The sequence below is a fragment of the Heteronotia binoei genome, chromosome 15, assembly GCF_032191835.1.
Source record: "Heteronotia binoei isolate CCM8104 ecotype False Entrance Well chromosome 15, APGP_CSIRO_Hbin_v1, whole genome shotgun sequence".
In the NCBI taxonomy this organism is placed as follows: Eukaryota; Metazoa; Chordata; class Lepidosauria; order Squamata; family Gekkonidae; genus Heteronotia; species Heteronotia binoei.
In genome coordinates this window covers 18,782,610-18,901,655 of record NC_083237.1, presented here as the reverse complement: position 1 = coordinate 18,901,655, position 119,046 = coordinate 18,782,610, and the positions used below count along the sequence as shown (strand labels likewise).

Here is a 119,046-nt window from a genome sequence, read left to right as displayed (position 1 = left end):
ATGAGAAGAAGCTGGAATCTATGTCTCCTGCTATGTTTACCGAGAGATTGTCATGAGTTTTGGAGGTGGGACTAGATGTAGAGAATTGGAATTGGAACAGAACTTTGAACTTTTAGTTTAAGGGAGAGGTGAGTACTCAGGTGGTGGGTGAACAGTCACTTATTCTTCAGGAAACCCTGTCACAAACATGCACACATACACAATGAACAATGGTCTTAATATTCAAAATTGGTGATGGAGAATGCCATCAAATAATAGCCAACTTTCAAGCAGGGGTGGAATTCTAGCAGGAGCTCCTATGCATATTAGGCCACACACCCCTGATGTAGCCAGTCCTCCAAGAGCTTCCAAAAAAAGAGCCTTGTAAGCTCTTGGAGAATTGGCTACATCAGGGAGGTGTGGCTTAATATGCAAAGGAGCTCCTGCTAGAATTCCATCCCTGCTTTCAAGGCAGGAGATGTTCTGAGAGCTGTCATTCCAGGATCTGAACACTTCTGTTACTCCCAGAACCAGGGATTTTCATCACATTCTGGGGGTTGTCATTCCAGTCCCAGAGCACTTATACTACTCTAGGGTCCATCATTCCACATTGGGGGCTGTCATCCCACTCCCAGAGCAGCGAGTCTGGGCCCAGAGACCCTCACTGTAAACCCATTCTGCCTTGTCACTGCAACTTTTGTGTGCTGTAATGCATTTCAGTGGAGCTTAGGCAAGTCATTTGCTCTTCCTGGCTCTCATTATATCCAACTGGCATTCCAGGCAGCATCTCCTATTGTTCTCAGTGGGCAGTCCTGCCATTCATTTTGCTACATCTGTGCTTGGTTTTGACTTAGTTTCTCAAGTTTGACATTGGTTGCATCAGGCTGACTACATGATTCTGCTGGTTCTATATTGGTTTTTTTGGCCTATTGGTTTTGTCCATGTTGAGAGGCTTTTGGCAAGGGATTGCCACTTATTCTTAAGAACATAAGAGAAGCCATGTTGGATCAGGCCAATGGCCCATCCAGTCCAACACTCTGTGTCACACAGTGGCCAAAAAAATTATATATATATATATGCCCTTCAGGCCTGCGCAGAGGAATTTTTTAGGTGAAGCGCAGTGTGTGCGGTACTGGCTCCACCCTTTCACCTGGGGGTCATCTGCCATGGCCCAGTAAGCCGGGACGCCGGCAGTGAGTCCTCCAGGTGGTAGGTGTTACATTAACGAGCTCTATCTGCCCGGGTTTGATGTTAGAGTTTTCCTTCTCTTAGGCTGACGAGGTTGGTGGGCCCAGCCTGCCCATCCGGTTATACCGCCGGACAATAACACCTTCTCGCTGGTCCCCCCCGTTTTCACAGAGTTTGCTACGTCATGGTGCGACCGAAATATATATATATATATATATATATATATATATATATATATATATATATATATATATATATATATATATATATACACACACACACACACATACATACACACACACACACACACACTGTGGCTAATAGCCACTGATGGACCTCTGCTCCATATTTTTATCTAAACCCCTCTTGAAGGTGGCCATGCTTGTGGCCGCCACCACCTCCTGTGGCAGTGAATTCCACATGTTAATCACCCTTTGGGTGAAGAAGTACTTCCTTTTATCCGTTTTAACCTGTCCGCTCAGCAATTTCATCGAATGCCCACGAGTTCTTGTATTGTGAGAAAGGGAGAAAAGTACCTCTTCCTCTACTTTCTCCATCCCATGCATTATCTTGTAAACCTCTATCATGTCACCCCGCAGTCGACGTTTCTCCAAGCTAAAGAGTCCCAAGTGTTTCAACCTTTCTTCATAGGGAAAGTGTTCCAGCCCTTTAATCATTCTAGTTGCCCTTTTCTGGACTTTCTCCAATGCTATAATATCCTTCTTCTGTTGCTGACTATCCTTTCACTTTGAAAAAGCACAAACGCCAACCCCTTCCCAGCAAGCAGTGGAGGGATGGCTGGAAGCACCTTCTTCAGGGGTCCAAGAGGTTCAAGACACTTGAAATACATGGGCTATTTGAAAGATGTGCACTAGCAGCTCTGCTACACATTTGGTGCTCTTTGGTCATAAAACATCCCCTTCAGCAATATTCATCACAGGGATTAATGGAGCCAAATAATATCGAAATCCTGAAAAAACCCAGATCTGAATTCCAAACTGGTATCTGAAAACTGGAAAATCAAGAATACAGATTTTGTTTTTGATTCCCTGATATCTGGAACTGAAAAACACCATCCCCCCCCCCCCCCGCAGCTGCACATCCCTAGTATCTAAAACTATGTGGCTATGAAGAGAGATGTCACAAATGTTGCCATCCAAAATGCCATTTTCTAAGAACCATGAGGATTTGTGAACCAAGCTTTCGCCCGGGCCATGGGACGTAGATGGTGTTGGTTGCCCTGGTAGATGACCTTTAAAGGCATCTGGATCGGGGCGGTTTGGCGGTGCTGATGTTGTTGGACCTATCGGCTGCGTTCGATACGGTCGACAATCGGTTACTGACCTGCCGCCTTGCCGACGCGGGGATTCAGGGGTTGGCCTTACAATGGCTTTCCTCTTTCCTTGAAGGTCGGGGACAAAGGGTCGCGATTGGGGGTGAGCTATCCCAGAGGCGCACGCTTGATTGCGGAGTGCCTCAGAGGGCGATTCTCTCCCCGATGTTATTCAACATCTATATGTGTCCCCTTGCCCAGATCGCCCGAAGGTATGGGCTGGGTTGCCATTAGTATGCTGATGACACCCAGCTCTATCTGCTTATGGACGACCGACCGGTCTGCGCCCCAGAAAATCTAGATCGGGCGTTACAGGCTGTGGCTGAGTGGCTCAGACTGAGCGGGCTGAGGCTAAATCCGGCGAAGACAGAGGTCCTTTGCCTGGGTCATCAGGGTCCGGGGGGGGGGGATATCCCCCTGCCAGCTTTTGACGGTGCGCCATTGATAGTGGCGAACAGGGTCAAAAGTCTGGGGGTACTATTGGAGCCCTTAAAGATGGAGGCTCAAATAGCAGCCACTGCCAAGTCCGCATTTTTTCATCTTAGGCGGGCAAGGCAGCTGGCCCCCTTCCTGGAGCGCGACGATCTAGCAACAGTGATCCATGCTACTGTCACCTCGAGGTGGGACTACTGCAATGCCCTCTACATGGGGCTGCCCTTGTGCCGAACTCGGAAGTTGCAGCTAGTGCAGAATGCCACGGCCCGGCTGCTATTGGGGCTCCCAAGATGGGAGCACATTCGCCCGGGGCTCCGGGTTCTGCACTGGCTGCCAATAATATACCGAGTCCGGTACAAGGTGCTGGTTATTACCTTTAAAGTCCTATATGGCCTAGGACCTGCCTACCTGAAGGACCGTCTCTCCCCACATGTTCCCCAGAGAGTACTGAGATTGGGAACCCAAAATCTTCTTGCTATCCCCGGGCCAAAGGAAGCCCGCCTAAAATCTACTAGGGACAGGGCCTTCTCTGTTATGGCCCCTTCCTGGTGGAACCAGCTGCCGGAAGAGGTGAGGGCCCTGCGGGACCTTGCACAGTTCCACAGGGCCTGTAAGACAACCCTCTTCCGGCTGGCTTATAACTAACCGGCACAGGAAACTAAGTGTAGCTCTTCTAGATTTAGGCTATCCCTAATGTTTTAATGTTTTAACTGTGTTAAATGCTTAAATTTAATATTTTTATGTTGGATTTTATGTTGTGAGCTGTCCTGAGCCACTTGGTGGGAAGGGCAGGATATAAATCATAAATAAACTAAAACTAAACTAAAGCTAAACTAAACTAAATCCTACCCCCCCAGGGAAAGTGCATGCGCAATACATAGCCTCTCCTCTCCCGGTGTAGTGAACGCCGCGTGGTCACTGTCTGGCTATGCCGGGCAGATGGTCACTGCAATGGCCTCTCCTGCATTACTGCATCCGTAGCAACACCTTCTCGCTGGTCCCCCCCGTTTTCACAGAGTTTGCTACGTCATGGTGCGACCGAAGTGTCCAGCGGTATAACTGGATGGGCAGGCTGGGCCCACCAACCTCGTCAGCCTAAGAGAAGGAAAACTCTAACATCAAACCCGGGCAGATAGAGCTCGTTAATGTAACACCTACCACCTGGAGGACTCACTGCCGGCGTCCCGGCTTACTGGGCCATGGCAGATGACCCCCAGGTGAAAGGGTGGAGCCAGTACCGCGCACATTGCGCTTCACCTAAAAAATTCCTCTGCGCAGGCCTGAAGGGCATATCCACACACACAACCCACAACGCATCAAGTCCTGCAGAGATAGGCAAGGGGCGAAACGGCAGGTGGAAGGTGCCACTGGAAGCTGCAGTCCTGATCCTGCATGTAGGCGGTTCAGGATATTGGTCGCCTGATGCTAACCCGGAGACGAAAGCATCTTTCGGCAGCACCCTGAACGACCAAGCAGCCTTATCTAGGGACAGCACTGCTTGCTCCACACGGAGAGGGGCCTAGAAAAGGTGGCCTAAACAAAGCTCGTCTCCCCCACCCCAGTTGGCTAGCCGCGGTCAACGGGCATCCTTACTTGCGGTCGAAAAATAACAACAAAGAAAAGGCATGCACCTGCCTCACAAAGTGTGCAAAGACTAAAGCTTGCGTGTTGGAACATCAGAACCATGCTTGACACAGTAGGCAGTGGTCGCCCTGAACGACGATGCTCTGCTCTAGTTGCCCACGAACTTCTCAGGTTGAATATCGACATAGCAGCTCTCAGTGAGGTCCGTTTCCCTGAGGAAGGTAGTCTTCAAGAACACGGTGCTGGCTATACCCTCTACTGGTCGGGTAAGTCAAAGGCTGAGAGCCGCCTTTCTGGTGTTGGCTTCATGGTCAGGAACGCCATTGCCTCCAAACTCGAAAACCTTCCAACAGGTCACTCAGATCGCATCATGTCCATGCGCCTCCCACTTCAAAACAAGCAGCATGCAACACTCTTCAGTGTGTATGCCCCAACCCTTCAAGCAGATCCTGCAGAAAAGAACAAGTTCTATGCTGATCTACGCAACCTCGTACGGAAGACCCCTACAGAGGACAAAGTGATCATCCTTGGCGACTTCAATGCCAGAGTAGGTAAAGACTCGGAAGCCTGGAAAGGAGTACTTGGCAAACACGGCATTGGCAACTGCAATGACAACGGGCGCCTCCTGCTAGAATTCTGCATGGAGCACCAGCTCACCATCACCAACACTATCTTCCAGCAGAAGAACAGTCTGAAGACAACCTGGATGCACCCACGGTCCAAGCATTGGCACCTTATCGACTACATTCTGGTGCGCCAGAGAGACCTTCGAGATGTCTTACACATCCGAGTAATGCCCAGCGCAGAATGTCATACGGATCATCGTCTTGTACGCTGCAATCTCCGTCTTCACTTTAAACCCACACCCAGGAGAGGAGGTATCCCTCGGAGGAAGTTTCAGGTTGGCAGCCTCCAGTCAGCCAAAGTTAAAGCTGCCTTCCAGGCAAAACTCCAGTCAAGAATTGAGGACCTCAGTTGCCCCACTGACCCTTCTCCAGAAGCACTCTGGGAACACCTAAAAACTACCGTCCTGCAGATCTCTGAAGAAGTCCTCGGGTTCTCCACAAGGAAGAACAAGGACTGGTTTGATGAGAACAATCAAGAGATCCAAGATTTACTGGCGAAAAAGAGATCTGCCTACCAAGCACATCTTGCTCAGCCCTCCTGTCCTGGGAAAAAAGCAACCTTTCGCGCTGCATGTAGCAACCTCCAGCGCAAGCTTCGAGACATTCAGAACGAGTGGTGGACCAAGCTTGCAGAGAGAACCCAGCTGTGTGCAGACACTGGTGATTTAAGAGGGTTCTACGAAGCCCTGAAGGCAGTATATGGTCCATCATATCAGGCTCAGAGTCCCTTGCATAGTGCAGACGGCCAAGTGCTCCTCACAGACAAGGCATCCATATTGAACCGGTGGTCGGAGTATTTTCAGGTTCTCTTGAGTGCCAACCGCGTAGTTCAAGATTCAGCAATCCACCTCACCCCACTTCAACCGGTGAAAACAGAGTTGGATGAGATCCCCACCCTAGAAGAGACTGTTAAAGCCATCAAGCAACTGAAAAGTGGCAAGGCAGCAGGAGTTGATGGAATTCCACCAGAGATCTGGAAGCATGGGGGCACAGTACTACATAGCTCACTTCACAAAGTACTTGTCACCTGCTGGGAACAAGGCAAATTACCACAGGACTTTCGCGATGCAATCATCATCACCCTATACAAGAACAAAGGGGAAAAGTCAGACTGCTCCAACTACCGGGGGATAACCCTGCTCTCCATCGCAGGCAAAATCCTTGCCAGAATACTCCTGAACAGACTGGTGCCCACCATTGCAGAAGAACTCCTCCCAGAGAGCCAGTGCGGCTTCAGAGCTAACAGGAGCACCACCGACATGGTATTTGTTCTCAGGCAGCTCCAAGAGAAATGCAGGGAACAGAACAAGGCTCTGTATGTGACTTTTGTCGACCTTACCAAAGCTTTCGATACTGTTAGCAGGAAAGGCCTGTGGCAAATCTTGGAACGTTTAGGATGTCCCCCAAGGTTCCTCAGCATGATCATCCAGCTACACGAAGACCAGCGAGGCCAAGTCAGACACTGCAACGACCTCTCGGAGCCCTTCCCAATAGGCACAGGTGTAAAGCAAGGCTGCGTTCTCGCGCCAACTCTCTTTACGATCTTCTTTAGCATGATGCTTCAAAGAGCCGCAGTAGATCTAGATGAGGACGATGGTGTCTCCATCCGCTATCGCACCGATGGCAGCCTGTTCAACCTGAGGCGACTAAAGGCACACTCCAAGACAATGGAAAAACTCATCCGAGAGCTACTGTTTGCTGATGATGCTGCACTCGTCTCCCACTCGGTATCAGCTCTGCAGCATATGACGTCCTGCTTTGCAGAGGCTGCCAAGCTATTCGGCCTAGAAGTTAGTCTGAAGAAGACAGAAGTTCTCCACCAGCCTGCACCCCAGGAAGATTATCACCCTCCCTGCATCACTGTGGGTGAATCAGTTCTGAAGACAGTCCAGCAGTTCAGCTACCTGGGGTGCATCATCTCCTCAGATGCCAAGATCGACAAGGAGATTGATAACAGGCTGGCAAAGGCAAACCGTGCCTTTGGCCGACTGCACAAAAGAGTGTGGAGCAACAAGCATCTGAAAAAAGGCACAAAGATCAATGTTTACAAAGCAGTTGTGATGACAACCCTCATCTATGGCTCCGAATCGTGGGTTTTATACCGTCATCACCTGCGACTCCTTGAGCGCTTTCATCAGCGCTGCCTTCGCACCATCCTCAACATCCACTGGAGTGACTTTGTGACCAACACTGAAGTCCTCAAGCGGGCGGAAGTTACAAGCATCGAGGCACTGCTGTTGAAGACGCAGCTGCGCTGGGCAGGGCATATTTCTAGGATGGAAAACCACCGCCTTCCCAAGATTGCCCTGTATGGCGAACTCTCCACCGGCCATCGAAATAGAGGGGCACCAAAGAAGAGGTACAAGGACTCCTTGAAGAAATCCCTTAGCACCTGTCACATCAACCATCACCAGTGGTCTGACCTAGCCTCAGATCGCAAAGCATGGAGGCACACCATCCACCAGGCTGTCTCTTCCTTTGAGAACGCACGCATAGCTGGTCTTGAGGACAAAAGGAGATTGAGGAAGAATCGCACTGCTACAGGACCAACCCTAAATCAGACTTTTCCCTGCAGCCGCTGTGGCCGGACCTGCCTGTCCCACATTGGTCTTGTCAGCCACCAGCGAGCCTGCAGCAAACGTGGACTATTGCACCCTTCTTAAATCTTCGTTCGCGAAGCCAAGCCGAGAAGAGAGAAACTAAAGCTTCCTATCATGGGATCTTCCTGCCATCCAAATCAAAGTGCTGCTGAACACGTTTGTGGCTCTACAATAGGTGTGATGGCAGAGTTCCTTTCCTTCTTCCTGGAGGCATGTTTGCAGTTTGTGTAGTAGTCCTTGCTCCCCCTAGATCACAAATGGTTGGGTCAGGAAATGAATGATTGAGGAGGTATTACTACAGCTCCCATAAGACAATGTGAGAGGTATATTCCTGGATAATGTGGACTAAAATGAAACTGAGTGGTAAGCCTTCTTTTTTAAAAACAATTTTAAAGATTATTATCAGAGTATATATATTTTATTTTCATTACTTCTCTCAGAAAGAGAGAGAGATATATATTCAAATGTATAATTCTTCTGTTTGAAATGTAAACCTAGCCTAACTAAAGAATATCAGGAAATGGTTCATTGTTTTCATTCTCTCCTCAAAACAAAAATTCCCTATTTGCATTTGATAAAAATATAACTGGAGAACAATTGGATGGCTGACTAAAGAATTTAGTGTTTTTTCCTTATCAGCAGCTCTCTTGTGTTCAACTCAGGTCTAAGAAGAATGACATAGCATTTGGGCAAAAAGATACAGCCTAGCAAGCCAGCACTGGAAGCTAAGATGGAGAAGATCTCCACGGCCACCGTATCTTTTCCTTTCGTGCTCAGGTAGGTGGGGACAAAGGACAGCCAAACACTGCAAAAGACCAGCATGCTGAAGGTGATGAACTTGGCTTCGTTGAAACTGTCAGGCAACTTTCTGGCTATAAAAGCTACAATGAAGCAGATGGTGGCAAGGAATCCAATGTAACCCAAGGCACAGTAAAACATGGTGACTGACCCTTCATTGCATTGCATGATGACTTCTCTACTCAGTGAATGCTTGTCGATATCTGGGAAGGGCGGAAAAGAACCAAGCCAAACAGCACAAATGGAAACTTGAACAAAGGAGCAAGAAATAACAATACAATGTGCCAATTCTTTCCCCACCCATTTCTGAAAAAGGTTTCCTGGCTTGGATGCCATAAACACCACAATGACAGTCACGGTTTTTGCCAGAATAGAAGAAACAGCAACGGAGAAGATGATGGCAAAAGTCACTTGTCGGAGGAGGCAGGTCACCTTGTCAGGCTGCTCGATGAAGAGCAAGGAGCAGAGGAAAGAAAGGAAAATGGAGACTAGCAGAATGTAGGTGAGGGTCCGATTGTTGGCTTTAACGATGGGAGTGTCCCGGTATTTTATAAAGGACAGAATCACCAGAGCTGTTATCAGAGACAGGAGAAGAGCAAAAAAGGCTAAAATAATGCTCATCGGCTCACGAAATGAAAGAAAGTTTGGGATCTTGGGAAGGCAGTGGTTTTGTTCTTGGTTTGGATAATGACCTTCAGAGCAAGGGATGCAATAATCCATGTCTGAAAGGAGAAGAAAACCTACTGAGGCACTTTGATTCTCCAAGAAGAGGTTTTTGTAAGATAGTAGCTAATATTTTTTCCTCAGTCCATGATGAAAACAGTTTTATAAACCTGTCCTAACATTGAAAATAAGTAAGAAGCAATAACACCATTTGCACCTGCCGGGGTTTACTGAGATGAACGCACAAATCTTATTGTGGTTGAAGAACTTTTGTTGTTCCTGCTGATCCTTCTCAATTTCCTCACCAGACAGCCTCTGTCCTTCAAACAGAACAAAGCCATACTGCTGTTCAGGAATTCTGTTACTTTTAAATCTAAATTCCCATAACCTCATAAAATCTCTGGAAACAAATGGAGAAATACACAGGGATGTTCAACACCACTAAGTGTAAGGAGTGGTAAGCTGCAGTATTGCAGTCCAAGCTCTGCTCATGACCTGAGTTTGATTCTGGTGGAAGCTGGGTTCAGGTAGCCGGCTCAAGGTTGACTCAGCCTCCCATCCTTCCGAGGCTGGTTAAATGAGTACCCAGCTTGCTTAGGGGTAAAGTGTAAATGACTGGGGAAGGCAACGACAAACCACCCCACAGTATCAAGCAGTATCACAATGCCCCTATGTAGATCTGTGGTGCAGCCTCATTTGAAATACGATGTGCAGTTCTGATAACCGTATCTCAAACAGGACACCACACAGCTGGGAAAAGTACAGCAGAGGGCAACCACAGTAATTAAAGGATTGGAGGACTTCTCCGATGAGGAAAAGCTGAAGATTAAGTTCAGAAAAGAGATGACTAAAAGAACAGACCTGATAGAGGTTTGGAAAATAAACATGGGATAGACAGTAGGGGCAGAACAAAATAACTTTCTCTGCCTCACCCAAAATACTAGAATTCAAGGGTATTTTAGGAAACAGATGGGCAGCAGATTCAGCACAGACAAAAGGAAGCACTTCTTTACACACCACCTAATTAAAAACACGGACCGATTTCCGACTAGCCTTACGCTGGTCTCACGCTCCTCTTCTCTGCGGGGCTTCCGCCGGATTTCACAGTATCTGCCCCGGGGCTGTAACTAGCCGCCTTTTCCCCACGGCAAACAGAAACTGGTTTTTAGAGGATCTTGTTTGCTGCGGCGAAGCAAGTTGCAGCCCTGGGGCAGATAGTGTGAAATCCAACAGAACCCCCATTGACAAGACAAGTGTGAGAGCGGCATAAGGCTGGTGGGAAATCAGTCATGGAATATGCTGCCTGTTGATGTAGAGATGGCCACAGACTTTGGCAGCTTTAATAGGGAATCAGATTCATGGAAGATGGCCTGTCAGTGGCTGCTGACCGTGTTGACTAAAGGGAACCTCCACATCCAGAGGCAGCAAACCTCTGAATCTCAGAGCCAGGAGACAACGTCAAGGGAAGGCTTTGGCCTCTGTACCCTGTTGTTGGCCATCCAGATGAACGGGTTGGCTAATATTGAGGAAGGATGCTGGAGTTGACAGACTGCTGGTCTGATCCAGTAGGGCTCCACTTCTGTTAAACATTCTTAATGCATAATGACAAAATGGCAAGTTTAAGTCTTTTTTGATAATTCCTCAAAGAGTAAATGTTTCAAATTCCCACACTTCCAGTAATGAAACATTTGGGGAATCTTTAAAAGGAGGAATCTTTCCCAGAGCATCTCCTACCTTCTTTGTCTGACATTTTCCCTTCTGGACACAGATCACAATCGTAGCAGCAGAACTTCTTCCCTTCCTTCTTTCTCTTGCTGTAACCAAGTTTGCAGTTCTCATTACACAGGGAGGAAGGAGGCACCTGTCCTTGAAGAAAGCAAGAATTTAGAACTGAGGACAAAGTAGGAGTCTAGTAGCACCTTTAAGACCAACAAAGTTTTATTCAGAATGTAAGGTTTCGTATGCATAATACTCTTAACTCACCAGCTATATGTATTTCAGCTCACTGTACCCCATCCCCTCGTCTGAAGAAGTATACACGCATACGGAAGCTTACATTCTGAATAAAACTTTGTTGGTCTTAAAGGTGCTACTGAACTCCTACTTTGTTCTACTGCTTCAGACCAACACAGCTGCCCACCTGGATCTTAAAACTGAGAAGCTATCATGAGTACTTTGTCTCAGAATTACTCTACAAGTTGTCAATGAAATGGAAGTGTGATATCTGGGATCTCAAAGATGGCTCATAGTGTGTGAGAGGAATGCAGATTATCCAAAATATGATTACATGTGGCATTTTTGTTGAGCTCAGGGGTTTTATTTATTTATTTGATTTGATATATATCCCGCCCTCCCCATACAGGATGCTGTAATTAAGAGCTGATTTAGCAAATGTCATGGATTAAAAACATCATGGAATCCATTTGCTCCCCTTAAGTCTTCTCCTTTCCCATTTCATTAAACGATGAAGGGTTTTGTATTTGTTTGAGAAACACTGAGATGGTTTCTCACCTGTGGAAGGTGCCTATTCCACTTAATCTCATCCTGATCAATTATCACTCGTTGACTACGGGGAACCTGAGGATCCAGCCTCCCGATCTTGACTCTGACATAGGACTTATTTGGAAAAGCGATCATGTTGGTAATATCAAATCCACCTTTCAATTCTCCGTGTTCATTGAAGGCCACTTCATCTCCAGCGCTGTTGTTGAAAGCCATTGTCTGAAGAAGGGTGTGGAGCTTGGTGGAAAGGGAAGGAGCATTTAAGGGCATGGAATGAATTGGATGGGTTGGAGTGTGCTCACCAATACTTCTCAGTGTCAAACAGAGTTTTAGATTACTTTCTTCTAGGAGAGAAGTTATTTATGAATGCAACTAATTTGTTCTTTTGCCCATGAAAATAAACTTCCATTGCCAGACACAAGACAAAGGGAAGAAGAAGAAGAAGAAGAAGAAGAAGAAGAAGAAGAAGAAGAAGAAGAAGAAGAAGAAGAAGAAGAAGAAGAAGAAGAAGAAGAAGAAGAAGAAGAAGAAGAAGAAGAAGAAGAAGAAGAAGAAGAAGAAGAAGAAGAAGAAGAAGAAGAAGAAGAAGAAGAAGAAGAAGAAGAAGAAGAAGAAGAAGAAGAAGAAGAAGAAGAAGAAGAAGAAGAAGAAGAAGAAGAAGAAGAAGAAGAGGAGGAGGAGGACTGCAGGTTTATACCCCGTCCTTCTCTTTGAATCAGAGACACAGAGTGGCTTACAAGCTCCTCTATCTTCTCCCCCCACAACAGACACCCTGTGAGGTGGGTGGGGCTGAGAGGGCTCTCACAGCAGCTGCCCTTTCAAGGACAACTTCTGCAAGAGCTATGGCTGACCCAAGGTCATTCCAGCAGCTGCAAGTGGAGGAGTGGGGAATCAAAACCGGTTCTCCCAGATAAGAGTCCGTGCACTTAACCGCTACACCAAACTGGCTCTCAGCAGGCTTCAGGGTGTTCCTTGAATGAATGCTGCTGAGTGAGCTTCCAAAAACATCCATTTTGGTTTTGCTCCATCTAAACTGGCAAAAAGGAAGTGTCCGTAGCTCAGAGCTGAGCATTTGCTGGGCATGCAGAAGGTCCCAGAGACAATCTACAGCACTTCCCTTTAAAAGGCAGGGCAGTAAGTGATGTGAAAGGTGATATGAAGAGAGCCAGTTTGATGTAGCGGTTAAGTGTGCGGACTCTTATCTGGGAGAACTGGGTTTGATTCCCCACTCCTCCACTTGCACCTTCTGGAATAGCCTTGAGTTAGTCATAGCTCTGGCCGAGGTTGTCCTTGAAAGGGCAGCTGCTGTGAGAGCCCTCTCAGCCGCACCCACCTCACAGGGTGTCTGTTGTGGGGGAGAAGATATAGGAGATTTTGAGCCGCTCTGAGTCTCTGATTCAGAGAGAACGGCGGGGAATAAATCTGCAGTCTTCTTCTTCTTCTTCCTCTGCTGGACGCTCTGGAGAGCTGCAGCTAGTCTCAGTACACCTTGATTCAGGGCCGGATTAACAAATAGGCCAAGTAGGGGCTGCCCTATGGACCCCCATGCCTTCAGGGGCCCTGGGCCAGATTCCTCCCTCTGCTTGCATCTCTCCCAGCCTGCACGAACAGCCAGCAACTGAGCTGCACTTGGCTCAACTTGCCTAGTAGAGCATCTTTCTCATATGCACAAGGTCTTATCTGTGGCACATCCAGCTAAATAGATGAAGTAGTATTCGCACAATTTTGTTCACTTAATTTCACAAATTTTTTTTGAAAAATAAATTTAAAATAAAAAAACTGTAGATTAAAAATGTAAATAGTTTCAAGTTTCTTCATTTTTCCTACAATTCTTTGTTTTTTAATTTTTTTTGGGGGGGGAGGGCTAGTGGGCAGCTCACCTAGGGCACCAGAAACCCTCGCACCAGCCCTGCTCATATGGGCAGGGAAAAAAGATTAAAAATCCCATTTCCCCACTCCTGCCAACATATTGAACCCCAAACATGGCAGAGGACTAGTGTTCCTACTAATCTTAGTTAGGGTGAACCAGCTCACAGTTTTTTAGCCTCCGGCTCACACATTTTTGTCTTAGCTCAGGGAACATGGCCCCAGAGCAAACTAACTGGTGCAGTAGAAGACGAAGAAGACTGCAGATTTATATCCCGGCCTTTTCTCTGAATCAGAGTCTCAGAGCAGCTTACAATCTCCTTTATCTTCTTCCCCCACAACAGACACCCTGTGAGGTGGGTGGGGCTGAGAGAGTTCTCCCAGAAGCTGCCCTTTCAAGGACAGCTCTGCAAGAACTACGGCTGACCCAAGGCCATTCCAGCAGCTGCAAGTGGAGGAGTGGGGAATCAAACCCAGTTCTCCCAGATAAGAGTCCACACACTTAACCACTACACCAAACTGGCTCACAGCTTTAATGCCAGTAGCTCACGAAACAGAGTTTTTGCTCACAAGACTCCACAGCTTAGAGGGAGCATGGCAGAGGACTCTCTTTTTCCCCAACAAAGAAGAATTACCTTCCAAGGTGGCACATCCAAAGAAGCCAAGCTGCCTCCAGTCTCCATTGCTCTGTGGTTGATTCTAGATGAGCCCAAGATGTGTAGGGCGTGCGCAAGGGCATAGACAGCATTATATATACCGTAGCTGTGGCTGGTCATCCTCATTTCAAAAAAAGGTGCTGGGACAGTCTCCAGCTTCTCCTCTTCGGTGCATGTCTTACCAGAGTTAACAGAACCTGGGAATGCACAGTCAAACACTTGCTCCCAGAAGTCCTTGATAAAGCCATCCCCCTTTGCCTGGGAAGGTTTTAGAAGTTGAAGAAATCTATGGAAGCCTCCGATGGGCTTGGAATGCATTGAGAAGGAAAGAGCACCATGGAATGTCTCTATATCAAACGCCTTTTGAAAAGGGGTGAGTGTAAAATCCATCTGGGCGGTTGTAATCCACACTTTTCCTGTAGAGGACCTCTCCCCGTAGTCAGCCCCTGTGAGATTCATCAGCATCGTGGGCATGAAGATAACAGCCACCAGCCAAATAAATGCTCCACTTCCTCCATAGATGACAATTGCATTGGCTTCGCTGTCCAAGAACTTTGCATTACTACTGTATAGATATTTGTTCAGAAAGAGTATGTCATCCCAGGGGATCTGTTCTGAAGCCTTTTCTGTGAAGGCTGCACAGATTCCATTCCTGGAAAGCATTGGCTCCAAAGTCTGCAAGAAACGATCTCCCCTTTTGTCATCCAGAGTGATGAGCCCAACCCATCTCCACCTGAAATGCAGAAGTAAGCGGACAATCCCCTCATACTGAAGGGCTTCCTTGGGGAACATGCGGTAAAAAGATGACCGACTGGTTGGGACATCCACATCCGATTCAAAGGAGCCAAATGACAGCTAGGAAGGAAACAAAAAGTCATGTTATAGAGCAGGGGTGGCCAACGGTAGTTCTCCAGATGTTTTTTGCCTACAACTCCCATCAGCCCTAGCCATTGGCCATGCTGGCTGGGGCTGATGGGATTTGTAGGCAAAAAGCATATGGAGAGCTACCGTTGGCCACCCCTGTTATAGAGGGATAATTAGACTACTTGACTCTATTCATTACCTTCTTCTTTAAAAGACATTTAAATGTTACTCCAGATCTTATACTATCCCGAATGTAAATGGTATAAAATACAACTCTGCTTTCCAGACTGTTCCACATGTTCTTTGTCTGCATGTTTCATCCTTCTGCTAGTATCATTGTTTGCAATTATTTTATTTTATTTAGAAACATTTATTAGCCGTCTTTTTAACTTGAATATTCAACACGCATCCTTTGGAGTCCTTTCTGACAACTGTCATTTCAAGATCCATATCACGCCCAAATCCCCTGTGTAGAAATGGCCACTTAATTTTTTTTTATTCTTTGCAATGCTTGATAATAGATCAGCAAAGGTGATTAAACTACGTGTGAGATTTGTGAAAGTCCAAATAATCCCAGTTCTCTGATCGTACCTGTGGGATCTTGTAACGACTTAAGAGAGTCGCCATGTCTGATGTGGTTTCAGAACTATAGCCCCCAATTATGCCAGCCATTTTTTTCTGGTAGCCACATTTGTAGTTTGGGACAAGTTCAGCTGTGGTGAAGAGCAGGTCCAGGGTGGGTCTGTAAATCCATTTTGGATCATAGGTGGAGTCATGGATGTGGAACCCAAGAGTAATGTTGGGCAAGATGGTGGGGTCCTCATTGATCTCAAAGACGGCAAACACCAAGGCCAGGACATGCTGGTAGAACTTTGTTTTCACGCTACAAAGACAATCAGTTATTGTTTAAGAAGAGAATGCTTCAAAGCACAGCATCTGGATTGGTCACAGTATTGTGTCTGAGAACCTTACTAGGTCCCAGCTGAATGAGAGAAATGACCCATCGGGTTCACTTTTCATTTCCCATAGTATAATTCTCTTGGGAAACCTGCAAGCTGGACATGGAGCCATCTGCCAGTGACTGATGTTCAAATGGATACTGGAGGTTCCTTTTGGTTACCAAAACAAATAGCCCTTGATAGATCTATGGATTTGTCTAATTCCCTTTAGGATGCACAATCCAGGAGCCTTCAGCAGAGATTTTATGTCTGTCCTACCTATACCGCTAAAATAAATAAAGTTTAGTGATTCTGAATTCTGCTGTTGTGAACAGTGGGGAAGACACTCTTGTTCTGCTTTCCCCAAACTCTCTCTTCCCCCAAAATATCTCTCTCACATCTTCTTTTATATGCTTTTTGCCTTATATACAGGCAATATATATCTATATATATTTAACTTGAGGGAGAAAAATGTTTGCCCATTGATGCCGCGGTTGCTTCAGTCTGTACTGATAAATATCACAAGCCTCTTGTGTCATACAAATATTTTTGCATATACGTCACACTGACATTTTTCTCAGAAGTTTTATATTTTTCAAACAATAGTCCCCTCCTCGTTACTTTATTTTCAAGTTTTGGCATCCCCTATGTATTTATCAAAATAGCCTGCATTTGAGAGGATGTATATTTACTGCAGTCTGAATTCTCTGCTCAAAACTTGAGTTCGATCCCAGTGGAAGCTGGTTTCAGGTAGCCGGCTCGAGGTTGACTCAGCCTTCCATCCTTCCAAGGTCGCCAAAATGAGTCTACTGTGAAAATGTTGTGAAAGCAATGTCACCCCAGAGTTGGAAACGACTGGTGCTTGCACAGGGGACTACCTTTTACTTTTTATATTTACTGCAGCTTTAAAAAAAATCTCTACCTCCCGCTATATACCTTCTAATCAAGGAAATATATCTACAGGAGTTGGCTGTGTTAGTCTGTTGCTGCAAAATAGAAAAGAGTCCAGCAGCACCTTTAAGATTAGCAGATTTTATTTTAGCATAAGCTTTGGAGAAACAGCTCTCGTCATCACAGTTCTGACAGAGAGAGCTCTGTTTCTTGAAAGCTTATGCCACAATAAAATCTGTCAGTCTTTAAGATTTTACTGAACTCTTTACTAATCTAGGAAAGTGTATAAATACTAAACAAAACAAAAAAAGTGCCATCTACTTATAAATTATTAATGAAGCAATATGGTATAAGCATAATCTTTGGCCTTGGAGCGTGAGTACTTTATTTGGGTAGCCACAATGATTAGTGCTATCCATTATTATTAAAAATGCCTACTGAGCTTTGCAAATATGCAGATTTGCTCAAATAAAATCAGATATCATCACCACCACCACCATCACAACAATGATTCTCTTACATCGGATAACATTTATCAACCTGGCAGGGATGCTGCCTAAATTCAAGCTTCTGCAAAACACAACCAGTATGAGACACAATTGCACCAATCAGGATTTCACCAGGCTGATATGACTGTTGTGGAATCTGAGGAGGATGGTTTCCAGTGCACTTCATACTACGGGATTTATACACATGGAAGTAGCATCGGTGTCAGCACCAACATCACAGATTCTGCCGTAAGCAATCAAAAAACACCTTTCTCCGTTTGGACTCTCTGTAGAGTCTCCTCTTCAGGGTCTCCTCTAGAGTATTGTCAACATTATCTTCAGCCTGGTTTCAAGAAGATGACTCAGATGGCTCCTGTCTCTTCCAACACACTTTTAAAGGGTACACGTCTGAATCTTATCTTCTATGTCCCAGCTGTTTGCTTTGTGTGCTACTCATGAGATACTGAGTAGCAATATGGTCTCTCATTTTAGCAGTGAATGGCTCCATGGAAGCTTTTATAACCAGAATATGGAGATTTCATTTTGGATTTGTTTTCTGTTTCATTCTGGAAAACTACTGAAAATTCGACTGATTGAAGAAATGACAGTCATTTTGGTAATTATACTGGAGCTAATCTCTTCTGGAAGACTGTAATGTCCTGAGGTCATTAGCTGCAGAAATAGTGAAGCAAAAGTATTTGTCTGATCTCATCTAGCAAGATTAGCAGCTGGAAAGGTGTGGTCAGACCACCAGAGGCCATGGCCATGCATGATGCAATCCAAACAACAAGAACAACAAATGGGATGAGATTCTCAGACAGGAAGTAGCCATCGAAAATCAGTGAGCAACTTCTCCTTGGATGAATCTATTTGTTTATTGATTCAGAACATGTCTGCACCACTTTTCAGATAAGCTGGTTTACAACTAAAACATGATTAAGCAACAAAGAGCATTGAATCATTAAAAGTTCTGAACAGAACACCCTAAAATTCTAGTAGTGTAACTCATCCTAAGACATATGCAGGGCCTTTTTTCTGGAAAAAGAAATGCCGCGGTGAATGACAGAGAAACACACGGGTGGTCCTCGTGAACTTTCAATCATTTTTTGACTCCTGAAAGCTTATGACTCAAGAATTCTTGTAGCTACAGGACTCCAATCAAACTTTGTATAACGATTCTTAATACGACCTCCTTGGGCACTGGATCTCACTCAAGAGTTTAAAAGATGCCCATTCACTATTACTGTCATGAGGGAGGGGGTGTGACTCAATGGTAGAGGCTCTGCTTGGCATGCAGAAGGTTCCAGGTTCAATCCTCAGCATCTCCAGTCAAAATGCCTAGGTAGGAGGTGATGTGAAAGACCTCTGCCTGCTACCCTGGAGAGCCGCTTCCAATCTGAGTAGACGACTGACCTCGATGGACCGATGGTCTGATTCAGTATAAGGGAGCTTCATGTGCTCCTGTGTTCGTGACTACTGTGTAGAGTAGGGGTGGCCAACGGTAGCTCTCCAGACGTTTTTTGCCTACAACTCCCATCAGCCCCAGTCAGCACGGCTGATGGCTGGGGCTGATGGGAGTTGTAGGCAAAAAACATCTGGAGAGCTACCGTTTGGCCACCCCTGGTATAGAGTGTGCACTATCCCACCACACAAACACACACGATGTATAAGATCTGGTAACTTTCTAAGCTAAGGAACTTGCCTTATGTTTAACATCTGATGGGGCATATATAGAGAGAGAGGGACAGAGGAATTGTGTTTTACCCATTTCTTTTTAATCCCTTGCTTGTGAGCATTTTTGCTTTAATAAATGCTTTATGCCCAGGCTGTCAAACATGCAGCCCGAGGCACAGATCAGGCCCCCAGAAGGCTCCTATCAGGCCCTATTGTCATCTGCTTCCTTATTCCTCTCTCTTGCTTTTTTCTGCATCACCGCTTGCTTTTTCAGGCTTGTTCAACCACACAGGAGCTACAGAGCAAAGCCTCTGTTTTCTCTATTGGCTGACCAGCACATGAAGCAACTTATGTATAGAGCTCACAATGCCCAGCCGTTTCATGTTTTCCCCTGGGTCTTAGGCTCAAAGCATTGGCCATGAGATTTCTGCAATGGATGTCAATAAATCAAAGGTAGGCTTGCAACTTACAGACACACACCTGAACAACACCCGAACAGCGTACTCAAGATAGCTACAGCACAGACATTGTCTCCAGATTTTGATGCAATTATTCAAAGCAAGAGGTGTCAGTTATCAGAAACTGTTAGATAGACAAAATATTGCAAGAGTGCATATCTTTTAAGCGCACTTTACTTTAAGGGCTTTTTTTTAAAGATTCTTTGTTTTTTTCTGTGTCCTTTATAAAGTTTATATCTCCACTACTTGGCATTACATTTTATGACATGCATGGCCCGGCCCGACAAGGTCTAATTTATGTCAGATCTGGCCCTCATAACAAATGAGTTTGATGCCCCTGCTTTATACAATTTGATCTTTTTAGTGCTACACAGACCCCCACCATCTTGGACATGCTATTTTAGAAGGAGTAGCAGGAGGAAGGGGAGGACAGTCAGTTGGCAAGTGGCTGTTCCCCAGTGCTTCTCAAGGCTGTAAGCTGTTCCCATGGTAACCAGGTGAGGAGGAGATGCAGGGGCAAGGCCTCAGAACTTGGAAGGGAAGTTGGGAGTCCTGACCATCACAGGGGCAATTGCTACAAAGGGCAGCTGGTGGTGGTTGTTAGGAAAGCCTTGGAGGGCAGGGTAGCACAGGGCCTAGGACAGAGCAGGACCATTCTGCTACAAAGGGCAAAGGTGAAAGTGGCTAGGACACCCTAGTGGAAAGTGACCCAGAATACAGTGCTCTGCTTGTGAAGGGTCATGGATCCTATAGGATTTCAAAACGCTCGGGGGAACTGTAGGATCCCAAATATTTGTTCTCTTGAGGTTGCAGTGGGAATGTGGACTGTAAACCTTGAAGTTATTGAATTTTTACTTCTCATTGACCTCTTGTGGAAGTCATCCTTATGGAATTAGTAGACGTTATTTTGGAAAACACCTTTTTTAGGTTTAAAGATCAATTTAATTTACAAACTAAATGGCAATGGGCAGACCATTCTCTCCAAGTGTGGCTTGTCTCTTCATGGCTGATTTGGAAAAGGAATACATTCTGAACTGTAAGGTGAACCATTTTTTAACCAATGTGCTATGGTGCAAAAGGTACACAGACGACATTGTAGCAGTTATGACAGATTTGGATGCTGTACAACCTTTTGTTGAATGACTAAATAAGATTCATCCATCTATTAAATTTTCTGCAGTTTTTGATTCAGATTCTGGGTTTTTTTAGATACTGTGGTATATAGATCCTGCAAAAATAGATTAGCTGTAAAACCTTATAGCAAACCTTTGGATAAAAAATGCCTTTATATTTTGAGTCATGCCATCCTAATGCGCTAAAGAAAAGTCTACCATTCAGCCAGTTTATTAGGGCTAAAAGAAATTCTACAGAAAATGCTTTTTATAATAAGGAAGTTGAGTCAATGAGCAAAAAATTTTTGGCACAAGGATATCCTGTACAGATAGTTAAACAAGCCTTGAATAAATCTAATAGGATTGAGAGATCTAAATTATTATCCAGCAATCAAATCAATAAGGATAAGACTGTTTTAAGTTGCGCTTTTCAGTTTAACTCTTTATCTTATCAAATCCAGAACATTATTAAAAAACATTGGTTTTTAGTTAAGAACTTACCTGGCTGTGAATTACCACCTAGGATTGGTTACAAAAGGAGTAAGAACATTTATAATTTGCTGATTCATTCAGATTTTATTGACCATAATGAAGTAATACATGGTCATCATGCACCTTGTGGGACCTGTTTGGTATGCAATTTGTCTTTAAACATCACTGAATTTGTGCATCCACAAGGATCAAGTTGAGGTCTATTACTACATGTTCCACTAGGGCTTGTATATATTTAATTTTATGCCCTTGTTCATTCGTGTATGTGGGAAGTACTACACGGCTAGTATGTACACGCTTATTGGAACATAAGAGTAGATTAAAACATCAAACTGAATCAGCTCCTTTGGTGGAACATTTCACAGCAAAAAAACATGCTCCTGAGTCTTTAAGATTTTTTGTTATTGAAAAATTCAATTCCAATGTATACAACAGAAATGATGTTACTAAATGGTTATTACAACGTGAGGCATTCTGGATTTTTAAATGTAATTCTCTTCAACCAAATGGTCGAAACTATGAATGTGATTTGTCCTGCTTTATATGAGTGTTTGCAGCATCTGTAGACTTGATGTGGCTCCTTTAAATGAACATGTTAACTTTGAACACCTGTAAATGTGTTTATATTGCATGAATGTATAGTGGGTTTTAATGGTCGCTGGAGCACCACATTATAAATATAACTTTCATTGCACTTGAAGGATTGATTTCCATTATCAACTTTGTAATCTTTTGCATTAAGTTAAAATGGTTCATTTGTTTGTTTGAAACTATTTTTGTATGGATTATTTGTATACTCACTTTGTACTCTTCTTCACTCAGCCTGTGGCAGCTTCAGAGAAACGGAGGCAGGGAGGCGCCGCCTTCGTAGCTGTCTGCTACTGTTGGCTTTTTTTCTACAGCAGTTAGACTTGTGAAGAAGACTCTACTTTGCCAGTTCTTGGCTGAAACCATTTGGAGGCCTTTTGGTCCCAAGATAGACGGTGCATACTATATAACTTCACCTAATTTTGTCCTTATAAAGGACTGTGCATACTATATGACTTCTCTCTCTCTCGGCTTGACTTCGCGAACGAAGATTTAAGAAAGGTGCAGTAGTCCACGTCTGTTGCAGGCTCGCTGGTGGCTGACAAGACCTATGCGGGACAGGCAGGTCCGGCCACAGTGGCTGCAGGGAAAAGTCTGATTTGGGGTTGGTGCTGTAGCAGTGCGATTCTTCCTCAGTCTCTTTTTGTCCTCAAGACCAGCTATGTGTGCGTTCTAAAAGGAAGAGACAGTCTGGTGGATGGTGTGCCCCCATGCTTTGCGATCTGAGGCTAGGTCAGACCACTGGTGATGATTGGTGTAGTGTATCAGCATAACGATACACCGAACAACGCCATTACAAGTTACTAGGCATCACGCGTCCATGCGCAGAGACGACTGGGCTGTCCCAGGCGCTCCAGCATAGGGCGCGAAAACCCTCGCCTATCACCAGCTGTGGCGGGAAGTTTAACTAGCAGGGATTGGGCTGACTGGTCCAGTAGGTTGTACCGGGAACTGTATATAAGCGGGACCCGGCCCGCGTGTTCCATTCTGTAACGTGCCTTCATTAAAGTATGTTGCCCTACCAACGTCTCCTGTTCCAGTACGTTACAGTGGCGAAGAGGATGGGATTCTAGCCTCATCGGCTACATTGGAGACCAAGGGCACCAACAGGCCACGACCGTCGCTGCAGCCATCATGGCCAACCAGGGCGGAACCACCGGTCACATCGAGCCGTTCAACCCCGCGAATCCAGAGGTCTGGGAGTCCTACTTGGAACGGGTCGAATGCTATCTAAGGGCCAACAAAGTAGCGGAAGACAGCATGAAGAGGGACGTTCTCCTGAGCGTCTGCGGGGCGGCCACATTCGAGATCGCCAAGGGTCTCTCGGCCCCCGCCTGCCTCATGGAGAAGTCCTTCGCGGAGATCACCAGACTCCTCACGGGCCACTTCTTGCCTCAGCCTTTGTGAGTGGCCCGCCGGTTCCTGTTCCACAGAAGGGACCAGGCGGCAGGTGAATCGGCCGCCGACTACCTAGCGGCCCTACGCCGGATCGCGGCGAACTGCAATTTCCCTCAGCTAGAGGAGACCTTGGCCGATCGCTTTACGTGGGGCCTCCGCGACGAGAGGCTCCAGCAGAAGCTCTTCTCCAAGGAAGAACTCACCCTCCAGAGCGACTTCAGCGAAGCGGTGGCGTTCGAGAAGACCGCGAGGAACTTTCCCAGGGCCCGGGCGGACGCCGTTCATCACGAGGAGCTGGACCAGGAGCGCCCGGAAGAGGAAGAAGCCTTCCAGCTGCGCCGCCCAGCTGGACCACCCAACCGCGCACCCCAACGCGCCCGAGCGGCTGAGCGACCCCCAGCGTCGGACAGGCTTCCAGCCACCAAGTGCGCCAGCTGCGGCGACCCCCACGACCGACGGGACTGCCAGTACCGGACCTGGGACTGCCGGAGCTGTGGGAAGACCGGCCACATCGCGAGGGCCTGCCGTACCAGGCCCAGACGGCGGAGGCCGGCCACCCACCAAGAGTCGGCGGAGTTCCAGTCCACAGCATCCATGACCTTGCAGGTACTGAACTTGCCCCTGAGCGTCCCTCATAAAATTAAGATGGCGGTCCTAATAGAGGGGGCCCCATGCAAAATGGAGGTGGACTCAGGTTCCTCCATTTCAATTATATCGGAGGAGACCCTGAGGAATCTGTGCCCCGGACGGAGGTTTCAAACAAGACCGGCGGACTTTGTTCTGAGAGACTTTCAGAAGAACCCGGTACAGATCGCGGGGTGGGCCCAGGTGCATGTCGAGCGGGGATCCTTTAGCGGGCAGCAGGACATACTGGGGGTCAAGCGCCAGCTGACCACCCTGCTGGGACTGGCGTGGTTCAAACCCCTGGGAATACGGCTGGAGGGGGTGGGGCAGACCCTGTCCACCCGAGGGTTTGGGGAAGTATGCCGTGAGTTCCCCGACGTGTTCGATGGGTCCCTGGGGAGCATAATGGACGCTCCCTTAAAGGAATCCCCGGAGTCCAACCGTTTTTCGATGATGTTTTAATCGCCGCTCCGGATCCCGAGGAATTCAACATCCGCCTCAGAGAAGTGCTCCGCCGGTTCCAGTCCGCGGGGCTCAAAGTCCAAAGCATAATGGACGCTCTCCTTAAAGGAATCCCCAGAGTCCAACCGTTTTTCGATGATGTTTTAATCGCCGCTCCGGATCCCGAGGAATTCAACATCCGCCTCAGAGAAGTGCTCTGCCGGTTCCAGTCCGCGGGGCTCAAAGTCAAGGGGGAGTAGTGCTTACTGGGAGTCCCGCGAATGGAGTTCCTTGGGTTCGCGGTAGACGCGGCGGGAATCCACCCGACGGAAGAAAAGACATGGGCCATTGTACAAGCCCCGGCCCCCACCTACAAAGCGGAACTCCAAAGTTTTTTGGGGTTACTAAATTTTTATCACACATTCCTTCCACACAAAGCAGCCCTTGCAGAACCGCTACACCGGCTGCTGGACAAGCACGCCCCTTGGGTTTGGGGTAAACGCCAAGCCGCCATGTTCAAGGAGGTTAAAGACACGCTGATTTCTAATGCGGTACTCCACCACTTTGACAAGCACCTCCCGGTCGTACTGGCTTGTGACACATCGCCGTACGGGGTGGGCGCTGTCCTGGGGCACCAACTCCCGGACGGGAGGGAGGTGCCAGTGGCTTATTATTCCCGCACGCTTACACCGGCAGAGCGCAATTACGCTCAGATTGATAAAGAAGCTCTAGCCATCGTAGCGGGGGTATATAAGTTCAACGATTACCTCTATGGGCGGAAGTTCACGATTGCTACCGACCACAAACCACTCTTGGGTCTGCTAGCGCCGGACCGCCAAACACCACAAATACTGTCCCAAAGGGTTCTGAGGTGGAACCAGTTCCTAAATTCGTACATGTACACGCTGGTCTACCGAGCAGGCAAGGCAATGGGCCACGCGGACGCGCTCAGCCGCTTGCCGCTACCCGAAGTGGGCCCAGACCCTGCCCCCGCGCGCCATGTCATGCTGGTGGAAAGCCTCCCGGAGCAGCCCCTCCACGCCGCGGAGGTCGCCAGGGAAACTAAGAAACACAAGACGCTGGCACGGGTGCTCGACTGGGTGGTGAGGGGCTGGCCGGAAGGGAACATGGGGGAAGAATTCAAACCATATAAAACCAGGAGGGAGGAACTTGCGGCACACAAAGGGTGCCTCTTATGGGGGAGCAGGGTGGTAGTTCCGCCCCCGCTACAAAAGCGCGTTCTGGAGTCCCTACATGAGACCCATCCGGGCATAGTCAGAATGAAGGCCCTAGCCAGGAGCTATGTCTGGTGGCCGGGAATGGATCAGGAGATTGAGAACTGGGTCCGGAGGTGCCAGGCGTGCCAGGAGTCGCGGCCCGAACCTCCCACGGCACCCGCCACACGGTGGGAGTCCAACAGGAAGCCGTGGTCGAGACTCCACCTAGACTTCGCGGGGCCATTCCAGGAGCAGACCTTCCTAATAATGGTAGACGCCTACACCAAATGGCTGGAGGTCTTCCCTGCAGCATCGACGTCTTCGGCCTCCGCAATCCGAGCACTGCGCAGGGCCTTATGCACCCACGGCATCCCCGATACTATTGTCTCAGACAACGGGGCGGCCTTCACCTCGGGGGAATTCCAGGCATTCCTCCAGAGGTACTTGATCAAACACATTAGGTCCGCCCGGTTCCATCCGGCCACCAACGGCCAGGCAGAGCGCATGGTGCGCACCACAAAAGAAGTCCTTAGCCGAATCACACATGGGGATTGGGAACACAGGTTAGCGGCTTTCCTGTTCGACAACCGAGTGATCCCCAACCCTGTAACGGGGCTAAGCCCGGCGGAACTCCTCATGGGGCGCAAGCTCATAACCAGGCTGGACAGGCTGCACCCCGACCGCGCTACTGACCTCCGCGAGAGCCCCGAGGTCCGGGACGCAACCAGGGGGTTCTTTGCGGGCGATCCGGTATACGTCCGGAACTATGCCAGGGGGCCCGAATGGGTAGTGGGCCGAGTGCTGCGGGTCACAGGTGCCCGCCACTATGATATATCTACAGAGGGGGGCCAGGTCGTTCGGCGGCACATTGACCAGCTGCACCGCTGCACGCTGCCGGAAGAGCCAGCGGACACAGCAGCAGATGGACACGGGGACGAGCCAACCAGGGGCCAACCAGAGGACGTGGCCGCAACACCTGCTCTGCCTTCCCGCGAGGTGCCCGAGCCGGCGGCGCCTGAGAGAGCAGCTGAGCCAGACCAGCAACCCCCTGCCGCACAACTGCCCACAGACGCGCCAGCAACAGAAGCTGCGCCTCCACCCGATCCCCCGAGGCGATCAACCAGGGAGCGCCGACCTCCCGCATATCTCAAGGACTTTGTACAATAACCTAGGGGGGAGGGGTGTAGTGTATCGGCATAACGATACACCGAACAACGCCATTACAAGTTACTAGGCATCACGCGCCCATGCGCAGAGATGACTGGACTGTCCCAGGCGCTCCAGCATAGGGCGCGAAAACCCCCGCCTATCACCAGCTGTGGCGGGAAGTTTAACTAGCAGGGATTGGGCTGACTGGTCCAGTAGGTTGTACCGGGAACTGTATATAAGCGGGACCCGGCCCGCATGTTCCGTTCTGTTACGTGCCTTCATTAAAGTATGTTGCCCTACCAACGTCTCCTGTTCCAGTACGTTACAGTTGATGCGACAGGTACCAAGGGATTTCTTCAAGGAGTCCTTGTACCTCTTCTTTGGTGCCCCTCTATTTCGATGGCCGGTGGAAAGTTCGCCATACAGGGCAATCTTGGGAAGGCAGTGGTTTTCCATCCTGGAAGTATGCCCTGCCCAGCGCAGCTGCTTCTTCAACAGCAGTGCCTCGATGCTGGTAACCTCCGCCCGCTTGAGGACTTCAGTGTTGGTCACAAAGTCACTCCAGTGGATGTTGAGAATGGTGCGAAGGCAGCACTGATGAAAGCGCTCAAGGAGTCGCAGGTGATGACGGTATAAAACCCACGATTCGGAGCCGTAGATGAGGGTTGTCATCACAACCACTTTATAAACATTGATCTTTGTGCCTTTTTTCAGATGCTTATTGCTCCACACTCTTTTATGCAGTCGGCCAAATGCACAGTTTGCCTTTGCCAGCCTATTGTCAATCTCCTTGTCGATCTTGGCGTCTGAGGAGATGATGCACCCCAGGTAGCTAAACTGCTGGACTGTATGACTTCACCTTATGTACAATTCACTGCTTTAAGTGGTTGTTTATGTTTCCTTTATAAATTTCTATTAATATTTGTTGATTATATTGGAGGCTGGTTTAGTCACAGAACCCTTAGGGGCTCCCTTGCTAGTCACCCACTTGGGGATTGGAAACTCTAGGTACGCCTCCTGCATACCCCCTGATTGTCCTTAGCAGATAGTTTGTGGGTTGGTGGGCTGGCAGCTCGGTCACTCTTGTCCCTGTATAACTCAAAAGAGCAATGGTTGGCCTCTTTTCTCCAAGGTCAGGGACAAAGGATGGTGATAGGGGAAGACTCATCCCGAAGGTACTCACTTGTATGTGGTGTGCCACAAGGAGCAGTTCTGTCCCGATGTTATTTAACATCTATATGCGCCCCCTTGCCCAGCTTGTCAGGAGGTACTGGCTGGAATGTCATCAGTATGTAGATGACACCCAGCTCTAGCTATTGATGGGTGGCCAGTCCGACTGTACCCCAGATAATCTAGACCTGGTTCTTCAAGCCGTAGCATCTTGGCTCAGGCTGAGTCGGTTGAAGTTGAATCTGACAAAGACGGAGGTTCTCTGCCTGAGCTGGGGTGGCCCAGGAAGGTTGATCCCTTTGCCAGCTCTTGACAGGGTGCCAGTAATTCCAGTCCCTAAGGTCAAGACCCTGGGAGTGCTCCTGGAATCCTCTCTGACAATGGAGGCCAGATAGCAGCTACTACGAAATCCGCCGTTTTGCACCTTCAGTGGGTGCGGCAACTGGCCCCTTTTTTGGAGCATGACAACTTAGCAATGGTGATCCATGCTATGGTCACCTTGAGAATAGATCATTTTAATGCTCTCTACACGGAACTACCCTTGACCCTGACTCGGAAACTACAGCTGGTGCAGAACACTGCAGCACGGCTGCTAACGGGGCTCCCTCGATGGGAAAACATTCAACCAGAGCTGAAAGAGCTGCACTGGCTACCTATTGTGTTCCAAGTCCATTTCAAGGTGTTGGTATTGACCTTTAAAGCCCTTTATGGTTGGGGACCTGCCTATCTATAGGACTGCCTTTCTCCGCACGTTCCCCAGAGAGCACTGCATTCAGGGACACAAAACCTACTATCTATCCCCCGAACAAGGGAGGCCAGACTGTGTGCTGCACGGGCTAGGGCCTTCTCAGTGGCAGCACCAGAAATGTGAATGTCCTCCCGGAGGTGAGAAGGGTCCTGCGGGATCTCTCTCAATTCTGCAGGGCCTGCGAAAGGGAACTATTTCAACAGGCTTTCAACATCTAAACCAGGAGAGGACTGCCATCCTACACTGCTGAGGAACTACGATCATAGGATCACTGTCACAAGATCCCGCCTATACTGAAGTTGAAAAAGTTAAAGGTAGTCCCCTGTGCAAGCACCAGTCGTTTCCGACTCTGGGGTGACGTTACTTTCACAATGTTTTCACGGGGTGGTTTGCCATTCCCTTCCCCAGTCATCTATGGTTTCCCCCCAGCAAGCTGGGGACTCATTTTACCGACCTCAGAAGGACGGAAGGCTGAGTCAACCTGGAGCCGACTACTTGAACCAGCTTCCGCTGGGATCCAACTCAGGTCGAGAGCAGAGAGTTCAGATTGCAGTACTGCAGCTTTACCACTCTGCGCCAAGGGGCTCTCTACTGAAGTTGAACAGCACCATAAAATGTTTTAATTGTATTCTATCATTTTTAAATTGCAATTGTAGATGTTTGAACTGATTGTTAGCTGCCCTGAGTCTGCTTGCGGAGAGAGCGGGGTAGAAATCTAAAGTAATAAATAAACTTTGGTGGACATCATAATGCCTATGGGCACCATATTGGGGACCCCTCCCTCCTCTGCGGCATCCAGGGGTGGAATTCTAGCAGGAGCTCCTTTGCATATTAGGCCACACACCTCTGATGTAGCCAATTCTCCTGGAGCTTACAGTAGGCCCTGTACTGAGAGCCCTGTAAGCTCTTCCCCATATGCCTGGGAGATCCCTTTTCTGCATTTCAATAGTATTCAATGTGATGCTTTCTCCAGAAGATGGTACACCATAAGCACTGTGTCAAGATATGGGTCATGTGTGCTATTTCTTGTGTCTCCTTGGGGTGTACAGTTGTGAGGTATTGGATAGGCTTGATAGGAAGGAAGAATGGTGGCTTTGTCCCTCAAAGACAATATAATTACCCACCAAAACAAGCTCTCTCTCTGGAGATAGGCTGATCCCAGGTGATTTCCACAGGTAACTGCTGTTTTCCTAGTTTAAAACAATTTATTGTAATATATTGTAGTAGCATATCTTCATTTGTCATTAAATGTTAATACACATATATCACATTTTCTCCATCCCACCCCCCACCCTTTTGTGACCCCCAATAGTACATTCCCCCTTATCCAACGTCCCCATATTTTTATTTAATCTAATTTGTTATAAGGTAAAAAGTTTTGTCTATTATAAAATTTTTCTCTATACACATGCAAAGGTTATAATCCATTTTAATAATATTTCTTCTTAGTCATTGGGGAAACTAAAAAAGGTTGTAGTCCAATAATCATGTCTTTTAAACTGTAATCCATACATCGTTTCTTTAAATATTAACCATTGCCAAAGATCACAAAGTGTCCTTTAACGTTCCATTGTTTTTCAATATATTTTTGAAACTTTCCCCAGTTGTTTTTAAATTTCCCTAAATCAGGATTTAGTTATGAGAAGAAAATTAAATATTTGGGGATCCACTTTTCTAATGACTTAAAAACTCTCCAAAGGGACAACTATGAAAAGATTCTCACAGAAATCAAAACGGATTTAAATAGATGGAAAGACCTACAGATCTCATTGCTTGGTAGAATAGCCACGATTAAATGAATATCTTGCCAAAAGTCTTATACTTGTTCCAAACAATACCGATTATCCTGTCTCAATCCTTCTTCGTCCAACTGAATAAGCTCATCACTGCATATATATGGCAAAATAAAAAGCCCAGAATAAAATTAAAAATACTGCAAGATAGTGTCTCCAGGGGAGGGTTCGCTCTACCCGATTGGAATTTATATTATAAGGCATGCTGCCTGATGTGGATAGCAGATTGGTTTACATTAGAAAATAAGAGATTATTGATATTAGAGGGCACCGGACTAAGCAGAGGCTGGCATCATTATTTGTGGTACTCCCCTCCCACCAGAGAAAATATATTTCATAGACACGAAATTAGGAAATCACTATATAAAGTCTGGATAGAGCTTAAAAGAATGATTTATCCGAGGACACCTTTATGGCTATCCCCAGTAGAGGCCTCTTGTCACCCAAACCTATATGAGTGGGGTACCAGCCCCAATTACAGAAATTTATTAGATGTGGACTGTAATTTGATTTTGAATGAAAATGTTAAACTGGACTGGTGGCTCGAAAATCAAATTAAATCGAAATATGGGCGAGACAAAGAAAAGGGCTTTATTAAAACAAATTTGGAATTTGATAACATAATAGAGGGCAGACAAAAGCTTATCTCCAAATTATATAAATGGTTATTAGAAATTAAATTAATGGGAGAAGTCGTAAAGGAAAGTTGGATCAAGTGGCTACGAGACTTCGGGTATAGCGTTGAATTGGAATATTGGGAGAAAATCTGGACTCAAAACTTAAAGTTGACAAGATCGGCCCTTTTTAAAGAAAATATCTATAAGATGGCACATAGGTGGTATTTAACCCCAGAAAGACTAAGCAAGATATATCCCAATTATTCTAATGCTTGCTGGAAATGTAAAAAGGTGAAGGGATCTCTATATCACATTTGGTGGAACTGCGAAATAGCCAAAAAATATTGGGCTTTAGTAAACAATTGGACACAGAAAATATTAAAAATTAACATCTGTCATACACCTGAGTTGTACCTACTAAATGTATGTAAGGGGAATTTAACTAAATATGACAAAAAACTTCTACTACATATAATCACTACCGCTAGAATTCTTTACGCTAAATATTGGAAAAATTCTCAAATACCAACTAGAAATGAATTTGTACAGAGAATGTTAGAGGCTGCAGAAATGGATAACCTTACGGTTAGATTAAGAGGAGGCAATTTGCAAGAATCAAGAAAGACTTGGAATAAGTTATATCAATGGATAAATAAATTAAATAGTTAAAGAAATTAGAACTGTTTTAGATATTACCTAGATGCTCCTTGGGGATGGGGGTGGGGGGTGGGGGGTGGAAGGGGAGGATGCCGCGGGATCAGATTTGTTCTTCGAACTGTTTGTAAATGGATTTGTGAAATGTTCAATAAAACCTGCCTTTTTCAAAAAAAAAAAAAAAAAAAAATTCCCTAAATCTTGTTCTTTTAAGATTCTCATAAGTTTGTCCATTTCACTCCAATGCATAACTTTCAAAGTCCATTCCTATACTTCTGGAATTTTGTCTTGTTTCCACATTTGCGCATATAATGTCCATGCAGCTGAAAGCATATACCAAATTATTGTTCTGTCTTGCTTTTGAAATTTTTCCATTTGTAATCCCAACAGGAAAGTATCTGGTGCTTTCTTAATATTATATCCCAAGACTTTTGAAATCTCCTGCTGAATCATTTGCTAACATTGCTTCGCCTTTTCACAAGACCACCACATATGGTAAAAAGATCCTTCATGGCATTTGCATTTCCAGCATCTGTCCGGCAACTGATTGTTCATTTTTGCCAGTTTCTAAAGTGCCATATACCACCTATATAACATTTTGAAGCAATTCTCCTTAATGTTATAACAAGTAGAAATTTTCATAGAGTTCTTCTATAGGTATTCCCACGACTCCATCTGTATTTCCTTATTTATATTTATCACTCATTTTATAATTTGTGATTTAACTACTTCATCTTCCGTAGACCATTTCAATAATAATTTGTATGTCCTTGAAATCAGCTTTTCACTTTCTCCAAATAGCATTCTCTCCAGTTCTGTTTGTTCTTGTCTTATTCCCGAGTTCTTAATGTCCTGTTCAAGCAAACTCTTTATTTGTTGCAATTGAAACTAATTATATTTATGTTGTATTTCTTCCGCTGTTTTTAATTCCACCTTTTTTCCTTGGATCTTTAGAAGTTGATTATAGGTTAGCCACTTCTCTTCTTTAATATCTGAATACAATTTTATTACTTCTGTTGGTATGATCCAAAGAGGTTTCCTCTCGTCACCATATCTTTTATATTTTAACCAGGTATTTAACAGATTATTTCTGATATAGTGATGTGAGAAGAAACCATCCATCTTATTTTTCCCATAGTACATATAAGCATGCCATCCAAAGACATTTCCATGTCCTTCTAATGTCAATAACTTTCTATATGATAATGTCATCCATTCCTTAATCCACACCAGGCAAACTGCATCATGATACAACTTTAGATTAGGCAGTTGGAATCCACCTCTTTCTTTTGCATCAGTCAGAATTTTCATTTTAATTCTTGGTTTTTTCCTGGCCCATACAAATTCTGAAAGTTTCCTTTTCCATCTAACAAATTGTTTATTGTCTTTCACTATTGGGATTGTTTGAAACAGGAACATAAGTCTCGGTAAAAGATTCATCTTAATTGCAGAGATTCTACCCAGCGTAGACAGGTTCAGTTTGTTCCATTTAATCATATCTCCATCAATCTTGCGCCAAAGTTTTTCATAATTATTTTTATATAGATCAATATTTTTGTTGTTATTTTTACACCTAGATATTTTACTTTTGAAGTAATTTCACACTTTGTTAATCGCTGTAGTTCTTCCTGTTTGCTGTTTTACATATTTCTACACAATTTATTTTATTTTCCTTTATTTATATAAAAACCTGCCAATTCTCCATATTCTTGTATCTTACGAAGCAGCAATGGTGTTACATGGGTGGGATTTTCATTTATAAACATCACGTCATCTGCAAATGCTCTGTATTTGTAAGAAAAACCTTTCATTTTTAGCCCCTCTATCTCTTTATCATCTTGGATTTGACTTAACATGTGGAATTCACTGCCACAGGAGGTGGTGGCGGCTACAAGCATAGCCAGCTTCAAGAGGGGGTTAGCTAAAAATATGGAGCAGAGGTCCATCAGTGGTATTAGCCACTGTCTGTGTGTGTGTGTGTGTGTATGTATATATTGCCACTGTGTGACATAGAGTGTTGGACTGGATGGGCTATTGGCCTGACCCAACATGGCTTCTCTTATGTTTTTATGTGACACAGAGTGTTGGACTGGATGGGCCATTGGCCTGATTCAACGTGGCTTCTCTTATGTTCTTCTTACTATCAGAGTATAATTTTTTAATTTCCATTACTTCTCTCAGAAAAAGAGAGAGAGAGAGAGAGAGATTCAAATGTATAATTCTTCTGTTTGAAATGTAAACCAAGCCTAACTAAAGAATGTCAGGGAATGGTTCATTGGTTTCATTCTCTCCACAAAACAAAAATTCCCTATTTGCATTTGATAAAAATATAACTGGAGAACAAGTGGATGGCTGACTAAAGAATTTAATGTTTTTTCCTTATCAGCAGCTCTCTTGTGTTCAACTCAGGTCTAAGAAGAATGACATAGCATTTGGGCAAAAAGATACAGCCTAGCAAGCCAGCACTGGAAGCTAAGATGGAGAAGATCTCCACGGCCACCGTATCTTTTCCTTTCGTGCTCAGGTAGGTGGGGACAAAGGACAGCCAAACACTGCAAAAGACCAGCATGCTGAAGGTGATGAACTTGGCTTCGTTGAAACTGTCAGGCAACTTTCTGGCTATAAAAGCTACAATGAAGCAGATGGTGGCAAGGAATCCAATGTAACCCAAGGCACAGTAAAACATGGTGACTGACCCTTCATTGCATTGCATGATGACTTCTCTACTCAGTGAATGCTTGTCGATATCTGGGAAGGGCGGAAAAGAACCAAGCCAAACAGCACAAATGGAAACTTGAACAAAGGAGCAAGAAATAACAATACAATGTGCCAATTCTTTCCCCACCCATTTCTGAAAAAGGTTTCCTGGCTTGGATGCCATAAACACCACAATGACAGTCACGGTTTTTGCCAGAATAGAAGAAACAGCAACGGAGAAGATGATGGCAAAAGTCACTTGTCGGAGGAGGCAGGTCACCTTGTCAGGCTGCTCGATGAAGAGCAAGGAGCAGAGGAAAGAAAGGAAAATGGAGACTAGCAGAATGTAGGTGAGGGTCCGATTGTTGGCTTTAACGATGGGAGTGTCCCGGTATTTTATAAAGGACAGAATCACCAGAGCTGTTATCAGAGACAGGAGAAGAGCAAAAAAGGCTAAAATAATGCTCATCGGCTCACGAAATGAAAGAAAGTTTGGGATCTTGGGAAGGCAGTGGTTTTGTTCTTGGTTTGGATAATGACCTTCAGAGCAAGGGATGCAATAATCCATGTCTGAAAGGAGAAGAAAACCTACTGAGGCACTTTGATTCTCCAAGAAGAGGTTTTTGTAAGATAGTAGCTAATATTTTCTCCTCAGTCCATGATGAAAACAGTTTTATAAACCTGTCCTAACATTGAAAATAAGTAAGAAGCAATAACACCATTTGCACCTGCCGGGATTTACTGAGATGAACGCACAAATCTTATTGTGGTTGAAGAACTTTTGTTGTTCCTGCTGATCCTTCTCAATTTCCTCACCAGATAGCCTCTGTCCTTCAAACAGAACTAAGCCATACTGCTGTTCAGGAATTCTGATACTTTTAAATCTAAATTCCCATAACCTCACAAAATCTCTGGAAACAAATGGAGAAATACACAGGAATGTTCAACACCAGTAAGTGTAAGGAGTGGTAAGCTGCAGTACTGCAGTCCAAGCTCTGCTCATGACCTGAGTTTGATTCTGGTGGAAGCTGGGTTCAGGGAGCCGGCTCAAGGTTGACTCAGCCTTCCATCCTTTTGAATTGGTTAAATGAGTACCCAGCTTGCTTAGGGGTAAAGTGTAAATGACTGGGGAAGGCAACGACAAACCACCCCATTAAAAAATCTGCCATGATGATGTTGTGAAAGCAACGTCACACTAGAGTCAGAAATTACTGGTGCTTGCACAGGGGATTACCTTTACATTTTTTAAAAGTCTAAGGTGACAAAAGAAATCCCATCTTCAAATATATACTAATGAAGTCTGAACTTCGGGAAACTGAGAAGGAAAGCGACCTTGAGGTCCTAGTGGATAACTCAATGGAAGTGACAACCCGGTGTGCCACAGCAGTGAAAAATGCTAACTCTATGCTGGGGAGTATTCGAAAAGGGATTGGAAATAAAATATCAGTATCAAGTAGTATCACAATGCCCCTATGTAGATCTGTGGTGCAGCCTCATTTGAAATACGATGTGCAGTTCTGATAACCGTATCTCAAACAGGACACCACACAGCTTGGGAAAGTACAGCAGAAGGCAACCACAGTAATGAAAGGATTGGAGGACTTCTCCAGTGAGGAAAAGCTGAAGAATTAGTTCAGAAAAGACATGCCTAAAAGAACAGACCAGATAGAGGTTTGGAAAATAAACATGGGATAGACAGTAGGGGCAGAACAAAATAACTTTCTCTGCCTCACCCAAAATACTAGAATTTAAGGGTATTTTAGGAAACAGATGGGCAGCAGATTCAGCACAGACAAAAGGAAGCACTTCTTTACACACCACCTAATTAAAAACACGGACCGATTTCCGACTAGCCTTACACTGGTCTCACGCTCCACTTCTCTGCGGGGCTTCAGCTGGATTTCACACTATCTGCCCCGGGGCTATAACTAGCTTCGCCTTTTCCCCACGGCAAACAGAAACTGGTTTTTAGAGGATCTTGTTTGCTGTGGTGAAGCAAGTTGCAGCCCTGGGGCAGATAGTGTGAAATCCAACATAACCCCCATTGAGAAGACGAGTGTGAGAGCGGCATAAGGCTGGTGGGAAATCAGTCATGGAATATGCTGCCTGTTGATGTAGAGATGGCCACAGATTTTGGCAGCTTTAATAGGGAATCAGATTCATGGAAGATGGCCTGTCAGTGGCTGCTGACCGTGTTGACTCAAGGGAACCTCCACATCCAGAGGCAGCAAACCTCTGAATCTCAGAGCCAGGAGACATCAAGGGAAGGCTTTGGCCTCTGTACCCTGTTGTTGGCCATCCAGATGAACGAGTTGGCTAATATTGAGGAAGGATGCTGGAGTTGACAGACTGCTGGTCTGATCCAGTAGGGCTCTACTTCTGTTAATTAACCTGGGCGTTTCCTCGTTAATTTGATAGTAAAAGTTGTTATCTTACCCTCTGGGACCCCAGAAAGGAATTCTTATGATCTTCAGACCTTCGTAAGTAAGCTCGTTCTTCAAATAGACTTGCCAAAGAGCTATTTACATTCTTTTGAGCTATTTAAAATTCCAGTCCGAAGGGGAGGACGAGCACACAGCCGGCTTGGTTAACGCATGCGTACAAAACCCCCCGGGCTCTACTTCTGTTAAACATTCTTAATGCATAATGACAAAATGGCAAATTTAAGTTTTTTGATAATTCCTCAAAGAGTAAAGGTTTCAAATTCCCACACTTCGAGTAATGAAACATTTGGGGAATCTTTAAAAGGAGGAATCTTTCCCAGAGCATCTCCTACCTTCTTTGTCTGACATTTTCCCTTCTGGACACAGATCACAATCGTAGCAGCAGAACTTCTTCCCTTCCTTCTTTCTCTTGCTGTAACCAAGTTTGCAGTTCTCATTACACAGGGAGGAAGGAGGCACCTGTTCTTGAAGAAAGCAAGAATTTAGAACTGAGGACAAAGTAGGAGTCTAGTAGCACCTTTAAGACCAACAAAGTTTTATTCAGAATGTAAGGTTTCGTATGCATAAAACTCTTAACTCACCAGCTATACGTATTTCAGCTCACTGTACCCCATCCCCTCGTCTGAAGAAGTATACACGCATACGGAAGCTTACATTCTGAATAAAACTTTGTTGGTCTTAAAGGTGCTACTGAACTCCTACTTTGTTCTACTGCTTCAGACCAACACGGCTGCCCACCTGGATCTTAAAACTGAGAAGCTATCACGAGTACTTTGTCTCAGAATTACTCTACAAATTGTCAATGAAATGGAAGTGTGATATCTGGGATCTCAAAGATGGCTCATAGTGTGTGAGAGGAATGCAGATTATCCAAAATATGATTACATGTGGCATTTTTGTTGAGCTCAGGGTTTTTATTTATTTATTTGATTTGATTTATATCCTGCCCTCCCCATAAAGGATGCTGTAATTAAGAGCTGATTTAGCAAATGTCATGGATTAAAAACATCATGGAATCCATTTGCTCCCCTTAACCCTTCTCCTTACCCATTTCATTAAACGATGAAGGGTTTTGTATTTGTTTGAGAAACACTGAGATGGTTTCTCACCTGTGGAAGGTGCCTATTCCACTTAATCTCATCCTGATCAATTATCACTCGTTGACTACGGGGAACCTGAGGATCCAGCCTCCCGATCTTGACTCTGACATAGGACTTATTTGGAAAAGCGATCATGTTGGTAATATCGAATCCACCTTTCAATTCTCCATGTTCATTGAAGGCTACTTCATCTCCAGCGCTGTTGTTGAAAGCCATTATCTGAAGAAGGGTGTGGAGCTTGGTGGAAAGAGAAGGAGCATTTAAGGGCATGGAATGAATTGGATGGGTTGGAGTGTGCTCACCAATACTTCTCAGTGTCAAACAGAGTTTTAGATTACTTTCTTCTAGGAGAGAAGTTATTTATGAATGCAACTAATTTGTTCTTTTGCCCATGAAAATAAACTTCCATTGCCAGACACAAGACAAAGGAAAGAAGAAGAAGAAGAGGACTGCAGGTTTATACCCCGTCCTTCTCTCTGAATCAGAGACACAGAGCGGCTTACAATCTCCTCTATCTTCTCCCCCCACAACAGACACCCTGTGAGGTGGGTGGAGGTCAGAGGGCTCTCACAGCCGCTGCCCTTTCAAGGAAGATTCTGCGAGAGCTATGGCTGACCCAAGGCCATTCCAGCAGGTGCAAGTGGAGGAGTGGGGAATCAAAACCGGTTCTCCCAGATAAGAGTCCGTGCACTTAACTGCTACACCAAACTGGTTCTCAGCAGGCTTCAGGGTGTTCCTTGAATGAATGCTGCTGAGTGAGCTTCCAAAAACATCCATTTTGGTTTTGCTCCATCTAAACTGGCAAAAAGGAAATGTCCGTAGCTCAGAGCTGAGGATTTGCTGGGCATGCAGAAGGTCCCAGAGACAATCTCCAGCAATTCCCTTTAAAAGGCAGGGCAGTAAGTGATGTGAAAGGTGATGTGAAGAGAGCCAGTTTGATGTAGCAGTTAAGTGTGCGGACTCTTATCTGGGAGAACCGGGTTTGATTCCCCACTCCTCCACTTGCTGGAATAGCCTTGAGTTAGTCATAGCTCTGGCCGAGGTTGCCCTTGAAGGGGCAGCTGCTGTGAGAGCCCTCTCAGCCCCACCCACCTCACAGGGTGTCTGTTGTGGGGGAGGAAGGTAAAGGAGATTGTGAGCCGCTCTGAGACTCTGATTCAGAGAGAAGGGTGGGGTATAAATCTGCAGTCTTCTTCTTCTTCCTCTGCTGGATGCTCTGGAGAGCTGCAGCTAGTCGCAGTACACCTTGATTCAGGGCCGGATTAACAAATAGGACTTATCTGTGGCACATCCTGCTAAATTGATCAAGTAGTATTCTCAAAATGTTTTTTTGCTTAATTTCACCATTTTTGTTAAAAAAAAAAATTAAAATAAAAAAAACTGTGGATTAAAAATGTAAATAGTTTCAAGTTTCTTCATTTTCCCTACAATTCTCTGTTTTTTAATCTTTTTTTGGGGGGAGGGCTAGTGGGCAGCTCACCTAGGGCACCAAAAACCCTCGCACCAGCCCTGCTCAAATTGGCAGGGAAAAAAGATTAAAAATCCCATTTCCCCACTCCTGCCAACATATCGAACCCCAAACATGGCAGAGGACTAGTGTTCCCGCTAAGCTAAGTTAGGGTGAACCAGCTCACAGTTTTTTAGCCTCCGGCTCACACATTTTTGTCTTAGCTCAGGCAACACGGCCCCAGAGCAAACTAACTGGTGCAGTAGAAGACGAAGAAGACTGCAGATTTATGTCCCGGCCTTTTTTCTGAATCAGAGTCTCAGAGCAGCTTACAATTTTCTTTATCTTCTTCCCCCATAAGAGACAACATGTGAGGTAGGTGGGGCTGAGAGAGCTCTCCCTGAAGCTGCCCTTTCAAGGACAACTCCTGCAAGAGCTATGGCTGACCCAAGGCCATTCCAGCAGCTGCAAGTGGAGGAGTGGGGAATCAAACCCGGTTCTCACAGATAAGAGTCCACACACTTTACCACTACACAAAACTGGCTCATAGCTTTAACGCCAGTAGCTCTTGAAGCAGAGTTTTTGCTCACAAGACTCCACAGCTTAGAGGGAGCATGGCAGAGTACTCTCTTTTTTCCCAACGAAGAATTACCTTCCAAGGTGGCACATCCAAAGAAGCCAAGCTGCCTCCAGTCTCCATTGCTCTGTGGTTGATTCTAGATGAGCCCAAGATGTGTAGGGCATGCGCAAGGGCATAGATGGCATTATATATACCATAGCTGTGGCTGGTCATCCTCATTTCAAAAAAAGGTGCTGGGACAGTCTCCAGCTTCTCCTCTTCAGTGCATGTCTTACCAGAGTGTTCTGGGTTAACAGAACCTGGGAATGCACAGTCGAACACTTGCTCCCAGAAGTCCTTGATAAAGCCATCCCCCTTTGCCTGGGTAGGTTTTAGAAGTTGAAGAAATCTATGGAAGCCTCGGATGGGCTTGGAATGAATTGAGAAGGAAAGAGCACCATGGAATGTCTCTATATCAAACGCCTTATGAAAAGGGATGAGTGCAAAATCCATCTGGGCAGTTGTAATCCACACTTTTCCTGTAGAGGTCCTCTCCCCGTAGTCAGTCCCTGTGATATTCATCAGCATCGTGGGCATGAAGATAACAGTCACCAGCCAAATAAATGCTCCACTTCCTCCATAGACGACAATTGCATTGGCTTCGCTGTCCAAGAACTTTGCATTACTACTGTCTAGATATTTGTTCAGAAAGAGTATGTCATCCCAGGGGACCTGTCTTGCTGCCTTTTCTGTGAAGGCTGTACAGATTCCATTCCTGGAAAGCATCGGCTCCAAAGTCTGCAAGAAACGATCTCCCCTTTCGTCATCCAGAGTGATGAGCCCAACCCATCTCCACCTGAAATGCAGAAGTAAGTGGACAATCCCCTCATACTGAAGGGCTTCCTTGGGGAACATGCGGTAAAAAGATGACCGACTGGTTGGGACATCCACATCCGATTCAAAGGAGCCAAATGACAGCTAGGAAGGAAACAAAAAGTCATGTTATAGAGCAGGGGTGGCCAACGGTAGCTCTCCAGATTTTTTTGCATCTGGAAAGCTACCGTTGGCCACCCCTGTTATAGAGGGATAATCAGACTACTTGACTCTATTCATCACCTTCTTCTTTAAAAGACATTTAAATGTTACTCCAGATCTTATAATATCCCCAATGTAAATGGTATAAAATACAACTCTGGTTTTCAGAGTGTTCCACATGTTCTTTGTCTGCATATTTCAGCCTTCTACTCGTATAATTGTTTGTAATTATTTTATTTTATTTAGAAACATTTATTAGCCATCTTTTCAACTTGAATATTCAACACGCATCCTTTGGAGTTCTTTCTGACAACTGTCATTTCAAGATCCATATCACACCCAAATCCCCTGTGTAGAATTGGCCCCTTAATTTTTTATTCTTTGCAGTACTTGATAATAGATCAGCAAAGGGGATTAAACTATGTGTGAGATTCGTGAAAGTCCAAATAATCCCAGTTCTCTGATCGTACCTGTGGGATCTTGTAAAGACTTAAGAGAGTCGCCATGTCTGATGTGGTTTCAGAACTATAGCCCCCAATTATGCCAGCCATTTTTTTCTGGTAGCCACATTTGTAGTTTGGGACAAGTTCAGCTGTGGTGAAGAGCAGGTCCAGGGTGGGTCTGTAAATCCATTTTGAATCATAGGTGGAGTCATGGATGTGGAACCCAAGAGTAATGTTGGGCAAGATGGTGGGGTCCTCATTGATCTCAAAGACGGCAAACACCAAGGCCAAGACATGCTGGTAGAACTTTGTTTTCACGCTACAAAGACAATCGGTTATTGTTTAAGAAGAGAATGCTTCAAAGCACAGCATCTGGATTGGCCACAGTATTGTGTTTGAGAACATCACTAGGTCCTAGCTGAATCAGAGAAATGACCATCGGATTCACTTTTCATTTCCCGTAGTATAATGCTCTTGGAAAACCTGCAAGCTGGACATGGAGCCATCTGCCAGTGACCGATGTTCAAATGGATACTGGAGGTTCCTTTTAGTTACCAAAACAAATAGCCCTTGATAGATCTATGGATTTGTCTAATTCCCTTTAGGATGCACAATCCAGTAGCCTTCAGCAGAGATTTTATGTCTGTCCTACCTACACTGCTAAAATAAATAAAGCGTAGGGCGTTTTCGCACTCACCTTCAGCCGGCGCGACCCCCCTCTTCACCGCGCAGGATCTGCGCGGATTTCGCACTAAACGCCGCAGAGCAGCCGGAAGAGCCGGAAACTCCCGGCGCTTTTGCGGCACAAACCGAAACCACCAAAAAGCAGTTTGGCGTTTGCACCGCAAAAGCGCCGGGAGTTTCCGGCTCTTCCGGCTGCTCCGCGGCGTTTAGTGCGAAATCCGCGCAGATCCTGCGCGGTGAAGAGGGGGGTCGCGCCGGCTGAAGGTGAGTGCGAAAACGCCCTTAGTGATTCTGAATTCTGCTGTTGTGAACAGTGGGGAAGACACTCTTGTTCTGCTTTCCCCAAACTCTCTCTTCCCCCAAAATCTCTCTCTCACATCTTCGTTTATATGCTTTTTGCCTTATATATAGGCTATATATATAAAAAAATGTTTGCCCATTGATGCCGCAGTTGCTTCAGTCTGTACTTATAAATATCACAAGCCTCTTGTGTCATACAAATATTTTTGCATATATGTCACACTGACATTTTTCTCAGAAGTTTTTATATTTTTTAAACAATAGTTCCCTCATCGTTACTTTATTTTCAAGTTTTGGCATCCCCTGTGTATTTCTCAAAATAGCCTGCATTTGGGTGGATGTATATTTATTGCAGTCTGAACTCTCTGCTCAAAACCTGAGTTCGATCCCAGTGGAAGCTGGTTTCAGGTAGCCAGCTCGAGGTTGACTCAGCCTTCCATCCTTCCAAGGTCGCCAAAATGAGTCTGCTGTGACAATGTTGTGAAAGCAATGTCACCCCAGAGTCGGAAACGACTGGTGCTTGCACAAGGGACTACCTTTACTTTTTATATTTACTGCAGCTTTAAAAAAATCTCTACCTCCTGCTATATACCTTCTAATCAGGGAAATATATCCAGAGGAGTTGGCTGTGTTAGTCTGTTGCTGCAAAATAGTAAAGAGTCCAGCAGCACCTTTAAGATTAACGGATTTTATTTTAGCATAAACTTTGGAGAAACAGCTCTCTTCATCACAGTTCTGACAGAGAGAGCTCTGTTTCTTGAAAGCTTATGCCACAATAAAATCTGTCAGTCTTTAAGATTTTACTGAACTCTTTACTAATCTAGGAAAGTGTATAAATGCTAAACAAAACAAAAAAAGTGCAATCTACTTATAAATTATTAATGAAGCAATATTGTGTAAGCATAATCTTTGGCCTTGGAGTGTGAATACTTTATTTGGGTAGCCACAATGCTTAGTGCTATCCATTATTATTAAAAATGCCTACTGAGCTTTGCAAATATGCAGATTTGCTCAAATAAAATCAGATATCATCACCACCACCACCACCTCTGTGTTAGAGGAACAATGATTCTCTTACATTGGATAACATTTATCAACCTGGCAGGGATGCTGCCTAAATTCAAGCTTTTGCAAAACACAACCAGTATGAGACACAATTCCACCAATCAAGATTTCACCAGGCTGATATGACTGTTGTGGAATCTGAGGAGGATGGTTTCCAGTGCACTTCATACTACGGGATTTATACACAAGGAAGTAGCATCGGTATCAGCACCAACATCACAGATTCTGCCGTATGCAATCAAAAAACACCTTTCTCCATTTGGACTCTCTGAAGAGTCTCCTCTTCAGGGTCTCCTCTAGAGTATTGTCAACATTATCTTCAGCCTGGTTTCAAGAAGATGACTCAGATGGCTCCTGTCTCTTCCAACACACTTTTAAAGGGTACACGTCTGAATCTTATCTTTCGTGTCCCAGCTGTTTGCTTTGTGTGCTACTCATGAGGTATTGAGTAGCAATATGGTCTCTCATTTTAGCAGTGAATGGCTCCGTGGAAGCTTTTATAACCAGAACATGGAGATTTCATTTTAGATTTGTTTTCTGTTTCATACTGGAAAACTACTGAAAATTCGACTGATTGAAGAAATGACAGTCATTTTGGTAATTATACTGGAGCTAATCTCCTCTGGAAGACTGTTGGTAATGTCCTGAGGTCATTGGCTGCAGAAATAGTGAAGCAAAAGTATTTGTCTGATCTCATCTAGCAAGATTAGCAGCTGGAATGGTGTGGTCAGACCACCAGAGGCTGTGGCCATCCATGATGCAATCCAAACAACAACAACAACAAAAAATGGGATGGGATTCTCAGACAGGAAGTAGCCATGGAAAATCACTGAGCAACTTCTCCTTGGATGAATCTATTTGTTTATTGATTCAGAACATGTCTGCACCACTTGTGCAGAGAACCTGTGCAAGCTGGTTTACAACCTAAAACATGATAAAGCAACAAAGAGCATAGAATCATTACAAGTTCTGAACAGAACACCCTAAAAATCCAGTAGTGTAACTCAACATAAGACATATGCAGGGCCTGTTTTCTGGAAAAAGAGATGCCGTGGTGAATGACGGAGAAACACACGGTTGCCCCTCCAAAACTTTTAAACATTTTTTGACTCCTGAAAGCTTATGACTCAAGAATTCTTGAAGCTACTGGCCTCCAATCAAACTTTGTATAACAATTCTTAATACGTCCTCCTTGGACACTGGACCTCACTCAAGAGTTTAAAAGATGCCCATTCACTATTACGGTCATGAGGGAGGGGGTGTGACTCTATGGTAAAGCCTCTGCTTGGCATGCAGAAGGTTCCAGGTTCAATCCTCAGCATCTCCAATCAAAATGCCTAGGTAGGAGGTGATGTGAAAGACCTCTGCCTGCTACCCTGGAGAGCCGCTTCCAATCTGAGTAGAAGACTGACATTGATGGACCATTGGTCTGCTTCAGTATAAGGGAGCTTCATGTGCTCCTGTGTTCATGACTACCGTGTAGAGCAGGGGTGGCCAACGGTAGCTCTCCAGATGTTTTTTGCCTACAACTCCCATCAGCCCCAGTCAGCACGGCTGATGGCTGGAGCTGATGGGAGTTGTAGGCAAAAAAGATCAGGAGAACTACCGTTGGCTACCCCTGGTATAGTGTGCACTATCCCACCACACAAACACATACGATGTATAAGATCTGGTAACTTTCTAAGCTAAGGAACTTGCCTTATGTTTAATATATGCCCCTTATGATGGGGCATATAGAGAGAGAGGGACAGAGGAATTGAGTTTTACCCATTTCTTTTAATCCCTTACACACCCTAAACTGTGCTAAAAGTATGCTTGTGAACATTTTTGCTTTAATAAATGCTTTATACCCAGGCTGTCAAACATGCAGCCTGAGGGACAGATCAGGTCCCCAGAAGGCTCCTATCAGGCCTTACTGTCATCTGCTTCCTTGTTCCTCTCTCTTGCTTCCTTCTTCCTCACCGCTTGCTTTTTTAGGCTTGTTCAACTACACAGGAGCTACAGAGCAAAGCCTCTGTTTTCTCCATTGGCTGACCAGCCCAAGAAGCAAATTATGTATAAAAGCTCACAATGCCCAGCCGTTTCATGTTTTCACCTGGGTCTTAGTCTCAAAGCATTGACCATGAGATTTCTGCAATAGATGTCAATAAATCAAAGGTAGGCTTGCAACTTACAGACACACACCTGAACAACACCCGAACAGCATACTCAAGATAGCTACAGCACAGACATTGTCTCCAGATTTTGATGCAATAATTCAAAGCAGGAGGTGTCAGTCATCAGAAACTGTTAGATAGAAAAAATATTGCAAGAGTGCTTATCTTTTAAGTGCATTTTACTTTAAGTTTTTTTTTAAAAGATTCTTTGTGTTTTTCTGTGTCCTTTGTAAAGTTTATATCTCCACTACCTGGCATTACATTTTATAACATGGATGGACCGGCCTGACAAGGTCTAATTTATGTCAGATCTGGCCCTCATAACAAATGAGTTTGGTGCCCCTGCTTTATTCCTTTTGATCTTTTTAGTGGTTCTCAGACCCCCACTATCTTGGACATGCTATTTTAGAAGGAGTAGCAGGAGGAAGGGGAGGATAGTCAGTTGGCAAGTGGCTGTTCCCCCAGTGGTGCTCAAGGCAGTAAGCTGTTCCCATGGTAACCAGGTGCAGAGGAGATGCAGGGGCAAGGCCTCAGAACTTGGAAGGGAAGTTGGGAGTCCTGACCATTACAGGGGCAATTGCTACAACGGGCAGGTGGTGGTGGTGGTGGTTAGGAAAGCCTTGGAAGGCAGGGTAGCACAGGGCATAAAGCAGAGCAGGACCATTTTGCTACAAAGGGCAAAGGTGAAAGTGGCTAGGACACCCTAGTGGAAAGTGACCCAGAATACAGTGCTCTGCTTGTGAAGGGTCATGGATCCTAAAGGATTTCAAAGCGCTCGGGGGAACTGTAGGATCCCAAATATTTGTTCTCTTGAGGTTGCAGTGGGAATGTGGACTGTAGATTTTGAAGTTATTGAATTTTTACTTCTCATTGACCTCTTGTGGAAGTCACCCTACTGGTTTACCGCTGGGTGACCGGAAGGGTTCCAGGAGACATCTAGAATGACCTTGGCAGAGAACTCACACTAAATCTGACAGATGGTGGTACAGTGCTCTTTAGAAAACCCAGGACTTTTTTTGATAGCAGGAACTCCTTTGCATATTAGGCCACACCCCCTGATGTAGCCAATCCTCCAAGAGCTTACAGGGCTCTTAGTACAGGGCCTGCTGTAAATTCCAGAAGGACTGGCTACATCAGGGGTACGTGGCCTAATATGCAAAGCAGTTCCTGTTACAAAAAAAAAAGCCCTGGAAAGACCTATAAAGCAGCAGGGATTGCAGCAAAGAGATGTTATCGCTACTACTGCATCAGAGGTGGCTTGTTATTGCCTGCCACTGCGTAGTGACTCTGGACTTCCTTGTACTCTTGCATCCTAGTACCAATCGAGGTGTCCTCATTTAGCTTTGGAGATCAGGCAAGATCAAGCCAACCTGGGCTATCCAGGTCACAGCTACAGTAATAAAATACTTCTTGTTATATTACTCAGTGGCATTGTGAATTTGCATCAAGATGTCTTCTCAAAATTGGATGATAATTTCATCCGCTGCATCTCCATCCCCAAAGACAAGCATTGGAGGGCGTGATGCTCTGGTTTTTTTTTTTTTCCATTTAAACATTTTATTGAGGCATAAAAGTAGCTTACAATCCATAATGCAAGGAGTTTACCGTCAAGATTAACAGAAATAACCTCGTAAGCTTAATAGACAAAATAGAGAGCAAGAACAACATTAAAAACAAAATACAAACTAAAAGTAATAATAATTATAGTTATTATAACACAGTATTTAAAAATAAAATAAGATCAGGGAAAGGAAAAAAGGGGGATATAATACACTTTAAATAACTTGAAATTAACTTGTTAAAAGAATTTTATAGCAAAAGGAAATCCTTATACATTTTATTTTTAGAATAAGAGTTAGCATAAAATGGGTCGGTGTCGAGCTTTTCTAGAATGGGAAGCCAAGTTGCCAGATATTTAGCGTAGGCTTGGTATGGGTCTTTGTGATCTATGGCTGCCTGAATTTTATCCATTACAATGTGTTCCCAGACTTTAAGTAGCCAGTTGTCAAGTGTCAAATTCAATGAGTTTTTCCAGGACTGCGCAATCGTGGTTTTAGCAGCTGTCAGGAGTTTAACTATCAAGGATTTTTTAGAAGATGAAAGACGGGTATCAGACCAATGATTGAGAAGTATCCTTGTTGGGTCATCTGGGATCAAGACCCCAGTTAGGGAGGAGAGATGGGCACAAATTGAGGTCCAGAATGGTCTGATTTTGGGGCAGTCCCACCAGCAGTGAAAGTAAGAGGCTTTGAGCCCACAGTTTCTCCAGCAGTCTGAAGAACCTAACTGGGTCATATGGGAGAACTGGTTAGGAGTAAGGTACCAACGTGCTATCCATTTAAAGTTTTGTTGAGATATATTTATAATAGTAGATTGTAGGGCATCACTAGCCCATATAGAATCCCATTGGTCGGGAGAGAGGATGATGCCACAGTCTTTATGCCATTGAGTAGTGTAAGAGGGTAAGGTTGCTTCGAGTTTAGACAATAGGATTCGATACAGCCGTGAAATGAGACTTTTAGGCGTTCTCTCTTCATGAAAATGAAGAACCAGATGTTCGTAGTCAGATGAAGGGCGAGAAAATGAAGAGATCACTTTAGGGTCCTGAAGAAAGTGCCTGATTTGAAAGTATTCAAACCAAGGTGCTGGCTTAGTCAAAACTTGGTCTAGGTCATTTTTGGGTAGAAGTTGTTTAGAGGATGAAAGAAGATTAAAGAAAAAAACTTTTGAGGAGTCTCTCCAGACCTTGAAAGAAAAAGGTAATTGGGCGGGGAGGAAAAATTTTTGTCCTATAAAAGATGAGATAGTAGAGAGTCCTGGAGCCAGAAAATGACGCTCCGAATCCCATACTGACAAGAGCGCCCTGAGGAATGGGTTTATGAATTGCCACGGTGGGCGTTCATTTTTCTTGAGCCATAGTAGTTCGTAGTATTTCAGTGGGGTAAAGTGAGCGTCCTCTATGGGCGTCCATGGCGGCGGGGGATGTTGGTACAGTATTTTGGTCATCTGGGATAAAATAGTAGCTTTGTAGTACTTTGCAATGTCGGGAACTGCTAGGCCACCTTTTTGCCTTGATCAACATAAAGTTGAAACTTTGATTCTAGGCTTTTTATATTTCCAGATAAAGGAGGTCAGTATTTGTTGCCAGGATTTTAAGATAGGCTGAGAGATCTCAATAGGAAGAGCCCGAAAAAGATATAAAAACTTGGGAAAAATAAAGGATTTAATTACATGGATTCTTTCCATCCAGGATAGTTGCAACTTATCCCATTGCTTGAGCGTGGTAGTAATCTCAGAAGCCGTGGCCGTGTAGTTAGTTTTTAATAGGCCAGCTATATTTAAGGGGATTTTCAGCCCCAAATAGGACCAGGAATCAGAGACCCAATGAAAGGGGTAGTTTGCAACTATGTCTTTTTTAGAAGTATCGGAAATTTTAATCGGGTAGAGAATTGATTTCGAGTGGTTAACTGTAAGACCTGAAAGTTTGCTATAATCAGACAGGAGAGAGGAGACGGCTTTAATAGACTGTAGTGGATTTGTAATATATAAGACTATATCGTCGGCAAATAAACTTATTTTAAAAGTAGAATTTTGGACAGAGATACCAGAAATCTCTGGAGAAAGCCATATCAAATTTGCAAAGGGCTCTATGACAATGGCGAATAGCAGTGGTGATAGGGGGCACCCTTGACGAGTCCCTCTTTCCAGGACAAGTGAAGAGGACTGTTGACCATTGATTTGTATAAGCTCGGATGGACAGGAATACAAAGAATCTATAACCGTTCTGAACCTAGGTCCGAAACCCATGTGATGTAAGACTTTTTTAAGGAAGAGAGGTTCTACACTATCGAAGGCCTTCTCTATATCTAAGGCAAGAATGCAGGAGTCGTATGGCTGAAAAGTGCAATATTGAATTAAGTTAATTGTTTGTCTAGTATTGTCCGTGATATCGCGATTCGGAATAAAACCTGATTGGTTGGTGTGAATATAGAGCCCTATGATTGTGTTCAATCTAGCAGTCAAAATGGAAGTAAATATTTTATAATCATTATTTAGTAAAGAAATGGGGCGGTAAGATTTAACATTTAATGGGTCTTTGTCTTTTTTGGGAATCATAACTATTTTCGCCTGTGACCAGGAGGGAGGCATATAGCCAGAGTCCAGAACAAGATTGCAAACAGTGGTAAGGTGAGGTACCAGAGAAAGATTGAATTTTTTATAAAATTCTGAAGGTAGCCCATCTCTACCTGGGGTTTTATTGATTTTGGAGGCCTTAATGGCGTCAGCGACTTCAAGAGAAGAGATCGGAGAATCTAAAAAGGCTTGGTGTTCGTGGGAGAGTTGGGTAAGGATCATCTGGTTTTGAAAGAAGTGGTCTATTAGGTGGGAAGGAGGGTTGGACGAGGTATATAGCTGTTGGAAAAACTGATGGAAGGTGTCCAAGATTTTTTTATTTGATGAGTGTATTTTGCCAGAGTTGTCTCTAAGACATTTAATCTGTCTCTCACCTAGCTCTTTCCTGAGTTTCCATGAAAGTAGCTTCAACGAACGGGGGTGGTTATACCAGTATTTTTGTTTCACGAATAGTAGATTTTTTCGAATATTGGATGTTTCCAATAAGTCTAGTTTCTGTCTTTCGAGAACAAGTTTTTGGTAAACTTTATTAGAGCAAGTTTGCTTGTGTTTTTGTTCCAAATGTTTAATATTGTCTAAAATAAGTTGTTTCAGTTCTAATTTTCTTTTTTTGTAGGCCGAATGCAGGGAGATACACTTGCCTCGCAGAACAGCTTTCATTGCGTCCCACACAATTTCTTTGGAAACCCCACAATTCAAATTGTTTTTGAAATAAAGATTGATCTCTTGCTCTAATTGTGTACAAAATTCTTGGTTCAGAAGGAGTGATTTATTTAATGTCCAATTGAATGAAGGCCTGTCCTGAGAACCAATATGCAGTGTGCACTCCAACCAAGCATGGTCGGAAAGTGTCCTGAGGCCAATATTGGTGTGAGAAACTTGGTTCAATAAGGAGGGAGAAATAAGAAAATAATCAATCCTTGTAAAGGTATTGTGTAATGCCGAAAAGTAGGTGTAGTCCTTAACCCCCGGGTTATGCAGTCTCCAAACATCACATAGGTTAAAATTATGAAGGACAGACTGCATAGGTGCTGGGAAAGAAGTCGGGGGAGAGTATGGCTTAAATGATCTGTCCCATTTGGGGTCAATGATTTGGTTGAAGTCCCCCCCTATAATGACTGCCCCTTCTTGGAAAAGGGCAAGTTTAGAAAGTGTGTCTTTTATAAAGGTAATTTGTGAGGAATTAGGAGCATATAGAGAAACCACAGTGAAAGGAGAGTCATTAAGTGTACCTTTTATAAAGATATAGCGTCCTTGGGGATCGACTTCTTGAGCCGACAAAACAAACTGGGTATTTTTTGAAAGTAGGATGGCAACTCCGCGTGATTTAGAAGAACCAGGAGCTACATACTGTGTATGGAACCACTTAGATCGAAGTATGGTGGAGCTTGCCGACTTAATATGGGTTTCTTGTAGGAAAAGAAGATCGGGTTGTAGTTTGGTCAAGGCAGAAGAAAGCCGCTTGGCTTTAATAATGTTGTTAAGGCCTCTGCAGTTGAGAGAAATTAACTTTAAGTCAGACATAGTTTAGATACATTAAAGTAAAAAAAAACATTGTTAAGATCCATATAACGCCTGTAAGACCCGGACTGGGGCTCTGTATAACAATGATAAGAAAAAGTAGAAGAAACAGGTAACAATGGCCAAGTTTCCCTTGTTCTCACAACACAGAATAAACAAAGAGAGAACATTGGGGTGGAAGTACCAGGATTAGTGACCTGACTGCAAAAATCTAGGTTCACAACAGCAACCATATTTGTCTGAACCAAATTGAACAAACACAAACCACTTTTCAATATAAATGTAAAAATTTCCGAAAACCCAATCACCGCTAAAGGGATCCACTGAGTTCGAGGGCCATGGCCAGAGTATACCAAAACATATCAGTGCTGGTCAAGAAGCACCGTCTGAAAAAGGCCATAGATAAACACCAGTAAAAGGTACCTTTTCCCCTTGAAAAAACAAATCAACAACATTAACAACATAAATCTTACTAAACTGTTCATTGTTTCCAACCAGGAAACAATGCAACTTTACTCAGTATATAAGAAATATACAATCTAATATGGAGGGAGCAAAAAGAAGGAACATCCCGGCTGTTCCCTTAACAATATGACATAATAGGAGGAAAGAAAAACCCCACTCCCTTGAACCAGAACAAAATGGCATGGGTAGTGCAAATACAACTGTTCAGTAGCAGGAGATGGAAGTAGCAGGAGGTGAACTGAACGTCCATGGAGAAGTCAGCGTCGTCTTCTTGGCTTGAAAGAAAACGGTGGGTTGGTTGAACGAGATGGAGTAGCCCCACTTGAGTCAGGAGATGAAGGAGAGTCAATGTTTAGTTGTTTAAGAAGATCACAGCCAGAGGTGAAATCAGAAGCTGTTAACCGAAGGCCCTGGTGAACAACCAGTATCTGAATAGGAGAAGCCCAGCGGAAGCGTATTTTGTGTTCAAATAGTGAGTTTAGAATCGGCTTCATTTCTTTCCTATGCTGCAAGGTTTCCGGTGAAAGATCAGCTAGAACCAGGATCTTTTTGCCCTTGTAGAGTAGACCCTCTTCAGATTGGGCTCTCTGTAAAATCAGGGTTCTGGTCCTGGAGTCTGGAACCGTGGCAAGTATGTCTCTTGAAAAGTCTTTTGACTTGGGCTGTAATGCCCCCAGACGGTAGGCAGAATCAATGAGAGGGGCGACGCCATCTTGGAGGTGAAGGGCTGAAGCAAGCCATGAGGCAATGAAGGTTTTTACCTCCTGGTTCTCTTCCGCCTGTTCTGGCAGGCCTCTAAATTTCAGGTTAGCAGCCCTTAATCTGTTATCCAGGTAAAGCACCTTCTCATGGAGCCATAGGTCTGAGCTTTGCAGGGCTTGTACAGCCTCGTGGGCCACTGTAGCCATTTCCAGCGCTGAGTCTGCAGTTTGAGTGACTGCTGAAAGCATTTCATTAATTTTTTTTAGTTCTAATTGCAAAGGGGTAATAGCTTTGCTGATCTTCTCCCCCATTGTGACCCCTATTGAGTCCTCCAAGCGTGAAATCGCCACTTGAAATGTCTGGGTTGTTAATAAAGAGCCCTCTTCCTGAGCGGGGCCGGGGGAAGGGCTGGACGCCATTTCAGAGATTTTGGGCCCGGGGCTTGTTGGAAGAAAGTTTAGTACCTGCTGCATCAGTGCGGCTTTCGCAGGAGTTTTCTTGGCTGCCTTGGTGTTCCCTGCAGTTCGTTTGCCCATGCCAGGTGAAAAAAATAGTAAGGAACGGGAGCGGGAGAAGCAGGAAGGGACTGTGAGCCGGGAGCCGCCGCTTCAAGCGTCCGCCATCTTCCGCGTCGCCGCGCCCCCATGCTCTGGGTTTCAGGGACTCTGGCAATGGACCTCGGGGAAGTAGTCTGGCCCAGGGCATGAAGTCCTTAGTATGGATGCAGGGAACCCTGGAAAACGCAAGCCTTGAGACCCCTTATGTTAGGAAGGGAGGAAAGCCTCGCAGAAGTAAGACATCTCCACTGCCCATATCACGTATTATGAAAGGGGCAAGCAAACACCATCATGTTCTCCAGGGGTTTTTTTGAGGAGGAACGCACAGGAACACAGTTCTGGTGGGCTTGGTGGCAGGGGGTGTGGCATAATATGCAAATGAGTTCCTGCTGGGCTTTTTCTACAAAAAAAGCCTTACGTGAAACAATTGTGATATCAGCGGGTGTGGTCTAATATGCAAATGAGTTCATGCTATCTCACTATGTGGAATAGTGTTGATTTCAGGGGGTGAGGCCTAATACGCAAATGAGTTCCAACTGGGCATTTTCTATAAAAAAGCCCTGGTGTTCTCAATGGCATTTTGGGGAGAAAGGGATCGTTCTTGTTTCAAAGTCAGAAAAGGATTTATCTAATTTTCAGGAAATAACCATTCTGTATTGAGCGGATGACAGTAAAACCATCCCTATGATGTGTCTACACATATAAATTAGCATTATATAGAGAAACAATAATGATCATATAGAGAAACAATAATGATTTCCACATACAATTATGTTTATCGAACTAGCTCGAATGCATAAGAATTGTACAGTTGTGAGTGCCTTATAAAATAATGGAGAATTCATTTTATTGTATGTGTTACAGAATATATACTTGAAAAGTGCTTGCACAGTATTCTAGTGGAAATGTGTACTATTGCCTTCCAGTGCACAAAAGGAGTCAGAAGCACTGAACAGAAATCTGTGCCTTTGTTGTCTAGCACTGACTGCATCAGCTTTATCTTGGAGAGTACTGTGGCATGTTCCTCTTTTTTTACACGGTCACTGTTCTTTTCAAAAAGACCGCTTTTCTCCTCCATAATCGGAACAGCGCCTCCTTTATCTGATCATTCCTCAGACAGTAAATCAGGGGGTTGAGAAAGGGTGTTAAGGCAGTAGGGAAGAGTGCTACTGTCTTAATGACATTTGAATCCATTTCTCCTCCTGGGTTTACATACAGCCCTACTGGAGGGCCATAATAAAGCGTGACCACCAACAAGTGGAATGATATGGCGGAGAAAGACTTTAACCAATTGCCTTTGCTAGAGTTATTCATCAAAGTGACAATCACAGAACTGTAGGACAGCACAGTAAACATGATGTTGCCGAGGATCAGCACAACATCCATGAAAATCAGACTAACGAGGGGAGCCTTTGGTAGTGGAGGACAAGCCAAAGCCAGAATTGGCCCAGGGTCACACAAAAAATGGTCAATGATATTAGGACCACAGAAAGACATCTTGGAGATCAGTGTCACTGGAACAATGAATGCCAGGAAGCTAAGGAGCCAAGAAGCAGTTACTAGGATGTAGCAATAATTTGGGGACATGATCTGTGGATATCGCAGTGGGTGGCAGATGGCCAAGTACCGATCCAAGGCCATAGAGGAGAGGAAGAAGCATTCTGTACTGCCAAGAGAGAAGAAGATGTAGAACTGGAGGAAGCAGGAACTGAAGGAGATGATCTTTTTGGACAATGCCAGGTCTAAGAGCATGCGGGGCACAGTGGTGCTCACATAGCAGATCTCCAGCCAGGAGAAGTTGCTCAGGAGGATGTACATGGGAAGACGGGACAAGCGGGTGTCAAGATGCACCAACGTGATGATGGTGATGTTCTCCGCCATGGCAAGCATGTAAAGAATAGTGAAAAAGGTGAGGAGCAGGAGTCGTTGCAGCTGCCCAACTTCAAAGCCCACCAAAATGAATTCCTGAACTGTCCTGTAGGTGAACTCCATCTGGAATTAGAGAACAGAGTCATCATTGCATACGATATACTCTTATCTGGCTATTTGTCTCCATAGAAAGAGAAATGCTAAAAAGACATGGCATCCAGTTAGGGAGAAAGGGGATGTCCACATTTCAGATCACATCCATTTAGTCATAGAATCATAGAGCTGAAAGGGACCTCCTGGCCATCTAGTCCAATCCCCTGCACAATGTAGGAAACTCACAAACACCTCCCCCTAAATCCACAGAATGTATTGTTTCACTGGGTACTTATAAATAACAAATTATAAAGTGTAATAGCAAAACATGCACATTGAGTAATCTTCTGCACAGGGTAGGTAGGAGTGAAGTTACTGCAAAAAGATGGTCACAACTTCCAAGCTCCAAATCTCAGAAATCAAAATGTCAATGGTTGTTTATTTTTTACTTCGGCTATTAAATCGCTGCCAAGAGTACTGTAAAATCAATCAATTAGAATTAAATTATGAGAAATCAAAAGCGTTAGTCTTCTCCAAATTTAGGAAGCAATATACTTGAAGGGTGAGTGACCACGAGCTCGAACAAGTAAAACACTTTAAGTACTTAGGTTTACATTTCCAGGTTACTACATCATGGACCCAACAATGCAAAGTAACGATTAATAATGCCAAAGCAAACGTTAACTCACTTCTGCGTTTCTGTTTCTCTGAAAAAGGGAATTAATATGTTCCAGTTGTGCTCAAAGTTTTTAATTTGAAATCTGAACCTCAATTACTCTATGGAACCCCTATTTGGATTGATTCAATAAATAAAGCAGTTGAACAAGTACACTCAGGCTTTCTATAGAAGATTTTGGGTGTTCCATCTTGTGTACCATATGCTGCCTTATGCCTGGAATGTGGCCAAGATTTTATGACCGCAAGTGCGAGGTCTATGATCTTCACATTTTGGCTTCGATTGCACTATAGATCTGAGCCCTCTAGCTACTGTGGCCAAATCTTGACAGAATCTAATATTTCCCCATGGCTGGTGAATATTGAAAACAAAGTAAGAACACTGATTATTTCCTTTGAATCTCTTCTCTCCCTTTCAGAATTAGAGGCAATGTGAACAATAAGGGACAGATTATTTGAGGTCGAGTTATCTGAACTGTACAATGCCGCTAGTGACATGCTCGCCTCTTAGTCATGGGATCTTACCCAATGCTAGCTACTTTTACCAACTTCAGATTCCAGCATTACGCAGAATCTTTTCTCTTGCTCGGTTCAATGCCCTTCCTTCAGCGATTTTAACTGGGAGATCTAACAGTACACCTTTTGCTAACAGACTATGCCCTTGTGCAAGTGGGTCCCTTGAAACCGTGCCTCATGTGTTATTAGAATGCTTTTATTATGTTAATATTCAGCGTAGCATTTTATTGTTAATTCTTGATAGTATCTTAGCGCTTCTGGATTCATATAAACTGCTGTATCTATTAAACAACAAAGATGGGAACACAACTGATGCTGTGGCAATGTTTTTGCAGGCTGCTCTTCTTATACACAGTAATGTGTTGTAATTTAAATTTGTATTAGACAGATTGACTTATTTTTGTACAGATTTTAGATCCTTTTATAATGTTCTTTTGTCTTGATTCATGTTGGCATGTTTTATCTATTTGTATACATATATGTTGAACAAAGCAGGAGTCAAGAAGCACCTTTAAGACCAACCAAGTTTTATTCAGAACGTAAGCTTTCGTGTGCTCTCTAAGCACACTTCATCAGACGAGGGGCTCGGGTATTGTGAGCTGAAATACCAGCAGTTTGTTGATTAAGTATGCAGACTGATCACATGGTAAACCAGTGTGGCTTGGCCATTTGGTCTGGATAGCCATAAAAGGTAATAAAGTCCTCTGCCAATTGGTGTTTCTGTAAATCTAGGTGAATCACAAAAGGAATGGGCAAGCCACGTTTACCATGTGATCAGTCTGCATACTTAATAAACCAATCTCTTAAATAGACATTCTGTATTGCTAGTACTGCTATATATCTTGTGCTTTCCAGTTAGGATGATGTGAGAGGTTTACAAAGTACATAGATCATGCCATCAAAACCAAAGGAAGTGAAAAGCGGATTGTGTCTTTATGATTTCTATTTTCATGATTTTCTAGAACATGCCAGAATAAATGAATTGGTCTGGCTTGTTTCACGCCACTTATGGCTAGCGTAACACCAGGTGTAAAATGAACACACAGAATGGAACTCTTCCACCAGAACCGAGATGATGACAGAGAACATGAGATAATGACAGAGAAATTGTCAGCATCAGCAGGAGTTTCAAAAGTTTCTATTCCATAAGAGAGTATACAAATACTAGTTTAGATAGATGCTCTGAAACTGGTGTTGGAGTGGGGAAAGAGAGGGAGAGAAGGGAAATCAATCAAAACACATTTTAATTTTTTTCACAGACCTGGGAATGATCAGGAGGGGTTTTGTGAGAGAAAATGTCTGGTCTTTCAATTGTTCAGTGCACTGAATGAGAGACCCTCCTTGCGAGCAGGCAGGAAATTTACTGCCTTCCACTATCAATGTCTTTTCAAAGTTTTTATTCATGATCCTTCCCACCATTTTCTTTGTCATATATCTTATGAGAACATCTCTTGGTAAGTTATTTTTCTTGGCAAAAAGTGAGAATCGTGAAGGAGCTGCCAAGGCAAGTGATAAACAATAGAAGAATATATAAAAAGTTGACAGAAAAATTGAGAGACAATGGAATAAGGTTTAGATGGATAATACCTGAAGGTTTGAGCTTTGAACTCCAGGGGAAGAGAATCACAATTACAAATGCTCAGGAACGGCGTAGATTTTTTGACGAAAATAAAGAATTTGCACCATGATGGATTACAAATTTTTGTCTTGGAATGTTAATGGACTAAATTCACCACAAAAAAGAAGGGCAACATTTCATTGGATTAAGAAACAAAACTGTAATATAATATGTTTGCAAGACGTGCTTATCAAACAAAAGGATTATCGATTTTTATGGAACAAACAATTGATAATGGGAGATTTTTTATGGAATAGTTAAGAACTCATTGGACAGGTCTGGAGGGAAAAAAATAATAGCAAAGAAAAAAAATTGCCAAAGTCTTTTTTGGAATTGGTTAAACAAGAAAATTTGGAAGATATATGGAGGAAATTGAATCCTGAAGTTCGGGACTATACTTTTTTTTCAGCAAGACACAAAACTTTTTCTAGGATTGACATGTTGTGGGGAACTAAAAATTTAGGTCTTATAACAACGAAGATAGAGATTTTGCCTAAAAATTGGGGCTGATCATAACCCAATAATGTGGATTACAAAATTGTCCAAGAAGTTGAGAAGATGGAGATTAAATGAAGATTTGCTACAGAATGAATGAATGAATGAATGAATGAATGAACTTTATTACAGTCATAGACCAATATAAAAACTATAACACATCATATAAAACCCTCCTAAAATACCTACAGAATAAAGAAACAGTGGTAGATGGAAGAGAAGTGGTTACTCAAGAGGGAATAAAAAGATAATTCTTTAAGTGCTATGCCAAATTGTTTAAAGGTGTTAAAATAAAGAAAGAGAAGATGGATGAGTATTTACAAAAGATAAAAATAGAGCCCTTAACTGAAAATATGCGAAAAGTTTTGAATGATCTAATTGAAAAAATAGAAATTTAAGCAGCAATTAACGCAATGAAAAATGGGAAAGCACCAGGGCCAGATGGATATACAGCTAAATATTTTAAAACCTTTAAAGATGAATTAATACCAAAACTGCAGAAGTTGATGAATACGATAAGAGTAAAAGGTAATGTAACAAACACATGGAAAGAAGCTGTTATTTCGTTGATACCCAAGGAAGATAGAGATTCACGAATGTAAAAAATTATAGACCAATTTCGCTATTAAATAATGACTATAAAATATTTACAATAATCTTGGCAGAACGGCTTAAATAACATTTGATAAACTTTATAAAGGAAGATCAAGCAGGGTTTCTTCCCAAAAGACAAATAAGAGACAATATCAGAACTGTTGTAAATATTGTAGAATATTATGAAAGACATCCAGAAAAAGAAGTAGCATTATTCTTTGCAGATGCAGAGAAAGCATTTGACAATTTAAATTGGGACTTTATGTTTGCAGTAATGGAAAAAATGGAGCTGGGAGAAAGTTTTATAAGAATGATAAAAGCAATATACTCTGAACAAAGTGCAAGGTTGTGTATAAATGCAGACCTTACAGAAGATATGAAAATTAGCAAAGGTACTAGACAAGGCTGTCCGCTTTCACCACTGTTGTTTATAAAGACTCTTGAAATATTACTGATGCAGATCCAAGAAGAAAAAGATATAGACGGTTTAAGAATAAAAGGATTTACTTACAAATACAGAGCTTTTGCTGATGATATAATGTTTATAAATGAAAACCCCATACATGTTACACCTTTGCTGTTAGCTAAAATACAAGAATATGGGTGTTGGCATGACTTTGTATTAATAGAGAAAAATCAAAATTCTGTGTAAAAATATGCAGATGAACAAGCAACAAGAATTACAGAGACTAACGGGCTGTGAAGTCACTTCCAAGGTAAAGTACCTAGGGGTGGAGATAACAATGAAAAATATTGATCTGTTTAAAAATAATTATGAGAAGTTATGGCATAAAATGGATGAAGACATGCTAAAATGGAACAAGCTTAATTTGTCATTGTTGGGTAGAATATCTGCAATTAAAATGAATATCTTACCAAGAATAATGTATTTGTTTCAAACTATTCCTATTGTGAAGGATGGCAAACAATTTGATAAGTGGCGAAGGAAAATCTCAGAATTTGTGTGGGCTGGGAAGAAACCAAGGATTAAAATGAAAATTTTGACAGATGCAAAAGAGAGAGGTGGGTTTCAACTACCATATTTAAAATTATATCAGGAAGCAGTTTGTTTAGTGTGGATGAAAGAATGGATAACGTTGTTAAATAAAAAACGTTTAGTGCTGGAAGGTCACGGAAATAAATTTGGCTGGCACGCGTATTTGTATTATGGAAAAAAGAAGCTGGACGGTTTTTTCTCTTACCATTATATAAGAAATAATTTGCTAAATACATAGATGAAATACAAGAAATATGGAGATGAGAGAAGACCGTTATGGATAGTGCCAGCTGAAGTAATAAAAACAACGGCTGAGATAGGAAAAGAAATGTGGTTGTCATATAATCAATTATTAAAAATACAAAGTGGCAAAATAGAACTGAAAACTGCTGAAGAGTTGAATCATAAATACGATTGGTTTCAAATGCAACAAATAAAGAGCTTGGTGGAGAATGATATTAAAACTGAAGGAATAAGGAAAGAGCAAACAGAAATGGAAAAAGTTCTGCTTGGAGACAATGATAAATTAATTTCAAAAGTATATAAATTACTTTGACAATGGTCTACCGAAGATGAAGTAGTGAAATCTCAAAGGATTAAATGGGCAATTAATGTAAATAAATAAATACAGATGGAAACCTGGGAATATTTGTGGAAGAATTCTATGAAACTTTCAACATGTCAAAGTATTAAAGAAAACTGTTTTAAGATGATGTATAGATGGTATATGACTCCTAAAAAATTAGCAAAGATGAATAACGAGATGCCAGACAGATGTTGGAAATGTAAAAAGCATGAAGGTTCTTTCTACCATATGTGGTGGACTTGTGAAAGAGCAAAACAGTATTGGCAAATGATTCAACAAGAAATTTCTAGGATCTTGGGATATGAAGTAATGAAAGTTGCAGAGACTTTCCTACTGGGATTACAAATGGAAAAATTTCCAAAAGAAGATAGAACTTTAATCTGGTACTTGCTCTCAGCTGCTAGGACATTCTATGCGCAGTTCTGGAGGCAAGAAGAAATACCAGAGAAATGGGATTGGATTATAAAAGTTATGACATGGAGTCAAATGGACAAATTAACAAGAATATTAAGAGACTATGATTTAGAAGTTTTTTTAAGATGGAATGGGAAAAGTTTAGAAGATACGTAGAAAAAGAGTGGAAAATAAAAGGATATTGGACAATTTTTGATAATGATTAAGTTTTAAAAAGAAGAAGAATATAAGTTTTTGTTTTAATAGTTAAGGGTACCTATAAATATTTGCTTTTTAAGTAAATAACACTGGCGGGGGTCAAGTAACGGGGGGAGGGGTGGGTAGAAAGTAATATATGGGGTAGATAAAAGAAGTTTTTAAAGATGTAAAATATAGATTTATTACCATATGTTACCAATAAAATTGTTTTACCACAATACAATGAGGCTGATAGTATATTCAGGGTGGACAAAAGGGAATACTATTCTACACAGAGAGTGATTAAAATGTGGAATTCGCTCCTCTGTCTGCACCCTTGGTTCATCAAGGAGAGCAGTTCCTAGGCTGACCATGACCCACAACCTCCTCTTCTCCCTAAAGCAGCAACGATAAACTCTTCTTTTTCTTTTAGAACCCTAGGCAACCTCCTACTGCCATGGCCAGTTCATTGCCCAAGTAACCCCCAGACAGCTCCTTGGAGTGCTAACAGGTGGAGGATGCTGACAAAGGAGAAAGGTGACATGTGTGGCGTCCCTGTTGCCCTTTCCTCACCAGAGACCAGAGCTGCTGGTGTTAAGGGTCCAAAGCAAGAAGCAGAGACTTCTACACCCCACCTTGGATCTTGCCTGAGTAGTATAAGAGGACATTTACATTTTCCTCCCAGGTGACACTAGAAGATGTTTGCCCTTCTCTGCTGTCCATGCTGGCTCCATTTGAGGCGGGTTGCAGAGGAAGTGACTCTGCAGTCCGCCTCAGATGGAGAACTTGGGTAGGTGGCAGCAGAGAAGGCACACACTTCATGCCTGAGGAAATATCCTCGGTGTCAGAAACATCCCATGTTGAGGGAGGGATCAGCTCTTTCTCCCAGTCCTTCTCTCTAATTCCTCAGTAGCACCAGAGTAACATGGTGGCATGGCCAGATTTGATGGTTGGACATAAGATTCACAGCCAGTCTTGAAGGTTTGCATCATGGCAAAAACAAAACAGCCTGACTTAAATTGTTTGGTTGCATTTTATACTGCATAATGTCTATAGTGAGGTAACCCCCACATTCAGGATAATCACCCTTCTTTGTAGTTAAGCAAAAACATTCATAAGAACATAAAAAGAGCCCTGCTGGATCAGGCCAGAGGTCTATCTAATTCAACATCTTGCCTCACAGAGTGGACAGCCAGTTACACTGTCTGAAGAGCCAAGCCCTTCCCCTGATTTTGCCTCCTGGCACTAAGATTCAGAGGTTGACTGCCTCTGAATGTGGAGGTTCTTGCCCCTCACCCATACCAGTACAGAAAGCTCACTTTTGCTCAGCTTTTAGAGCCAGTGAACAACTATATGTATAGGTGCTCATAATGAACAATCACTTGGGATCTGATCTGAGGCGCCAGGGGTGGAGGAGAACCAGTCCTCAATGTGGTATAACTGGTATGGGAACTTCCCCTCTTCCCTGCATTTTTTTTCCAGTCGAATTTTTTTTTAAGCTTCTATGCAGAGCTGTATATGTTTTATCCATCCATGCTTTTTTTTTTTTTACTCTGCAGGTAAAATGGTTCTTTGGTGCAGAAATCTTAGTTTACATTTGTTCTAAAGCATTTTTCTAGTCCTTGTAATCACTGAGAAAAGCTGTTGGTTGTGTGCAGTACTTATTGAAGTCTTGGGGACCCAAGAATGGTCAGGGAGGGCTTCTCAAAGACCTGGGGCAGGGGGGTAGATGGCAATAACCCAACGGGGCCTGTGAGAAGTCTTGAGACCTCTTGTTTTGACAGGCAGAGCTAAACAACCATAATTTTTGTTGATGAGAGTCTAGCACTTGGAGTGCCCCGGCAACATTTTGAAATATATTGTACAGCAATATTTACAACTTTTCACCGTAAAAATCAGTGACCTAGAGCCCTGACCTTTTTAGGGTTTGCAGGTCAAATGCTGTTTGTCTCACAAATAGCAATATATAAGATAGATCTAATTAGAAGGGAGTTATCAAAACAGCTTGAAATTGAAAACCTCTAGCATGTTTGTTTTTAAATGGTGGGTGGGGGTAAGGCCTGAAAGAGAGAGAGAGAGATTAGTCCGTTTGCAAAGAGGGTGGAATAGAAAGCCAAAGTATGTTAATAAATAAAACAAAATTGCTCTGACATACTGCTGAACTAAAATCATTTAAATCATTAAAAACATGGCACATTTAGGATGTTCCTACACATGGCAGAAAATCCTATCTTTGCTTATATTTAAAAGTAATAATCTGCATTGCATATCTCTGTCACTTCTGTCTTGGACACTCGTCAGGACAGTTGCCTCAGTGCCCATAGGAAAACATCTGGTATTCATTTGGGGGGCACCTGTCACTTTTTGATTGCTGCTTGATGAGGAAAGATATGTCCTATAGTTCAGATTGCAGTACTGCAGCTTTACCACTCTGCGCCAAGGGGCTCTCTACTGAAGTTGAACAGCACCATAAAATGTTTTAATTGTATTCCATCGTTTTTAAATTGCAATTGTAGATGTTTGAACTGATTGTTAGCTGCCCTGAGTCTGCTTGCGGAGAGGGCGGGGTAGAAATCTAAAGTAATAAATATACTTTGGTGGGCATCATAACGCCTATGGGCACCATATTGGGGACCCCGCCCTCCTCTGTGGCATCCAGGGGTGGAATTCTAGGAGGAGCTCCTTTGCATATTAGGCCACACACCTCTGATGTAGCCAATTCTCCTGGAGCTTACAGTAGGCCCTGTACTGAGAGCCCTGTAAGCTCTTCCCCATATGCCTAGGAGATCCCTTTTCTGCACTTCAATAGTATTCAATGTGATGCTTTATCCAGAAGACGGTACACCATAAGCACTGCGTCAAGATATGGGTCACGTGTGCTATTGCTTGTGTCTCCTTGGGGTGTACAGTTATGAGGTATTGGATAGGCTTGATAGGAAGGAAGAATGGTGGCTTTGTCCCTCAAAGACAATATAATTACCCACCAAAACAAGCTCTCCCTCTGGAGATATTCTGCTCCCAGGTGATTTCCACAGGTAACTGCTGTTTTCCTAGTTTAAAACAATTTATTGTAATATATTGTAGTAGCATATCTTCATTTGTCATTAAATGTTAATACACATATATCATATTTTCTCCATCCCACCCCCCACCCTTTTGTGACCCCCAACAGTGCATGCCCCCTTATCCAACGTCCCCATATTTTTATTTAATCTAATTTGTTATAAGGTAAATGTTTTGTCTATTATAAAATCTTTCTGCATACACACTCAAAGGTTATAATCCATTTTAGTAATATTTCTTCTTAGTCATTGGGGAAAGGAAAAAAGGTTGTAGTCCAATAATCATGTCTTTTAAACTGTAATCCATACATCGTTTCTTTAAATATTAACCATTGCCAAAGATCACAAAGTGTCCTTTAACGTTCCATTGTTTTTCAATATATTTTTGAAACTTTCCCCAGTCGTTTTTAAATATCTCTAAATTTTGTTCTTTTAAGATTCTCGTAAGTTTGTCCATTTCACTCCAATGCATAACTTTCAAAGTCCATTCCCATACTTCTGGAATTTTGTCTTGTTTCCACATTTGCGCATATAATGTCCATGCAGCTGAAACCATATACAAAATTATTGTTCTATCTTGCTTTTGAAATTTTTCCATTTGTAATCCCAACAGGAAAGTATCTGGTGCTTTCTTAATATTATATCCCAAGACTTTTGAAATCTCCTGCTGAATCATCTGCCAACATTGCTTCGCCTTTTCACAAGACCACCACAAATGGTAAAAAAATCCTTCATGGCATTTGCATTTCCAGCATCTGTCCAACAACTGATTGTTCATTTTTGCCAGTTTCTAAGGTGCCATATACCACCTATATAACAGTTTGAAGCAATTCTCCTTAATGTTATAACAAGTAGAAATTTTCATAGAGTTCTTCTATAGGTATTCCCACAACTCCATCTGTATTTCCTTATTTATATTTATCACCCATTTTATCATTTGTGATTTAACTACTTCATCTTCCGTAGACCATTTCAATAATTGTATGTCCTTGAAATCAGCTTTTCACTTTCTCCAAATAGCATTTTCTCCAGTTCTGTTTGTTCTTGTCTTATTCCCTAGTTCTTAATGTCCTGTTCAAGCAAACTCTTTATTTGTTGCAATTGAAACCAATTATATTTATGTTGTATTTCTTCTGCTGTTTTTAATTCCACCTTTTTTCCTTGGATCTTTAGAAATTGATTATAGGTTAGCCACTTCTCTTCTTTAATATCTGAATGCAATTTTATTACTTCTGTTGGTACGATCCAAAGCGGTTTCCTCTCATAACCATATATTTTATATTTTAAGCAGGTATTTAACAGATTATTTCTGATATAGTGATGTGAGAAGAAACCATCCATCTTATTTTTCCCATACTACATATAAGCATGCCATCCAAAGACATTTCCATGTCCTTCTATTGTCAATAACTTTCTATTTGATAATGTCACCCATTCCTTAATCCACACCAGGCAAACTGCATCATGATACAACTTTAGATTAGGCAGTTGGAATCTACCTCTTTCTTTTGCATCAGTCAGAATTTTCATTTTAATTCTTGGTTTTTTCCAAGCCCATACAAATTCTGAAAGTTTCCTTTGCCATCTAACAAATTGTTTATTGTCTTTCACTATTGGGATTGTTTGAAACAGGAACGTTAGTCTCGGTAAAACATTCATCTTAATTGCAGAGATTCTACCCAGCGTAGACGGGTTCAATTTGTTCATTTAATCATATCTCCATCAATCTTGGCCAAAGTTTTTCATAATTATTTTTATATAGATCAATATTTTTCATTGTTATTTCCACACCTAGATATTTTCTTTTGAAGTAATTTCACACTCTGTTAATCGCTGTAGTTCTTCCTGTTTGCTGTTTTTCATATTTTTACAATTTTTTTGATTTTCCTTTATTTATATAAAAACCTGCCAATTCTCCATATTCTTCTATCTTACGAAGCAGCAATGGTGTTACATGGGTGGGATTTTCATTTATAAACATGACGTCATCTGCAAATGCTCTGTATTTGTTAGAAAAACCTTTCATTTTTAGCCCCTCTATCTCTTTATCATCTTGGATTTGACTTAACATGTGGAATTCACTGCCACAGGAGGTGGCGGCGGCTACAAGCATAGCCAGCTTCAAGAGGGGGTTAAATAAAAATATGGAGCAGAGGTCCATCAGTGGCTATTAGCCACTGTGTGTGTTCGTGTGTATATATAGCCACTGTGTGACACAGAGTGTTGGACGGGATGGGTCATTGGCCTGATCCAACATGGCTTCTTTTATGTTTTTATGTGACACAGAGTGTTGGACTGGATGGGCCATTCGCCTTATTCAACATGCCTTCTCTTATGTTCTTATTATTATCAGAGTATATATTTTTTTATTTCCATTACTTCTCTCAGAAAGAGAGAGAGAGAGAGAGAGAGAGAGAGAGAGATTCAAATGTATAATTCTTCTGTTTGAAATGTAAACCTAGCCTAACTAAAGAATATCCGGAAATGGTTCATTGTTTTCATTCTCTCCACAAAACAAAAATTCCCTATTTGCATTTGATAAAAATATTCTTGTATCTTACGAAGCAGCAATGGTGTTACATGGGTGGGATTTTCATTTATAAACATCACGTAATCTGCAAATGCTCTGTATTTGTAAGAAAAACCTTTCATTTTTAGCCCCTCTATCTCTTTATCATCTTGGATTTGACTTAACATGTGGAATTCACTGCCACAGGAGGTGGTGGCGGCTACAAGCATAGCCAGCTTCAAGAGGGGGTTAGCTAAAAATATGGAGCAGAGGTCCATCAGTGGTATTAGCCACTGTGTGTGTGTGTGTGTGTGTGTGTGTGTATATTGCCATTGTGTGACATAGAGTGTTGGACTGGATGGGCTATTGGCCTGACCCAACATGGCTTCTCTTATGTTTTTATGTGACACAGAGTGTTGGACTGGATGGGCCATTGGCCTGATTCAACGTGGCTTCTCTTATGTTCTTCTTACTATCAGAGTATAATTTTTTAATTTCCATTACTTCTCTCAGAAAGAGAGAGAGAGAGAGAGATTCAAATGTATAATTCTTCTGTTTGAAATGTAAACCAAGCCTAACTAAAGAATGTCAGGGAATGGTTCATTGGTTTCATTCTCTCCACAAAACAAAAATTCCCTATTTGCATTTGATAAAAATATAACTGGAGAACAAGTGGATGGCTGACTAAAGAATTTAATGTTTTTTCCTTATCAGCAGCTCTCTTGTGTTCAACTCAGGTCTAAGAAGAATGACATAGCATTTGGGCAAAAAGATACAGCTTAGCAAGCCAGCACTGGAAGCTAAGATGGAGAAGATCTCCACGGCCACCGTATCTTTTCCTTTCGTGCTCAGGTAGGTGGGGACAAAGGACAGCCAAACACTGCAAAAGACCAGCATGCTGAAGGTGATGAACTTGGCTTCGTTGAAACTGTCAGGCAACTTTCTGGCTATGAACGCTACAATGAAGCAGATGGTGGCAAGGAATCCAATGTAACCCAAGGCACAGTAAAACATGGTGACTGACCCTTCATTGCATTGCATGATGACTTCTCTACTCAGTGAATGCTTGTCGATATCTGGGAAGGGTGGAAAAGAACCAAGCCAAACAGCACAAATGGAAACTTGAACAAAGGAGCAAGAAATAACAATACAATGTGCCAATTCTTTCCCCACCCATTTCTGAAAAAGGTTTCCTGGCTTGGATGCCATAAACACCACAATGACAGTCACGGTTTTTGCCAGAATAGAAGAAACAGCAACGGAGAAGATGATGGCAAAAGTCACTTGTCGGAGGAGGCAGGTCACCTTGTCAGGCTGCTCGATGAAGAGCAAGGAGCAGAGGAAAGAAAGGAAAATGGAGACTAGCAGAATGTAGGTGAGGGTCCGATTGTTGGCTTTAACGATGGGAGTGTCCCGGTATTTTATAAAGGACAGAATCACCAGAGCTGTTATCAGAGACAGGAGAAGAGCAAAAAAGGCTAAAGCAATGCTCATCGGCTCACGAAATGAAAGAAAGTTTGGGATCTTGGGAAGGCAGTGGGTTTGTTCCTGGTTTGGATAATGACCTTCAGAGCAAGGGATGCAATAATCCATGTCTGAAAGGAGAAGAAAACCTACTGAGGCACTTTGATTCTACAAGAAGAGGTTTTTGTAAGATAGTAGCTAATATTTTCTCCTCAGTCCATGATGAAAACAGTTTTATAAACCTGTCCCAACATTGAAAATAAGTAAGAAGCAATAACACCATTTGCACCTTCCGGGGTATACCGAGATGAACGCAGAAATCCTATTGTGGTTGAAGAACTTTTGTTGCTCCTGCTGATCCTTCTCAATTTCCTCACCAGACAGCCTCTGTCCTTCAAACAGAACTAAGCCATACTGGTGTTCAGGAATTCTGTTACTTTTAAATCTAAATTCCCATAACTTCATAAAATCTCTGGAAACAACTGGAGAAATACACAGGAATGTTCAACACCAGTAAGTGTAAGGAGTGGTAAGCTGCAGTACTGCAGTCCAAGCTCTGCTCATGACCTGAGTTTGATTCTGGTGGAAGCTGGGTTCAGGTAGCCGGCTCAAGGTTGACTCAGCCTCCCATCCTTCTGAGGTTGGTTAAATGAGTACCCAGCTTGCTTAGGGGTAAAGTGTAAATGACTGGGGAAGGCAACGACAAACTACCCAAATAAAAAATCTGCCATGATGATGTTGTGAAAGCAACGTCACACCAGAGTCAGAAATTACTGGTGCTTGCACAGGGGATTACCTTTACATTTTTTAAAAGTCTAAGGTGACAAAAAAATTCCCATCTTCAAATATATACTAATGAAGTCTGAACTTCGGGAAACTGAGAAGGAAAGAGACCTTGAGGTCCTAGTGGATAACTCAATGGTGTGCCACAGCAGTGAAAAATGCTAACTCTATGCTGGGGAGCATTCGAAAAGGGATTGAAAATAAAATATCAGTATCAAGCAGTATCACAATGCCCCTATGTAGATCTGTGGTGCAGCCTCATTTGAAATACGATGTGCAGTTCTGATAACTGCATCTCAAAAAGGACACCACACAGCTGGGAAAAGTACAGCAGAAGGCAACCACAGTAATGAAAGGATTAGAGGACTTCTCCGATGAGGAAAAGCTGAAGAATTAGTTAAGAAAAGAGATGACTAAAAGAACAGACCTGATAGAGGTTTAGAAAATAAACATGGGATAGACAGTAGGGGCAGAACAAAATAACTTTCTCTGCCTGACCCGAAATACTAGATTTTAAGGGTATTTCAGGAAACAGATGGGCAGCAGATTCAGCACAGACAAAAGGAAGCACTTCTTTACACACAACCTAATTAAAAACAGGGACCGATTTCCCACGAGCCTTACGCCGGTCTCATGCTCCTCTTCTGTGGGGGGCTTCCGCCGGATTTCACACTATCTGCCCCGGGACTGTAACTAGCTTCACCTTTTCCCCACGGCAAACAGAAACTGGTTTTTAGAGGATCTTGTTTGCTGCGGCGAAGCAAGTTGCAGCCCTGGGGCAGATAGTGTGAAATCCAACAGAACCCCCATTGAGAAGAAGAGTGTGAGAGCGGCATAAGGCTGGTGGAAAATCAGTCATGGAATATGCTGCCTGTTGATGTAGAAATGGCCACAGACTTTGGCAGCTTTAATAGGGAATCAGATTCATGGAAGATGGCCTGTCAGTGGCTGCTGACCGTGTTGACTAAAGGGAACCTCCACATCCAGAGGCAGCAAACCTCTGAATCTCAGAGCCAGGAGACAACGTCAAGGGAAGGCTTTGGCCTCTGTACCCTGTTGTTGGCCATCCAGATGAACGGGTTGGCTAATATTGAGGAAGGATGCTGGAGTTGACAGACTGCTGGTCTGATCCAGTAGGGCTCTACTTCTGTTAAACATTCTTAATGTATAATGACAAAATGGCCAATTTAAGTCTTTTTTGATAATTCCTCAAAGAGTAAATGTTTCAAATTCCCACACTTCGAGTAATGAAACATTTGGGGAATCTTCAAGTGGGGTTTAGATAAAAGCAGGAATTTTTCCCAGAGCATCTCCTACCTTCTTTGTCTGACATTTTCCCTTCTGGACACAGATCACAATCGTAGCAGCAGAACTTCTTCCCTTCCTTCTTTCTCTTGCTGTAACCAAGTTTGCAGTTCTCATTACACAGGGAGGAAGGAGGCACCTGTCCTTGAAGAAAGCAAGAATTTAGGACAAAGTAGGAGTCTAGTAGCACCCTTAAGACCAACAAAGTTTTATTCAGAATGTAAGGTTTCGTATGCATAATACCCTTAACTCACCAGCTATATGTATTTCAGCTCACTGTACCCCATCTCCTCGTCTGAAGAAGTATACACGCATACGGAAGCTTCCATTCTGAATAAAACTTTGTTGGTCTTAAAGGTGCTACTGAACTCCTACTTTGTTCTACTGCTTCAGACCACCACAGCTGTCCACCTGGATCTTAAAACTGAGAAGCTATCATGAGTAGTTTGTCTCAGAATTACTCTACAAGTTGTCAATGAAATGGAAGTGTGATATGTGGGATCTCCAAGATGGCTCATAGTGTGTGAGAGGAATGCAGATTATCCAAAATATGATTACATATGGCATTTTTGTTGAGCTTATTGATTTGATTTGATTTATATCCCGCCCTCCCCACACAGGATGCTGATTTAGAGAGAGCTGATTTAGCAAATGTCATGGATTAAAAACATCATGGAATCCATTTGTTCCCCTTAACGCTTCTCCTTACCCATTTCATTAAACGATGAAGGGTTTTGTATTTGTTTGAGAAACACTGAGATGGTTTCTCACCTGTGGAAGGTGCCTATTCCATTTAATTTCATCCTGATCAATTATCACTCGTTGACTACGGGGAACCTGAGGATCCAGCCTCCCGATCTTGACTCTGACATAGGACTTATTTGGAAAAGCGATCATGTTGGTAATATCGAATCCACCTTTCAGTTCTCCATGTTCATTGAAGGCCACTTCATCTCCAGCGCTGTTGTTGAAAGCAATTGTCTGAAGAAGGGTGTGAAGCTTGGGGGAAAGGGAAGGAGCATTTAAGGGCATGGAATGAATTGGATGGGTTGGAGTGTGCTCACCAATACTTCTCAGTGTCAAACAGAGTTTTAGATTACTTTCTTCTAGGAGAGAAGTTATTTATGTATGCAACTAATTTGTTCTTTTGCCCATGAAAATAAACTTCCATTGCCAGACACAAGACAAAGGAAAGAAGAAGAAGAGGACTGCAGGTTTATACCCCGTCCTTCTCTCTGAATCAGAGACACAGAGCGGCTTACGAACTCCTCTATCTTCTCCCCCCACAACAGACACCCTGTGAGGTGGGTGGAGCTCAGAGGGCTCTCACAGCAGCTGCCCTTTCAAGGACAACTTCTGCAAGAGCTATGGCTGACCCAAGGTCATTCCAGCAGCTGCAAGTGGAGGAGTGGGGAATCAAAACCGGTTCTCCCAGATAAGAGTCCATGCACTTAACCACTACACCAAACTGGTTCTCAGCAGGCTTCAGGGTGTTCCTTGAATGACTGCTGCTGAGAGAGCTTACAAAAACATCCATTTTGGTTTTGCTGCATCTAAACTGGCAAAAAGGATGTGTCCGTAGCTCAGAGCTGAGCATTTGCTGGGCATGCAGAAGGTTCCAGAGACAATCTCCAGCACTTCCCTTTAAAAGGCAGGGCAGTAAGTAATGTAAAAGGTGATGTGAAGAGAGCCAGTTTGTGTAGCGGTTAAGTGTGCGGACTCTTATCTGGGAGATCCGGGTTTGATTCCCTACTCCTCCACTTGCAGCTGCTGGAATGGTCTTGAGTTAGTCATAGCTCTGGCAGAGGTTGTCCTTGAAAGGGTAGCTGCTCGGAGAGCCCTCTCAGCCCCACCCACCTCACAGGTTGTCTATTGTGCGGGGAGAAGATAGAGGAGCTTGTAAACTGCTCTGAGTCTCTGATTCAGAGAGAATGGTGGGGTATAAATCTGCAGTCTTCTTCTTCTTCTTCCTCTGCTGGACGCTCTGGAGAGCTACAGCTAGTCTCAGTACAGCTTGATTCAGGGCCAGATTAACAAATAGGCCAAGTAGGGGCTGGCCTATGGACCTCCGTGCCTTCAGGGGCCCTGGGCCAGTTCCCCCCCTCTGCTTGCATCTCTCCCAGCCTGCACGCACAGCCAGCAACTGAGCTGCTCTTGGCTCAACTTGCCTGGTAGAGCATCCTTCTCATATGCACAAAGTCTTATCTGTGGCACATCCAGCTAAATAGATGAAGAAGTATTCTCACAATTTTTTCCGCTCAATTTCACAATTTTTTTTTAAAAAAAATAAATTTAAAATAAAAAACCCCTGTGGATTAAAAATGTAAATAGTTTCAAGTTTCTTCATCTTTCCTACAATTCTCTGTTTTTTTTAATTTTTTTGGGGGGGGGGAGGGCTAGTGGGCAGCTCACCTAGGGCACCAAAACCCCTCGCACCAGCCCTGCTCAAATGGGCAGGGAGAAAAGATTAAAAATCCCATTTCCCCACTCCTGCCAACATATCGAACCCCACACATTGCAGAGGACTAGTGTTCCCACTAAACTTAGTTAGGGTGAACCAGCTCACAGTTTTTTAGCTTCCGGCTCACACATTTTTGTCTTAGCTCAGGGAACATGGCCCCAGAGCAAACTAACTGGTGCAGTAGAAGACAAAGAAGACTGCAGATATATATTCTGGCCTTTTCTCTCAATCAGAGTCTCAGAGCACCTTACAATCTCCTTTATCTTCTTCCCCCACAACAACCTGTGAGGTAGGTGGGGCTGAGAGAGCTCTCCCAGAAGCTGCCCTTTCAAGGACAACTCCTGCGAGAGCTATGGCTGACCCAAGGCCATTCCAGCAGCTGCAAGTGGAGGAGTGGGGAATCAAACCCGGTTCTCACTGATAAGAGTCCATACACTTAACCACTACCCCAAACTGGTTCATAGCTTTAATGCTAGTAGCTCACGAAACAGAGTTTTTGCTCAGAAGACTCCACAGCTTAGAGGGAGAAGAAGAAGAAGAAGATATTGGATTTATATCCTGCCCTCCACTCCGAAGAGTCTCAGAGCGGCTCACAATCTCCTTTATTCCCCCCCCCCACAACAGACACCCTGTGAGGTGGGTGGGGCTGGAGAGGGCTCTCACAGCAGCTGCCCTTTCAAGGACAACCTCTGCCAGAGCTATGGCTGACCCAAGGCCATGCCAGCAGGTGCAAGTGGAGGAGTGGGGAATCAAACCCGGTTCTCCCAGATAAGAGTTCGCACACTTAGCCACTACACCAAACTGGCATGGCACCACTACACCAAACTGGCATGGCAGAGGACTCTCTTTTTCCCCAACGAAGAAGAATTACCTTCCAAGGTGGCACATCCAAAGAAGCCAAGCTGCCTCCAGTCTCCATTGCTCTGTGGTTGATTCTAGATGAGCCCAAGATGTGTAGGGCGTGTGCAAGGGCATAGACGGCATTATATATACCGTAGCTGTGGCTGGTCATCGTCATTTCAAAAAAAGGTGCCGGGACAGTCTCCAGCTTCTCCTCTTCGGTGCATGTCTTTCCAGAGTGTTCTGGGTTAACAGAACCTGGGAATGCACAGTCGAACACTTGCTCCCAGAAGTCCTTGATGAAGCCATCCCCCTTTGCCTGGGAAGGTTTTAGGAGTTGAAGAAATCTATGGAAGCCTCGGATGGGCTTGGAATGAATTGAGAAGGAAAGAGCACCATGGAATATCTCTATAGCAAACGCCTTTAGAAAAGGAATGAGTGCAAAATCCATCTGGGCGGTTGTAATCCACACTTTTCCTGTAGAGGTCCTCTCCCCGTAGTCAGTCCCTGTGATATTCATCAGCATCGTGGGCATGAAGATAACAGTCACCAGCCAAATAAATGCTCCACTTCCTCCATAGACGACAATTGCATTGGCTTCGCTGTCCAAGAACTTTGCATTACTACTGTCTAGATATTTGTTCAGAAAGAGTATGTCTTCCCAGGGGACCTGTCTTGCTGCCTTTTCTGTGAAGGCTGTACAGATTCCATTCCTGGAAAGCATCGGCTCCAAAGTCTGCAAGAAACGATCTCCCCTTTCGTCATCCAGAGTGATGAGCCCAACCCATCTCCACCTGAAATGCAGAAGTAAATGGACAATCCCCTCATACTGAAGGGTTTCCTTGGGAAACATGCGGTAAAAAGATGACCGACTGGTTGGGACATCCACATCCGATTCAAAGGAGCCAAATGACAGCTAGGAAAGAAACAAAAAGTCATGTTATAGAGCAGAGGTGGCCAACGGTATCTCTCCAGATGTTTTATGCCTACGTTTTTGCTACATTTAGCCACCTTCAAGTGGAGTTTAGATAAAAATATGGAGCAGAGGTCCATCAGTGGCTATTAGCCAGTGTGTGTGTGTGTGTGTGTGTGTGTGTATATATAAATTTTTTTGGCCACAGAGTGTTGGACTGGATGGGCCATTGGCCTGATCTAACATGGCTTCTCTTATGTTCTAACTCCCATCAGCCCCAGTCATTGGACATGCTGGCTGGGGTTGATGGGAATTGTAGGCAAAAAGCATCTGGAGAGCTACCGTTGGCCACCTGTATTATAGAGGGATAATCAGACTACTTGACTCTATTCATCACCTTCTTCTTTAAAAGGCATTTAAATGTTACTCCAGATCTTATAATATCCCCAATGTAAATGGGGATATTTCCAGACTGTTTCACATGTTCTTTGTCTGCATATTTCAGCCTTCTACTAGTATAATTGTTTGTAATTATTTTATTTTATTTAGAAACATTTATTAGCCATCTTTTCAACTTGAATATTCAACACGCATCCTTTGGAGTCCTTTCTGACAATTGACATTTCAAGATCCGTATCACGCCCAAATCCCCTGTGTAGAATTGGCCCCTTATTTATTTATTCTTTGCAATACTTGATAATAGATCAGCAAAGGTGATTAAACTACACGTGAGATTCGTGAAAGTCCAAATAGTCCCAGTTCTCTGATCGTACCTGTGGGATCTTGTAAAGACTTAAGAGAGTCGCCATGTCTGATGTGGTTTCAGAACTATAGCCCCCAATTATGCCAGCCATTTTTTTCTGGTAGCCACATTTGTAGTTTGGGACAAGTTCAGCTGCGGTGAAGAGCAGGTCCAGGGTGGGTCTGTAAATCCATTTTGGATCTAAGGTGGAGTCATGGATGTGGAACCCAAGAGTAATGTTGGGCAAGATGGTGGGGTCCTCATTGATCTCAAAGATGGCAAACACCAAGGCCAGGACATGCTGGTAGAACTTTGTTTTCAGGCTGCAAAGACAATAAGTTATTGTTTAAGAAGAGAATGCTTCAATGCACAGCATCTGGATTGGTCACAGTATTGTGTCTGAGAACATCACTAGGTCCCAGCTGAATGAGAGAAATGACCCATCGGATTCTCTGTTCATTTCCCATAGTATAATGCTCTTGGGAAACCTGCAAGCTGGACATGGAGCCATCTGCCAGTGACTGATGTTCAAATGGATACTGGAGGTTCCTTTTAGTTACCCAAACAAATAGCCCTTGATAGATCTATGGATTTGTCTGATTCCCTTTAGGATGCACAATCCAGTAGCCTTCAGCAGAGATTTTATGTCTGTCCTACCTATACTGCTAAAATAAATACAGTTTAGTGATTCTGAATTCTGCTGTTGTGAACAGTGGGGAAGACACTCTTGTTCTGCTTTCCCCAAACTCTCTCTTCCCCCAAAATCTCTCTCTCACATCTTCTTTTATATGCTTTTTGGCTTATATACAGGAGATATTTAACCTGAGGGACAAAAATGTTTCCCCGCTGATGTTGCGGTTGCTTCAGTCTGTACTGATAAATATCACAAGCCTCTTGTGTCATACAAATATTTTTGCATATACGTCACACTGACATTTTCCTCAGAAGTTTTTATATTTTTCAAACAATAGTTCCCTCCTCGTTACGTTATTTTCAAGTTTTGGCATCCCCTGTGTATTTCTCAAAATAGCCTGCATTTGGGTGGATGTATATTTACTGCAGTCTGAACTCTGCTCACAACCTGAGTTCGATCCCAGCGGAAGCTGGTTTCAGGTAGCCGGCTCGAGGTTGACTCAGACTTCCATCCTTCCAAGCTCGGCAAAATGAGTCTGCTGTGACAATGTTGTGAAAGCAATGTCACCCCAGAGTCGGAAACGACTGGTGCTTGCACAGGGGACTACCTTTTACTTTTTATATTTACTGCAGCTTTAAAAAAAATCTCTACCTCCTGCTATATACCTTCTGATCAAGGAAATATATCCACAGGAGTTGGCTGTGTTAGTCGGTTGCTGCAAAATAGTAAAGAGTCCAGCAGCACCTTTAAGATTTTATTTTAGCATAAGCTTTGGAGAAACAGCTCTCGTCATCACAGTTCTGACAGAGAGAGCTCTGTTTCTTGAAAGCTTATGCCACAATAAAATCTGTCAGTCTTTAAGATGCTACTGAACTCTTTACTAATCTAGGAAAGTGTATAAATGCTAAACAAAACAAAAAAAGTGCAATCTACTTATAAATTATTAATGAAGCAATATGGTATAAGCATAATCTTTGTCCTTGGCGCGTGAGTACTTTATTTGGGTAGCCACAATGCTTAGTGCTATCCATTATTATTAAAAATGCCTACTGAGCTTTGCAAATATGCAGATTTGCTGAAATAAAATCAGATATCACCACCACCACCTCTGTTCTAGAGGAACAATGATTCTCTTACATCGGATAACATTTATGAACCTGGCAGGGATGCTGCCTAAATTCAAGCTTTTGCAAAACACAACCAGTATGAGACACAATTCCACCAATCAGGATTTCACCAGGCTGATATGACTGTTGTGGAATCTGAGGAGGGTGGTTTCCAGTGCACTTCATACTATGGGATTTATACACAAGGAAGTAGTATCGGTATCAGCACCAACATCACAGATTCTGCCGTAAGCAATCAAAAAACACCTTTCTCCATTTGGACTCTCTGTTGAGTCTCCTCTTCAGGGTCTCCTCTAGAGTATTGTCGACATTATCTTCAGCCTGGTTTCAAGAAGATGATTCAGATGGCTCTTGTCTGTTCCAGCACACTTTTAAAGGGTACACGTCTGAATCTTATCTTCCATGTCCCAGCTGTTTGCTTTGTGTGCTACTCATGAGATATCGAGTAGCAATATGGTCTCTCATTTTAGCAGTGAATGGCTCCATGGAAGCTTTTATAACCAGAACATGGAGATTTCATCTTGGATTTGTTTTCTGTTTCATTCTGGAAAATTACTGAAAATTCGACTGATTGAAGAAATGACAGTCATTTTGGTAATTATACTGGAGCTAATCTCCTCTGGAAGACTGTAATGTCCTGAGGTCATTAGATGCAGAAATAGTGAAGCAAAAGTATTTGTCTGATCTTATCTAGCAAGATTAGCAGCTGGAATGGTGTGGTCAGACCACCAGAGGCCATGGCCATGCATGATGCAATCCAAACAACAACAACCAAAAATGGGATGGGATTCTCAGACAGGAAGTAGCCATGCAAAATCAGTGAGCAACTTCTCCTTGGATGCATCTATTTGTTTATTGATTCAGAACATGTCTGCACCACTTGTGCAGAGAACCTGTGCAAGCTAGTTTACAACCTAAAACATGATAAAGCAACAAAGAGCATTGTCAGACGTGTAACTTAGCTATGATAATGTAACTGGTAGAATGTAGCTGCTTGACATGACTAACTCCATCTTGTATTTTGCTGTGCTGTGTTCCTTGCTTCTACTAACCGTGAGAACTGCAACTGATGTGTTTCCCCAAGGCAATCCCTAACCGCAAAGAGAGGAATTTCACACTAGGCCTAGAAGCCAGCTGGGCCTTTGAAGTTAGCATATCCAAGGTGACCAGTGGGTAGCTTCCTGGGAGAGAGATAAGGAAGTAAGGTGTAGAGTATTGGAATCAGCACAGCGCCGCGCAACCCGAGCCGCCCGCGGGTCGCCTTGCGCAGCGCGGGAAAGCCACCCCAATCAGCTCCAAGGGCGGGAAGTTCAACTGGCCAGGATTGGGCTGGCCAGCAAAGGGGATGTTCCGGGATGCTTGTATATATTAGCGGACCCGACCGCGTGTTAACCAGTTCGGTAGTGTGCTAGCTATTAAATACTTATGCCTTCACCACGACTCGTCTCTCAGTACACTACACTGGCGACGAAGGTGGGATCTGGCTAGGCCAGGCCACCCCGCGGGGAACCAGCCCTGGCCGGAGACGAGGAAGGCGAGAGACCGACGACCGAGCAGCCCGCCGCCACCATGGCGAACTCTAGCGTAACGACGGGCCACCTTGCTGAATTCAACCCAGAGCACCCCGAGAGATGGGAGACCTACACCGAACGGGTCGAGTGCTACCTGAGGGCGAACTTGATCACTGATGATGACCGGAAGAGAGACGTCCTGCTGAGCGTCTGTGGGGAAGAGACTTTCGAAATCGCACGAAACCTCTCCGCTCCAGAAAGGCTGACCGAGAGATCCTACGGGGAGATCGTGAGACTCCTCACGGGCCACTTTGCGCCCCAACCCTCCATCGTCGCCCGCCGATTCCTCTTCCACAAGAGGGACCAGAAGTCGGGGGAGACAGCGGCGGTCTACCTGGCGGCACTTCGGCAAATCGCCGGGAACTGCAGTTTTGATAAGAGGGACGAAGCCCTGAGGGACCGTTTCGTCTGGGGCCTCCGAGACGAACGGCTGCAACAGAAGCTCTTCGCAAAAGAAGAGCTCACCCTACAACAAGCCTTCAACGAGGCGACGGCGTTTGAGAGGGCCACCAAGGCGTACGGCCAGCAACGCGGGGAGGCAGTACACCAGGGTGAAGCAGAGCCAGAGGTCCGAGCAGAGGGAGACGCGTTCCAGCTCCGACGACCGCAAAGAACCGACACACGGGCCCCCGCGAGGCCACGAGCAACGGAGAGGCCCACCGCCACCACCGGTTCCAGGTGCGCCAGCTGCGGCGACCCCCACGAGCGAAGGGACTGCCCGTACCGCCACCTGGACTGCCGCAGCTGTGGGAAGACGGGCCACATCGCCCGGGCTTGCCGGGCCAAAAACAGCCGCCGCCAACCGTCAGCGCATCACGACTCCTTGGATGCCTACACGACGGCTTCCACCAGTCTACAGGTACTGAACCTGCCCCTTGCAGCCCCCGACAAGGTCAAAATGTCGGTCCTGATCGAGGGCGCCCCATGCCTCATGGAAGTAGACTCGGGTTCCTCCATCTCGATCATTTCGGAGGAAACCCTCAAGAGACTATGCCCCCGCCGCCGCCTCCATACGAGGCCAGCGGACTTCGTATTAAGGGACTTTCAAAAAAACCCGGTACACATCGTGGGGTGGGCCCGGGTGAATGTGGAACGAGGGAGTTTTAGAGGACCCCTAGACATCCTGGTGGTCAAGCGCCAACTGACCACACTCCTAGGGCTGGCTTGGTTCCAGCCTCTGGGAATCCAGCTAGTGGGGGTAGACCACATGCGGACCAGCAATTTCGACGGGGTCTGCCGGGAGTTCCCAGAGGTCTTCGACGGGTCCCTGGGGAGCTACAAGGGGCCGCCCATCACCCTACCGATCGACCCAACGGTCCGGCCCATAAGGCTCAAGGCGAGACGCGTCCCGTTCGCCCTAAAACCGAAAATAGAGGCGGAACTGGACCGCCTCACGGCCCAAGGCGTCCTAGAGCCAGTCACATACGCCGACTGGGAGACCCCTATAGTGACACCCGTAAAACCCAACGGGGAGGTGAGGATCTGCGCTGATTACAAGTGCACGATCAACAAGGCTCTACAGGACAATCCCTACCCAGTCCCGGTGGTCAGCCATGTCCTCGCAGCGCTAGCCGGGGCGAAGGTTTTTGGGAAGCTGGACTTAGCTCAGGCATACCAGCAACTGCCGGTCGACGCTAAGACAGCAGAGGCACAGACAATCGTGACCCACAGGGGGGCGTTCAGGGTTAAACGGCTGCAGTTCGGGGTGAGCGTGGCTCCGGGGATTTTCCAAAGCATAATGGACTCTCTCCTTAAAGGGATCCCCGGAGTCCAGCCCTTCTTCGACGACGTTTTGATCGCCGCCCCCACCGAAGGAGAGTTCAGCCGCCGCCTGCGAGAGGTCCTCAGACGGTTCCAGGCGGCGGGGCTGAAGGTGAAAAAAGAAAAATGCTTGTTGGGTGTTCCGCGAGTGGAGTTCCTGGGCTTCGCAGTGGACGCAGCGGGAATCCACCCAACCGCGGACAAGACCAAGGCCATTGTCCAGGCCCCTGCCCCCAAATGCAAAGCAGAACTACAGAGTTTTCTCGGATTGTTGAATTTTTACCACTCATTCCTGCCGCACAAAGCCGCGGTGGCGGAACCATTACACCGTTTGCTCGATAAACAAGCCCCATGGGTCTGGGGAAAGCGCCAAGCCGCGGCGTTCCAGGCGGTCAAAGACCTCTTAGTCTCAAACGCGGTTCTTCATCACTACGATGAAAACCTTCCCCTGATCCTGGCTTGCGACGCCTCTCCCTACGGGGTGGGAGCGGTCCTGGGGCACCAACTCCCGGACGGGAGGGAAGTGCCGGTCGCCTATTACTCCAGGACTCTGTCCCCAGCCGAGAGGAACTACGCCCAGATCGATAAAGAGGCCCTGGCGATCGTGGCGGGAGTCCACAAGTTCAACGACTACCTCTACGGTAGGCGCTTCACCATTGCCACGGACCACAAGCCACTCCTCGGCCTCCTAGCCCCCGACCGGCAAACCCCCCAAATCCTTTCACAGAGGGTTTTACGGTGGAACCAGTTCCTGAACTCGTACACCTACACGTTGGTCCACCGCCCAGGGAAAGCAATGGGGCACGCCGATGCCCTCAGCCGCCTGCCGCTGCCCGCCACAGACCCAGATCCCGCCCCGGCCCACGGGGTGATGCTTATAGAGTCCCTCCCCGAGCGCCCACTACACGCCGAAGAGGTGGCTCGAGCTACGGGCAGAGACCGCATCCTAGCGCGGGTCAGGGACTGGGTGGGAAGGGGGTGGCCAGCGGGCAAGGTGGAAGATGCATTCAGGCCATTCACGTCCAGGAAGGACGAGCTATCGACCCACAAGGGGTGCATACTCTGGGGGAGCCGGGTGGTGGTTCCCCCCCCCTTGCGCAGACAGGTGTTGGAAGATCTCCACGAGACCCACCCGGGCATCGTGAGGATGAAAGCCCTGGCCCGGAGTTACGTGTGGTGGCCAGGCATGGACGAGGAAATAGAGGGGTGGGTTAGGAGGTGCCAACCCTGCCAGGAGTCCAGGCCCAATCCGCCGTCCGCCCCGGTCCACAGGTGGGAGTCAAACGGGCGGCCGTGGTCCCGCCTCCATTTAGACTTCGCGGGGCCGCATCAGGGGCAACTCTTCTTTATACTGGTAGATGCTCACACAAAATGGTTGGAGGTGATCCCGGTCACCTCGACCTCCACCGCAGCAGCCGTCCGGGCGCTCAGAAGGGTTCTCTGCACACACGGGATCCCTGACACCCTAGTGACGGACAACGGCACGGCCTTCACCTCCCGGGAATTCCGAGAGTTCACCGAGAGGTACCTGATAAGGCACATAAGATCCGCTCCCTTCCATCCAGCCACCAACGGCCAGGCGGAGCGGATGGTGCGGACCACCAAGGAAGCCCTAGGGCGCATTGTCCAGGGGGATTGGGACCACCGCCTCTCCGCGTTCCTGTTCCACAACAGGATCACCCCAAACCCCACAACTGGTTTCAGCCCCGCCGAGCTGCTCATGGGGAGGAAACTGACCACCCGGTTAGATAGGCTCCACCCGGACAGGGCGCCGGAGGTCCGCGGGTCCCCCGAGGTTCGCGAGGCAGTAAGGGGATTCTTTCCGGGCGACCCGGTGTACGCGAAAAACTTCGCAAGCGGCCCGGAGTGGGTAGCCGGGAGGGTCCTGAGAGTAACCGGCTCCCGATCCTACGAAGTAACCACAGCAGGGGGCCAAGTACTGCGGCGACACATCGATCAGCTGCGCCGCCGCACCCTGCCCGAAGAGCCGGAGGCAGCCGGGATCAGGGAACTGCCGGAAACGGAGTCCCCAGAAGGGGCCCCGCCGACTCAAGAACAGCCCATATACGAGGTCCCCGGGGCCGCGGAACCCGTACCAGAGCCGCTACCCGACCCGGACCATCCACCGCCAGAAACGGAGCCACCCGCAGCTGGGTCGGGCTCCACACCAATAGCAACCCCGAGGAGATCAACCCGGGAACGCAGGGCACCAACGTACCTACAGGATTATGTAGTTTAAACTAGGAGGGGAGGAGTGTAGAGTATTGGAATCAGCACAGCGCCGCGCAACCCGAGCCGCCCGCGGGTCGCCTTGCGCAGCGCGGGAAAGCCACCCCAATCAGCTCCAAGGGCGGGAAGTTCAACTGGCCAGGATTGGGCTGGCCAGCAAAGGGGATGTTCCGGGATGCTTGTATATATTAGCGGACCCGACCGCGTGTTAACCAGTTCGGTAGTGTGCTAGCTATTAAATACTTATGCCTTCACCACGACTCGTCTCTCAGTACACTACATAAGGGAAAGCCCCGACTGTCTCCAGGGGTGTGAAATGGCTGTATTGTTTCCCTTCTTTGAAATGTACAAAAAGGCAAGGCTCAGCCCTGCCTGTTATCAAACTCAACTAGTTACTCTGCTAAGACTGTATGTTCTCAAATAAATTGATTAATTTTGCAACATTATGATCCGTCTCTGTTTGAAGTTCCACGTCTTGACAAGCATAGAATCATTACAAGTTCTGAACAGAACACCCTTAAAATCTAGTAGTGTAGCTCAACCGAAGACATATGCAGGGCCTTTTTTCTCGAAAAAGAAATGCCGCGGTGAAAAAACAGAGAAACACATGGGTGCCCCTCCTGAACTTTTAATCATTTTTTAACTCCTGAAAGCTTATGACTCAAGAATTCTTGTAGCTACAGGACTCCAATCAAACGTTATTTTATTTATTTATTTATTTATTTGGTAACTTATATCCCGCCCTTCCCACAAGTGGCTCAGGGCGGCTTACAACAAACAATAAAACAATAAAATCGGAACAAAGTTATTACTTTTAAAATCAGACATTTAAAACCTAAAAAACCTTAAAATATTTAACATTAAAACTATACAGTATAATCACAGAAATCTGGCAGCTACATTTATCTAATCAGGCATAGGCTAACCGGAAGAGGGTTGTCTTACAGGCCCTGCGGAACTGAGCAAGATCCCGCAGGGCCCTCACCTCTTCCGGTAGCTAGTTCCACCACATAGGGGCCATTGTAGAAAAGGCCCTGTCTCTAGTTGCCTTGAGACGCACTTCCTTAGTATTTGTATAACGATTCTTAATACGAGCTCCTTGGACACTGGATCTCACTCAAGATTTTAAAAGATGCCCATTCACTATTACTGTCATGAGGGAGGGGGTGTGACTCAATGGTAGAGCCTCTGCTTGGTATGCAGAAGGTTCCATGTTCAATCCTCAGCATCTCCAGTCAAAATGCCTAGGTAGGAGGTGATGTGAAAGACCTCTGCCTGCTACCGTGGGGAGCCGCTTCCAATCTGAGTAGTCGACTGACCTTGATGGACCAATGGTCTGATTCAGTATAAGGGAGCTTCATGTGCTCCTGTGTTCGTGACTACTGTGTAGAGCAGGGGTAGCCAACGGTAGCTCTCCAGACATTTTTTGCCTACAACTCCCATCAGCCCAAGTCAGCACGGTTGATGGCTGGGGCTGATGGGAGTTGTAGGCAAAAAACATCTGGAGAGCTACCGTTGGCCACCCCTGGTGTAGAGTGTGCACTATCCCACCACCCAAACACACACCATGTATAAGATCTGGTAACTTTCTAAGCTAAGGAACTTGCCTTATGTTTAACATCTGATGGGGCATATAGAGAGAGAGGGACAGAGGAATTGTGTTTTATTTATTTATTTATTTATTTATTATTTATTACTTTGCATTTATATCCCGCCCTCTCCGCAAGCGGACTCAGGGCGGCTTACAGTATCATAAAAACAATCATTCCATAAAACATATAAAACCATAATACATTTATCAGTTTAAAACTATTACGCTATCTCGATCCAGTCTGGCGGTATTGGGTTCTGACTATGACCACCAGCTTCTGTAGGATGTCCGGTGGCAGCTCATTTTCAGTCAACCAGAAATGCCTGTCTAAACAGTTCGGTCTTACAGGCCCTGCGGAACGCCGACAGATCCCGCAGGGCCCTTATAGCTTCTGGGAGGGTGTTCCAGAGTTCTGGTGCTGCCACCGAGAAGGCCCTAGATCTTGTTGCACATAGCCTGGCTTCTTTTGGGCCAGGGGCAGACAGCAGATTTTTTGTCCCTGATCGCAGTGCTCTCTGGGGGATATATGGGGAAAGGCGGTCCCGTAGATAGGCAGGTCCCTGACCATAAAGGGCTTTAAAGGTTAATACCAACACCTTAAAGCGAACTCGGAACACAACAGGCAACCAGTGCAGCTCTCTCAGCACTGGCTGAATGTGCCCCCATCGTGGTAGCCCCATTAACAGCCGTGCCGCAGCGTTCTGCACTAGTTGTAGTCTCCGGGTTAGCGTCAGGGGTAGCCCCATGTAGAGAGCATTACAGTGATCTATTCTTGAGGTGACCGTAGCATGGATTACCGTCGCTAGGTCGCTGCGGTCCAGGTAAGGGGCCAGCTGCCGTGCTTGCCGAAGATGGAAAAAGGCAGATCTAACAGTGGCTGCCACCTGAGCCTCCATTGTAAGGGAGGACTCAAGGAGCACGCCTAAGCTCTTGACCTTGGGGACCGGTATTAGTGGCACCCCGTCAAGGGCCGGCAGCTGGATCTCTCTCCCCGGACCGCTTACCCATTTCTTTTTAATCCCTTGTTCACCCTAAGCTGTGCTAAAAGTATGCTTCTGAACATTTTTGCTTTAATAAATGCTTTATACCCAGGCTGTCAAACATGAAGCCCGAGAGACAGATCAGGCCCCCAGAAGGCTCCTATCAGGCCCTACTGTCATCTGCTTCCTTCTTCCTCTCTCTTGCTTCCTTCTGCATCACCGCTTGCTTTTTCAGGCTTGTTGAACCACACAGGAGCTACAGAGCAAAGCCTCTGTTTTCTCTATTGGCTGACCAGCACATGGAGCAACTTATGTATAGAGCTCACAATGCCCAGCCGTTTCATGTTTTCCCCTGGGTCTTAGGCTCAAAGCATTGACCATGAGACTTCTGCAATGGATGTCAATAAATCAAAGGTAGGCTTGCAACTTACAGACACACACCTGAACAACACCCGAACAGCATACTCAAGATAGCTACAGCACAGACATTGTCTCCAGATTTTGATGCAATAATTCAAAGCAAGAGGTGACAGTTATCAGAAACTGTTAGATAGAAAAAATATTGCAAGAGTGCTTATCTTTTAAGCGCATTTTACTTTAAGTTTTTTTTAAAAGATTATTTGTGTTTTTCCGTGTCCTTTATAAAGTTTATATCTCCACTACCTGGCATTACATTTTATGACATGCATGGCCCAGCCCGACAAGGTCTAATTTATGTCAGATCTGGCCCTCATAACAAATGAGTTTGATGCCCCTGCTTTACACAGTTTGATCTTTTTAGTGGTTCTCTGTGCTACACAGACCCCCACCATCTTGGACATGCCATTTTAGAAGGAGTACCAGGAGGAAGGGGAGGACAGTCAGTGGGCAAGTGGCTGTTCCCCCAGTGGTGCTCAAGGCAGTAAGCTGTTCCCATGGTAACCAGGTGCAGAGTAGATGCAAGGGCAAGGCCTCAGAACTTGGAAGGGAAGTTGGGAATCCTGACCATCACAAGGGCAATTGCTACAAAGGGCAGGTGGTGGTGGTGGTTAGGAAAGCCTTGGAAGGGAGGGTAGCACACGGCCTCAGAGCAGGACCATTCTGCTACAAAGTGGGTAGGAAACCCTCGTGGAAAGTGACCCAGAATACAGTGCTCTGCTTTTGAAGGGTCATGGATCCTACAGGATTTCAAAACGCTCGGGGGAACTGTAGGATCCCAAATATTTGTTCTCTTGAGGTTGCAGTGGGAATGTGGACTGTAAACCTTGAAGTTATTGAATTTTTACTTGTCATTGACCTCTTGTGGAAGTCACCCTACTGGTTTACCGCTGGGTGACCGGAAGGGGTCCAGGAGACATCTAGAATGACCTTGGCAGAGAACTCACACTAAATCTGACAGATGGTGGTATGGTGGTCTTTAGAAGACCCAGGGCTTTTTTTTGCAGGAACTCCTTTGCATATTAGGCCACACCCCCTGATGTAGCCAATCCTCCAAGTGCTTACAGGGCTCTTAGTACAGGGCCTGCTGTAAATTCCAGGAGGACTGGCTACATCAGGGGTACGTGGCCTAATATGCAAAGCAGTTCCTGTTTAAAAAAAAAAGCCCTGGAAAGACCTATAAAGCAGCAGGGCTTGCAGCAAAGAGATGTTATCACTACTACTGCATCAGAGGTGGCTTGTTATTGCCTGCCACTGCGTGGTGACTCTGGACTTCCTTGTACTCTCGCATCCACGTATCAACCGAGGTGTCCTCATTTAGCTTTAGAGATCAGGCAAGATCAAGCCAACCTGGGCTATCCTGGTCAAAGCTACAGTAATAAAATACATATTGTTATATTGCTCAGTGGCATTGTGAATTTACATCAAGATGTCTTCTCAAAATTGGATGATAATTTCATCTGCTGCATCTCCATCCCCAAAGACAAGCATTGAAGGATGTGACGCTCTGGGTTTCAGGGACTCTGCCAATGGAACTCGGGGAAGTAGTCTGGCCCAAGGCATGAAGTCCTTAGTATGGATGCAGGGAACCCTGGAAAATGCAAGCCTTGAGACCCCTTATGTTAGGAAGGGAGGAAAGCCTTGCAGAAGTAAGACATCTCCACTGCCCATATCAGGTATCATGACAGGAGCAAGCGAAATTCCATCATGTTCTCCAGGGTTTTTTTTGAGGAGGAACGCACAGGAACACTGTTCTGGTGGGCTTGGTGGCATAGGGTGTGGCATAATATGCAAATGAGTTCCTGCTGGGCTTTTTCTACAAAAAAAGCCTTACGTGAAACAATTGTGATATCAGCGGGTGTGGTCTAATATGCAAACGAGTCCCTGCTATCTAACTATGTGGAATAGTGTTGATTTCAGGGGGTGAGGCCTAATATGCAAATGAGTTCCAGCTGGGCCTTCTCTATAAAAAAAGCCCTGTTGTTCTCAATGGCATTTTGGGGAGAAAGGGATCATTCATGTTTCAAAGTCAGAAAAGGATTTATCTAATTTTCAGGAAATAACTATTCTGTATTTAGCGGATGACAGTAAAACCATCCCTATGATGTGTCTACACATATAAATTAGCATTATATAGAGAAACAATAATGATTTCCACATACAATTATTTTTATCGAACTAGTTGGAATGCATAAGAATTGTACAGTTGTGAGTGCCTTATAAAATAATGCAGAATTCATTTTATTGTATGTGTTACAGAATATATACTTGAAAAGTGCTTGCACAGTATTCTAGTGGAAATGTGTACTGTTGCCTTCCAGTGCACAAATGAGTCAGAAGCACTGAACAGGGATCTGTGCCTTTGTTGTCTAGCACTGACTGCATCAGCTTTATCTTGGAGATTACTGTGGCATGTTCTTCTTTTTTTACACGGTCACTGTTCTTTTCAAAAAGACCGCTTTTCTCCTCCATAATCGGAACAGCGCCTCCTTTACCTGATTATTCCTCAGACAGTAAATCAGGGGGTTGAGAAAGGGTGTTAAGGCAGTAGGGAAGAGTGCTACTGTCTTAATGACATTTGAATCCGTTTCTCCTCCTAGGTTTACATACAGCCCTACTGGAGGGCCATAATAAAGCGTGACCACCAACAAGTGGAATGATATGGTGGAGAAAGACTTTAACCAATTGCCTCTGCTAGAGTTTTTCATCAAAGTGACAATCACAGAACTGTAGGACAGCACAGTAAACAGGATGTTGCCGAGGATCACCACAACATCCATGAAAATCAGACTAATGAGGGGAGCCTTTGGTAGTGGAGGACAAGCTAAAGCCAGAATTGGCCCAGGGTCACACAAAAAATGGTCAATGATATTTGGACCACAGAAAGACATCTTGGAGATCAGTGTGACTGGAACAATGAATGCAAGGAAGCGGTTACTAGGATGTAGCAAAAATTTGGGGACATGATCTGTGGATATCGCAGTGGGTGGCAGATGACCAAGTACCGATCCAAGGCCATAGAGGAGAGGAAGAAGCATTCTGTACTGCCAAGAGAGAAGAAGATGTAGAACTGGAGGAAGCAGGAACTGAAGGAGATGATCTTGTTGGACAATGCCAGGTCTAAGAGCATTCAGGGCACAGTGGTGCTCACATAGCAGATCTCCAGCCAGGAGAAGTTGCTCAGGAGGATGTACATGGGAAGCCGGGACAAGCGGGTGTCAAGATGCACCAACGTAATGATGGTGATGTTCTCCGCCATGGCAAGCATGTAAAGAATAGTGAAAAAGGTGAGGAGCAGGAGTCGTTGCAGCTGCCCAACTTCAAAGCCCACCAAAATGAATTCCTGAACTGTCCTGTAGGTGAACTCCATCTGGAATTAGAGAACAGAGTCATCATTGCATACGATATACTCTTATCTGGCTATTTGTCTCCATAGAAAGAGAAATGCTAAAAAGACATGGCATCCAGTTAGGGAGAAAGGGGATGTCCACATTTCAGATCACATCCATTTAGTCATAGAATCATAGAGCTGAAAGGGACCTCCTGGCCATCTAGTCCAACCCCCTGCACAATGTAGGAAACTCACAAACACCTCCCCCTAAATCCACAGAATGTATTGTTCCTCTGGGTACTTATAAATAACAAATTATAAAGTGTAATAGCAAAACATGCGCATTGAGTAATCTTCTGCACAGGGTAGGTAGGAGTGAAGTTACTGCAAAAAGATGGTCACAACTTCCAAGCTCCAAATCTCAGAAATCAAAATGTCAACGGTTGTTTATTTTTTACTTCGGCTATTAAATCGCTGCCAAGAGTACTGTAAAATCAATCAATTAGAATTAAATTATGAGAAATCAAAAGCGTTAGTCTTCTCCAAATCTAGGAAGCAATATACTTGAAGGGTGAGTGACCACGAGCTCGAACAAGTAAAACACTTTAAGTACTTAGGTTTACATTTCCAGGTTACTACATCATGGACCCAACAATGCAAAGTAACGATTAATAATGCCAAAGCAAACGTTAACTCACTTCTGCGTTTTTGTTTCTCTGAAAAAGGGAATTAATATGTTCCAATTGTGCTCAAAGTTTTTAATTTGAAATCTGAACCTCAATTACTCTATGGAACCCCTATTTGGATTGATTCAATAAATAAAGCAGTTGAACAAGTACACTCAGGCTTTCTACAGAAGATTTTGGGTGTTCCATCTTGCGTACCATATGCTGCCTTATGCCTGGAATGTGGCCAAGATTTTATGACCGCAAGTGCGAGGTTTATGACCATTAAATTTTGGCTTCGATTGCACTATAGATCTGAGCCCTCTAGCTACTGTGGCCAAATCTTGACAGAATCTAATATTTCCCCATGGCTGGTGAATATTGAAAACAAACTAAGAACACTGATTATTTCCTTTGAATCTCTTCTCTCCCTTTCAGAATTAGAGGCAATGTGAACAATAAGGGACAGATTATTTGAGGTCGAGTTATCTGAACTGTACAATGCCGCTAGTGACATGCTCACCTCTTAGTCATGGGATCTTACCCACTGCTAGCTACTTTTACCAACTTCAGATTCCAGCATTACGCAGAATCTTTTCTCTTGCTCGGTTCAATGCCCTCCCTTCAGTGATTTTAACTGGGAGATCTAACAGTACACCTTTTGTTAACAGACTATGCCCTTGTGCAAGTGGGTCCCTTGAAACCGTGCCTCATGTGTTATTAGAATGCTTTTATTATGTTAATATTCAGCGTAGCATTTTATTGTTAATTCTTGATAGTATCTTAGCGCTTCTGGATTCATATAAACTGCTGTATCTATTAAACAACAAAGATGGGAACACAACTGATGCTGTGGCAATGTTTTTGCAGGCTGCTCTTCTTATACACAGTAATGTGTTGTAATTTAAATTTGTATTAGACAGATTGACTTATTTTTGTGCAGATTTTAGATCCTTTTATAATGTTCTTTTGTCTTGATTCATGTTGGCATGTTTTATCTATTTGTATACATATATGTTGAACAAAGCAGGAGTCAAGAAGCACCTTTAAGACCAACCAAGTTTTATTCAGAAGGTAAGCTTTCGTGTGCTCTCTAAGCACACTTCATCAGAAGAGGGGCTCGGGTATTGTGAGCTGAAATACAAGCAGTTTGTTGATTAAGTATGCAGACTGATCACATAGTAAACCAGTGTGGCTTGGCCATTTGGTCTGGATAGCCATAAAAGGTAATAAAGTCCTCTGCCAATTGGTGTTTCTGTAAATCTAGGTGAATCACAAAAGGAATGGGCAAGCCACGTTTACCATGTGATCAGTCTGCATACTTAATAAACCAATCTCTTAAATAGACATTCTGTATTGCTAGTACTGCTATATATCTTGTGCTTTCCAGTTAGGATGATGTGAGAGGTTTACAAAGTACATAGATCATGCCATCAAAACCAAAGGATGTGAAAAGCGGATTGTGTCTTTATGATTTCTATTTTCATGATTTTCTAGAACATGCCAGAATAAATGAATTGGTCTGAATTCACCGTGAAATAGCTGGCTTGTTTCACGCCACTTATGGCTAGCGTAACACCAGGTGTAAAATGAACACACAGAATGGAACTCTTCCACCAGAACCGAGATGATGACAGAGAACATGAGATGATGACAGAGAAATTGTCAGCATCAGCAGGAGTTTCAAAAGTTTCTATTCCATAAGAGAGTATACAAATACTAGTTTAGATAGATGCTCTGAAACTGGTGTTGGAGTGGGGAAAGAGAGGGAGAGAAGGGAAATCAATCAAAACACATTTTAATTTTTTTCACAGACCTGGGAATGATCAGGAGGGATTTTGTGAGAGGAAATGTCTGGTCTTTCAATTGTTCAGTGCACTGAATGAGAGACCCTCCTTGCGAGCAGTCAGGAAATTTACTGCCTTCCACTATCAATGTCTTTCAAAGTTTTTATTCATGATCCTTCCCACCATTTTCTTTGTCATATATCTTATGAGAACATCTCTTGGTAAGTTATTTTTCTTGGCAAAAAGTGAGAATCATGAAGGAGCTGCCAAGGCAAGTGATAAACAATAGAAGAATATATAAAAAGTTGACAGAAAAATTGAGAGACAATGGAATGAGGTTTAGATGGAAAATACCTGAAGGTTTGAGCTTTGAACTCCAGGGGAAGAGAATCACAATTACAAATGCTCAGGAACGGCGTAGATTTTTTGACGAAAATAAAGAATTTGCACCATGATGGATTACAAATTATTGTCTTGGAATGTTAATGGACTAAATTCACCACAAAAAAGAAGGGCAACATTTCATTGGATTAAGAAACAAAACTGTAATATAATTGTTTGCAAGACGTGCTTATCAAACAAAAGGATTATCGATTTTTATGGAACAAACAATTGATAATGGGAGATTTTTTATGGAATAGTTAAGAACTCATTGGACAGGTCTGGAGGGAAAAAAATAATAGCAAAGAAAAAAAATTGCCAAAGTCTTTTTTGGAATTGGTTAAACAAGAAAATTTGGAAGATATATGGAGGAAATTGAATCCTGAAGTTCGGGACTATACTTTTTTTTCAGCAAAACACAAAACTTTTTCTAGGATTGACATGTTGTGGGGAACTAAAGATTTAGGTCTTATAACAACGAAGATAGAGATTTTGCCTAAAAATTGGGGCTGATCATAACCCAATAATGTGGATTACAAAATTGTCCAAGAAGTTGAGAAGATGGAGATTAAATGAAGATTTGCTACAGAATAAAGAAACAGTGGTAGATGGAAGAGAAGTGGTTACTCAAGAGGGAATAAAAAGATAATTCTTTAAGTGCTATGCCAAATTGTTTAAAGGTGTTAAAATAAAGAAAGAGAAGATGGATGAGTATTTACAAAAGATAAAAATAGAGCCCTTAACTGAAAATATGTGAAAAGTTTTGAATGATCTAATTGAAAAAATAGAAATTTAAGCAGCAATTAACGCAATGAAAAATGGGAAAGCACCAGGGCCAGATGGATATACAGCTAAATATTTTAAAACCTTTAAAGATGAATTAATACCAAAACTGCAGAAGTTGATGAATACGATAAGAGTAAAAGGTAATGTACCAAACACATGGAAAGAAGCTGTTATTTCGTTGATACCCAAGGAAGATAGAGATTCACGAATGTAAAAAATTATAGACCAATTTTGCTATTAAATAATGACTATAAGATATTTACAAGAATCTTGGCAGAATGGCTTAAATAACATTTGATAAACTTTATAAAGGAAGATCAAGCAGGGTTTCTTCCCAAAAGACAAATAAGAGACAATATCAGAACTGTTGTAAATATTGTAGAATATTATGAAAGACATCCAGAAAAAGAAGTAGCATTATTCTTTGCAGATGCAGAGAAAGCATTTGACAATTTAAATTGGGACTTTATGTTTGCAGTAATGGAAAAAATGGAGCTGGGAGAAAGTTTTATAAGAATGATAAAAGCAATATACTCTGAACAAAGTGCAAGGTTGTTGTGACGGAAAGCAATGGGTTAAGCATAAGCTGAAGACGCACAGGGCTGCGTCAGGTGACCTGAGGGTGGGGGCAAAGTGCTCTGAGCTCTCAGGGAGGGAAAAAAAGTTAGTTTAGTGGGAGAAACTGCTGAGGCAGGAGTTCAGTCAGTTGGAGTCTGACAGAGTGGAGGCCTGTCAGAGAAGTCTGTCAGTGGGGACCTGACAGAGACTGAGAGGGTCAGTTAGTGCCGGCCAGAAGGGCTAAGAGGGCAGTTGATCCTGTGAAGAAGCTGGAGACGGGGAAGTCTTCCAGAGACTGCCAGCTGGACAAAACCAGCCAAGAGGGCTGTGTGTGTGTGAGTCAGTTAAGACCAGAATGGTCACAGACACCGGGAAACTACTCTAAAGATCTAGTGAGGAGGCTGAGGGAGTGGATGTGGGTCTGAGACACCAAGAAGGGCTGAGAGGAGAGACTCCAGTCGAGGGGTGAGACTAGACACATCAATCCCAAGAGGCCAGACCTTGGCTAGAGGTGGAGAGTGAGTGAAAGGGAACGGTGAACTGTGTAACTGTGAAAGATCCAAGAAAGTAAAAGTGATTGAAAAGCCTGAAACAGAACAAACGTATAAGCCTGTGTAAATATCTCCCATATCCCCAGTTAAGACTTTTTGTTACAATAAATCTGTGGTTTAAGTTAAAGTTCTCGTGAGCCTATATATTTTGTGGGAAGAATAAACAAAGCTGCTGGGGTCCCATCAACAGAACAAGTAAAAATACCCCGAAGAGACGAAAATATAGAGATCCAGTGAGGACGTGAGGTGGGCGCTGCGATAATTGGTTGCCAGCGTCGGGATTTCGAAGAAAAACCCCAAAATAAGTGTCACTAAGAGACACAGAAAGTAGAGGGACACTGCAGTAAAGGAATTAAGACAGATTTGTGAAAAATTCCTGTCAGAAATGGCTCCTCCTAAGAGAACTACCACAGCCACGGGGGATGGGCAGACACAAGAAGAGATTCCTGAGGAGAATCCTAGTCAGAGCATAGAGGCTATGAAAATACAGTTGGAATTGGCCAGAATAGAGGCAGAAAAAGAAATTCAGATGGCCAAGATTCAAGCAGAACACAGAGAAAGGGAAGCAGAGAGAGAACACAGAGAAAGGGAAGCGGAGAGAGAACGCAGAGAGAGGGAAGCGGAAAGAGAGAGAGAACATGAGGAAAAAATGTACAGTTTGAAACTCCAGGAGATTCAGGGAAGGCCTGAGTTTCAACGTGATACTAGAAATGAGAGGCGACTCACAGTAGAACAAAAGAAATTCCCCAAGTACCAAAAAGGGGATGATGTAGAAGCTTTTTTGTTTAATTTTGAAAGAACATGTAAAGATTTAAGAGTTGCTGATGAGGACAGAATGATTTATTTGAGACCTCAGATCTGTGGAGAGTTGAGTGAAATCTACTCTGAACTGAGGGATGAGGAAACTTCTGATTATCAATTGTACAAGGAAAGGGTCAGAGTCCGCTTTGGCTTAACAGCAGAGCAAAGCAGGAAAAAATTTAGAGAAATCAGAAGGAAGCCTGGAGAAACATACTCTCAACTAGGTTGTCGGTTAGACAGAGCCCTGAACAGATGGGTAGAAGGGAGTAAAGTTTCCACTTTAGAGGACCTGAAAAACTTAGTGGGCTTGGAACAGTTTTATAACCAAGTCCCCTCTCAGTATAGGTGGGTTCTGAGAGACAAGAAATTGAAGACAGTAGAAGAAGCAGCTATGATTCTAGATGAGATTGAATCAGATCTAGGGAGATCAATGTGGACTGCTCCAACTAAAAAACCCCGAGTCTGGAACTCTCCAGAGAAGTCTGGGGCGGGTAACAACAACCCTGCAAACCGGTACAGTCCACCTCCATACAGGAAGACTCAGGCTGCTTGTTTCCAATGTGGGACAATAGGGCACTATGCCAGGTTTTGCCCAGAAAAAGGAAAAAAGACCCCACCAGCTCTCTCTCTCGGCTTGGCTTCGCGAACGAAGATTTAAGAAGGGTGCAATAGTCCACGTTTGCTGCAGGCTCGCTGGTGGCTGACAAGACCAATGTGGGACAGGCAGGTCCGGCCACAGCGGCTGCAGGGAAAAGTCTGATTTAGGGTTGGTCCTGTAGCAGTGCGATTCTTCCTCAATCTCCTTTTGTCCTCAAGACCAGCTATGCGTGCGTTCTCAAAGGAAGAGACAGCCTGGTGGATGGTGTGCCTCCATGCTTTGCGATCTGAGGCTAGGTCAGACCACTGGTGATGGTTGATGTGACAGGTGCTAAGGGATTTCTTCAAGGAGTCCTTGTACCTCTTCTTTGGTGCCCCTCTATTTCGATGGCCGGTGGAGAGTTCGCCATACAGGGCAATCTTGGGAAGGCGGTGGTTTTCCATCCTAGAAATATGCCCTGCCCAGCGCAGCTGCGTCTTCAACAGCAGTGCCTCGATGCTTGTAACTTCCGCCCGCTTGAGGACTTCAGTGTTGGTCACAAAGTCACTCCAGTGGATGTTGAGGATGGTGCGAAGGCAGCGCTGATGAAAGCGCTCAAGGAGTCGCAGGTGATGACGGTATAAAACCCACGATTCGGAGCCATAGATGAGGGTTGTCATCACAACTGCTTTGTAAACATTGATCTTTGTGCCTTTTTTCAGATGCTTGTTGCTCCACACTCTTTTGTGCAGTCGGCCAAATGCACGGTTTGCCTTTGCCAGCCTGTTATCAATCTCCTTGTCGATCTTGGCATCTGAGGAGATGATGCACCCCAGGTAGCTGAACTGCTGGACTGTCTTCAGAACTGATTCACCCACAGTGATGCAGGGAGGGTGATAATCTTCCTGGGGTGCAGGCTGGTGGAGAACTTCTGTCTTCTTCAGACTAACTTCTAGGCCGAATAGCTTGGCAGCCTCTGCAAAGCAGGACGTCATATGCTGCAGAGCTGATACCGAGTGGGAGACGAGTGCAGCATCATCAGCAAACAGTAGCTCTCGGATGAGTTTTTCCATTGTCTTGGAGTGTGCCTTTAGTCGCCTCAGGTTGAACAGGCTGCCATCAGTGCGATAGCGGATGGAGACACCATCGTCCTCATCTAGATCTACTGCGGCTCTTTGAAGCATCATGCTAAAGAAGATCGTAAAGAGAGTTGGCGCGAGAACGCAGCCTTGCTTTACACCTGTGCCTATTGGGAAGGGCTCCGAGAGGTCGTTGCAGTGTCTGACTTGGCCTCGCTGGTCTTCGTGTAGCTGGATGATCATGCTGAGGAACCTTGGGGGACATCCTAAACGTTCCAAGATTTGCCACAGGCCTTTCCTGCTAACAGTATCGAAAGCTTTGGTAAGGTCGACAAAAGTCACATGCAGAGCCTTGTTCTGTTCCCTGCATTTCTCTTGGAGCTGCCTGAGAACAAATACCATGTCGGTGGTGCTCCTGTTAGCTCTGAAGCCGCACTGGCTCTCTGGGAGGAGTTCTTCTGCAATGGTGGGCACCAGTCTGTTCAGGAGTATTCTGGCAAGGATTTTGCCTGCGATGGAGAGCAGGGTTATCCCCCGGTAGTTGGAGCAGTCTGACTTTTCCCCTTTGTTCTTGTATAGGGTGATGATGATTGCATCGCGAAAGTCCTGTGGTAATTTGCCTTGTTCCCAGCAGGTGACAAGTACTTTGTGAAGTGAGCTATGTAGTACTGTGCCCCCATGCTTCCAGATCTCTGGTGGAATTCCATCAACTCCTGCTGCCTTGCCACTTTTCAGTTGCTTGATGGCTTTAACAGTCTCTTCTAGGGTGGGGATCTCATCCAACTCTGTTTTCACCGGTTGAAGTGGGGTGAGGTGGATTGCTGAATCTTGAACTACGCGGTTGGCACTGAAGAGAACCTGAAAATACTCTGACCACCGGTTCAGTATGGATGCCTTGTCTGTGAGGAGCACTTGGCCGTCTGCACTATGCAAGGGACTCTGAGCCTGATATGATGGACCATATACTGCCTTCAGGGCTTCGTAGAACCCTCTTAAATCACCAGTGTCTGCACACAGCTGGGTTCTCTCTGCAAGCTTGGTCCACCACTCGTTCTGAATGTCTCGAAGCTTGCGCTGGAGGTTGCTACATGCAGCGCGAAAGGTTGCTTTTTTCCCAGGACAGGAGGGCTGAGCAAGATGTGCTTGGTAGGCAGATCTCTTTTTTGCCAGTAATTCTTGGATCTCTTGATTGTTCTCATCAAACCAGTCCTTGTTCTTCCTTGTGGAGAACCCGAGGACTTCTTCAGAGATCTGCAGGACGGTAGTTTTTAGGTGTTCCCAGAGTGCTTCTGGAGAAGGGTCTGTGGGGCAACTGAGGTCCTCAATTCTTGACTGGAGTTTTGCCTGGAAGGCAGCTTTAACTTCGGCTGACTGGAGGCTGCCAACCTGAAACTTCCTCCGAGGGATACCTCCTCTCCTGGGTGTGGGTTTAAAGTGAAGACGGAGATTGCAGCGTACAAGACGATGATCCGTATGACATTCTGCGCTGGGCATTACTCGGGTGTGTAAGACATCTCGAAGGTCTCTCTGGCGCACCAGAATGTAGTCGATAAGGTGCCAATGCTTGGACCGTGGGTGCATCCAGGTTGTCTTCAGACTGTTCTTCTGCTGGAAGATAGTGTTGGTGATGGTGAGCTGGTGCTCCATGCAGAATTCTAGCAGGAGGCGCCCGTTGTCATTGCAGTTGCCAATGCCATGTTTGCCAAGTACTCCTTTCCAGGCTTCCGAGTCTTTACCTACTCTGGCATTGAAGTCGCCAAGGATGATCACCTTGTCCTCTGTAGGGGTTTTCCGTACGAGGTTGCGTAGATCAGCATAGAACTTGTTCTTTTCTGCAGGATCTGCTTGAAGGGTTGGGGCATACACACTGAAGAGTGTTGCATGCTGCTTGTTTTGAAGTGGGAGGCGCATGGACATGATGCGATCTGAGTGACCTGTTGGAAGGTTTTCGAGTTTGGAGGCAATGGAGTTCCTGACCATGAAGCCAACGCCAGAAAGGCGGCTCTCAGCCTTTGACTTACCCGACCAGTAGAGGGTATAGCCAGCACCGTGTTCTTGAAGACTACCTTCCTCAGGGAAACGGACCTCACTGAGAGCTGCTATGTCGATATTCAACCTGAGAAGTTCGTGGGCAACTAGAGCAGAGCGTCGTTCAGGGCGACCACTGCCTACTGTGTCAAGCATGGTTCTGATGTTCCAACACGCAAGCTTTAGTCTTTGCACACTTTGTGAGGCAGGTGCATGCCTTTTCTTTGTTGTTATTTTTCGACCGCAAGTAAGGATGCCCGTTGACCGCGGCTAGCCAACTGGGGTGGGGGAGACGAGCTTTGTTTAGGCCACCTTTTCTAGGCCCCTCTCCGTGTGGAGCAAGCAGTGCTGTCCCTAGATAAGGCTGCTTGGTCGTTCAGGGTGCTGCCGAAAGATGCTTTCGTCTCCGGGTTAGCATCAGGCGACCAATATCCTGAACCGCCTACATGCAGGATTGGGACTGCGGCTTCCAGTGGCACCTTCCACCTGCCGTTTCGCCCCTTGCCTATCGCTGCAGGACTTGATGCGTTGTGAGTTGTGTGTGTGGATATGCCCTTCAGGCCTGCGCAGAGGAATTTTTTAGGTGAAGCGCAGTGTGCGCGGTACTGGCTCCACCCTTTCACCTGGGGGTCATCTGCCATGGCCCAGTAAGCCGGGACGCCGGCAGTGAGTCCTCCAGGTGGTAGGTGTTACATTAACGAGCTCTATCTGCCCGGGTTTGATGTTAGAGTTTTCCTTCTCTTAGGCTGACGAGGTTGGTGGGCCCAGCCTGCCCATCCGGTTATACCGCCGGACAATTTGGTCGCACCATGACGTAGCAAACTCTGTGAAAAACGGGGGGGGGACCAGCGAGAAGGTGTTGCTACGGATGCAGTAATGCAGGAGAGGCCATTGCAGTGACCATCTGCCAGGCATAGCCAGACAGTGACCACGCGGCGTTCACTACACCGGGAGAGGAGAGGCTATGTATTGCATAGTCAACAGAGTCAACAGAAAGAAGCAGATACAGAAAGGTACAGAGTCAACAGAAAGAAGCAGAAACAAACCTCTCACTTCCAGAGAACACACCACCAGAAAGACCCGCTAGTGTTCTGAAAGTGTGGAAGGTACAGGAAAGCTTGGATGAGGAATATACTGAGACTGTGACAGTAAATGACAAGGAAGTCAAGGCTTATAGGGACACAGGGGCGCGTGTTACCCTAATACAGCCAGAATTAGTAAAAAGTCATCAGTATTTGCCTGGGAAAACTTACACCATAAAAGGCATTAAAGGACCTACATTTGAAGTGGCCCTGGCAGAAGTTCCTATCAAGTATAGAGAGTTCCAAGGTGATTGGATTGTGGGAGTCCTGAGTGACATAGGAACATCGCTTTTATTGGGCAATGATTTGGCTTCTGAGTTAAAGAGACAGCAAGCTAATCCTGTAAACATTGTTACCAGAAGCAGGCCAGAAGCAGCTCCTGAGGTGTGTGTACAGCAACCAGCAGAAGAAGAGGAAACAATGTTGCAGACCATCCCTGCTGCAGAATTCCTCAGAGAGCAGCAACAAGATGACAGCCTGAAGGAACTATGGCAGAGAACTGGGGAGATGACAGAAGAAGAGTGGGAGAGCATGTTTGGCTCTTTGGAACCCTCTGAGGTGGCCCAACCAGTGAGCAGAGGACATAGCCAAGCAACAGAGCAAGAAACCGTCCAGACCAGCGAGCCTTTTCTATTAGAGTCGTCAGTTGGCAGGTGTGCTCCTTTGTTATCCTCTCCCAAGACAACTAATGGAACTGTTGTCCAAGCTAGGAAACCAACTGTACAAGTTTTGAGCAGTATGGCTTCCCCATCCACAGACCAGCTATGCATCACCACTGATGAAACAGAATTGCAGCGGCTCATTCAGCAGAAGCAAGAACAATGCACCGCCGGAAGAATTGCCAAGCAGATGATGGAGACTGCAGACCACATGAGAAGATCGCAACGACGGCAGAAGCAGTGGTACGACTCCAAGTCCAGAGACAGAGAGTTCAAGCCAGGAGACAGAGTGCTGGTGTTGAAGCCCAGGAAGAAGAACAAGTTAGATGTGGCCTGGGAGGGACCTTATACCATCACCCATAAGGTCTCCAACGTGAACTATGTAGTGAATTTAAGTGAAGATGGTGAACAATGTAAAGTGTTCCATGTAAATATGTTAAAACCTTATTTTGACAGGGGTAATTTGGTTTTAATTGCAAAGAAGGGAGAGTGTGCGGGAACTGAATTGTCGGGTTGGGGGAAAATATCCCAGGAAGAGACCCTTAAGGAGGTTCAGTTCACCCCTTCTCTTAATGGAGAACAAAGAGGCCAGTTACAAACAATATTGGGAGGGTACAAAACAATTTTTTCAGATGTACCAGGTAAGACAAACCTAGCGTGTCACAAGATTGACACAGGGGATTCGAGGCCTGTAGCACTCCAACCATATAGAGTGACCGGCCCGAATGCCAAGTATGTACAGCAGGAGGTAGAAGAAATGTTGAAATTGGGTTTGATTGTACCATCAGAAAGTCCGTGGGCCTCACCTGTAGTCCTAGTACCCAAACCGGACAAAACTATAAGGTTTTGTGTGGACTACAGGAGGTTGAATAAAATCACAGTACCGGATGTGTATCCAATGCCTCGCATAGACGAGTTGGTCGAGACAATTGGAGCTGCCAATTTTATTACCACCTTAGATTTGACAAAAGGTTATTGGCAGGTAGCTATGGATCCTAAAGATCAGCAGAAAACAGCTTTTGTAACCAAAGAGGGACTCTTTGAGTTTACTGTATTACCATTTGGGTTAAGGAACGCTCTCTCCACGTTCCAAAGATTAATTGATAAGATGTTAGTAGGACTGAAAGAATTTGCTCTTGCATATATTGACGATATTGCTATTTACAGTGCTACATGGAAGGAACACTTGCAGCATGTGGCCATTGTGTTACAACGAGTGAAAGATGCGGGTCTCACCATCAAAGCATCTAAGTGTCAACTAGCCATGGCCGAGGTTAAGTATTTAGGGCATGTGCTAGGAGGAGGTAAGATCAAAGCAGATTGGGGAAAGGTGCAAGTCATACATGAGTGGCCTAGACCTCAAACCAAGAAACAAATACGAGCATTTTTGGGCGTAGTAGGATACTACAGAAGGTTCATACCTGAGTTTAGCACAATAGCAGCACCGCTATGTGAGTGCACCAAGAAGAAGAACCCTGATCCAGTAATCTGGAATGCAGAGTGTCAAAAAGCGTATGAACATCTGAAAGTGGTTCTGACCACTGAGCCAGTGTTGAAAACTCCAGAGTTTTCAAAGGAGTTTACCCTCTTTACTGATGCATCTAATGTTGGGGTAGGAGCAACACTAAGTCAGCAAGGAGAGGAAGGACTGTATCATCCAGTTCTGTATTTGAGTAGGAAGTTATTGGACCGAGAGCAACACCTCTCAGTAATTGAAAAAGAGTGTTTAGCGATTGTGTGGGCAATAGGTAAATTGAAACCATACCTATGGGGAAGGAAGTTTACACTGTGTACAGATCATTCTCCCCTGAAATGGTTGAACCAGGTTAAAGATACGAACAGCAAACTCATAAGATGGAGTTTACAGCTCCAAGATTACAACTTTGACATCCAGCATATCCCTGGGAAGCAAAATGTGATAGCAGATGCACTATCAAGAAGAATGTAAAATTTTAAAAGTCTGTTTGTATGGTAATGTTATAGAAGATATGAAGAATGTATATAATTTTGAAGTTGGTGTTATGACAAAAGTGTTATAACGTAGTGTAACCCAAGCAAGTGTGCCCATGTCCCATTGCTCAGCAAAAGGCTGAGACCTTTCGCCTTGCGCAATGTCTCAAAAGGGGGAGGGACATGTGACGGAAAGCAATGGGTTAAGCATAAGCTGAAGACGCACAGGGCTGCGTCAGGTGACCTGAGGGTGGGGGCAAAGTGCTCTGAGCTCTCAGGGAGGGAAAAAAAGTTAGTTTAGTGGGAGAAACTGCTGAGGCAGGAGTTCAGTCAGTTGGAGTCTGACAGAGTGGAGGCCTGTCAGAGAAGTCTGTCAGTGGGGACCTGACAGAGACTGAGAGGGTCAGTTAGTGCCGGCCAGAAGGGCTAAGAGGGCAGTTGATCCTGTGAAGAAGCTGGAGACGGGGAAGTCTTCCAGAGACTGCCAGCTGGACAAAACCAGCCAAGAGGGCTGTGTGTGTGTGAGTCAGTTAAGACCAGAATGGTCACAGACACCGGGAAACTACTCTAAAGATCTAGTGAGGAGGCTGAGGGAGTGGATGTGGGTCTGAGACACCAAGAAGGGCTGAGAGGAGAGACTCCAGTCGAGGGGTGAGACTAGACACATCAATCCCAAGAGGCCAGACCTTGGCTAGAGGTGGAGAGTGAGTGAAAGGGAACGGTGAACTGTGTAACTGTGAAAGATCCAAGAAAGTAAAAGTGATTGAAAAGCCTGAAACAGAACAAACGTATAAGCCTGTGTAAATATCTCCCATATCCCCAGTTAAGACTTTTTGTTACAATAAATCTGTGGTTTAAGTTAAAGTTCTCGTGAGCCTATATATTTTGTGGGAAGAATAAACAAAGCTGCTGGGGTCCCATCAACAGAACAAGTAAAAATACCCCGAAGAGACGAAAATATAGAGATCCAGTGAGGACGTGAGGTGGGCGCTGCTATAGTTGTGTATAAATGCAGACCTTACAGAAGATATGAAAATTAGCAAAGGTACTAGACAAGGCTGTCCGCTTTCACCACTGTTGTTTATAAAGACTCTTGAAATATTACTGATGCAGATCCAAGAAGAAAAAGATATAGACGGTTTAAGAATAAAAGGATTTACTTACAAATACTGAGCTTTTGCTGATGATATAATGTTTATAAATGAAAACCCCATCCATGTTACACCTTTGCTGTTAGCTAAAATACAAGAATATGGGGAGTTGGCATGACTTTTTATTAATAGAGAAAAATCAAAAATTCTGTGTAAAAATATGCAGATGAACAAGCAACAAGAATTACAGAGACTAACGGGCTGTGAAGTCACTTCCAAGGTAAAGTACCTAGGGATGGAGATTACAATGAAAAATATTGATCTGTTTAAAAATAATTATGAGAAGTTATGGCGTAAAATGGATGAAGACATGCTAAAATGGAACAAGCTTAATTTGTCATTGTTGGGTAGAATATCTGCAATTAAAATGAATATCTTACCAAGAATAATGTATTTGTTTCAAACTATTCCTATTGTGAAGGATGGCAAACAATTTGATAAGTGGCCAAGGAAAATCTCAGAATTTGTGTGGGCTGGGAAGAAACCAAGGATTAAAATGAAAATTTTGACAGATGCAAAAGAGAGAGGTGGGTTTCAACTACCATATTTAAAATTATATCAGGAAGCAGTTTGTTTAGTGTGGATGAAAGAATGGATAACGTTGTTAAATAAAAAACGTTTAGTGCTGGAAGGTCACGGAAATAAATTTGGCTGGCACGCGTATTTGTATTATGGAAAAAAGAAGATGGACGGTTTTTTCTCTTACCATTATATAAGAAATAATTTGCTAAATACATAGATGAAATACAAGAAATATGGAGATGAGAGAAGACCGTTATGGATAGTGCCAGCTGAAGTAATAAAAATAACGGCTGAGATAGGAGAAGAAAAGTGGTTGTCATATAATCAATTATTAAAAATACAAAGTGGCAAAATAGAACTGAAAACTGCTGAAGAGTTGAATCATAAATACGATTGGTTTCAAATGCAACAAATAAAGAGCTTGGTGGAGAATGATATTAAAACTGAAGGAATAAGGAAAGAGCAAACAGAAATGGAAAAAGTTCTGCTTGGAGACAATGATAAATTAATTTCAAAAGTATATAAATTACTTCGACAATGGTCTACCGAAGATGAAGTAGTGAAATCTCAAAGGATTAAATGGGCAATTAATGTAAATAAATAAATACAGATGGAAACCTGGGAATATTTGTGGAAGAATTCTATGAAACTTTCAACATGTCAAAGTATTAAAGAAAACTGTTTTAAAATGATGTATAGATGGTATATGACTCCTAAAAAATTAGCAAAGATGAATAACGAGATGCCAGACAGGTGTTGGAAATGTAAAAAGCATGAAGGTTCTTTCTACCATATGTGGTGGACTTGTGAAAGAGCAAAACAGTATTGGCAAATGATTCAACAAGAAATTTCTAGGATCTTGGGATATGAAGTAATGAAAGTTGCAGAGACTTTCCTACTGGGATTACAAATGGAAAAATTTCCAAAAGAAGATAGAACTTTAATCTGGTACTTGCTCTCAGCTGCTAGGACATTCTATGCGCAGTTCTGGAAGCAAGAAGAAATACCAGAGAAATGGGATTGGATTATAAAAGTTATGACATGGAGTCAAATGGACAAATTAACAAGAATATTAAGAGACTATGATTTAGAAGTTTTTTTAAGATGGAATGGGAAAAGTTTAGAAGATACGTAGAAAAAGAGTGGAAAATAAAAGGATATTGGACAATTTTTGATAATGATTAAGTTTTAAAAAGAAGAAGAATATAAGTTTTTGTTTTAATAGTTAAGGGTACCTATAAATATTTGCTTTTTAAGTAAATAACACTGGCGGGGGTCAAGTAACGGGGGGAGGGGTGGGTAGAAAGTAATATATGGGGTAGATAAAAGAAGTTTTTAAAGATGTAAAATATAGATTTATTACCATATGTTACCAATAAAATTGTTTTACCACAATACAATGAGGCTGATAGTATATTCAGGGTGGACAAAAGGGAATACTATTCTACACAGAGAGTGATTAAAATGTGGAATTCGCTCCTCTGTCTGCACCCTTGGTTCATCAAGGAGAGCAGTTCCTAGGCTGACCATGACCCACAACCTCCTCTTCTCCCTAAAGCAGCAACGATAAACTCTTCTTTTTCTTTTAGAACCCTAGGCAACCTCCTACTGCCATGGCCAGTTCATTGCCCAAGTAACCCCCAGACAGCTCCTTGGAGTGCTAACAGGTGGAGGATGCTGACAAAGGAGAAAGGTGACATGTGTGGCGTCCCTGTTGCCCTTTCCTCACCAGAGACCAGAGCTGCTGGTGTTAAGGGTCCAAAGCAAGAAGCAGAGACTTCTACACCCCACCTTGGATCTTGCCTGAGTAGTATAAGAGGACATTTACATTTTCCTCCCAGGTGACACTAGAAGATGTTTGCCCTTCTCTGCTGTCCATGCTGGCTCCATTTGAGGCGGGTTGCAGAGGAAGTGACTCTGCAGTCCGCCTCAGATGGAGAACTTGGGTAGGTGGCAGCAGAGAAGGCACACACTTCATGCCTGAGGAAATATCCTCGGTGTCAGAAACATCCCATGTTGAGGGAGGGATCAGCTCTTTCTCCCAGTCCTTCTCTCTAATTCCTCAGTAGCACCAGAGTAACATGGTGGCATGGCCAGATTTGATGGTTGGACATAAGATTCACAGCCAGTCTTGAAGGTTTGCATCATGGCAAAAACAAAACAGCCTGACTTAAATTGTTTGGTTGCATTTTATACTGCATAATGTCTATAGTGAGGTAACCCCCACATTCAGGATAATCACCCTTCTTTGTAGTTAAGCAAAAACATTCATAAGAACATAAAAAGAGCCCTGCTGGATCAGGCCAGAGGTCTATCTAATTCAACATCTTGCCTCACAGAGTGGACAGCCAGTTACACTGTCTGAAGAGCCAAGCCCTTCCCCTGATTTTGCCTCCTGGCACTAAGATTCAGAGGTTGACTGCCTCTGAATGTGGAGGTTCTTGCCCCTCACCCATACCAGTACAGAAAGCTCACTTTTGCTCAGCTTTTAGAGCCAGTGAACAACTATATGTATAGGTGCTCATAATGAACAATCACTTGGGATCTGATCTGAGGCGCCAGGGGTGGAGGAGAACCAGTCCTCAATGTGGTATAACTGGTATGGGAACTTCCCCTCTTCCCTGCATTTTTTTTCCAGTCGAATTTTTTTTTAAGCTTCTATGCAGAGCTGTATATGTTTTATCCATCCATGCTTTTTTTTTTTTTACTCTGCAGGTAAAATGGTTCTTTGGTGCAGAAATCTTAGTTTACATTTGTTCTAAAGCATTTTTCTAGTCCTTGTAATCACTGAGAAAAGCTGTTGGTTGTGTGCAGTACTTATTGAAGTCTTGGGGACCCAAGAATGGTCAGGGAGGGCTTCTCAAAGACCTGGGGCAGGGGGGTAGATGGCAATAACCCAACGGGGCCTGTGAGAAGTCTTGAGACCTCTTGTTTTGACAGGCAGAGCTAAACAACCATAATTTTTGTTGATGAGAGTCTAGCACTTGGAGTGCCCCGGCAACATTTTGAAATATATTGTACAGCAATATTTACAACTTTTCACCGTAAAAATCAGTGACCTAGAGCCCTGACCTTTTTAGGGTTTGCAGGTCAAATGCTGTTTGTCTCACAAATAGCAATATATAAGATAGATCTAATTAGAAGGGAGTTATCAAAACAGCTTGAAATTGAAAACCTCTAGCATGTTTGTTTTTAAATGGTGGGTGGGGGTAAGGCCTGAAAGAGAGAGAGAGAGATTAGTCCGTTTGCAAAGAGGGTGGAATAGAAAGCCAAAGTATGTTAATAAATAAAACAAAATTGCTCTGACATACTGCTGAACTAAAATCATTTAAATCATTAAAAACATGGCACATTTAGGATGTTCCTACACATGGCAGAAAATCCTATCTTTGCTTATATTTAAAAGTAATAATCTGCATTGCATATCTCTGTCACTTCTGTCTTGGACACTCGTCAGGACAGTTGCCTCAGTGCCCATAGGAAAACATCTGGTATTCATTTGGGGGGGCACCTGTCACTTTTTGATTGCTGCTTGATGAGGAAAGATATGTCCTATAGTTCAGATTGCAGTACTGCAGCTTTACCACTCTGCGCCAAGGGGCTCTCTACTGAAGTTGAACAGCACCATAAAATGTTTTAATTGTATTCCATCGTTTTTAAATTGCAATTGTAGATGTTTGAACTGATTGTTAGCTGCCCTGAGTCTGCTTGCGGAGAGGGCGGGGTAGAAATCTAAAGTAATAAATATACTTTGGTGGGCATCATAACGCCTATGGGCACCATATTGGGGACCCCGCCCTCCTCTGCGGCATCCAGGGGTGGAATTCTAGGAGGAGCTCCTTTGCATATTAGGCCACACACCTCTGATGTAGCCAATTCTCCTGGAGCTTACAGTAGGCCCTGTACTGAGAGCCCTGTAAGCTCTTCCCCATATGCCTAGGAGATCCCTTTTCTGCACTTCAATAGTATTCAATGTGATGCTTTATCCAGAAGACGGTACACCATAAGCACTGCGTCAAGATATGGGTCACGTGTGCTATTGCTTGTGTCTCCTTGGGGTGTACAGTTATGAGGTATTGGATAGGCTTGATAGGAAGGAAGAATGGTGGCTTTGTCCCTCAAAGACAATATAATTACCCACCAAAACAAGCTCTCCCTCTGGAGATATTCTGCTCCCAGGTGATTTCCACAGGTAACTGCTGTTTTCCTAGTTTAAAACAATTTATTGTAATATATTGTAGTAGCATATCTTCATTTGTCATTAAATGTTAATACACATATATCATATTTTCTCCATCCCACCCCCCACCCTTTGGTGACCCCCAACAGTGCATGCCCCCTTATCCAACGTCCCCATATTTTTATTTAATCTAATTTGTTATAAGGTAAATGTTTTGTCTATTATAAAATCTTTCTGCATACACACTCAAAGGTTATAATCCATTTTAGTAATATTTCTTCTTAGTCATTGGGGAAAGGAAAAAAGGTTGTAGTCCAATAATCATGTCTTTTAAACTGTAATCCATACATCGTTTCTTTAAATATTAACCATTGCCAAAGATCACAAAGTGTCCTTTAACGTTCCATTGTTTTTCAATATGTTTTTGAAACTTTCCCCAGTCGTTTTTAAATATCTCTAAATTTTGTTCTTTTAAGATTCTCGTAAGTTTGTCCATTTCACTCCAATGCATAACTTTCAAAGTCCATTCCCATACTTCTGGAATTTTGTCTTGTTTCCACATTTGCGCATATAATGTCCATGGAGCTGAAACCATATACAAAATTATTGTTCTATCTTGCTTTTGAAATTTTTCCATTTGTAATCCCAACAGGAAAGGATCTGGTGCTTTCTTAATATTATATCCCAAGACTTTTGAAATCTCCTGCTGAATCATTTGCTAACATTGCTTCGCCTTTTCACAAGACCACCACATATGGTAAAAAGATCCTTCATGGCATTTGCATTTCCAGCATCTGTCTGGCAACTGATTGTTCATTTTTGCCAGTTTCTAAGGTGCCATATACCACCTATATAACATTTTGAAGCAATTCTCCTTAATGTTATAACAAGTAGAAATTTTCATAGAGTTCTTCTATAGGTATTCCCACAACTCCATCTGTATTTCCTTATTTATATTTATCACCCATTTTATCATTTGTGATTTAACTACTTCATCTTCCGTAGACAATTTCAATAATTGTATGTCCTTGAAATCAGCTTTTCACTTTCTCCAAATAGCATCTTCTCCAGTTCTGTTTGTTCTTGTCTTATTCCCTAGTTCTTAATGTCCTGTTCAAGCAAACTCTTTATTTGTTGCAATTGAAACCAATTATATTTATGTTGTATTTCTTCTGCTGTTTTTAATTCCACCTTTTTTCCTTAGATCTTTAGAAACTGATTATAGGTTAGCCACTTCTCTTCTTTAATATCTGAATGCAATTTTATTACTTCTGTTGGTACGATCCAAAGCGGTTTCCTCTCATAACCATATATTTTATATTTTAACCAGGTATTTAACAGATTATTTCTGATATAGTGATGTGAGAAGAAACCATCCATCTTATTTTTCCCATAGTACATATAAGCATGCCATCCAAAGACATTTCCATGTCCTTCTATTGTCAATAACTTTCTATTTGATAATGTCACCCATTCCTTAATCCACACCAGGCAAACTGCATCATGATACAACTTTAGATTAAGCAGTTGGAATCCACCTCTTTCTTTTGCATCAGTCAGAATTTTCATTTTAATTCTTGGTTTTTTCCAAGCCCATACAAATTCTGAAAGTTTCCTTTGCCATCTAACAAATTGTTTATTGTCTTTCACTATTGGGATTGTTTGAAACAGGAACGTTAGTCTCGGTAAAACATTCATCTTAATTGCAGAGATTCTACCCAGCGTAGACGGGTTCAATTTGTTCATTTAATCATTCTACCCAGCGTAGACAGGTTCAGTTTGCTCCATCAATCTTGCGCCAAAGTTTTTCATAATTATTTTTATATAGATCAATATTTTTCATTGTTATTTCCACACCTAGATATTTTCTTTTGAAGTAATTTCACACTCTGTTAATCGCTGTAGTTCTTCCTGTTTGCTGTTTTTCATATTTTTACAATTTTTTTGATTTTCCTTTATTTATATAAAAACCTGCCAATTCTCCATATTCTTGTATCTTACGAAGCAGCAATGGTGTTACATGGGTGGGATTTTCATTTATAAACATCACGTCATCTGCAAATGCTCTGTATTTGTTAGAAAAACCTTTCATTTTTAGCCCCTCTATCTCTTTATCATCTTGGATTTGACTTAACATGTGGAATTCACTGCCACAGGAGGTGGTGGCGGCTACAAGCGTAGCCAGCTTCAAGAGGGGGTTAAATAAAAATATGGAGCAGAGGTCCATCAGTGGCTATTAGCCACTGTGTGTGTTCGTGTGTATATATAGCCACTGTGTGACACAGAGTGTTGGACTGGATGGGCCATTCGCCTTATTCAACATGCCTTCTCTTATGTTCTTATTATTATCAGAGTATATATTTTTTTATTTCCATTACTTCTCTCAGAAAGAGAGAGAGAGAGAGAGAGAGAGAGAGATTCAAATGTATAATTCTTCTGTTTGAAATGTAAACCTAGCCTAACTAAAGAATATCCGGAAATGGTTCATTGTTTTCATTCTCTCCACAAAACAAAAATTCCCTATTTGCATTTGATAAAAATATAACTGGAGAACAAGTGGATGGGTGACTAAAGAATTTAGTGTTTTTTCCTTATCAGCAGCTCTCTTGTGTTCAACTCAGGTCTAAGAAGAATGACATAGCATTTGGGCAAAAAGATACAGCCTAGCAAGCCAGCACTGGAAGCTAAGATGGAGAAGATCTCCACAGCCACCGTATCTTTTCCTTTCGTGCTCAGGTAGGTGGGTACAAAGGACAGCCAAACACTGCAAAAGACCAGCATGCTGAAGGTGATGAACTTGGCTTCGTTGAAACTGTCAGGCAACTTTCTGGCTATGAACGCTACAATGAAGCAGATGGTGGCAAGGAATCCAATGTAACCCAAGGCACAGTAAAACATGGTGACTGACCCTTCATTGCATTGCATGATGACTTCTCTACTCAGTGAATGCTTGTCGATATCTGGGAAGGGTGGAAAAGAACCAAGCCAAACAGCACAAATGGAAACTTGAACAAAGGAGCAAGAAATAACAATAAAATGTGCCAATTCTTTCCCCACCCATTTCTGAAAAAGGTTTCCTGGCTTGGATGCTATAAACACCACAATGACAGTCACGGTTTTTGCCAGAACAGAAGAAACAGCAACGGAGAAGATGATGGCAAAAGTCACTTGTCGGAGGAGGCAGGTCACCTTGTCAGGCTGCTCGATGAAGAGCAAGGAGCAGAGGAAAGAAAGGAAAATGGAGACTAGCAGAATGTAGGTGAGGGTCCGATTGTTGGCTTTAACGATGGGAGTGTCCCGGTATTTTATAAAGGACAGAATCACCAGAGCTGTTATCAGAGACAGGAGAAGAGCAAAAAAGGCTAAAGCAATGCTCATCGGCTCATGAAATGAAAGAAAGTTTGGGATCTTGGGAAGGCAGTGGTTTTGTTCCTGGTTTGGATAATGACCTTCAGAGCAAGGGATGCAATAATCCATGTCTGAAAGGAGAAGAAAACCTACTGAGGCACTTTGATTCTACAAGAAGAGGTTTTTGTAAGATAGTAGCTAATATTTTCTCCTCAGTCCATGATGAAAACAGTTTTATAAACCTGTCCTAACATTGAAAAAAAGTAAGAAGCAATAACACCATTTGCACCTGCCGGGGTATACCGAGATGAACGCAGAAATCCTATTGTGGTTGAAGAACTTTTGTTGTTCCTGCTGATCCTTCTCAATTTCCTCACCAGACAGCCTCTGTCCTTCAAACAGAACTAAGCCATACTGCTGTTCAGGAATTCTGTTACTTTTAAATCTAAATTCCCATAACTTCACAAAATCTCTGGAAACAAATGGAGAAATACACAGGAATATTCAACACCAGTAAGTGTAAGGAGTGGTAAGCTGCAGTACTGCAGTCCAAGCTCTGCTCATGACCTGAGTTTGATTCTGGTGGAAAGTGGGTTCAGGGAGCCGGCTCAAGGTTGACTCAGCCTTCCATCCTTTTGAATTGGTTAAATGAGTACCCAGCTTGCTTAGGGGTAAAGTGTAAATGACTGGGGAAGGCAACGACAAACCACCCCATTAAAAAATCTGCCATGATGATGTTGTGAAAGCAACGTCACACCAGAGTCAGAAATTACTGGTGCTTGCACAGGGGAAAGACTGTGCATAGTATAGAACTTCACTTAATTTTGTCCTTATAAAAAGGACTGTGCATACTGTATGACTTCACCTTATGCACAATTCACTGCTTTAAGTGGTTGTTTATGTTTCCTTTCACACTATCTGCCCCGGGGCTGTAACTAGCCGCCTTTTCCCCACGGCAAACAGAAACTGGTTTTTAGAGGATCTTGTTTGCTGCGGCGAAGCAAGTTGCAGCCCTGGGGCAGATAGTGTGAAATCCAACAGAACCCCCGCTGAGAAGACGAGTGTGAGAGCGGCATAAGGCTGGTGGGAAATCAGTCATGGAATATGCTGCCTGTTGATGTAGAGATGGCCACAGACTTTGGCAGCTTTAATAGGGAATCAGATTCATGGAAGATGGCCTGTCAGTGGCTGCTGACCGTGTTGACTAAAGGGAACCTCCACATCCAGAGGCAGCAAACCTCTGAATCTCAGAGCCAGGAGACAACGTCAAGGGAAGGCTTTGGCCTCTATACCCTGTTGTTGGCCATCCAGATGAACGGGTTGGCTAATATTGAGGAAGGATGCTGGAGTTGACAGACTGCTGGTCTGATCCAGTAGGGCTCTACTTCTGTTAAACATTCTTAATGTATAATGACAAAATGGCCAATTTAAGTCTTTTTTGATAATTCCTCAAAGAGTAAATGTTTCAAATTCCCACACTTCGAGTAATGAAACATTTGGGGAATCTTCAAGTGGGGTTTAGATAAAAGGAGGAATTTTTCCCAGAGCATCTCCTACCTTCTTTGTCTGACATTTTCCCTTCTGGACACAGATCACAATCGTAGCAGCAGAACTTCTTCCCTTCCTTCTTTCTCTTGCTGTAACCAAGTTTGCAGTTCTCATTACACAGGGAGGAAGGAGGCACCTGTCCTTGAAGAAAGCAAGAATTTAGGACAAAGTAGGAGTCTAGTAGCACCCTTAAGATCAACAAAGTTTTATTCAGAATGTAAGGTTTCGTATGCATAATACCCTTAACTCACCAGCTATATGTATTTCAGCTCACTGTACCCCATCTCCTCGTCTGAAGAAGTATACACGCATACGGAAGCTTCCATTCTGAATAAAACTTTGTTGGTCTTAAAGGTGCTACTGAACTCCTACTTTGTTCTACTGCTTCAGACCACCACAGCTGCCCACCTGGATCTTAAAACTGAGAAGCTATCATGAGTACTTTGTCTCAGAATTACTCTACAAGTTGTCAATGAAATGGAAGTGTGATATGTGGGATCTCCAAGATGGCTCATAGTGTGTGAGGAATGCAGATTATCCAAAATATGATTACATATGGCATTTTTGTTGAGCTTATTGATTTGATTTGATTTGATTTATATCCCGCCCTCCCCACACAGGATGCTGATTTAGAGAGAGCTGATTTAGCAAATGTCATGGATTAAAAACATCATGGAATCCATTTGTTCCCCTTAACCCTTCTCCTTACCCATTTCATTAAACGATGAAGGGTTTTGTATTTGTTTGAGAAACACTGAGATGGTTTCTCACCTGTGGAAGGTGCCTATTCCACTTAATCTCATCCTGATCAATTATCACTCGTTGACTACGGGGAACCTGAGGATCCAGCCTCCCGATCTTGACTCTGACATAGGACTTATTTGGAAAAGCGATCATGTTGGTAATATCGAATCCACCTTTCAATTCTCCATGTTCATTGAAGGCCACTTCATCTCCAGCGCTGTTGTTGAAAGCAATTTTCTGAAGAAGGGTGTGGAGCTTGGTGGAAAGAGAAGGAGCATTTAAGGGCATGGACTGAATTGGATGGGTTGGAGTGTGCTCACCAATACTTCTCAGTGTGAAACAGAGTTTTAGATTACTTTCTTCTAGGAGAGAAGTTATTTATGAATGCAACTAATTTGTTCTTTTGCCCATGAAAATAAACTTCCATTGCCAGACACAAGACAAAGGAAAGAAGAAGAAGAGGACTGCAGGTTTATACCCCGTCCTTCTCTCTGAATCAGAGACACAGAGCGGCTTACAAACTCCTCTATCTTCTCCCCCAACAACAGACATCCTGTGAGGTGGGTGGAGCTCAGAGGGCTCTCACAGCAGCTGCCCTTTCAAGGACAACTTCTGCAAGAGCTATGGCTGACCCAAGGTCATTCCAGCAGCTGCAAGTGGAGGAGTGGGGAATCAAATCCGGTTCTCCCAGATAAGAGTCCGTGCACTTAGCTGCTACACCAAACTGGCTCTCAGCAGGCTTCAAGGTGTTCCTTGAATGAATGCTGCTGAGAGAGCTTCCAAAAACATCCATTTTGGTTTTGCTGCATCTAAACTGGCAAAAAGGAAGTGTCCGTAGCTCAGAGCTGAGCATTTGCCAGGCATGCAGAAGGTTCCAGAGACAATCTCCAGCACTTCCCTTTAAAAGGCAGGGCAGTAAGTGATGTGAAAGGTGATGTGAAGAGAGTCAATTTGATCTAGCGGTTAAGTGTGCGGACTCTTATCTGGGAGAACTGGGTTTGATTCCCCAATTGCAGCTGCTGGAATGGCCTTGGGTCAGCCATAGCTCTGGCCGAGGTTGTCCTTGAATGGGCAGCTGCTGGGACAGCCCTCTCAGCCCCACCCACCTCACAGGGTGTCTGTTGTGTGGGAGAAGATATAGGAGATTTTGAGCCACTGTGAGTCTCTGATTCAGAGAGAAGGGCGGGGTATAAATCTGCAGTCTTCTTCTTCTTCCTCTGCTGGACACTCTGGAGAGCTGCAGCTAGTCTCAGTACACCTTGATCCAGGGCCGGATTAACAAATAGGCCGAATAGGGGCTGGCCTATGGATCCCCATGCCTTCATTGGCCCTGGGCCAGCTTCCCCCCCCCGCTTGCATCTCTCCCAGCCTGCACGCACAGCCAGCAACTGAGCTGCTCTTGGCTCAACTTGCCTGGTAGTGCATCCTTCTCATATGCACAAGGACTTATCCGTGGCACATCCAGCTAAATAGAACAAGTAGTATTCTCACAATTTTTTTTGCTTAATTTCACATTTTTTTTAAAAAAAAATTAAAATAAAAAAACTGTGGATTAAAAATGTAAATAGTTTCAAGTTTCTTCATTTTTCCTACAATTCTGTTTTTTAATTTTTTTTTTGGGGGGGAGGGCTAGCAGCAGCTCACCTAGGGCACCAAAACCCCTCGCACCAGCCCTGCTCAAATGGGCAGGGAGAAAAGATTAAAGATCCCATTTCCCCACTCCTGCCAACATATTGAACCCCAAACATGGCAGAGGACTAGTGTTCCCACTAAGCTAAGTTAGGGTGAACCAGCTCACAGTTTTTTAGCCTCTGGCTCACACATTTTTGTCTTAGCTCAGGGAACACGGCCCCAGAGCAAACTAACTGGTGCAGTAGAAGTCAAAGAAGACTGCAGATTTATATCCCGGCGTTTTCTCTAAATCAGAGTCTCAGAGCAGCTTACAATCTCATTTATCTTCTTCCCCCACAACAGACACCCTGTGAGGTGGGTGGGGCTCAGAGAGCTCTCCCAGAAGCTGCCCTTTCAAGGACAGCTCTGCAAGACCTACAGGCCATTCCAGCAGCTGCAAGTGGAGGAGTGGGGAATCAAACCCGGTTCTCACTGATAAGAGTCCACACACTTAACCACTACACAAAACTGGCTCATAGCTTTAATGCCAGTAGCTCACGAAGCAGAGTTTTTGCTCACAAGACTCCACAGCTTAGAGGGAGCATGGCAGAGGACTCTCTTTTTCCCCAACGAAGAAGAATTACCTTCCAAGGTGGCACATCCAAAGAAGCCAAGCTGCCTCCAGTCTCCATTGCTCTGTGGTTGATTCTAGATGAGCCCAAGATGTGTAGGGCATGCGCAAGGGCATAGACGGCATTATATATACCGTAGCTGTGGCTGGTCATCCTCATTTCAAAAAAAGGTGCCGGGACAGTCTCCAGCTTCTCCTCTTCGGTGCATGTCTTACCAGAGTGTTCTGGGTTAACAGAACCTGGGAATGCACAGTCGAACACTTGCTCCCAGAAGTCCTTGATGAAGCCATCCCCCTTTGCCTGGGAAGGTTTTAGAAGTTGAAGAAATCTATGGAAGCCTCGGATGGGCTTGGAATGAATTGAGAAGGAAAGAGCACCATGGAATATCTCTATATCAAACGCCTTTTGAAAAGGGGTGAGTGCAAAATCCATCTGGGCGGTTGTAATCCACACTTTTCCTGTAGAGGTCCTCTCCCCGTAGTCAGTCCCTGTGATATTCATCAGCATCGTGGGCATGAAGATAACTGTCATCAGCCAAAGAAATGCTCCAGTTCCTCCATAGACGATGATTGCATTGGCTTCGCTGTCCAAGAACTTTGCATTACTACTGTCTAGATATTTGTTCAGAACGAGTATGTCATCCCAGGGGAGCTGTCCTGTAGCCTTTTCTGTGAAGGCTGCACAGATTCCATTCCTGGAAAGCATCGGCTCTAAAGTCTGCAAGAAACGATCTCCCCTTTCATCATCCAGAGTGATGAGCCCAACCCATCTCCACCTGAAATGCAGAAGTAAGTGGACAATCCCCTCATACTGAAGGGCTTCCTTGGGGAACATGCGGTAAAAAGATGACCGACTGGTTGGGACATCCACATCCGATTCAAAGGAGCCAAATGACAGCTAGGAAGGAAACAAAAAGTCATGTTATAGAGCAGGGGTTGCCAACGGTAGCTCTCCAGATGTTTTTTGCCTACAACTTCCATCAGCCCTAGCCATTGGCCATGCTGGCTGGGGCTGATGGGAGTTGTAGGCAAAAAGCATATGGAGAGCTACTGTTGGCCACCCCTGTTATAGAGGGATAATCAGACTAGACTCTATTCATTACCTTCTTCTTTAAAAGACATTTAAATGTTACTCCAGATCTTATACTATCTCCAATGTAAATGGTATAAAATACAGCTCTGCTTTCCAGACTGTTCCACAGGTTCTTTGTCTGCATATTTCAGCCTTCTACTAGTATAATTGTTTGTAATTATTTTATTTTATTTAGAAACATTTATTAGCCATCTTTTCAACTTGAATATTCAACACGCATCCTTTGGAGTCCTTTCTGACAATTGACATTTCAAGATCCGTATCACGCCCAAATCCCCTGTGTAGAATTGGCCCCTTATTTATTTATTCTTTGCAATACTTGATAATAGATCAGCAAAGGTGATTAAACTACACGTGAGATTCGTGAAAGTCCAAATAGTCCCAGTTCTCTGATCGTACCTGTGGGATCTTGTAAAGACTTAAGAGAGTCGCCATGTCTGATGTGGTTTCAGAACTATAGCCCCCAATTATGCCAGCCATTTTTTTCTGGTAGCCACATTTGTAGTTTGGGACAAGTTCAGCTGTGGTGAAGAGCAGGTCCAGGGTGGGTCTGTAAATCCATTTTGAATCATACGTGGAGTCATGGATGTGGAACCCAAGAGTAATGTTGGGCAAGATGGTGGGGTCCTCATTGATCTCAAAGATGGCAAACACCAAGGCCAGGACATGCTGGTAGAACTTTGTTTTCAGGCTACAAAGACAATCAGTTATTGTTTAAGAAGAGAATGCTTCAATGCACAGCATCTGGATTGGTCACAGCATTGTGTCTGAGAACATCACTAGGTCCCAGCTGAATCAGAGCAATGACCCATCCGATTCACTATTCATTTCCCATAGTATAATGCTCTTGGGAAACCTGCAAGCTGGACATGGAGCCATCTGCCAGTGACTGATGTTCAAATGGATACTGGAGGTTCCTTTTAGTTACCAAAACAAATAGCCCTTGATAGATCTATGGATTTGTCTAATTCCCTTTAGGATGCACAATCCAGGAGCCTTCAGCAGAGATTTTATGTCTGTTCTACCTATACTGCTAAAATAAATAAAGTTTAGTGATTCTGAATTCTGCTGTTGTGAACAGTGGGGAAGACACTCTTGTTCTGCTTTCCCCAAACTCTCTCTTCCCCCAAAATCTCTCTCTCACATCTTCTTTTATATGCTTTTTGGCTTATATACAGGAGATATTTAACCTGAGGGACAAAAATGTTTGCCCACTGATGCCGCGGTTGCTTCAGTCTGTACTGATAAATATCACAAGCCTCTTGTGTCTTACAAATATTTTTGCATATACGTCATACTGACATTTTTTTCAGAAGTTTTTATATTTTTCAAACAATAGTTCCCTCCTCGTTACTTTATTTTCAAGTTTTGGCATTCCCTGTGTTGAACTGGCTTTTCTCAAAATAGCCTGCATTTGGGTGGACGTATATTTACTGCAGTCTGAACTCTCTGCTCACAACCTGAGTTTGATCTCAGCGGAATCTAGTTTTAGGTAGCCGGCTCGAGGTTGACTCAGCCGGCAAAATGAGTATGCCTGAAAATGTTGTGAAAGCAATGTCACCCCAGAGTTGGAAACGACTGGTGTTTGCACAGGGGACTACCTTTTACTTTTTATATTTACTGCAGCTTTAAAAAAGATCTCTACCTCCTGCTATATACCTTCTGATCAAGGAAATATATCCACAGGCGTTGGCTGTGTTAGTTGGTTGCTGCAAAATAGTAAAGAGTCCAGCAGCACCTTTAAGATTAACAGATTTTATTTTAGCATAAGCTTTGGAGAAACAGCTCTCTTCCTCACAGTTCTGGCAGAGAGAGCTCTGTTTCTTGAAAGCTTATGCCACAATAAAATCTGTCAGTCTTTAAGATGCTACTGAACTCTTTACTAATCTAGGAAAGTGTATAAATGCTAAACAAAACAAAAAAAGTGCCATCTACTTATAAATTATTAATGAAGCAATATGGTATAAGCATAATCTTTGGCCTTGGAGTGTGAGTACTTTATTTGGGTAGCCACAATGCTTAGTGCTATCCATTATTATTAAAAATGCCTACTGAGCTTTGCAAATATGCAGATTTGCTCAAATAAAATCAGATATCACCACCACCACCACCTCTGTGTTAGAGGAACAATGATTCTCTTACATCGGATAACATTTATGAACCTGGCAGGGATGCTGCCTAAATTCAAGCTTTTGCAAAACACAACCAGTATGAGACACAATTCCACCAATCAGGATTTCACCAGGCTGATATGACTGTTGTGGAATCTGAGGAGGATGGTTTCCAGTGCACTTCATACTACGGGATTTATACACATGGAAGTAGCATCGGTATCAGCACCAACATCACAGATTCTGCCGTAAGCAATCAAAAACCACCTTTCTCCATTTGGACTCTCTGTAGAATCTCCTCTTCAGGGTCTCTTCTAGAGTATTGACAACATTATCTTCAGCCTGGTTTTAAGAACAATAACAACAACAACAACATTTTATTTGTATCCCGCCCCCCCCGCCGGAGCAGGCTCAGGGCGGCTGACAGCATCAATTCAAGTTTCAGTTGTACAAGGAAAAACAAAGAAAACAAAATTACATTTAAACATTGAACATTAAAAATTCTTGTTAGGCTTAAAAATTAATTAAATTAAATTGATAAAAGTGCTAATGCTATTTGTTCTTTTATGCTGGCGGTTATCATTAGCAATTTCT

The 119,046-nt window shown here is 44.0% G+C and overlaps 6 protein-coding genes across 6 annotated transcripts; 1 reads left to right on the top strand and 5 right to left on the bottom strand.

Annotated features, from left to right (window-relative positions):
* Positions 1-8,363: 8,363 nt before the first annotated feature.
* Positions 8,364-16,098, bottom strand: LOC132583273 (vomeronasal type-2 receptor 26-like). The gene is made up of 6 exons (XM_060254939.1): positions 16,067-16,098; positions 15,686-15,977; positions 14,210-15,085; positions 11,718-11,945; positions 10,941-11,067; positions 8,364-9,265 (listed from the first exon to the last, which is right to left on the bottom strand). The coding sequence occupies exons 1-6, from the start codon at positions 16,096-16,098 to the stop codon at positions 8,364-8,366; spliced, it is 2,457 nt and encodes an 818-aa protein (XP_060110922.1).
* Positions 16,099-33,911: 17,813 nt separating this feature from the next.
* On the bottom strand, positions 33,912-46,787 carry LOC132583272 (vomeronasal type-2 receptor 26-like). Its single transcript, XM_060254938.1, has 6 exons — positions 46,720-46,787; positions 41,299-41,590; positions 39,887-40,771; positions 37,797-38,024; positions 37,020-37,146; positions 33,912-34,813 (listed from the first exon to the last, which is right to left on the bottom strand). The coding sequence occupies exons 1-6, from the start codon at positions 46,785-46,787 to the stop codon at positions 33,912-33,914; spliced, it is 2,502 nt and encodes an 833-aa protein (XP_060110921.1).
* Positions 46,788-53,887: 7,100 nt separating this feature from the next.
* Positions 53,888-61,847, bottom strand: LOC132583271 (olfactory receptor 11G2-like). Its single transcript, XM_060254937.1, has 2 exons — positions 61,828-61,847; positions 53,888-54,830 (listed from the first exon to the last, which is right to left on the bottom strand). Exons 1-2 carry the CDS (start codon positions 61,845-61,847, stop codon positions 53,888-53,890), a joined length of 963 nt encoding a protein of 320 aa, XP_060110920.1.
* Positions 61,848-67,153: 5,306 nt separating this feature from the next.
* On the bottom strand, positions 67,154-77,742 carry LOC132583270 (vomeronasal type-2 receptor 26-like). Its single transcript, XM_060254936.1, has 6 exons — positions 77,738-77,742; positions 75,000-75,291; positions 73,345-74,229; positions 70,784-71,011; positions 70,025-70,151; positions 67,154-68,055 (listed from the first exon to the last, which is right to left on the bottom strand). The coding sequence occupies exons 1-6, from the start codon at positions 77,740-77,742 to the stop codon at positions 67,154-67,156; spliced, it is 2,439 nt and encodes an 812-aa protein (XP_060110919.1).
* A 2,569-nt stretch (positions 77,743-80,311) lies between these two features.
* LOC132583269 (uncharacterized protein K02A2.6-like) lies at positions 80,312-81,679 on the top strand (the record flags this gene model as incomplete). The annotated part of the gene is made up of 2 exons (XM_060254935.1): positions 80,312-80,737; positions 81,095-81,679. Coding segments are annotated over 2 exons (1,011 nt in total), but the record flags the coding sequence as incomplete, so codon positions are not given.
* Positions 81,680-109,943: 28,264 nt separating this feature from the next.
* Positions 109,944-117,637, bottom strand: LOC132583268 (vomeronasal type-2 receptor 26-like). The gene is made up of 6 exons (XM_060254933.1): positions 117,633-117,637; positions 116,741-117,032; positions 115,262-116,146; positions 113,034-113,261; positions 112,272-112,398; positions 109,944-110,845 (listed from the first exon to the last, which is right to left on the bottom strand). Exons 1-6 carry the CDS (start codon positions 117,635-117,637, stop codon positions 109,944-109,946), a joined length of 2,439 nt encoding a protein of 812 aa, XP_060110916.1.
* Positions 117,638-119,046: the final 1,409 nt, after the last annotated feature.

Excerpts from the sequence above, each read along its gene's own strand:
- LOC132583268 (XM_060254933.1), bottom strand. Across the intron at positions 116,147-116,740 it reads GTCTTTACAAGATCCCACAG|CTGTCATTTGGCTCCTTTGA; the intron begins GTACGATCAGAG and ends TTTCCTTCCTAG. Across the intron at positions 113,262-115,261 it reads TGGATGTGCCACCTTGGAAG|CTCCACACCCTTCTTCAGAA; the intron begins GTAATTCTTCTT and ends CTTTCCACCAAG.
- LOC132583272 (XM_060254938.1), bottom strand. The coding sequence starts at position 46,787 with ATGCAAGAGTACAAGGAAGTCCAGAGTCACTACGCAGTGGCAGGCAAT. Across the intron at positions 40,772-41,298 it reads GTCTTTACAAGATCCCACAG|CTGTCATTTGGCTCCTTTGA; the intron begins GTACGATCAGAG and ends TTTCCTTCCTAG. Across the intron at positions 34,814-37,019 it reads GAAAATGTCAGACAAAGAAG|ACATGGATTATTGCATCCCT; the intron begins GTAGGAGATGCT and ends TTCTCCTTTCAG.
- LOC132583271 (XM_060254937.1), bottom strand. The coding sequence starts at position 61,847 with ATGTCCAACCATCAAATCTG. Across the intron at positions 54,831-61,827 it reads ATGTCCAACCATCAAATCTG|GACAGTTCAGGAATTCATTT; the intron begins GCCATGCCACCA and ends GTTCACCTACAG.
- LOC132583273 (XM_060254939.1), bottom strand. The coding sequence starts at position 16,098 with ATGGGTCATTTCTCTCATTCAGCTGGGACCTA. Across the intron at positions 15,978-16,066 it reads TCTCATTCAGCTGGGACCTA|CGTGAAAACAAAGTTCTACC; the intron begins GTAAGGTTCTCA and ends TTGTCTTTGTAG. Across the intron at positions 15,086-15,685 it reads GTCGTTACAAGATCCCACAG|CTGTCATTTGGCTCCTTTGA; the intron begins GTACGATCAGAG and ends TTTCCTTCCTAG.
- LOC132583270 (XM_060254936.1), bottom strand. Across the intron at positions 71,012-73,344 it reads TGGATGTGCCACCTTGGAAG|CTTCACACCCTTCTTCAGAC; the intron begins GTAATTCTTCTT and ends CTTTCCCCCAAG. Across the intron at positions 68,056-70,024 it reads GAAAATGTCAGACAAAGAAG|ACATGGATTATTGCATCCCT; the intron begins GTAGGAGATGCT and ends TTCTCCTTTCAG.